General features: G+C 33.3%; 10 protein-coding genes, 2 long non-coding RNA genes, 1 other non-coding gene and 3 pseudogenes across 16 annotated transcripts; 10 read left to right on the top strand and 6 right to left on the bottom strand.

Moving 5' to 3' along the window:
* Window positions 1–1,720: 1,720 nt before the first annotated feature.
* LOC107905619 (metal transporter Nramp2) lies at window positions 1,721–5,681 on the bottom strand. The gene is made up of 4 exons (XM_016832312.1): window positions 4,915–5,681; window positions 4,543–4,679; window positions 3,803–4,455; window positions 1,721–2,374 (listed from the first exon to the last, which is right to left on the bottom strand). The coding sequence occupies exons 1-4, from the start codon at window positions 5,517–5,519 to the stop codon at window positions 2,150–2,152; spliced, it is 1,620 nt and encodes a 539-aa protein (XP_016687801.1). The 5' UTR covers window positions 5,520–5,681; the 3' UTR covers window positions 1,721–2,149.
* Window positions 5,682–8,083: 2,402 nt separating this feature from the next.
* Window positions 8,084–9,724, bottom strand: LOC107905618 (cytochrome P450 81Q32-like; annotated as a pseudogene).
* Window positions 9,725–21,797: 12,073 nt separating this feature from the next.
* Window positions 21,798–21,870, top strand: TRNAR-CCU (transfer RNA arginine (anticodon CCU)). Its single transcript has one exon. It is a non-coding gene; the product is annotated as a tRNA-Arg (tRNA).
* Window positions 21,871–23,653: 1,783 nt separating this feature from the next.
* Window positions 23,654–25,913, top strand: LOC107905617 (agamous-like MADS-box protein AGL104). Of its 3 annotated transcripts, none has more exons than XM_016832311.2 (10): window positions 23,654–23,951; window positions 24,154–24,207; window positions 24,339–24,354; window positions 24,459–24,520; window positions 24,630–24,660; window positions 24,746–24,807; window positions 24,941–25,040; window positions 25,134–25,184; window positions 25,268–25,391; window positions 25,478–25,913. In XM_016832311.2, exons 1-10 carry the CDS (start codon window positions 23,767–23,769, stop codon window positions 25,495–25,497), a joined length of 705 nt encoding a protein of 234 aa, XP_016687800.1. In that variant the 5' UTR covers window positions 23,654–23,766; the 3' UTR covers window positions 25,498–25,913. The 3 variants fall into 3 exon arrangements, with proteins under 3 accessions (XP_016687800.1, XP_016687798.1, XP_016687799.1); XM_016832309.2 differs by having other exon boundaries at window positions 23,660–23,951; window positions 25,268–25,395; XM_016832310.2 differs by having other exon boundaries at window positions 23,661–23,951; window positions 24,633–24,660; window positions 25,268–25,395.
* A 3,857-nt stretch (window positions 25,914–29,770) lies between these two features.
* LOC107905616 (putative cyclin-A3-1) lies at window positions 29,771–32,565 on the top strand. 2 transcript variants are annotated; one of them, XM_041094163.1, is made up of 8 exons: window positions 29,771–30,423; window positions 30,745–30,977; window positions 31,078–31,156; window positions 31,265–31,341; window positions 31,453–31,486; window positions 31,584–31,733; window positions 31,817–31,951; window positions 32,045–32,565. In XM_041094163.1, the coding sequence occupies exons 1-8, from the start codon at window positions 30,067–30,069 to the stop codon at window positions 32,150–32,152; spliced, it is 1,173 nt and encodes a 390-aa protein (XP_040950097.1). In that variant the 5' UTR covers window positions 29,771–30,066; the 3' UTR covers window positions 32,153–32,565. The 2 variants fall into 2 exon arrangements, with proteins under 2 accessions (XP_040950097.1, XP_016687797.1); XM_016832308.2 differs by having other exon boundaries at window positions 29,789–30,423; window positions 31,081–31,156.
* Window positions 32,566–33,180: 615 nt separating this feature from the next.
* Window positions 33,181–33,708, bottom strand: LOC107905613 (zinc finger protein 7). The gene has a single exon (XM_016832307.2). It carries the CDS (start codon window positions 33,706–33,708, stop codon window positions 33,181–33,183), a length of 528 nt encoding a protein of 175 aa, XP_016687796.1.
* Window positions 33,709–37,137: 3,429 nt separating this feature from the next.
* Window positions 37,138–39,523, top strand: LOC107905614 (uncharacterized). The gene is made up of 3 exons (XR_001686563.2): window positions 37,138–37,292; window positions 37,381–37,443; window positions 39,100–39,523. It is a non-coding gene; the product is annotated as an uncharacterized lncRNA (long non-coding RNA).
* A 5,360-nt stretch (window positions 39,524–44,883) lies between these two features.
* LOC107905612 (cytochrome P450 81Q32) lies at window positions 44,884–47,693 on the top strand. The gene is made up of 2 exons (XM_016832306.2): window positions 44,884–46,064; window positions 46,991–47,693. Exons 1-2 carry the CDS (start codon window positions 45,126–45,128, stop codon window positions 47,606–47,608), a joined length of 1,557 nt encoding a protein of 518 aa, XP_016687795.1. The 5' UTR covers window positions 44,884–45,125; the 3' UTR covers window positions 47,609–47,693.
* Window positions 47,694–55,190: 7,497 nt separating this feature from the next.
* Window positions 55,191–61,077, bottom strand: LOC121217808 (uncharacterized). The gene is made up of 5 exons (XM_041094162.1): window positions 60,540–61,077; window positions 59,450–59,563; window positions 57,996–58,079; window positions 55,998–56,218; window positions 55,191–55,922 (listed from the first exon to the last, which is right to left on the bottom strand). The coding sequence occupies exons 4-5, from the start codon at window positions 56,151–56,153 to the stop codon at window positions 55,518–55,520; spliced, it is 561 nt and encodes a 186-aa protein (XP_040950096.1). The 5' UTR covers window positions 56,154–56,218; window positions 57,996–58,079; window positions 59,450–59,563; window positions 60,540–61,077; the 3' UTR covers window positions 55,191–55,517.
* Window positions 61,078–61,547: 470 nt separating this feature from the next.
* On the top strand, window positions 61,548–62,485 carry LOC107905611 (MFP1 attachment factor 1). The gene has a single exon (XM_016832305.2). It carries the CDS (start codon window positions 61,830–61,832, stop codon window positions 62,313–62,315), a length of 486 nt encoding a protein of 161 aa, XP_016687794.1. The 5' UTR covers window positions 61,548–61,829; the 3' UTR covers window positions 62,316–62,485.
* Window positions 62,486–95,442: 32,957 nt separating this feature from the next.
* LOC107905610 (putative receptor protein kinase ZmPK1) lies at window positions 95,443–98,327 on the top strand. The gene has a single exon (XM_016832304.2). The coding sequence runs from the start codon at window positions 95,690–95,692 to the stop codon at window positions 98,087–98,089; it is 2,400 nt and encodes a 799-aa protein (XP_016687793.1). The 5' UTR covers window positions 95,443–95,689; the 3' UTR covers window positions 98,090–98,327.
* A 2,223-nt stretch (window positions 98,328–100,550) lies between these two features.
* Window positions 100,551–101,766, top strand: LOC107902659 (putative receptor protein kinase ZmPK1; annotated as a pseudogene).
* On the bottom strand, window positions 101,754–105,819 carry LOC121217807 (transcription factor MYB44-like; annotated as a pseudogene).
* On the top strand, window positions 101,999–102,809 carry LOC121217107 (putative receptor protein kinase ZmPK1). Its single transcript, XM_041092668.1, has 2 exons — window positions 101,999–102,578; window positions 102,634–102,809. Exons 1-2 carry the CDS (start codon window positions 101,999–102,001, stop codon window positions 102,807–102,809), a joined length of 756 nt encoding a protein of 251 aa, XP_040948602.1.
* Window positions 102,877–104,567, top strand: LOC107905608 (putative receptor protein kinase ZmPK1). The gene has a single exon (XM_041094161.1). The coding sequence runs from the start codon at window positions 102,877–102,879 to the stop codon at window positions 104,422–104,424; it is 1,548 nt and encodes a 515-aa protein (XP_040950095.1). The 3' UTR covers window positions 104,425–104,567.
* Window positions 105,820–106,865: 1,046 nt separating the features above from the next.
* On the bottom strand, window positions 106,866–107,467 carry LOC121217806 (uncharacterized). The gene is made up of 2 exons (XR_005914015.1): window positions 107,301–107,467; window positions 106,866–107,055 (listed from the first exon to the last, which is right to left on the bottom strand). It is a non-coding gene; the product is annotated as an uncharacterized lncRNA (long non-coding RNA).
* Window positions 107,468–121,896: the final 14,429 nt, after the last annotated feature.

Here is a 121,896-nt window from a genome sequence, read left to right as displayed (position 1 = left end):
AGGATCATTATGGGCGGCATGGATTCAGGCATATATGCTTAAAGGCAAATCTGTTATGCAAGTCCCTAGTAATGGGAGTTGGAGTTGGAGTTGGAGCTGGAGCATATTGTTGCAAATCTAGCTTCTTCACAATCTGAACTGAGGTTGAACCAAGGAGAAAAGTATCAAATCAAGCGGATTTGAGATGCGATAAGGGAAAGGAATGAGAAAGTATATCTTGAAGGAAGCTTATTTGGTATCCTTTATACATACCAAGCATTCTTTGGTTAGCTGGATGGCTCTTCATAACAGACTGCCAACTAGGGACAGATTGATCAAAAGAGGAATGAATATAGAAGGGAATTGTTTATTGTGTGACAGGGAATTAGAAACAAGGGGATCATCTTTTCTTCGACTGCTGCTATTCTAAGGAGGTTTGGGAAGGAGTTCTTTCATTGTGTGGTCTTCTAAGATCAGTTATAGGATGGCAAAGAGAATTGCAATGGGCCATCGAGAAGTTTAAAGGGAAGACATTGCTGACTTCTATTCTTAAGCTTGCATGGAATGCGCACATTTACTTGATATGGCTAGAAAGAAACAATAGACAGCATGGGGGAAATCAGAAATCAATAGATGTGAATATGATAAACTAAGTAGTAAGGTACAGGCTATCAGGGATTGCAATACAAAAAAGTAAATAATGTCAACTTGCAATTATGTAATACCTGGAATATTTGTTGAACAAAAAGTAATTTATTGAAGAAAAAAAAGTTGGAAGTATTGTGGCAAATTTATCTTTAATCCAAAAATAATTTCAATTTTCAACAAAAGTATAGTGACAAATTTACCATTAACCCCTATTGTTTTTGAAATTCTCATTAATCTTGCAAATTTTTTAATTAGACCCATTTATTTTTGAAATAAAATCTCATTAAATTTCTACAATTTTTGAAATTTTTAGTTAGGCCTCAAATTTAATCTAGCTGTTGAAAATATTCTCAAAGCACAAACTCCGACACCCTTAACCTACATTTATCTTGTAGAAACTTGAAAGTGTTGGATTCAATCTCCAAACTTGATCCATTGCTAAAATCCCCAAAGTATTTGATCCCATCTCCAAACCCAATCCATGGCTAAATTGACCAAAACATGGTCCATATTAGACCTGATCATGAGTCGAGTCACTCGCATAGGCCTAAAGGTCTGTCCAAAAAGAGAGAGGGTTTGGACAAAAATATAGACCCGAAAAATGGGATTGGATAAAAATAAGGCTCATTTCCTAAACAGGTCAAGCCTAGGGTAAGATTTTTTGACACGAGCCTATCCCAACCCAAATCAACCTACAACTTTTTTTCCGTTATTGTTTTGCTGTCATTTCACTATCATGTTGCTACTATTTGATGTATTATATTTTTAAAATTTATTTTTATATAAAATAATAATATAAAAATTTAATACAGACAGGCCGAGTCAAACTCAAGTTTAACATTTTTAATCTGAGTCAAACTTAGATAAAATTTTAAGCCTATTTTTCAAGCTGGGCTTAACCAAACTTAAAAACTGGCCTAAATTTTACATCAACCGGACCCAGTCCATAATCAAGTGAAGTCCATATAAATCGAATTTACCCGAAACAAATCAAAGACGGCTTAATTAAGTTTGAACAAAAATGAACCGACAACGGAAAACGAGATTCCGGAATTATATGAAAGTATACATAAGAGAATCCAGCACTCAGGAATTTGCAAATTTGAGTTGTTGTATTGTATAAGTCCCTTTTGGGGAAACAAGAATGGCAGTCTGGCTATGGTACATGAGGAGTTCTTACATCAAAGAATATCAAACCAAGACGTTTCTTCTTTTTCTAATTTGAAAATGGACATGATAAAACCTATTACAGGGATGGAAGTAGTTTTAGCCGCCTGCAGGTTGGAAAAGTGTTTACTCTATCCTCCAGGATGAAATATAACTCCGTGCAGCTCTGACAAGCACATCGGTAGCAATCTGGAACCAATTTTGTTTGGATATGTGTTAAAGCTTGTTGATGCACCAAATGAATGGTTTATCTTTTGCAACATTGAACAACTGCCATCATGCTATTTGGAGGCTTATGCAGACAGCTACATACTTCTAAGAATTTGATGTTCCTAGCGCTGACTGCGCTTCTTGATTAAGTTCCATTCGCAGAAAATCTCTTGGATAGTTCTATGCTGAACCAGGTGGAAGGAAGAGCACCACCACGTGAAATGAGATAAACTATGAATGCTATATATGCAGCTGTCCAAATACAGATAAATAGTCCAAACAGCAGCCCCTTTACTTCAGAAACAAAGAAATCCAGTAAAAGATACCCATTGATTACTATTACCAGTGCAGCTACAGTCCAGGCCAGTTTCTGCAAAATAATAGAGAACATGAACCAAAAAGTTAGCTATGTTTTCAATTCATGCATCAAACCATGAATTAGATATATATTAATTGACTTGAGTATCATCAGCCGAAGCAGCTCAAGCCAACTAATGTGTTACATATACAATTGAAAGGAATGATGCTTAGTAATTTAATTAAATTACATATTATAACTATGTGAACTAAAGATACCAAAAAACAAAGTTTACAACCCATTGTCATTTTCAAAACATTCTTTGTTAAGACTTCATGAGTTTTGCGCAACGATGGAAGATCAATTTGATGCTTTGTATTCCTAGAATTACAACAAGAGGGTTGGATAACTTTAATCTTTGTTAAAAAAGCAACCAACAGACTGTGTGCATCAAATTGCTACTTAGGCAGTTCCGCAGGTTCATATAAAGCTGAATTTCCAGTTAAGACCTGAGGTCATGAGAGAATCACTCCCATCAGAGCCAAATGCTCTGTCAATCAAATAATTGGTAGGAAATCTAATGGGTCCTAGCGAGCTCTATGGAAATGCAGAGTGACTTTGATGCTATTTCTAGACCCTTCCAAGAAGCATATAAATATTAGGAGAAGTCTTGGACTTGAGAACTCTCTAGAAGTTCCTCTAGAACAATATGGTGCCTTTGGCTCTACCCCCCCCCCTCCCCCCTAAGCAGCCTTTTAGGACTACTAAACCTAGACACAATCCTCACAATTTTTGGTACTTTTAACATACATTGCAAATGAATGAAGATAAAATAGAATAAACCAAAATAACAGCAATGATATTTGACTTCTGAAATGAGATCAATAGCATAGGCCCTAAGATAGTTTAGGATTACCCTCTAACAAATATCATGATCACCTATATAGAAAAATGAAAAATGAAAGAAGACAGAAGACACTTACTCCTTTTCGCAAAATATGCCTAGAATTCCTTTTCACAAATATGCCTAGAGACTACCACTGATGGCAAAATGAAAGCAATGAGCTGACTGACGAATATAGGTAACATTTACTGCAGAACATACCATATGATCCCCTTGATATCAAATTCTGCATCATGGTATCAAAATCTTGATAACATTTTGTTTACTAGGACCACTCAAGTTTCTTGTGCTTTAAAGGCAAAAAAATAGTGGATGATAAGAAGCATTCAAGTGAAGCATGCTGTTTTATATAGGGATTGTGATAGAAACATGTAAATTTGACAGTGTTTCTTTTCAGTTCTCTTTGCAATCAAATTGCTTCAAACATGAAAATTTAAACCAAATAATATGAAATGACTCAGGATTGAATATATACATGATAAGAATTTGATAGTTTAGTTATTATAACATGTAGGCTGCTGCAAAACACCAATAGTCACTCATGCGAAGGGATAGATAGAACAAATAAAATGGGGACAAGTGAGACAAAAGCTTACCTCAAGAGTAGGCCCAATCCTAAAGACCCCCATGACGTGCTCCTTGGAGACCAAGGTTAGAAGCGGGATCAGTGCAAAAGGAATTTGTATTGACTGAAGCACATTAAGCCATTCATTCAAAATATCCAACGAAGCTTCAGATGTATTAAACACGAGAGCTACAACTATAGTTGGGACAATTGCAAAGCTACGCGTAATCAATGCCCTCAACCACTTCTTCAGACGAAGGTTGAGAAAACCTCCCATTATAAACTGACCGGCATACGTGCCAGTTATTGTACTACTTTGTCCAGCTGCCAGCAAGCCAATACCCCATATGTAGAGAATTGGAAAGAGCCCTCCACCATACTTCTCCTCAAGATACTGCCCTGCGTTAACTAGTCCTATGTTATTTGCTTGTTTTGTACCATAGAATCCCTTGGCAAAGACTGTTGTCACAAATAAATTGATCATGAAGGAAACTAGAAGCGCAACAGATGATTCAATTGTGTAGTAGTTTAGTGCCTCTTGAACCCGGCCTCTCTTTTTGGGATCTATGTCTCTTGATTGTACCAAAGCAGAATGTAAGAATACGTTATGAGGCATTATGACACAACCCACAACCCCCACTGCTTGTCGAATCGTTTTCGAGCCAAGTCTAGGAACCAAAATACCTACAACAATCGCCAAAAACAAAAAATATTCAAGAAATGAAATTTTCACTTCATGAAAAATGGAGGTTATGTTAAAAAAGATTTTACCAATTAGTAGTTCTTTTCCATTGGGTTTTGTATCACCAAACATCCAAGCAAATGCTAAAGCCATAGTAGCAATCAATACAGCAAAAACAGCTTCTAGTTTCCTGACTCCGTAATTCTCCAGGAATAAAAAGACAAAACTGTAAACAGAGACGGAGAGAAACATTTGTTACTCGCGAAAAAGAAAAAAGAAGCAGCATTTTTCAATTCAAAAGAATAGAATCTGAATTGATCTTCCCCAGTGAACACCCAGAAACGTTAAAAAGAAAAGTTTCAAACTTCAAATCCAAACAAATCTAAAATATCAACCACGTAAACAACCCGAAAAATGGAAGAAAATGTGCAGAGTGAGTTCATCAGATCGAGGACATTTACCAATCCGAAGCGGTAATTAAGACACCAGCCCATAGCGGCAAAGCACCGTTACTCAAAATTTGGATAGCTATAGCACTGCCGATAACCTCTTGAATATCAGCTCCAATAAGCGCCAATTCCGCCATGAACCACAGCACCAATCGAGCCCAAGTCGGATATTCCTCTCGGCAAAGCTCCGCAAGATGCCGGCCTGTTGCCACTCCGACCCTAGCCGACAACAATTGGATAAGCAGGCCCATGACGGTTGCCCACATCAACAACCAAAGCAAAGAGTAACCCGCAATTGCCCCAGCCTGGAGATCCCCTTCCAAATTCCCGGGATCTAAAAATGCTATACTCATTAGAAACCCCGGACCCGTAAACAACCAGAGCTTCTTCCATGAAAACGGAGGGACGTAATCGACATTTAGGATGGATTCAGGCGTTTCCAGGTCGACGATCACGACTTTCTCTCGGGACTCGAATGCCACCTCGTTTTCATCATCTGACGACAGCGAAGGAGATTGGGATGGCAATAGGCGTTTGGATTCGGATTCCTCAGCTGCATCTTTGTCTCTGTCAGGTTCCTCCTTTGGTGACTCCTCGCCTCGGTTTGGGGAATTCATCGTCGGAGGAGGAATATTCTGTTGACCAAAAACGGAATATTCCGTCTGTTTGTTAAGGTCCGTTTTGGTGGAGGGAGAGCTCTTCCGTTGAGTTCCGTAAGAGGTTGGATTTATATCGGTTACTTTTCGTTTAGATGCCGAGAAAACGAGCGCAGTCTCGGTTCATTATATATCCCATTGGAAAAGTTGAAATCAACGTTTCTGACCATTTAGAAAGTGACACGTCGATAGCGCTGTCGATGCTTTTTTTCATTTCTTTTCTCGCGTAAACAGAATGCAGAAAATTATTTTCTAATTTCTAATTTCTAATTTCTAATTTCTAATTTGTTTTTATTAAGCTAAAAATGCCGGTATTTGTTTTTATTGTCCCTTTCTCTTTCTTTTCTTTTTTTAAATAGAAAACAGGAAAAAGAAACTCACATGTAAAATTGTTTTTTTTTTCTATAATCACGTATAAAATAGTTATGATTATCATCTCAGTTGAATAAATGATAGTTCTTTTCTAACATGCTCATGTATATAGCCAAGGTAAGGTTACCTCATTCCAACACTAGAGCCTGCTATTGCTATTGACTTAAATAAAGAAAATTAGTCGCATGGATTTCACAATCCAAATATTTGACCTTTCCTAATTGGCCATCGCAATTTTGCCGGTGTGATTAATTTTTTAAGTTCAACTTCATGATATTTGTTGTGCATAATTACTCCCCATTTCAATAATATATTCTACTACCGTAGTAATTATATGGTGTAGTGTTGGGTTACTCACTTTATCTTTTTAACTATATGATCGGGTTTAATCTCCCCTCATAGAAATTAACATATTTTATGCTTATCCCTTAAAAAATACACCTATAATAAAAGGATTAATCCTAGAGCTGCTCATGGGCCGGGCCGGGCCTAGAAAAAATTTTGGCCCATGTCCTAGGCCCGGGCCCGGCCTGAAATATGGGCCTAGAATTTTGCCCAGGCCCGGCCCGTGAAAAAAATCATAAGCCCGGGCCCGACCCGGTCCGTTTTTTAAATAAATACCAAAAATTTATTTTAAAAATTAAAAAATTATTTTAAAATTAAAAAATTAAAAAAGTATTTTAAAAATATTTTAAAATTAAAAAAATTAAAAAAAAAGTATTTTAAAATTAAAAAATAAAAATATTTATTATATTCGGGCCGGGCCAGGCTGGGCCTGTGCCAAAAAAGTGGTGCTCGAGTCCCGGCCCATTTTTTAATCGGGCCTCATTTTTTTGCCTAAGCCCATATTTCGGGCCTATATTTTTACTCAAACCCTCCCATATTTCGAGTGTGCCATCGGGCCGGGCCGAGCCGCCCGGCCCATGAGCACCTCTAATTAATCCCTATTATCGATAATAAATGCTCTAATTACGACAAAAAAGAAGATCTTAACCCTCTTAATTTGCTAGAATTATTTTTGAAACCTTTTACGTCAGTAATTTTATAGTAATAATAATATAGTAAATTTTCTGTGTTTTGCATCCCAAAATTTTAAATTCAATTTCAGCCTTTGGTAAAATTTCATTTTAGGCCCTTTTAACATTTATATTTTTATAATTAATAAAATAATAAAGTTTTTGTTTTGGCTCTCAAAACTTTACAATTGGGTTAATAAAATTTTATGTTTGCCCTTGACTTGGCCAAGAACAATCTATCTGAGTACTTTGTAAATTCTTGCTCCGGATATACGTTAGTACTGTTTTGCTAGTTTCACTGTGGTAATGGGTAAAAAAGCAAGCCATATCTCTGGGTATCTATACTTTGATCCTCACGACATAATTTACTGTCTTTCATTTAATGATTGTTGCTATCAATATGAAAAAGTTGCTTGGTGTCAAAGACTAAGAGAAGTGCATATGCTCGTAGGAGCCCTATAAAATAAAGTAGTGCAGAAGAAGGAAGAACACAAGTACATATGCTCCGTTTTGCAGTCCAATGGTGTGGCATCTCCAACCCTAACCACTAGAATGATATTATTCTAAACAAAAGCTGCACCCTTCTTTCTTCATCGTTCAATTGTTCTCTTCTGATTCTTTATTTCCTTATAACATTATCCATACTATATACTATTATTGAGTTCAATGTCAATAAGGTTGTCTGGATGAAATTCCCATATCTTCAAATTATTTTTTCTTCATTTTTGTCCGTTTCTGTGCTTATACTAATAGATAATTTTTTTTTAATTATGAAACAATACGTTGGACCTGATTGTTATTATATTGTACTAATTGTTGAAGTTTGGCAAAAGGTCTGGGTATTCGACATCTTATTGTGTAGATGGATTTGTTGATGACAATTAATTTTTTAAATAAACCGTACAATGACTTTCACTCCTCCACCACCTTAGTGAAAGACTATTTAGACTTGAGGTGAGACACATCCTTAACAGGCCATCTTGCAAATCTTGCCCAGGAAAAGGATATAGGCATAATACATACATTTGTTGTCCCCTCCACCGAGTATTACTTTTCTGCTACAGGCAGGTGCTAGTGGACTTGGAGAGCTGAGACTACATTTGTTTTGCTTTTATTTTTTACCAAAAAAAAAACAAATACATTTTTTAAATTATTGAATGAAACATCAGGATGTTGGATTCATGGCATTTCAATATGCCTTAAGAAAAAATTTATACAAATAATAAAATGATTACACAAAACATCATAGACTAAATTTGAGAGAGGAGGTTGATCATGGCTGGGCGTGGCCTACATTTTACAACCAAGGGCTGGGCCTTGGGCATGGTTAGCCCACTACCTTCACTCATATCCTCCATCTCCTCGCCAATTCTCTCCCACTCAAAGCACTGAATCAGAGATCCCAATGTCAAAGGAATCAACCCCATTGCCATGCTCTCTCCCGGACACCTCCTCCTGCCTGTCCCAAATGGCAACAACGTGAACCCATTATTTACCGCCTCTGGTCCTACAAACCTGTCGGGCTTAAATTCACTAGCCTTTTCCCATAATCCTGGATCATTCTGAATGGCCCAAATGTTTACCAACTGCATTGTGCCTCGCGGGATAGAGAACCCCCCACGGTGCATTCCTCGGATGACTCGTGCGGTACCAAAACTGGGCTTACGGGGCACATCCTAAACGTCTCCTTAATGATGCCGTGGAGGTATGGGAGTCTACCAAGATCTGATTCCTCCATAAACCTGTTTTGTCCAATTTCCATGTCTATTTCTTCCCGAGCTTTAGAAAGGGTTTTTGGATTGTTTAGCAAAAGTGACAGAGCCCACTCCAAGGTCCCAGCTGAAGTATCTGTTCCAGCTGATAACAATTCCTCTGTAATGCTATCAGCTTTTTGTCAATTTGATTGAATCCAATCCATTTCAAAACCGGTAGAAAATCTCCAATACTTGTGACTCCACTCAATTCAAAGGTCTCTGTCACAATTTCTTTGAACTTTCTTTCTTCATCAAGTTCTTCCTCTCCTTCATAATATCTCTTCCCAGCAATCATCCTCATCATAACATTAAGAGTTAACTCAAAAAACATCGATTTCATCTCCTCAACCTGAAACTCACCACCCTTTGAACTCCTCCTATAAAGCCTGAGAATCAAAGATCGGATTTCATCCATTCGTATCCCGCGATACTTTTGAACACGATTAGATGACAAGAGTTCAAGAACGGCCACACGCCTCAAGTTTCTCCAGTGGTCGCCGTACGGGGCCAGGGAAGAGTAGTATAATTGTAACCAAGGTGTTTCCCAGCGAGCAGGCGAGGGCGGTTTGCAAATACGATGTCGTTTTTGGTGAAACATTCTTCTGCAGCAGACGGAGAAGACACGACGAGGACAGGGCGAGACCCGAAATGAACGAAGAGAATAGGACCGTACTGCTTCGAAAGCTTAGCAAGGGTGCGATGGAGGGGCCTTTTTATGAGATGGAGATGGCCTATGACGGGAAGGGAAAGAGCAGGGCTTGGTGGGAGACCTTTGTTTTGGAGCAACCTTCTGGTAAGAAAATAGAGGAAGAGGAAGAAGACAACGTAGTAGAACAGCGAGGCTTCCATGGCTAGATTAGATTTTACGCGGTGATCCATCCTGATAGAATCATTTATAGGAGAATGGCAGTTCGGCAACTGGTGATGGGAATTAATCTGAGTATGGGATAATATCATAATACTAAGGCTTGCGTCAGTGCGTATGTTATCTACTGCAGAAGCAGGCAGCTGTATGCTACAGCCACTAATCTTTATTACTGATATGGCGTTTCTAGCACAGCCGTATGATAAAGATGTGCCAAATTATATAGATCCACACGGGATCATTTGCCCTTCTCTTTATGAATCTATAGTCTATTTGGTAAGTTGGTCGAGGACAAGCTGAAGCAATGCCTCCAACTAAATACCGCCAACATTAAGGCGACAGTTTGCTACTCTGGTCCTGAATCTTGATTCCTAAAGTGGTCCAGCAAGTAGCCTAGCCTCGCCAAACTTGCATAACCAATAGGAGTCTCTTGTAATGTCAGACACTATTTAGAAGCCAAGAAATGTGTATTTTGCCATTGAATTTTCGATGCTTCAGTCTTCACTTTCCTTGGGTGTTAACCTTCTGTCAAGTTCAAAGTACTGAAGTGGAGTCTCGCAAATATTTCATGTTAAGAATCACGATCGTAGTATTTTAGTCAAGCCGTGATCAAATCAGGTTGAATATGATATAAGAATTCATAGTGTACAATTACAGGTCAACTCTGTGCAATCACCACAGTAAGCAGGGAAAAGATCATAAAGAGGTATTGCGTGTAATATTTAATGCAAAAGCAAGCAGCTGTCTTCAAGAGCCTTCAGTTTCTTTTACTGATACAACATTTCTAGCAGTGCCGTACGAAGAAAATGTTCCAAATGATATACATCTACTCAGAATCATTTGCCCTCTTTTTTATGTATATAGATCATCTATTTGGTAAATTCGTCAAGGACAAGCTACTGGTCCAATTAAATCCCTCCAACAACATGTTATTCCTTTAGACTACAGTCTAGAAGGCTTGAATTCTTCGACATCATATTAAACTGTCATCTATTTTAGTGACTCTTTTTATTTTATTTCCCATAACACTAGAGGACAGGAAGTTCAGCTGTTTACAAAGTCTTCTGTAGATTACTAAATCCAGTCCAGAAATTAAAAACATCTTCCTGTCACAATCTTCTATTACAAGAAATGGGTGAGAATGGTGACACAAGCTTATTATATCCATTTAAAAAAGGCAAGACTATGCCTTTTCCAAGCGATAAAGATTTAAGAAAGCCGACTTAGCTGCTAGGACAAAACATATTCAAACTGCTGAAACTAACTATTAGCATCAAGGCAGATTATTCTCTCAGCACACAAAGCCAAAATGGCACTCGGTTAGCTACAAGACTCCAAAACTTAAATTATTTATCTGTCACTTTAATAAAAGCTCAAAAATTGTTTTATACGATTAAAATTTATATTTTTTTTAATAAATTTATATGCTATTTTACTAATTTTGTTTAGGTATCTAAAAGTTTGTTGGAAAATGATAATTTCTCATGATCTACTAAATATTTAATTAAATTACTTAGTATTTATTATAAATTATTTATATTAATTTTAACTAAATTACAAATTATTTATATTTAACCGATAATCAACTCATGATGACAAGAAGTATAGATTTAATGTTAGAGGAAAATAGCCCAAAAAAAAATATGGAATGGTAAAGTAATTAGATAATTTGTATGAAATGTTTATTTTTCTTATTTAACTTTATTAATAATTGTATTATTGAATGTTTTTTAGATTAACATATTTATGATATTTTGATTTTAAGTTATGTTGTTTATTTAGAAAACAAAATTCTGAACACTTTTTTATAATAAGTAATATTATTTTTTAGATTATATAATTTTTTAATTATATAATTACAATTAATTTATACATATAAAGAGTTATAATATAATTACATCAAATACATGCAAAGAATTATAATTACTTATAATTATAATTATTATTTTAATAATTCCACTTTTATCTAATTATTTTTTTACATCTAAACACGTCATTAAACATTGCACCATCAAAATACCAGTTGGGAATAAAAGTTTATGCTAAATCTAAAACACTGAATGCCAGTAAACAAAATTATTGCATTTTCCAAGGTCAAGCGAAATTTTAAATTGGTTATATAGAAAAAAAAAACATTTTTCATTGCATGGGCAGGAGACGGGATTTTTATAAAAATAATACTAAAATTTAATTATTTACAAAAATAGATTAGGATAAATTATTTATGAAAATACGTGCTTACACAATACTCGTTAGTGTCACTTGATACATCGACAACACTACTTTCTTTTCAATCAATCATCATGTAATCATTTGGTTAAAAAAATATTAGTGCCGCCATTGTGTCAGGCAACACCCATATATTTATTTGTGAAAATACGAGTATACTAGTGGAAAAAGATTAATGGTGTTATCGGTCTGTCAAGTGGCACCCGTGATGTTTATAAAAAAAGTAGGTGACAAAAAAAAAGCTGAAAAAAAATTTTCATTGTTGTTGTCGGTGTACCAGGCGTCACCGATGGTACTTTAAAAAAAAGCGTTGAAAAAGAAAAAAGAAAAAAAGAAGTTAACACCTTGCTGCCAATGTGACCGATCGATCACGGGCTCCCTCCTTTATTTTCTTTTTCGGGTTTTTTTTTCTCTTCTTCCCCCTTATAAAGAAGCCATGGTCCCTCCCCTCTCATGTTGGAAGAAAAAAAAATTGTTTTCTTCTTGTTAGTTGTTGGTGTTTTAAGGGAATATTGGTTTGTGTTGGTGGTTTAGGAAAAAAAAATTGATAATTTTAATGTATGTTTTTATTATTTATTATAATAATTTTTATATTATATTAATGTTTATATTTTAAATTATTGTTAATTTTAGATTTAATATTTAAGATTATATTTTTATTTATAAATATTATATTTGTGTTTAAGGTATAGGGATAGATTAAGATAATTTTAATGTATGTTTTTTTAGTTTGTAATAATAATTTTTAGATTTAATGTTTAAAATTATAAAAATGATATAAAAAATTAAGAAATCAAGAAAATGGGATGGGGGAAATTAATTACAAGAATGACTTTTTTTGCTACAGTTGGTTTGTATTTATATTTATATATTTTTTAATAAAAATACTTCAATTTCAATTGAAAAAAATGGGTTATGATAAATCATTTTAATTTTTTTTGCTTAATTTGTGATTAAAATTTTTATTGTTTGTGCAAATATCAAAATGGATTCTTTGATCAAAACAATAGATCACATAGCAATGATGATTAGAGTGCCCGTAAAAAAAATTGTTTCTTGTTATTCACGGGTATATTTATAAAGTTGCACATCATTTTTTATTTAATTGACATATTTAATGAATGCGGTAATTTAATATGAACAGGGTGAGTATCATGTGTCCTTGGTTCGAGCTACCAGCCGGACAAACATATTTTTCCATACTTGGATGTCGCAAAATTTGGAACATCAGCATTGATTTGGATGTTTGAGTTGAGGGCTGACTTAATATCCGCATTGGTTGAGTGGTGGCGTCCAAAGACCCACACATTTCATTTGTCATGTGGGAAGTGTACCATCACCCTAGAATATGGCACATTGCAACTTGGGCTCCTAGTTAACAGTGATACAATCACGGGTTCAAGTAAAGTGTTCGAACCTATGACGCTTTACTATTAGTTGCTTGGACGCTCACCTGGTGATGGTGAAGCTAGGTTTACCAATTTGAAAATTTCTTGATTAATGCAAATTTTTGAAACCTTATTGAGTAGTGTCACTGAGTGGGTGTAACAGCCCGATTTTCAGTGATGTCAAAAACAGTGGTTCAAGACCACTAAATTCGACAAATAAGCTCATAAATTTTTATTATTTAATATTTACAAGCCCAATGTGGTTTTTAAAGATTTTTGAATTAGTAATTTGTGTTTTATAAGGCTTTATTCGGTTAAGTGATTTAGAAAAGAGGTATCGAGATCTCGGTCCTATAAACTGAGCCGTAAATATTTTTATAAATATTTATGGGGTGTCATTAAGGTAGTATTAAAGTTTTGTTAGAAAATTTTAACGTTTTGGTAGTTAATTAATTAAAAAGGACTAAATTAAAAAAGGTGCAAAACTTACTAATTAAAGAAATAGTGATTAAATAGCCTAAATAGTAAATAAAGGAGGACTAAAAGGGCAATTGGACCCACATAGGATGGCTGAGGCGGCATAAGCATAGAAAAATCAAGGAATTTGAAATAAGGGTAAAATTGTAAATTTTGCCAAATTTAAGTGAAATAAAAGGGAAATTGAAATTCTAGACATTTTCATCATTATTTTTTAGTTCTAAAACAGCCATTGAAGAGGGTTTAAGCTGGTTTTTCAATATTTTCTTCATGTAAGTTTAATTCTTGCTCTTTCCTTGAATTTTTTTATGTTTTGGGACTTTTACAATTAGGTCCAACTAACCATTTCATTAGTTTTTGATTTTATTGAAAGTTTTGGAAGATATAATTGATAATTTTATACGATTTTAATTATTAGATGATGAAATTGAGATGTTGATGGATACTTAAAGGTATTTTATTATTAAAGGATTTTGGATGAAATCATGATTTAGGATTAAATTAAAAAGTTGTTGAATTCATGAAAATTTTTGAATTTTCATGGAATTCATGGGCTACTATTGATATATATAAAAATATCTAGGCTTGATATAAGGATTTAAATTGCATGAATTTCATTTTCCGAGCCTAAGGACAAAATCATCATTAATTAAAAGTATAGGGGCAAAACGGTAATTTTGCCTAATATGTGACTTGGATTGAATTGAATGTAAATTGTATTAAATTTATGTTAAATTTACTCGTATAGATTCGGATAGATAAAAAACGAAATTAGATCATGGAAAAGAAAAAGTATCAGATTAGTAGTTTACAAGTCACGAACAATTGTCGAGGTAGATTCGTGTAACTTAATTGTGTATATTCATATATGCTTATATTGAGTGCTGAATATGTAAATTGTGTAAATGTCATATATGTGTGTGTAATTGATCTCATAACTGAAAATCCTTGATAAATAAATAAGTCCCATTTGGATAATGAGATTCGATGGATACAGGGTTCTGTTTCCCGAAATGGTAGTGTTCCTGCATATTTTGCGGATGTACCGTAGCTCGAAAGAGTGTCCCGTTACAAGCCTTTTCAAGCTTCCCATTATAGTGTTCTTCCGAGCTTCCCATTAAATGCTCTTCGGAGCATCTCGATCAGTTACGACCCTACATGTGTTGTGGGCACACAGCAGCTCTTATGAGCGTCTCGTTATATGACTCTTCGTGAGCTTTCCGATTAAAGGCTCTTTGTGAGCTTTTCGTTAGTGCTCGCTTGAACTTCCCATTATATGGTTATTCGGTGCTTCCCGTTAATTGCTCTTCGGAGCTACCCGTTATAGGCTCTTTATGAGCTTTCAGTTATATTGCCCGGATAAGCTTCCTGTTACAAGGATCAATAAGCTTTCTGTTATAGTGCTTGAGAGAGAGCTTTCTGTTTAAGTGCTCATAAAAGCATTCCCGGATATGAATTGACGGATTTATAGTAATGTACACTTCAGGTGTACTACCCAAGTATCCATCGAGATTTCAAATGATTAAACGGGTGAAATTTTGACATGAGAACATGTGAAATCAAAATGAAACTATTATCTGTATATGCATGAAATACTTGGAAACTCAATACCTGATGAGCTCATCATTGTTCTTGTTATTCATATGAAATACATGACTAACATGTTTGTTGAGGTTATATGTGCTAGGCTAATTACCAAATTGCTTTTGATCTATTATACATGTTTATTATATAGTATTAATGATGGAGGTATGTTGTATTATCGCAATAGAATTTGTGTTCCGAATAATTCAGATTTGAAGAATGATATTCTTTCTGAAGCCCATAACAGCATGTATTCTATTCACCCGGGCAATACGAAAATGTATTGTGATTTGAAAGGCACTTATTGGTGGTCTGGTATGAAGCAGGAAATATGTGAATTCGTTGCAAAGTGTTTGATTTGTCAGCAGGTAAAAACAGAACACCAAGTGCCCACAGGTTTGTCACAACCCGTAATGATTTCTGAGTGGAAATAGGAGCATGTCACGATGGATTTTGTATCTGGATTACCTGCTACTCTGAAAAAGAAAGATTCAATCTGGGCGAATGTTGATAGATTGACTAAGTCAGCACATTTTATTCCGGTCAAAACAGATTTTTCGCTTGAAAAGTTAGTGAAATTATATGTGTCAGAAATTGTGAAATTACATGGAGTGCTGATGTCCATTATATCTGATCGAGATCCAAGGTTTACCTCGAGATTTTTGAGTAAATTACAGGAAGCTTTAGGTACTAAGTTAAAATTTAGTACAGCTTTTCATCCTCAGACCGACGGGCAATCTGAGCGAGCGATTCAGATTTTAGAAGATATGTTGAGGTGTTGTATACTCGAGTTCGGTGGTAGCTGGGAAAGATATTTACCTTTAACTGAATTTGCTTATAATAATAGCTACCAAACTAGTATCAAAATGGCACCGTTTGAAGCTCTGTATGGAAGGAAATGTAAAACCCTATTGTATTGGTCTGAATTAAGTAAATCGAAGTTAGTGGGAGTGGATTTGATTCGGGAAACTGAAGAGAAAGTCAGGATTATTCGAAATAGTTTGAAAGCTGCTTCCGACTGTTAGAAATCGTACGCAGATTTGAAGAGAAGAGATATAGATTTCAATGTGAGTGATCGTGTGTTCTTGAAAGTTTCTCCATGGAAGAAAGTTTTATGGTTTGGTAGAAAGGGAAAACTTAGTCCACGATTTATTGGACCGTATGAAGTCATAGAAAGAATTGGTCTGGTAGCTTATAGATTGGCTTTGCCTCCGGAACTTGAGAAAATCCATAATGTGTTTCATGTATCTATGTTGAGACGGTATAGATCGGACCCTTCGCATGTGATTCCTCATATCGAGGTAGAGATACAATTAGACATGACTTATTCGGAGAAACCGGTGAAATTCTTGGCTTGAGAAGTTAAAGAATTGCGGAACAAACGGGTACTGTTGGTAAAAGTGCTCTGGCATCGACATGGTATGGAGGAGGCAACCTGGGAAACAGATGAATCAATGAAATCACAATATCCAAACCTATTTTCAGGTAACAAATTTTGAGGATGAAATTTTCTAAATGGGGGGAGAGTTGTAACAGCCTAATTTTCAGTAGTGTCGAAAACAGTAATTTGAGATCACTAAATCTGACCAATGAGTTTTACAATCTAATAAATAAATACATATGAGACAAGTGTGATTATAGAAGAATTATTGAATTAGTGTATTTTGTGATTTAAAAAGAATTTAATAGGTAAATTGAGTCTAAAATGAGGTATCGAGACCTCGAATTCATAAGCCGAGCCATAAATATTTTTATAAATATTTATGGAGTGTCATTAAGTTAGTATAAAAGTTTCGTTAGAAAATTTTAATATTTGGATAGTCAATTAACTAAAAATGACTAAATTGAAAACAGTGTAAAATTTGTTAAATTGTGATCAAATAGCTTAAGTGACTAATAATGAGGTATTTAAAAGGCAATTAGGCCCAAATTATATGGGATGGATGGTTGGGCAAGAAAAATCAGCAAGAAAGTAAGAAGAAACAAGGGCAAAATTGGAAACTTCACAAATTAAATATATAAAACAAAGACAAAATGAAAAATCTAAAGATTTCTTCATAATTTATCAGCAAAAATGCCATAGGAGGTCTGAAACAAGCTGTTTTCTCATATTTTTATACCATGTGAGTTCAATTCTTGCTTTTTCTTTGAAATTTTTATGTTTTGTGACTTTTACAACTAGGTCCATCTATTGAATTCATTAGTTTTTGATTCCATGGGTGATTTTGTAAGTTACCATGAATAATTTATGGAATTTTATGATGAACTATTATAGATTTTAAGTTTTAATTTCATTATATTATGATTTTATTAAGTGATTAATGATTTTTAGGACCTGATTGTGAAAAAGTTAGGAATTGGGGTTTTGTACTTAAGTTCTGAATATCAAAGGTTGTATAGTAGTCTAAAGTGATTAGATAAAGTGTTATTGGAGGAAAAATTTGTTCAATTAAAGTGTTAATTGAGCATGGACTAAATTGTAAAAATTATAAATTTTTGGGTAAAAGTGTAATTTTAAAAATTGAAGGGCATAAATTGCGAAGTGAATTAGTATTGAATTATATGCTAATGAATGGAAAAAATTATATTATAGATAGGGAAGTCGAAGATAAATGTGGAAAAGAGAAAATATCAAACTAGTCCCTGAACTTTTACAACTCCTACAAATTGGCTCAAATAAGTTCATATGGCTAAACTTTTATGATTAATTGTTAATGTGGGAATGATATATTGTATCAATTCGTATATTGTTGTTGAATTATGATTATGGTAAAAATGAGAAAAAATGAGATTGTTAGTTCAAATTAAGGGATACACAGGATTGAGTACATATGTTCGGTAATCAGTGATGAATTGACGAATAAGTCTATGGTGAATCCATGGCAAATTGTGAAAAGTAGGTATGGTGTTTCAGTGAAAAAAACCATACTGAGTTGTGAAAAGTAGGTATGGTGTTTCAGTGAAGGAAACTATACTGAGTTATAGCATTGTAAAAGATTCAAGCAAATCGTGGCATCGGGTAAACGATGTACTCAAATATGTAAGACGATCATTAATTTGACAAGTATTTAAAAATACAATTGAAGCCAAATGTTGGAATATAAGTTGACATCTGATATTGAGTTTGATTGAGTAAATTCATTGTTTGAGATTATGGTTGGCAGAAAATGTTGAATTTTTATTTGTTTATTAATATTGTTAGTGAAATTTTGGTAAGATTTTATTATGAGCCTATGAACTTACTATGTAATACCCCGAAAATTACTATAGTAAGAAAGTAGGTATCCTTGATAGTAAAATAAGGAAATAAAGTGACAAAAAGGGAAATTTTGAGTTATGGCAACATTAGGAATTATATTATGACATATTAATTCAAGAAAGGATTAAATCGCAAAAGTGAGAAAAGTTTTGTTGCCCAAGAGTAAATACTCAAAATTTGAGGGGTTAAAGTGTAAATACAAAAAATTTGAAGGACCAATAGTGTAAATATTTTAAGGGTGGAATATCTAGAAACTAAGGAAAATAGATGAATTAGGACCAAATTGAAAAGGTGAAGAATTTTGAGGGACTAAATCACAATTTTACAAAATTAAATGATGACTCAATGATGGAATTTTTAAAGATTATAAAGGGAAAAATGGTCAATTAGAAGAGAGAGAAATCTAAAAGGCAATGATGATGTTGGAGATATTTTAGATTAATTAATTAAATAAATATTAGTTTATTAATATCTTAATTTGATTTTTAAATGATATTTTATTATTTTATTTAGTATATATATAAGAAAAGGAAGATGAAGAGTCACCATCCCACTATTTTTTCCCATGCACCAACGTGAGAAGAAGAGAGAAAGAAAGTTTTGCTTTCTTTATAATTTGGTCCTTCTACCAAAAATTCACCATTTTCACCTAGAAATCAAAAGAATTTTCATATCCATCAAGAGAGAAAGATAACAAGGAGACTATGGGGAGCTAGAATATCAAGTTAGATTCAAGAAAGAGAAGCTGGAGGAGAGAGAAAATCAAGTTAAAGGTTGAAACAAATAGGACAAGGTAAGAACATCAAGATTTCAATATATATTTAAGTTTGATATTATTGAAAAAGCATAGAAATGATGTTATAGTAGAGTTTTCTTATATAAGGTCTTATGTTCTTGATATATTAGTGAAGGGAAATAAGCGAAAGTGATGAGAAATATTATATTAGTGAAGGGAAAACTTTTTTTCTTTCTCTCTTCTTCTCATGTTGGTGCATGGGAAAAAATGGTGGGATGGTGACTCTTCATCTTCCTTTTCTTATATATATACTAAATAAAATATTAAAATATTAATAAACTAATATTTATTTAATTAATTAATCTAAAATATCTCCAACATCATCATTGCCTTCTAGATTTCTCTCTCTTCTAATTGACCATTTTTCCCTTTATAATTTTTAAAAATTCTATCATTGAGTCGTCACTTAATTTGGTAAAATTGTGATTTAGTCCCTCAAAATTCTTCACCTTTTCAATTTGGTCCTAATTTATCCATTTTCCTTAGTTTCTAGATTATTCCACCCTTAAAATATTTGCACCATTGGTCCTTCAACTTTTTCATATTTACACTTTACCCCCTCAAATTTTGAGTATTTACTCTTAATCAACAAAACTTTTCTCACTTTTGCGATTTAATCCTTTCTTGAATTAATATATCATAATATACTTCCCAATATTGCCATAACTCAAAATTTCCCTTTTTGTCACTTCATTTCCTCATCTTACTATATCAAGGATACCTACTTTCTTACTGTAGTAATTTTCGGGGTATTACAATAGTAATTTTCGGGATATTACATAATTAATTTTAAAAGTAAATTTTTATGCTCCGAACTAGTAAGTTAAGTCAGGTAACGCCTTGTGCCCGACTCCGGCAAAGGTCTCGGGTAAGGGGTGTTACAAGGCGTGTGTCCCCTATACCTTAGAAAAAATTTGAGATTTTGCGAAAAATTCTCTGAGTTTCCGATTTAGTCCCGACTTATTTCTAATGTATGTTTTGGGCCTCAAGGGCTCATATAAGAGATGATATGATAAATTTATGTACGGGTTAGGGGTGTTACAGTGGGAGAAGATGTGTGTTGCTCAAACGTATATACTGCAATTGATAGGGGTACTTATGTCGGATGGAAAAAAAAATAAAGTTCACATGATGTACTTGTCTTTATTGGCTGATTTGCAAGTTGTCCATTCGTACAGTTGGGGTTCAACAGTATTAGCAACGTTGCATCGTAAATTTTGTCGGGCGATAAAACATGATACCCAATATATAGGCGAGTGCATGATACTGCTGCAGTTTTGGGCACTATACAGGATGTCGTTTATTGCATTAGTGAGCCACCAAACACGCGTGTTCCCACTTGTAAATAGGTAAAAAAAAAACTTCGATCAATAATTTTATTTTATTTATGAAAATATATTCTAACAAGTTGCTTTATTTTTGGATTGTTTACTTGCCTGGGTATCGAGAAGTTCAAAACCATCATTGTCTACCAACAGATGATTGAGGCATACGCCGTGGAGGAGATAAATTTTCCAAGATAAAATTATATCCATGTCATGTAATTATTTTATTTATGTTATTTGACTCATGTCACTATAACAATGTTATTAATTGTGCAATTCGTATGGATGTCATATACTGCGTTGGACATTACGCCTCTCATTTCCTCGTTGGCTCACCAACATTCACTCGTGTGGTGCATTAACACACCAGTGTTTAATTTTTCAACCGTTGAGTGGTACAATGGGGATCGAGTTCTGTGATAATTCGGGTGCAAACAAGATGTTTTGGTTGTTCCACAAAACTTCGACAATGTCTACGAAATTAATAAGAAGGGAAAATAAGCAAATAATTTGGCATTGGAGCATCAACAATATATTGTATTGTGGAACACCCGAATGGAGAGGAAGCTTCGATTCGAATCTTATTTGTTTAATTTGACACCCAAGGTCCACTTACCAACATTAGTACATGGAGAACGAGTGGTGGTTAGTTTATGGTACAAAGCAGACCGAGTCAATCACATCGGCCTCTTGCTCCCCAACTCGAGCCCGAGCCCGAACCTGCGAGGTCATACTTACAACTGGAGGGTAGTTCTTATCATTTGGAGTAGCGCTTTGACAGTTTTGCTCCGCGGTTCCAAGTTTACCTATATCATCCGGAGATGCTCGATGGCACCATTTATTTTTTTGGTTTTTTTTCCATTGGTATAATTGTATTTTCATGAGTATTTTAAAACAATACATACGAGTGTCATTTGATATAGTTGTGGCACCAATAAAAAAATATTTCAAAAAAAATCAAATGATTATGTGATGATTGACTAACAAAGGAGTGTGGTGCCATCGATGTGTTAGGTGGCACCGACGAGTGCTGTAGCAAACAGCCCATTTCCATAAATAATTTGTCTCCACGTAATTAATTAAATTTAATATTATTTTTATAGAAAAATATCCAAGAGACTAATGGTTCGTCTAACTTTCATTTTAAAATTATTAGTTTATATAAATTAACAAGGCGCTTGTAGCTCAGTGGATAGAGCGTCTGTTTCCTAAGCAGAAGGTCGTAGGTTCGACCCCTACCTGGCGCGATTCAATATTTTTGCAAGGAGTTTGTTTTTATTTTTGGCATCCTCCAACAAAATGAGCCCTGGCAGCCGAAATAATTTAACAACTAATTTTAAATTGCACAGTTAACTCATACATGCTGAAAGATATATACTAACAATACAGATTTTATTCACAGTCGAAACTAAATCCAACGAACATTAGATATCATTACTTGTGTAAGAGTCAAGTTTTGGTACAATTCTAATAATATTAATTCCTTCAAATAACAACTTTGGTGTCAAATTCCTTCCATTTTAGGGTGAAAAGACTGACTAATTGTAAATTCTGATCAAACTAGTGGATGATCTAATGAAAAGAACACAAGCCAACTGACCTCATTGGAATTAATACGTTTATGAGTTCCCTTGAAAAAAACTATATATTTCTGGTAAGCGGCAGAGCTATATCTTGACATTCAATGGCGTGCGTCTGTGTTTGTTGGGTGTCTGGAGAGAAACAAAACAAGACAAAGATTGCCTGCTAGAAATATGCAGAGGGGATCACACGTGTGGTCAGTTACTGGTACCAGGAAAGACACGGCAAAATCATTGCTTCGAAGAGAACAAGAAAAGGGAGACACGTTGCTAATTTGTTTGGCTTTTTTCTTTAAAGGGTTGTCATCTTTGTCAAAGAGGTCAAAGAAAAATACAACTGAAAGTGTGACACCATGTGCTGCCTGAGACCCCTTTCATCATGCATTCTTATAATTTATCTCGATCAGATCAAAACCAGAAACAAAGATGCTTTCCTCCAGGATGTGCATCAATCGAATTCTAGTTACGATGGTCGATTTCTCTTGTTTTCTGATTTCACTCGACGAGGAATATGGGTTTTGAAATTTCTTGGGAGATACCCTTTACTGTTTATTAACAACTGTGTGATTATCAAGTCAAGGAATATATATATATATTATAATTTTGATGTCTATGTTGATTGTTATCCACGAGGATTATATGTTGTGTCAGTTTTATATTATGAAATATGAATTCATCTATAATAATTAATTACTATAATTGATACCATGAATCCTCTGTTGTATTAATTTTATATGAAAAGTGATGATCTCTCTTATTACGAAATATAAATTCATCTATAATAATTAATTACTATAATTGATACTGATTACTAAATATTATGAGGTTTTTTTTTATAATCGAGGTTGCTAAGATTATTGAATTCAACTTTTTATACCTACAACATAAAACTTTTATTATTTAATCAAGAGATTATTAACGTCAATTTCATTTAATTCAAAGTTGATATTTTAATATTTCTTAATAAAAAGGTATGAGTTATAAAATTTTCAATTCAATTATATCAATTAAACACATTTTGATTATAGTTCAATCATTTGACTGTTTGTTATACGTAGAATCGTGATTCCACCATTCACACCAAAGAGTAAAGAGCTCGGAATGAAGAAGAATGAGTAGAGAGTTGTACAAATATATATAGCTAGCTAATCGACCTTGTTTATCGCATGTTAGCTATTAGGCTACAAACTTCATATTTGTTTGATACAGATGGCAGTTTCTTTGATTAAAAGTAACTGGCCACAGGATCACACCGCCATCTGTCTCGTCATCTTCTGCGAATTGCCTGACAGTGACAAAATCCATTGATTATTTCCCTCATCTCATCTCATCTATCCTTTTCAAACCTCTTCTGCTCCTTCAGTTATTGGCCGCCAAGAGGCTAACTACTATTAATGTAAATCCCAAAGCACTTCAGTATATATATTTAAGTGATGGTGTTTTTTGTCCTTTTTCAAATACACCATTTTTCTACTTAACCATATCCTCCTCAAACGGTGCAGATTTGTTCGAAAAAGAAAAGGAAGTAAAAGCCAGACCCGGGAAGGGGGGAATAACTAAGTGATGGGTAGAGTAAAGCTCCAGATCAAGAGGATTGAGAATACAACAAACAGGCAAGTCACTTTCTCAAAACGGAGAAATGGGCTTATCAAGAAAGCTTATGAACTTTCTGTTCTCTGTGATGTTGATGTCGCTCTTATCATGTTTTCCCCATCTGGAAGACTTAGTCTCTTCTCTGGTAATAAAAGGTCTGCTACAACCTACTACTTTTTTCATTTCTTAATTTTATCACTGCATATATTATATATCGTAATTGTTAAGTTGTCGCATCCTGATTATACACACACGTATATTAATTAAGATGATCAGAGAATAGGAACATAAATTGAATAGCTTTCTTATAATTAAGGAAAATCCTGTTATATCAGCTTTGGTTTTGTTGTACTGAAGCATTGAGGAGATTCTAGGACGGTATGTCAATCTCCCAGAGCATGAGCGAGGAAGGTAAGAGAAACCTCAGTTTAGATATTTTCTGTTTTCTTTTTTTGCCCCTAGTGAGAGATTTATGCGGTGTTAATATCGCCATGATTGATGTTGGTGTGTGTTGGCTTGCTACAATGCGACCATACATGAAGGCTGCGTAATAAGGAGGTATAGACGACACCCCCCCCCCAAAAAAAAAACATATATCAGTGCCTGTTACTTTTCATGGCTTTTAAATTAAGACGCAATTTTGTGTTTTAACATATTTGCAGTTCCCAATAAAGGCACTTGGTAAGCTAAGGGATGAAGCCGATCAAACCTCCCAACCAACCAGGTTTCGGATTCTTAATTTCGCCAAATCAAGTCCTCTGATTTCTCCTTTTTGTTTCTTCTAACTTGATTATAGTTTCCCTTTATATATTTTTTTGTCTTTGCTTGTGAAGCAGCCCGGAGTGCATCAATCCCCAACTTGAGGTAATTGGCGGAGAGAACATTATAATAGGATGCTAATAAATTGTTTGATTTCTTAGGTAATCACATCCTTTGACTTAAATTTTAGGAGTTTCAGCAAGAGATTATAAACTGCAAGTCTCGGATTGCCAATATGGAGAAACGATTAAGGTTACTTAAACTCTCGTACTAGCATTAATTTAGTCCATAGAACCTACATTAATCAAGACCCTCATCACATGATGCTCTTTTTGTTGGTTTTTTTTCCCCACTGAAATTAGCTAAACAAGAAAACTTGTTTCAGAATATTTGAAGGCGATGCTTCCGAAATCACAACGTTGATTCAGGCCGACTACCACGAGCAGATCCTGGAGGAAACACTGAAACAAGTGCGCTTACACAAGGTATAGAACTGCATATATAGCATTTAACTTTAGCTGCCTCTACATGGTATATAAATATATGCCGAAGTTAATGAAATTGTGGTACCCAAACAGCAAGTTTTAGAGGAAAAATTTACTTCTCCTGGTCCTCCGCCAACTACAAAGGTATTTTAATGAGTAAAATGCTCTTTTCATATACAGATTTTATATATTAGAAGTAATATTTCTAAGATTCAATATATTTCTAGGGAAAACTTCCACCAGAGGCTGGAGATGTAAATGGCTTTGTTACAACAAGTTCCAGCAGTATCTCCAATCATTTCTTGAACTTTTTGGATTCAAATGGTCTTCTTCCTCCAGGATGTGCATCAATTATGTACAGGCTTTACTGAAATATTTTTTTTCTTCGCTTGAAAAGAGAATTTTTTTTTAAACAGCTTTAATTTCATATTTTGCAGAGATGAGGCACCAGCTGTAGCTGAAATCTTACCACCACAGTCCACTGATCTCCTGAATGAAGAAGAAATAAATGTTGAGGAGCAGTTAAGCCTCGCAAGAGGTTTAGAGAACCACAATAATGTACAACGTCCTGAATTTGGACAAGTTATTGATGTCAACCTGTCCCCTTGGACTCAACTCTATCCAAAAGGTAGTATTTGGGGACCAAACAAACTAGTTCATGGTTGGGCTTTTGAAGCTTAATTGTCCTACTTCTCTTACAAACTTAGGGCCCCGGACAATTCTCCATATTGAAGGATATGGGGTAATATATAAAATCTAGAATTAGATTGCAGATTTTGATATTTTATACATGGAAATGAAACAAAAAATAACAAAGAAATGGATCATTGTTATGTTGTACTTTATATACAATACAATAATGTTTTTTAGCAATAGACATTATATTTTATTATCTTTCTCAATCATAAATGTATACATGAGAATTTATCATACAATTTTTAATTTTTTAAAATAATATTATTATAGGTTTTGATTGTATCTGTTCTTTTTGATATAATGTTTTGAATTATTCACAACTCCTTTGTAATCCATAAATGGGAAGATAATTTACTTCCGCGCACTCGAACCCATATCTTATCACATCGATATGACAATAATGTTTGTATCAAGACTCAATTGTTAATTTTTTTAAATTATTATATATTCTTCTTTATATTGAAATATTATATTAAAATTTATAGAGATGTTTGGGATCTGTTACGAAAAAACTGGGAGGTCGACTTGAGATAGTGCATATGTATGGGGAAAGTAATAGGGTGGCTGACAGTTTTGGCAACCTTTGCCGCAACAGGTTTTGGGGATCTATATTTCTGCTGTGTTCTTAATGTTTTGCATGATAACATTAATTGTTTAGCATCTAGGCTGGTTATTATGTAATTTCCATGCTCTTTACTAATTTTTGTTAAAAAAATAGAGAGCAAAGGGATCAATTCTATCTATGCCAATTTTGTTACTTTAATTTAGTGAGTTATAGATATGATAATATTTAAAAATGAAAATATATCTTATTGTTGACTTATTTTGTGGAAATATCACTGAAAATTCCATTAAACACATTTCAAAAGGTTTTACAATATATGATCAACCATTCCTTTATAGAATTGATCTTCCCTCAAGTCGATGGGTATTGTCTGAAGATTGGATTGATTAATTTGGCAGTAGATTATTAATGGTTGTTATTTGATTAAGTCGAGGTACCAGTTAGCTCTTGATATGTACACTAATTTATCTCTTGTTAGGGAGAATGGACCTTGGTTAAGGTTATGGAATGGACAAATTCCGTCAAAGTAAATAATTTTATATGGCGATGTAGGATGAACTATGTCCCAACCAAAATGAGACTTGTTGAAAAGCATTTTAATGTGAGCGATAGTTGTTTTGGTTGTGGGAATATGGAGACTTCGAATCATGTCCTTTTTTCGTGTTCTACAGCTTAATCAATCTACTATAAGGTGAATGGAGGGTAGTCGGAGTTGTTGACATAACAGGTGTTACAGATTCTGATCAATTCGACGAGTTTGTCTTATGTACGTTGTTATTTAACCATTTGTTGGAGCATGTGGATCCATCATAATTTGTTGATATGAAAGGGTACTAACTTGATGGTTGACGATATTGTTTGAGTGACGCATAAATTCTTATAGCAATGAGAAGTTGCATAGAATGTTTTCAACAGTACTTACGTACCACGACATTGGATGCTAAAACGACAGCCAGTTGAAGTCGCCCGATAGCTGGTAAGCTTAAATGTAACGTAAATACAACCTTTTTTCAGGAGGCAAGATAGTCAAGTTTTGTTGTGGTATGTTAAGTATGACTCCTATTTTCAGTCAAATTTGAGAAATAATCTTCTAGTTAAACTATGTTTATTTGTTTCAATCAAACATTAATTAGTTTATAGATTATTTTATTATTATTTGACATATGAATTTAGCCTATAAATAGGCTCTTTTACAACCTTAGGAAAAAAAATCTCATTTAGAGATTAGAACTCATAACACATTTAGAGAATTTTGTGTTTACATTTTGAGGGTTCTTTGTTTTCGGGATTTGGGGTTTAGTTTTATCTCCATCTTTTGTACTATTTGTTCTTTTGCCATTATAGTAAAATTATATTTGCCCGTGGTTTTTTATCCTCTTTGGAGGGGTTTTTCCATGTTAAATTTGTGTGTTCAATTTCTCAAATTATTCCGCTATTTTTGTTACTTGTTGCTTAATCGGGTCGATCCTTAACAAGTGGTATCAGAGCTAGTTCAATTTTCATAGATCAGCTAATTCAGATATGGCAGCAACAATGTTTGAAATTGAGAAGTTCGATAGTGAGACATTTCAATTTGTGGCAAGTTCAGATGATGGCAATTCTAGTTCAATCCGGTTTGAAAAAGGTTGTTACCGGGAAAAAGCCTGAGAATCTAAATAAAACAGAATGGGAAGAGCTAGATGAAAATACATTGTTTGCAATCTAGTTGTGCCTCGCGAATACGGTATTGCAGGAGGTATTGATGGAGAATACCTCATCCGCCTTGTGGAAAAGGTTAGAAACTCTTTATGCGACTAAGTCTCTGGCTAATCGTTTAGTGTTGAAACAACGTCTATTTACGTTTCGCATGAACGAAGGTGAGCTTCTTAGAGATCACATCAGTCAATTCATTACTCTTTTAAATGATTTAAAGAACGTTGAGGTTCATATTGATGATGAAGATCAAGCTATGCTATTATTGTACTCTTTACCCCCTTCATACAAGTCTTTCAAGGAGAACCTGATTTATGGCAGAGACAAACTTTCGTTCGAAGATGTGAAGGGTCATTTGTTGAGTAGAGCCAAACTCGACAATGAGCTTTATTTGGATAGCAAGGTAGATAGGCAAGCTTCCGTTTTGATGGCATCAAAGAAACGAGACAAAAGATGTCGCTATTGTAAAAAGTTAGGTCACGTCAAAGCAGATTGTTATAAACTGCGAAATAAAAGAGCTGCTGAGAGTAACGAGGAAGATGTAGCTGGTGCTAATTTGATCGATGAAAGCTGTGATGATTTCTTGTTAGTGTCTACGAGCGATAACTCCAAGTTCATGTCCGAGTGGATCCTAGATTCGGGATGTTCTTTCCACATGTGTCCCAATAGAGAATGGTTCTCCACATACCGTTCAGTTGAAGGTGGAGTTGTGTGCATGGGAAACGATTCATCTAGTAAGGTAATTGGTATTGGTATTGTTAAAATTAGGATACACGATGGGACGATTAGGACATTCTCAGATGTCAGGTATGTACCAGATTTACGAAAGAATCTCATCTCCTTGAGTATTTTAGACTTAAAGGATGCAGAATCAACATCGAGTCAAGCAACATTAAAGTATCTCGTGGAGCTCTCGTTTTGTTAAAAGGTAAAAGAACTGGCAGTCTTTATATTCTGGAAGGTTCTACAGTGACCGGTGAAATCGAACGTCCCTCGTCCGTTACAGAGTCGAAGTCAACTCGTTTGGAGCGAAGGCAACTTGGTCATAGGAGGAAAAAATGTATGACCGTTTCGTTGAAGAGAGATTCTCTTTTGGATGTAGGTTTTGAAAAGTTAGGGCACTGTGTTCGTGAAAATCAGACCCGGGTTAATTTTGATTTGGCAGTGTACAAGTCGAAGGCTAGAAGTCTTACAATTTCTAAGCACAGATTCGACTCAGTTAATTCCCTACATAGTTCAAAATAGGATTTGAATTTACCAACTTGTCGGTCTAGGATTATCTGTTTCTTTAATCCAAATTTACCAACTTGTCTTTTAGTTGGATAAAACAGGAAGCTAATAAGATGGCTCATTGCGTAGCGAGGGCGTCTGTATTGCTAACTCGGTTCCGTTAAAGGTTTTATCATCTATTAGTCATGTTGATTTAACTGTTACTCGGAAGAGAGTGGAGCATATAAAAGTGGGTGCATGGGTTTTGATCTGTTATTTGCTTGAAGCGTTTAATGAATGATATTTGAGTTTGTTAAAAAAATGTTAAATTTATAAGACTTATACCATGGCATTAAAACTTCTTCAAAAATAAAATGTAAACCAATTATAAAACTTACAGGCCAGCCTTTGAAGTGCATTGAATCGGGTTGGGCTTTATACTTTAGGCCTTCTAAGAGAAATTAAGAACAACTGGAAACTTGAAAGTAAAACACCCGCGGTGGTACGATTACCAAATCCCCCGCCTCCAAACCTCTCCTCCTTTGTTTTCAAATTTCAGAACCCAAAAAAGGAAAATCATTTAAAAAATAAAACATAGAGAAAGCCCGCAAAAAACAAATCCCCAAACTCAAAAAAACTTAAAACTGAGCGGTGGGTTTTATTACCAAATGCCGCCAACCCCCCCCAAGTTTTGAAAACAAAATCCCAAATGCCGCTTCTCATTTTTACTCCTTTTATTCCCCTCCCTCTTTCCCTCACTTCAACCCCATCTCTCTCCTCTCTTCGTTTCCAAGTCTTCCCCACGTCCTCTTTCTTTCTTTCTCTCTGCAACTGCAACTGGTTGGCTGAAGAGTGAGAGAGGCAATGGCGGATCAGGAGAACTGTGTGAGAGTGACAAGGGCCGCGGCCAGGAAGCGAGCTGCCGAGTCGGCGGGATTGATCGAAGGGAGAGTCATGAACAAGAAAAGGGTTGTCTTGGGGGACCTTTCCAACTTGTCCAATGTTGCTGTCTCTGCGAATAAAGTTCAGGGGAAGGAAAACAAAAAGAAGCAAGCTAAAGGGAAGCTGAAATCAAAGACGGAAGTCGCAAAGCCGAATTTGGAGGTGAAAACAGATGAGGTTTCAGTTGATAAACCGGTGGATATCGATGCTAAATCTGTTGACCCACAAATGTGTGGGTATTACGTATCTGATATCTATGAATATCTTCGCCAAATGGAGGTATTTTTCCTCTCTCATTCACTATTTTTTAAACATGGTCTTCTTAAGGTATCCCAAATTTATAGTGTCTTAAGCAACAAACCTTTTTAGATTGAAAAAAAAAAAATCTGTTTGCCCTTAGCCATTATTTAAAACTTCACGGGCTTTGATCTGGGATATTGCTTTACTCTGACCATAGTAACTAAAATAGGAAATTTGAGTTTGAATAAGATGTTAACGTTGGCAATAGGTTAGGGATATATTGGTAGTCAGTCTGTTACATTTAAGCTTCTCCGATCAGTTCACTAAAGGACTTTTTTTGGGTGATGCAATTAATATTAGGCGGATCCGAAGAGAAGACCTTTACCTGATTATATCGAGAAGGTACAGAAGGATGTAAGTACAAATATGAGAGGGATTTTGGTGGATTGGTTGGTGGAAGTTGCAGATGAATACAAGCTTGTTTCGGATACTTTATATATAACAGTTTCCTACATCGATAGATACCTGTCTTTAAATGCTCTCAACAGGCAAAGGCTTCAGTTGTTGGGTGTATCTTCAATGCTGATTGCCTCGTAAGCTTTTGACTTCTTTGGTAATTGGTGTTTTTTCTTTATTTGAAATTGTGGGATATGTTGTACTCACTTTTTGCTCTTTTTCCGTGATTTTTTCAAGTAGAAAGTACGAAGAAATCAACCCTCCAAATGTGGAAGATTTTTGCTATATAACAGATAATACATACAGGAAAGATGAGGTATTTTTTTTTCCTTCTTTATACTTGACTACATTTACCCTTTTCACTTTCCGTATGTATAGTACATTGCATGATTCATTGCCTGAAAGTTATTGCCTCAATTTGAAGATGGTGAAAATGGAGGCTGATATACTCAAGTCCTTGAAGTTTGAATTGGGCAATCCTACTGTTAAAACATTTCTGAGGTAAGAATGTTTTAGGATGTGGATTTATGTTGACAATACATATCAAGTAATGCCAATCACCAGAAACTTAATGCTTTGCTTCTGATTTTTGTTTTCTCTGATGTTTTTCAGGAGATTTACCAGGGTTGCACAAGAGGATTACAAAGTAAGAAAAATGTCTTTGTTTTTATTTTTTTGCATTTGTTAAGTCAAAGTTGTTAATATCTGTTATTGACTGTATAATTTCTTTTGATCTTCCTCAGGATTCCAGCTTGCAGCTAGAATGCCTTGGATGTTACCTTGCAGAGTTGAGTTTGTTGGACTATGGCTGTGTAAAGTTTTTACCATCAATGGTTGCTGCTTCTGTTATATTCCTTGCTAGATTCATAATTCAACCTAAGATGCATCCTTGGGTAAGAGTTTCTTCTTTCATGCCATTTTAGGTGTTGATTTGTCCATAGGTGGTGAATTTTTACTTACCATTTATGTCTTGCAGAGCTCTGCTGTGCAAGAGTACTCGGGCTACAAAGCCTCTGATCTAAAAGAATGTGTCCTTATCATACATGACTTATATTTGAGTAGAAGAGGAGGTGCACTTCAAGCAGTTAGAGAAAAATACAAGCAGCATAAGGTATGTACACTAAATACTATGCATTGATACAATAATCATTTATCTTGTCATGTGGTAGTCTTATTGAAATAACGTTGATTTCTTTGGGAGCAGTTCAAATGTGTGGCAACCATGCCTGCTTCTCCGGAGATTCCAGCTTCTTATTTTGAAGATGTTCAAGAAGTTGATGTTTCATATGTTGAAGATGTTCAAAGCTGTTAGAGTTTGACATATGCTATTTCTGATGTGTAACTTCTATAGAAGGCCTGGATGTGGGTGAAAAGAATATTTGAACTTAAAAGGGACTGGCACTTGAGCTTGCTAATTTTTTATTGGTTGAAGAACTCCTTATGGGTGTGGCATCTATGATGTAAGCGATTGTTGGTAGTGATACTAACTTGGCAAACGTTTTATCACATGAGCAGGACTTTAGTATGTTAATGATTCATAGAAATCAATATTGAAACATGTTGATTGACAGATTGTAAGTATTTCTTTTGGCTTCTACTGCTTTTGAAAAGTTGAAGAGTCAATCTCCAAGCTTTGTGGTTAACTGAATTATGTGAAACTGTTTTGTTGATAAATGGATGTCATTCTCTGGAAGCAATAAATATACATTTACCCTTTCTCTAAAATTAACTATATGTCCGGTTTTCATCTAATTGATAAGTTATCAGATCTAGTTCTGGTATAACAATTTGTTGAGATGTTAAAGACTTGTGATTGTTATTGTTGTACGGAAACTTCATTTTGGATTTGGGTTGTTTCTATATAACCAAACTTGGATCTTAAATTGTTATCCCTTTGCTTTCTGTTTGATAAATGTCAAGCCAATCAATTTTATATTTCTCAATTCCATCCCCCCCATGGATCTCCTGGCATAGGGTTAGGGAAAAAAATTGCAAGTTCTTTTATGGATAGCTGTTCTGAAGTGATAATCTATCGTTTTCAACCGGTTCGCACATAAGAAAGGTTATGCTTCTTGGGTTGGATATTGGAGTAGGGCGTTCATGCTCTGAAGTCAGAATTATGCTTCTTACCAAGCCAGTTATACTGCTATTAACGCAAAACTTTCTTTTGCAAGAAGTGATCTGTGCTTTGGAATTTTGTTCATCCGTGCAATATCGATAAAATGAACATATATGTGCTTTGGAAGTGATCGAAACATAAAGTTTTTGATTGTTAAAAGTGCACTAGAAACCTCATGAAATAGGCATTACAGAACATTTCATTAAATTTATGGAAGGAGATTATAACCGGAGGTCCAAGTCGATTTTTAGCAGCTCTTCTGGTGATTTCAAGGATTGCGAGTCCACATGATAACTTCCTGGCCAGTTCAAACTTGTATCTCTGTCAATGGATCCAGTCCGTGCCCCCACAATCTCTTTGTTGGAGTCATTGAATCTTGCAACCACAGGTCTCCAAGCTGTGTTCAGTTGGCGCACAAGTGAATGGGGATGAACACCAAGTGATCGGGACATTGGCCTATTTACAGGCAAACCCACCCTTGCTATCAGTCTCTCCGACTGATACCGTCTAACTACTCCCCTCTCCCGTTTGTGGGCGTTCTGGTGGCCACCGAGTGCTTGTGAACTGCAGAACTTCCTCCTGCAGAAGTTGCAAGAGAAGACCTTGTTGGGAACATATTTTGATTGGAAACCACTCTTTGGTGCAACAATATCTCCGTGCCTGCCGAGACTCAAGTTAAGCCACTCTGTTGAATTGTCTCCGTCGACGCCTTCATCCTGTCTTTCATCCATTTGATGATTGCTTTTCATTTCTGCCACTCCTCGAGTTGAAACCTGGAAGGTCTTAAAAGCTTTTTAAGATTAACGAAACTATAGGATCATCGAGGAACGCCCTACAATATGTAAGCAGATATGTAAAGGAAAAAGAAGTGGCAACAGAGATGTTTCCCAACTTTATCACGTTTCTCAGTGAATGGATCCATTTATTTCGAGTACTCTTGAGGCACTGTTCATGTCTTGTCACCTTTTTTTCCCCAGGAAAACCTTTTCTGTTTATATCATTTCATCGCACTTGGATTCCTAGCAATTCAAGAATCAGTGTGGTGCAACAACAATTTCGACACAGTCATATCATAATCTTCAAAAATTATACGAATTGCCTGCCATGATATATGTGTTACTCTTGTCAAAAGATTCCAATGCCAGGTTATGTTTAAAAGCAAAAGTTCATTCAGCGAGTTATCAGCTGTTCACACTAGCTAAACTAGCCTATCAACAGTCAATCCATAACTTTTTGTTGACCAGATGCTTGCTTTTGGCTATTAATGTGTCGTACAGGTATAATTTGATTGGACATAACAGCGTTTCACGACAGCGGCATTCCCTGGTGATATTGACAGTGCTTTCTAGTAGTACCAATAATATCTGGCCATGATGCTCCCTCACAACAGCACTCTCTATTGATAGTGCTTTCTGATGGTAGCATTATATGACGAAGACATTGTCCAGCAACAATGTTCTTTGGTGAAAACAGTGCTTGGATGAGTACACTCAAGGCGCCAATTAAGTACCAAGCTCTCATTTTGGTTTGATTTTCTGCAGCAAGGTTACAGATTGATAGATATTGATGCTTAAAACACCGTACTATATATACTTATCGTCGAGGTTTATATGTTCTCCAGCTGATTTAAGTACCAAAAGTAGTTCATACATGTCAACTTGCTGTAAAACCATACACCAAATGCCATGAAATGAGTGAACACTGTTTGGTCTCCTTTTCACGAGGTTTGATAGTTGCAACATCTCAGGTGGGGGCTGGTCCTATATAGATTTCCACGTTCTTTGTCGTTCCATAAAGAAACATTAATTCGACGTTCCCTCAACTCATGGGTGAACTGGAGGGTAATGCCAATGGAATACGTAGTTGTTTTCCATATGGCAAAGAGTCGTTTTAACTTTTAAGTTGGATATTTATATAGGCAAGTGCATTGACCACAACTTCATTAACAGTGTGGCATCCTATATGACATATGACTTGGATAGAGGGTGACCTAACTTGAATTTATCTTACATGTAAATTAAATATATGATGCTTGAAATTTAGAAAGTTTTGATACAAAATAAGTATAAAATGGTACGAGGATGAAAATAGAAGAATTGATGATAATTTTCATGTTTAGCTTCCCCGCTACATATACTCTCCCCAGCTGTGTTCCTCCATCGACCGAGGAACCCATAAGAAAAAAAAATCCTGAAATGAAGTTGGCAGCTTCGTAGGTACAAAGAATCTTGCTGTTTTGTTGCACTGAGACAGGGAATTATATCTGAACTAACAGGTTAAAGTGTGTGTGATGGCAATCCCTGATTAGGTGGTAAGTTGTTGCCGACTCTTGAAGATGAAGCTTGGTAGTGATGGAAAGGGAAGATTAGTGGATTGATGAGTCAGGGTAATGACGTTGAAGCGGAGGGGCTGTCGTCCCCATCGGCACCTTATCCTAAACAAAAAAGCAATAAGTTAGTGGGTGAAAGGGTCTGACATAATTGCATGTGGTGTTTCTCTCAAAATGGAATGCGCCAAAGTACCAAACACCCAACTTAATTCATCAAAAGACTGATGGGATGGTTCCCTAATGCATCATCCATCACTTCCTGAAACTCTCTCCCCTCAATGAACCACTCGATTTTGAAGCCTAAAAGCAGGACCGGAATTCAGCCTTTTCTGTCATAGTTCAACAACACATAACTAGGCTACAAATGCTTTTATTTTTGTATGGCGCAAATCTGAATAATGGGGGCTGCTGGGCTAATGAAACAAGGCCTTGTGTTGGGTGAAATTTTAGCTTTACATTTCCCCCGCTCAACGTTAATACTTAGAATTTCCAGTCAAAAACGTAAGCAGACGTATTAGTATTGATATTCCTACTTTTCAACGAATGCATAATTGTACTGGCCCAAATGCCCGTATGGACATGGTTCATCTAAGTTGAACAGTCGGGCCCAATTATGAGTTACGTTGGATGGTTTCCCTTAATTATTCGTTGGTTATTTTATTTTATTAAAAAGAGAATTAAATTTTGAAGGGATAGGCCAATAAGCTTTTAGCCTAGAAGACTTCAGACTACACCTAGAGTTTGAACTTGAGCTGAGTTGTAGCTTTAAAGGAAGGTAAGTGTTATTAAAGGTTAGTTTGAGAATGTTTTTGAAAATTGTTTTTGAAAAGTGACGTAGAAATGTGTTTTTAAGAAGTGTTTTTGAAAAGTTTAGTTTAAAATTTGAGTGTTTAGCATTACTCTCAAAAAATACTTTTGAGAAATAAAATGTCTATTTTAGACATGTTATTATCAAGTAACAAATATATATTTAAATAATATTTAAATTATTTAATATTATTATATTTTAGTAAAAATATAAAAAAAATTATTATAACTTGTTAATTTTTTAATATATAAAATATAAATTTTAAATATTTTTAAGCAATAAATATTAATTATTTACAAAATTTAATTAGAATAAATAAATTATATTTTAAATATTTAAATATAACCATTAAATATTTGTAATTAGTATTTTAAAAAATATTTTTTATTTTTAATTAATAATTTTAACATATTTGTAATAAAACACCAAAAAGAAAAAAAGAAAAAGTACTATGTTATTGGAGGAAAAACTAAAAATTTCAGCCAAAAGCAGCTTGTTTTAGCACAATTTTCCTTTCAAAAATACTTTTAGAGACAAACCTACTTTTTTTAAGCAAGACTATTTCTTTTCTTCACTAAATTTGACCTTAATCTCTACTTATTATTCAATTTAATAAATTGGATTCAATATCACCTTTTCGCCAAATTCGAGTATATAAGAAAACAAAACCGCCTTTACTCAGCGATATGGGGTACTTCATTTTCCATACAGTAGTCGGTTGAGTGGATATCGTAAATTCTGACTCTCCCCGCTACCTTGTCAAAAGTTTGTCGCGCAAGTTCCTCTGCTGGTCTCATCGCGATTCAACAGTTTGTTTTTACACTATTCTAAACTATAAGCTACACTATTTCGGATATGTATTCTAAATTTTTTATTTATTTAAAAAAATTACTTTTGGCATTTGCCTGGACATGAAACGTGCTTTTGCATGTGTAAGGAAAAGGTTCTATCCTATCCATATGGAAGAATGGCATGGCTCCACACACAGGGTAAAATCATAAGAGCCAAGATTTGTATACCAAAGAACTATCAGTTATCAAATTCCATAAATTGGAGGTGGAACTCCCCCCTATTTTAGGGACTGAATTCCATAATAGGAAGAAAAAAGATTCTAGGAAAGCACGCAAAAGCATATTCTACTGTACACAAAAAAACAAAAGTGTTCTTCTTCGCGAGATGCGTCCCATGTTTGCAGGGTATACGTCTCACACAAAACTACCATCTCTTTTTTCTGAATTTTCCTAACAAACCCCACTTTGCTTTCTCTGCTTACTGCCTTTTCAGTTTTCACTCCAATCCTCGTCATCATTGGACATCCCATTTTCTTTCTTTGATCGATCATATGCTGTAAGATCTTAAATCTCTTTTTCTCTCTTTTTTTCTCCCACGCTAAGAAGAAGAAAAAAGAAACCAGGATATATTTCACTCAAGGCAAATACAACATGCAGCACTTTCAACAGTCTTTTGTAACAACCTGTTTTTCAGTGGCGTCGAAAACAGTAGTTTTAGGGCCACCAAATTCGACAAGTAAATTTGTAAATATTATATTTAATATTTACGAGTTAATTGTGATTTTAAAAAGGTTTTTGATATAGTGATTTTTGTTGTATAAATGATTTATTAAGTTCAAGTAGTTTTAGAAAATGAGGTATCGAGATCTCGTTTCTATAAATCGAGCCGTAAATATTTTTATAAATATTTACAAAGTGTAATTAAGATGATATTAAATTTTTTGTTAGAAAATTTTATCGTTTCAATAGTTAATTAAGTAAAAAAGATTAAATCGCGTAAAGTGTAAAAATTGTGTTCTATAAGCTAAATGTATTAAATAGCTATAGAACTTTAATGTGGAAGTCCTTATATAGTAAATAGATCTATTAAAGGTGATAGTGGATGTGCATGGCTTGACATTAGTGTAATTTTTAAAGTTAGATAAAAGTAAAAATGTAATTTGATTATTAAATTAAATTAAATAAAAATCAAAATGTGCATATTAGATATGACATATAACTTGTGAATTGGTATTTTGCCATAATAAGCATATATGTATTTTGATACTAATAATTATGTGGTACAGTTGGTACCAAATGGTATGTTTTGGCAAGTGATTTACATGTTGTGTAATGATGCAAACTTAGTTAGAAGTTAATCAATTATTTTGGTCAAATTGAATACATGGTTATACATGTTTTAATGTTGTCATTTGAGGTGCCTTTGGGCATATTGATTGGATGTTATTATGCCATATGTATTTGACTTGATTATGCATGGTTTTGGTGCTTTTTAAGGGCTTAGGTATATGTGCAAAAGGGATTATCGGTACATGTTGAAAAGGGTGAGAATTATGGCTTGTAAAATAACCTATTTTCGTCCACATGGGCAAAGACATGGGCGTGCGTCTCAGCCGTGTGTGACACACGGCCGGGTAACACGACCGTGTGTCCTTTGTAGTTTTCAAAGGGTTGCAAGTCAAGTTTTACACGACCTAGCACACAGCCTGGCACATGAGCATGTGAGGTTATTTGAATGGTACACGGCCTGGCACATGAGCGTGTGGTTTGACCATGTGACCCAAGTCGATGAGTTACATGGGCACGAACATGGGGTGGGACACGGCCGTGTGTCCTTATTTCGAATGCCTACACGGCCTAAGACACGGGTGTGTCTCTTGGCCGTGTGAGTCACATGGCCTGGCCACACGGCCGTATGACCCCTGTAGTTTGTAAATTTTCATCTTTTCCCTGAAATTTCTATATGTTTTATATTTAGTCCTGATTTGTTTCTAATATGTTTTTAGGGTCTCGAGGGCTCGTATAAGGGATAATATATATGCTATTGATTGGTTTTGCTGTGATTGATGATATGAATTAAATGTTTTAAATTTTTTGATAGATCTGATATGTAAACTCTAGTAATGCTTCGTAACCCTATTCCGACGACGATTACGGGTTAGGGGTGTTACACTAATGATGAGAATGTTGGTACTCTCTGTGTTCGTGTCAGTCTTAGGGTATCAGAAGGAAGAGCCAATCGTTGTTGGCATGAAGGGTCATAATCCACCACATGATAAACACAAGCAACCTGTGAAGGTCAAGCAGCAGCACCACCAACGTTTTAGGCATTCCTTTGATGTATTCTATTCAAGCAAGAGGGAAGTTCCAAACGCTTTAGCTCTACTTCACAACCGTTGAAGCTTATTTTGATCAATAGTGTTTATGTTAATGCTTGTGACTTTGTGATGGATTAGTTAGAATATGGAACACGTGAATTGTTTTTTGGTGCATTTTGTCAACGATGGTGGGTTTCTTATGGGGGAACTCTGCTTTATCCTTATATGAACTGCAAGCAATGGTGGGGTTTTGCATTTCCAAAATCTTTGTTGAATTTTGTGGACTTCACCACACCATATGTGTAAATGAAATATATTACTAGTAAGTAATGAATAAAACTTTTTTTTTGATAGAATGAAGAAAACTTGGTCTAACAATTATTTGAGTGTGTGTTGCTTCCGTCGGCTAATTGCCACTTTCCAACACCAAAATTGTCGTTTACTTTATGTTACCCTCCATAGTTGATTTTCCTATTGTTTACTTTTAGGTTCAGACGGTTTTGGTGGTATCTAAGAATAATTTCTCTAAATGTAATACCTCGATATCTGACTCGATCATCGTGTTTGAGTCACAAGATGTCACATTTGTTACCGGAGCAACTATGATAAATTATATTCAATTTTATAACATTAAACATTCAAATACAAGTAATATAAGCATATGATACGATATATAATCATTTTCGGGTCATACACGAGCTTATGAAAGCTCTAATGCTAACCTGAGGTCGAATTAGGATCAAACTGTAAAGTTTTCAAAATCTCAAGTTGACATTTTAACTTCAGGGATTCCTCACCATGACGTAACTCACTAACTTGGTCACGTCATGACGACGCTAAATGTAACACCCCATACCGGACCCGATTGTCAGGTCTGAGCTATAGGATACCATATTCATTGTTGGAGCAAATATGATCAAATATATTCAATTTATACCATTATACATTTAAATACAAGTAATACATGCATATGATATGATATGCAATCATTTTTGAGTCTTACACGGGCTTATGAAAACTCTATTGCTAACTCGAGGTTAGATTAGGACCAAATCGTAAAGATTTCAAAATCTAGGGTTGACATCACGACTTCGGGGGTTCCTCATCACAATGCAATATACTAACTAGGTCTCATCACGACGATAAGGGTCTAACATTGTGACGTGACCGTCTGTTTGCAAATAGTCTAAAATGGCACCAACTTACACTTACCTAAATAACAATTCAACATTTCTAATGTATGTTTCCAACAAAATACATATGTTTCAAAAGTTCAATTCTATACAATAGTACCTTATTCACAAATGTACTAATACAATGCAACCATTTCATCAATACCATACAACTTATAAGCTAATTTTCATAGTGCAACCATTTAAGCATTTGACATATATATACATATTCAAATAGATCATAAACATATCAACTAATTTATGCATTTCAAATCTTGTGACCATTTCCAAAATACCAATTCTAACTTCACAAATAAACATGACCACATATTATGCTAAAATTAACTCAACCTAGGTACATAACAAAACGGAACTATACAAACATTGTTAAGTCAAAGATCTCTGGTTGGATGCTGGATTACGCTTAGGAACTTCAGAATTTACTTGCGTATGAGATAAAGCTTAGTGGTATTCCATGATTCAAGTCAATATAGCCAAATCACATACATACTTATGCCAAAAACTTTTATTACCACATAGCTTGCACATATCCATTTTGCACTTCAATTTATTACATAAGTACCTAAACATATCAGTCAAACTATTCAACATTAAGGTATCATTTCTCTCTTTTGTAACATATCAACTAATAACATAAACCTAACGATCAAATCATATAATTAAACTACGCCATATATGCATATACTTGTCATTTCATCTGTCATTCATTTCACATTATCCTCCATAAGCGTATACTTATTCAAACACAATCATCAACTTGTACGAACACACCCTAGGGCTCATTTTTAACTCATTTCGCATGATCTTGCACATGATGTCGAATATCGCATTTCATATGTGTGCAATTGTACCGAATCAATCACATTTCATTTCAATTTACCATGAATCCAAATTGTGTTTATATAACTCTATTAGCCATACACAGATTCAGAACGGATGTACAGATTTGTCACCCCGAGTGGCCCGACAACAATGACTCTAAACATGTACAACCATCCTGGGTTGCCTAGAAACGATGACTCAACATGTACATTCTACCACACCGAGTTGCCCGGCAATGATGGTTTTAAATCAATAGCCTGACCTTATGGCATGCCAACTATATCTAACTCTATCAGAACAACTAATAGGGTAACCAATTTTCTAATTTCATTATACGATTCAATTCATATTCCAACATTTTCAAATCATCATCATTTCACAGTTTCATCACATTTTATAACATGTTTCAATTCATTTTCAAACCACATATCACATTTCAATTAAATCATGTTACTTTCTATTTCATTCAATTCAGTCCACTATTTCGATATTCAATCCCAATCATAATAATTCAAGTCAAACAATGATTATTAACTCATCTCAATACCATAGTATGCAAAATATCATGAATATGCAATATCTGATTTGATCTCGAATCATAGAAATACAATCTAAAAGTTCGCGCCACTCGTCGTTGACTCTCGTTTTTCCTTTCCCTCTCGATGGCTCAGTGTTTTCTTTAGCTACGAATAATAATTGAGCAATGTCACAATATCAAAGTCCATCAAATCACATTCAAATATAAAGCTAAACATATTTTGTAATTTATTCAATTTAGTCCCTAAACCTGAGACAAACATAATTTCAGTATAGAGCTTTAAATTAAAATATGATTTCATGTTTATTCATTAAGGACATTATAATTTCTATTCTTATCACTATTTCATATTGTATTTTTATTTTATTCAATTTGGTCCCTAATATACAAAGCTAACAATTAAGCTTTACAATTTAGTCTTTTTCATAATCTAAGCTTAGTTTCTATTAATTTCACACCTAATTCATCCAATTCTCAACAACAAAAACTTATCAAAATTTCAACAATTAATCAAATTGATACATGGACAAGGTAAATCAAGCTCCCATGATCATAATTCTATAAAATTGACATAAAACTAGCTTAATTTACATTGTTAATTTGTAATGGTTGAATGCTTTTAAGCTCAACAATGGTGGTTTTTGTTTTCCTTCAAGTGGACGGTGAGGCTTGATAAAGATGCTAGTTTGGTTTCATCTTTCCACGAACTTTAATACATATACATTAATTAAGATTTATTTAATCTACTTTAATTAAGTTAATTTACATTTAATCATGTTTATTTTTTTTCTTAATTAGTCTAAGTGGGAACATCATCATGTGATTAGAAATGGTTAAATGACCAAATTTGCCCATTTGGTTAATTGCTATATAGGTTTTCAAGCCTTTTCCTAATTAAAACTCTATAGCGATTGAACTTTTACAATTTAGTTGTAACACCACGATACCCGATCCAATCGTCGGGTCCGAGCTACAAGATGCCACATTCGTTGCCAAACAACTACAATCAATCATATTCAATTACATACTATTAGACATTCAAATACGAGTAACACATATGTATAATATGATATGAAATAATTTATGGATCTTATACGAGCTTACAATAGTTTTTTTGCTAACTTGAGATCGAAATAGAATCAAATTGTAAATATTTTAAAGTACCAAGATATTTTGAATTGTTAATAAATATTTTAGTAAAATCAATTGGGAATTGAATAGTTAATTTTTAAAATTAATTTTATAGTGCATAATTTAAATCTCTAACACATATTAATATAAAAAAGTAAAATATGTATCACGATTAATATATCAATATTATTTTTTTTCCAAAATTATGAGTGTGATTTTGATCGAATATATTGAAACTTGTTGTATACTAATTAATTGTGAGCTTATAAGAAATAATATAAAATTGGGTATATATATGAGTATGCAACCAATTAACAAACATATAGAGAGAGTTAGATAAGCCTTTCTAGGATTTTGTAATTCAAGAATTAAAGAGAGGGTTAGATATGTTGGTTTGGAACTTGATAAAATATATATTTTTAATATAAAATTTTGTATTAAAAATTACATTTTCTTTGATGTAATCACGTGTTTTCATTCGTTTATAGTGTAAAATTGATCTTGTCCAAGTTGGGAGTGATATTCAAATAAAACCCTTTTAATAGTGAATTCGAACTTGATTTAGGGACGAAATTCATTTTCACTCTCTCTAATTACTTGTTGATTTAATATCAATTACATGAAAACAAAAACCCTTTGTAGCTAAAAGAACACATGAAACAAAAGATATTAAAGTTTTAATTAAAAATACATATGAAATATTTATTAGTTGAAATAAAGAAACAAAAAAAATTAATATTTAAAAGTTGGAAAAGGTTTTAGGATTTGATAAAATATATGGTTTATTGTAAAAATTTGTATTAAAAATGAAATAAACATATGCATTTTTCAAAAAAAAAATTGAAAGAAAGTTGGTCTAGAATTTGATAAAATATATTTTTAATGTAAAATCTTGAATTAAAAATGACGTAATTTGAAATAATTTAATATTTAAACATTAAAAAAGAATATCAGATGAAACTCAATATTTTATTGATTTTAATTAAAAGTGTGACATTATGTTAGTCAAAACAATTCAGATTTACATTCACATCATTTTACAAAGTTAATTTCATAATCGTCGTTAAAAACAATAAACCAGAAATACAAACATTCATAGTGCACTGCTGATGGTTAATGCCTGGGCCATCCACAGGGATCCTAGTATATGGGAAGACCCAACCGAATTCAAGCCTGAAATGTTTGAGGGAAGTTCGGAAGAGAAAGAAGGATCGAAATTTCTTCCATTTGGACTTGGGAGGAGAGCCTGTCCTGGCGCTACCATGGGCTTGTGTCACGAACTTAAGATTCTTGCCTCAGAATCCGTGCGGCCTTAGGCAGTTTCTTACTCCAAAACGCCTAAGTCAGCCTAACTTCCACAAAAGAAGGATTCAACAGAATTCCTCCCAAAAACACAACTCAAGCGAAAGCAACTCAAAGCCAACAAGATGAAGGAAAAATGGGACAAGAACAAGCCAAGGAAAATAAGAACACAAGAGAGAAAAGTTTGAGTGAATGCTCTCAAGGATTCTTCTTACTCAAAACTCAAGTGATTTACAATGAGGAAAGAGGTCTCTTATTTATAGTTGAGCCTCCCCAAATCTAACGGTGCAAAATTAAGTACATCAACGGCTATGATTAAAGGCCACCTACCACCAAACCTTTAAGAATATAAAATCATATCTTCTAAGATTACATATCTTATCTAAGATATGTAATCTTATAAAATAATATATTATATTTGTCTAACTTGTAGATGGGCCTTCAATCTCTTCAAGCAACGGGCCGGTCTGATTGGGCCAAATGACCTCCTGCCTTCTTAATGGTTCACACAGATGTGTCATGGTTGCGGGCTCCCATGCGCAACCCATGACACTTGCGGTTGGTTTTATTGGCACTTGTGCAGCTATACAATGGTTTGAATGGGAAAAGGTAGAGTCGGCCAAAGTGGATATGACCCCAGGTACTGGACCAGCTTTGTCCAAGGCTACGCCATTGGAGGCTCTGTGTTCTCCACGGCCTGATTTGATTAAACTCCTCTCTCATATTGGAAGTTTGAGTGCCACAGGGAATAGCCTAGCCTTAAATAGTTTGGTGGTAATAGTGTGATACATACAACTATACAATAAGTGCTGTTTGTTACGTGTATAAATAAATATATTCCATTCTGATCTGTACACTTGACATCAGTATATGTATAAGCTGGAAGATTAATTTGATATTTAGGAGAGAGAGTTGCCCCCCAGCATTAGAAAATATGGAAGTAACAACTTTGTCCAACATCATACTCTGCATCTCCATTTTCCTCTTTGCATTAGTTTTCAAATCCATCATACAAAAACGTCCAACTTCAGGAAATTTACCGCCTAGCCCTCCAGCTTTGCCAATCATAGGCCATCTCCATCTTCTAAAAGAACCATTTCATCGAACTCTTCATCAATTTTCACAAAAATATGGCCCCATTCTCCTCCTTCAGTTCGGAACTCGTAAAGTCCTTATAGTCTCCTCAGCATCAGCAGCCGAAGAGTGCTTTACAAAAAATGATATCATCTTTGCAAATCGCCCTCAGATGCTTGCTGGCAAACACCTCAATTATAACTATTCTACCATAGGATTAGCACCCTATGGTGATTATTGGCGTAACCTTAAGCGTCTCACTACCGTGGAGCTCTTCTCCACAAGCCGGCTCGCCATGTTTGCCAGCATCCGGCAACAGGAAGTGCAGTTATTGCTAAAGGAACTATTCCTGGCCTCCACCAGGAAACCGGCAAAGGTGGAACTTTCATCAAAGCTTATGGACCTTGTTTTCAATATTATTCTAAGGATGATTGCCGGAAAGCGATATTACGGTAAAGATGTAGTGGATAAAAAAGCCATGGAGTTTCGAGACATCATGAAAGAGGCCACGGAGCTCCATGGAAGCACAAATTTGAACGACTTTTTTCCTGTGCTTCAGTGGGTTGATTTCCAAGGTGTAGAGAGGAAGATGAAGAGAACCATGAAGAAACTTGACAAATTCTTAGAGTTCCTTCTTGAAGAGCATAGAGAGATGAGGGCAGACTCAACCCATCCGTCTTCGGGTTCATCTGATGCAAGCAACAAAGCCACAAAAACAACTTTGATCGATGTCATGTTATCCTTGCAACAAACTGAACCGGAATTCTATACTGATGAAACCATAAAAGGAACTATATTGGTAAGATCCATGAATCTTGAAGTATGGGACTTTTTTTTATGTTTTTGGTTTTGCAGGTCAACATGCTCAAAGTCTCCCCTTCATGCGTCATCCATAGTTAAGTTGATAATTTTTTTTAAAAAATTAATTAATTGTCAGAAAAAAAAAATTCTATTTTAACAAATTACTTTTGTTTTCCAAAATTTGCAGCACAAGATAATCCACACCATGTGAATAGTGATGACATCTGTTTGTAAGCTGTTTTTTTTTAAGAGTAAAGATTCATTATTCAACTTTTGAAAAGAAACCTCCAAGGTCAAATTTTATAAAAAGTCTGTGTGGTAGGGTTTTTAGTAAATTTAAGTGTTGTACTAAAAAAAATTAAATGTCGGTATATATCTTTTAAAATTAAATATAAAATATAATTTAATTTTTTATAAATATAATTTTTAAAGTTTTAAAAGTAAAGTGTTTAAATAATGATGTCTTTTTTTTTATAAATATTTTATAGTTTTTATTGTATTTCTTTAAAATGTATTTTTTCAATTTTGATGTCGACTTTTTTTTTATTAATTCTGTAAAATAATTTGACTGTGTCATATCTTGGTGGCATGACTACACTATTTATATGGATTGTTTTCTTATTTAAAAATGAAAAAAATAGTATAATATGAAAATAATTTATTTGATTATAAGAAATGTGAAAGTGTATGCATCAAGTCATGTAAAATTATTCGATAAAATTAATATAAAAAATTATCCGAATATACAAATTTGGAAAAATAGAGGAGCTAAAAAAATTATAGTAAAGAGGCTAAATCACCTTAGATAATTCTTAGGATTAAATATGGATATTTCTCTGAAATATATATTTAAGTATTTGATATTCATATCCCTTTAGACCTTTCCAATTCCTAAGTTCCTAGATCTGTAAAACATGTTTGTAGGCAGTGCTAGGTGCTGGAACAGAAACTTCATATGTGAGCATGGAATGGGCAATTTCGCTTCTTCTTAATCATCCTGAAGCCATGCATAAAGCTTGGACTGAAATAACTGCTGAAGTGGGACAAGACAAGTTTTTAGATGAAACAGACCTGCCAAAGTTGAATTATCTACAATCCATAATTTCAGAAACTATGAGGTTATTTCCACCAGCACCATTGCTATTACCACATGAATCATCAGAAGATTGCGTGGTTTGTGGATATAGTGTACCACAAGGAACAATGTTATTTGTTAATGCGTGGACCATCCAAAGGGACCCTAAGCTTTGGGAGGAGGCCACAAGATTTATGCCAGAGAGATTTGAAGGTGGGGAAGAAGGTGGAGGGTGTAAACTACTTCCTTTTGGTGTGGGAAGGCGGGCTTGCCCTGGGGCTAATCTAGGCAGGAAAGTGGTAGGATTGGTAATTGGTTCCTTGATTCAGTCATTTGAGTGGAATAGGATTGGCGAGGAGGAAACCGATATGAGGGAAGGCACGGGGCTCACCATGCCGAAAGCTGAGCCCTTGGTAGCTTTGTGTAGTCCTCGCCCAGGCATGGTGAACCTCCTGTCCACAATCTGAGACATTTAGCTTTATTCAGCATAATGCATATATACATGATCTTTCTTTTTTTATAATAAAAATAAAGACGAATGCTTTCTTAGAATTTGTTTATCCCGAAGTGAATGAAGTAATGATTGGCATTATTTTTTTAAGTTTGCTTGCTCCAACCCAAAGCAAAACTACAGCTAGGAAACTTTAAACGAAGGTCGTTGAAATCCACGTTGCAAAGTAGCCTTAATTTGGGAGAGAAAAAACCTTTTGCAAACATCTTTTGTTATTATTTTTGAACATTTTACAAGCACTAATAACAAAGATGAGGAGTTTGAGTATGGTGTACATATTTTGATAGTTGTTTTCAATTATTACAACAATTATTATTGTTAGGCAACCATAAATAAATGGCTAAATCAAAAATGGAGTTGAAATACTTGTTTATGTCATGTTGAAGGTGTGGAGGAGGCTGCTAAAGAGAAGGAGGCCAATTTTTTTTTATGTGAGTTAGCAATTTATTAATTTAATTGATAATATTTAATTACTCCTGTGATTTAATTTTATAAAAGAAAAAAAAATTATTTGTTTTAAAGAGACTTTATCTTTTATAGTATTTTACAAATGACACAAGTTATGAAAGTATTTATGTTGGATTATTGTCACTTAATTTATCTTTCTACTTTTTTTCGTTGTTTGATAAATGATTTTGAACTCATATTTCGAAATTAAATATTTTCATTAACTAATTTAGATAATTAAATTTGAGTATTAATTATAAATAAAAATATTAATTAGAAATACTTTTTCCTACTTAATCTAAAAAACAAAATTTAACTAATAAACGATTCGTCAATAGATTTCTATAAAAATGAATTAATTATTTAATCATTATTTTACTAATTGTTTTATGTAAATACTAATTAATTATTAGAGATCTCACACACCCATATATTAAAACTATATATTCCAACTTTATATGTGTATGTGTTTTATGTAAATACTAATTAATTATTTAATTATTATTTAATTATTATTATTGTAAGCGAGTTCCTGATAGTTTTATTTGTTCAACTGTTTATGCTAGTCCTCATTCAATAGTGAGAAGGAAGCTTTGGAAGTTGTTGGATTCTTTGATGGAATAATAGTTGGTCCTTGGATCCTAGTTGAGGATTTTGATTTGATTATTGATAGCTCTGAAAGAGTGGGTGGTGCACCTGTTTCAAGAATTGGATGCAGATGGTTCCACGAGTTTTTATTAAGAAATGGATTGTGAGATTTGGGAGCTAGTGGAGTACAATTTACATGGAGTCGAGGGAACTTGTCTCAGATACTGGATAGGGCTATTTTTAATTTAGATTGGGATTCTATTGCACCTGATTGTTTTGTTAGGAACCTTCATAGATTGAAAATGGATCACCGGTCGATTTTCATCACGCTTAGACCGAATGTGAGCAAGGGTGTCAGGCCATTTCGTTATCTTACTAGTTAGATGCTTCATGTAGATTTTCAACACCTAGTGAGTGGTAATTAGAACAATGAATTGGCAGTTAATGAGAATTTGGAGCATTTATAGGAAGTAGTTCAAGAGTGGAATAAGTGTGTTTACAGTAACATTTTTGTGCGTAAAAGGAGGTTGATTTCAGAGTTGGGAAGAGTGCAAAGAGTATTGGAGTGGTGCAATTCTCCAAGACTCCACTCTCGTGAACTTGAGCTTAAACGATAAATTCAAGAAGTGTTAAAGCATGAGGAGTTATTGTGGTGTTAAAAATCTATATCAGTTTAGCTAAAGAATAGTGATAGGAGTATGAGTTATTTTCATAGTCGTACATTGGCTAGGCGGAAGATAGAGGGGCTTGTCATTGAGAATGGTGATTGGTGCTTTGATGACGAGGAGTTGAAGCAACATGTTGTAAATTTTTATAAAGATCTTTACACAATGGATTATTCGGTTAGTGGTGTGTTTCCATGTTATGGTAACTTTCCTTCATTGAAATTCGAGGAGAAAGGGGATCTACTATTAATGGTTTCCGACGATGAGGTTCGTGGGGCATTCTTTAGTATGTCTCCTATAACAGCCCATTTTCAGTGAAATCGAAACAGTGGTTTCAGGACCACAAATCCGAGGCCAAAAGAAAATTTATTTTAATATTATTTTATAATATGTAGTATGATAGAAATATCGTATGAAAATTTTGTTAAGAAAATTTTACCAATTTCATGTTTAATTTGATAAAAAGGACCAAATTACATAGAGTGCAAAAGTTGAATTCTAGTAGCTAAAGGTACCAAATAGCTATGGAATTTAAAATTAGAGGTCCTTATATGACAAATAGACCATTTAGAGGAGTTAGTAGATAAGGATGATATTCATCATTGGAAATTTTAAAAAAGTAAAGGGTTAAATTGGAAAGATGATAAAATAAAAGATGATAAATGAATTAAATGATAAAATATCATCATTTTCATCATATTTCCTAAAAATAAAACATGGAAACCCTAGTTATGGGATTTGTTTAATTAGGTGAGTATTCTTGTCCCGTTTTTAATATTTTTATGTTTCCGAGATCGTAATAGCTTAATCTAGCTATCTCGGGGATTAATTTGCAAAACTATCAAAGTACTAGGGTTTTGCCATGGATGAATATAGTTGAATCATAAATTTTTATGGTAGAAAATGAAAGGTTATTGATAGATAAACAACTTTTGTAAAGAGAATTTTGATGAAATTATGATTTAGGGACTAAATTGAAAAGATAAAAAATTCTGGAAAAAATTCTGAATTTTATGAAATACATGGGCTGCTATTGCTTTACATGAAAATCGGCTAGGCTTGGAATAAGGATTAAATTGTATGAATTTCATTTTCTGAGCCTAGGGACGAAATTGTAGTTAATTAAAAGTATAGGGGCAAAATAGTAATTTTTCAAAGATGTGTATTGGACTGGATCAGATGTGAATTGTATTAAATTGAGCTAAATTCATTTGTATAGATCTGGATACACCTAGTACGTAATTGGATTGAGGAAAAGAAAAAGTATCAGATTAGTAGCCTTTGTATTCACGAACATTGTCGAGGTAAGTTCGTGTAATTAAAATTTTATACTTATATGTTTAAATTGAATTTTATGTTTGTAAAATGTATGATTGCCATGTATAAGAATTGATCACATATCCGAAAATACCTGACAAGTACCAAGTCCCGTTTGAACCTAAGAAATTTGATGGATACAAATGACATTGTCATTAAAGGTTCCCGGATTGGTTGTGGTCCTGCATGTGTTGCGGACACACCACAGCTTTTATGAGCGTCCCGATATTTGGCTCTCACGAGCTTCCCGATACTTGGCTCTCACTAGAGGTGATCCAGACAAAATTTTATGCCCAGTTTCTAGGCCCGAGCCTGGCTCGGCCTGAAATATGGGCCTAAAAATTTGTCCAAGCCCGGCTCGAGAGAAAATTGCTAAGCCCGAGCCCAGCTCGGCCCGACCCATATTAAATATATATTTAATATATATAAAATATATATTTGATTAAAAATAAAAAAATATTTAATATATAATTCGGGTTAGGCCCGGGCCAAAAAAGTTTTACTCGAGCCCGGTCTATTTTCTAAATGAGCCTTATTTTTTCCCCAAACCCATATTTTGGGCCTATATTTTTACTCGAATCCTCTCATTTTTTGGGCAAGCCGTCGGGTCGGACCGGGTAACCCAACCTATGATCATATCTAGCTCTCACAAGCTTCTCGTTATTTAGCTATCATGAGCGTTTCCATTAATGGCTTTCTTGAGCTTCCCGATATTTGGCTCGCAAGAGCTTCCCGTTATACAGCTTACATGAGCTTTCCGTTATATGGCTCGAAAGAGCTTCCTGATTATATGCTCATATGGGTATACCTATATATAAATTGACGGATTACAGATTTGTACACTTCGTGTGTATTACCCGTGTATCCAACGATATTTTAAATAGTTCAACAGGAAAAGTTCTGATATGAGATAGTATGAGTTCGAAATGAACTATTACCCGTATATACATGAAGTACATGGAAATGATATTGCCTGATATACTGATGCATGAATTGGTTGTTACTAGAATGTAGAACTTGCTTGATGACTTTGTTTATCCATGATTAAGGGCTATTATATGTGATTACTTGGCTAATATGATGAGGATATGTGTTTAAGCTTTTGGCCTAGTTGGTTTGGATAATTCTTGTATGCTTACCTTATATGTGAAATAATGGTAAGTTAAATTCCATATTATACGAACTTACTAAGCTTAAATGCTTACTCCGTTTTATTTCTCTTGTTTTATAGTAATTCGGAAGCTCGTTAAGGCTGGAAGCTGGTTGGAGCCACATCACACTATCCATCGGCCTTTTCGATATATATATATATAACAAACTAATTTTGGTTATAGTGGCATGTATAGGTTAATTATGTCAAACGCTGGCATGTAATTGTCTTGCTATGGTTAGCCTTTTGAATAGCTTGTGCTTGATATATTTTGATATGTAAGTATATATATAAATATGGCTTTATCATGTTTGATATGTGTTTGATAAGTTGGAGTGATGGTGATCTTATAAGTATATTAATGATTGTTTTGAATTGGTATATTTGACATAATTATGCATATATGTATTTGGTCAATTTGGTAAGTATGGATATTTGGATATATGTGGTGATTTGTCAAGTATAAGACATGATTTGGGCTTGTTTGGTTGCTTTGTTGTGGTTTGTTGATGTGTTAAAATGATGTGTCTAGGTTGATGCGAATATTGGTGAGAAATGTGGTTTGGAAATGTTCTATTTTCGTCCACACGGACAGAGACACGAGCCTGTGTCTCAGCCGTGTGTCATTTGACATGACTATGTGTCCCCTGTATTTAAAAATTTACACAAGTCAGTATATTCAAAATTTATCACACGGCCTAGCACACGGGCGTGTGGCTTGGCCGAGTGACCCCTGCACCTTATTAATGCAAGTTAGTATGCTCACACGGCCTAGCACACGGGCGTGTGACCCAAGTCAGAGAGCTCCCAAGTTTGGACACGGGTTGGGACACGGTCGTGTGTCCCTAATTTGAATGCCCACACGGCCTGAGACACGGGCTTGTCTCATAATTGTGTAAGACACATAGCCTGGCCACACAGGCGTGTGTCCGCTGCACCTTTATAAAATTGTAATGTTTTCTGAAAAATTTGTTGAGTACCCGGTTTAGTCCCGACTTATTTCTAACATGTATTTTGGGCCTCGAGGGCTCATATAAGGAACTTTATGATTGACTTTTGATATGAAAACTATATGATGTGAAATATCTATTTACTAGATCTGTAAATTCTAATAATACTCCGTAACTCTATTTCGACGATGGATACGGATTAGGGGTGTTACATCTCCATTGAAAACACCTGAGGTGGATGGGTTTCAGGTGAAGTTTTTTTCAATCTCAATGGGATACTGTTGGGCCTTTGGTCTGTTTGCTAGTCAGGTAGACGTTGGGGGGTCAATTGTTAGATCCTAATCTAAACAAAACTTTGTTGGTATTGCTACCTAAGGTCTAAAGTCTGGAAAGAATTTATCAATTTAGATTGATAAGTTTGTGTACAATTCTTTATAAGATTATTACTAAGACCATTGCTTATAGATTGCGACCTTTGATGGTTAAGCTAATTTTTCAGAACTAAGTAAGTTTTATCTCAGGCAAAAATACTATAGAAAACATAGTCATGGCACAAGAAGTTGTGAATTTTAATAAATCGTTTTTAGAATTAAAAAAAATGGATATAAATTTGTGTAGGTTAATTCTAACTATCAATGCTAGTCAACATTCAAACAATGGCCACATCATTCGTCAATAGCTACATCATCAATGATATGAGAAAAACTCCACACTTGGTGCATTTTCATTGATCATCACTTGTTTTTAACATCTTTAGCTTTTGGGTTCAAAAACTATAATGAAAAATAATTTTAAATCTAAAAATAAAATAAAAAATGTAAACACTAAAATAAAAAATCCTAGAAAACCGTCGGATGTGAGGAAAAATAAGAGATCTGGTATTGGAATGAATAGATTGTCAAAGAAAGGTGGTCATGGCGGGAAGTTTACTTGGGCCGGAGTTGAGAAACGCGTTTTTGATGTTAAGGATTCTAACTTTGAAGATCCTGATGAAATCGTGAATGATGATTGATTGTGTTGATTACAAAGGTTAGTGTAAGATCATTAGTATCATCATCATTCATCCTCGCCTTTGTTTTTTTTTTTTTTTTTTTAAATCTAGTTTTTGTGATGAGATCATAAAAGAATGTTTATGAATAAATTGTAGATATTGCTAGTATAAATCGAAAGGTAAATCGCGACATAATCCTTTTTATTTTATACATAGTTTGGTAATTACTTTTGTTTGCTACAATTGTTGTTAAACACTAAAGACCCTTTGCTACATTCTAAACCCACAAATAAATGCGCCGAAGCCGAAGCCTACAACCAAATAAAAACTCTTTTTGATTTGGTGTGGAAATTTTGTTTCTTATTTTTTTCATTGAGTTTTTCCTTTTTTAATTTTATTTTTATTTTTTTCCGGTAAAAAAGGAAATAATTTGGGGTTTTATTCAAAATTACTTGAGTTTTCATAAAAAAAAAAACTTAAGTAACTACCAATGTTTTTACATAAAAAAAGCATTCTATTTTTAATTTTTTTTTAATTTTCTCCTTTTAAAATTAATCTTATTTTTTTTATAAACAAAGGAATATTTGGGGTTTTCTAGTGAGTTCCGGGAATTACTTGAGTTTTTAAAGAAATTGTATTAGAAGGAAAAACTTGAGTTTCATTTTTGTAGCCGAATAACATAATCTATTGTCTATATAAAATTATTTTTCTTAAAAAAATAAGTGATTAAAATAAAAATTTATTAAAAATGATTGACTGAAATAAGTGTAATGGAATAGAGGCGTAATAGGTAATTCTTTTGCTTGGTTGAATGGAATGGAATAGAGGCGTAATGGTATTCTTGTGTTTGGTTGAATAGAATAGATGTGTAATAGCATAAGGAAAAAAACTAAAATGACTAGAATACCCTTAGCAGAATTTTTTTTAGGTAGATGATTATTGTTATTGTTATTAAATTTTAATAAGATTATTAATATAAATAATAAATAATAAATAATTTAATCATATTTTAACATAATTGTTATTAAATATAATTTAATAAAATTGTTAATAAATATTCTTATATGAATTTACTAAAACTATAATATATAATACTATAAAATATAATTTAAAATAATTATTATTAAATATAATTTAATAAAATTCTTAATATTAAATATTCTTATATGAATTTACTAAAATCATAATATATAATACTATAAAATATAATTTAAATAATTATTATTAAATATAATTTATAATCTACTTTATTATTTTTAAACTTCAATGCATATTTAATGTGCTAAAATATCATTAGTGGAACAAATAATTTAACTATTCTACAATAAAAAATATTAGCAGTAATAAATAACTTTAGAATTATATTTTGCGTAAACATAATTTTCATATATTAATAAAAGGTTAAATGAAATTCATGAAATTTTATGTCATAATCCATATGTTATACAGTTTTGCTACATCAAAAAGTTAGAACATTGTAATGACATACCATCCCAAATATTACAAACAAAAAAAGTTACGAAAATATCATCAACAAAACCATAATTTTTAATGGTCAGCAAGAAATCTTCTGACCTATTCCAACCGCACATCAGAAGGTAAACTAAAGAAAACGAGCATTTGAGTTGGATGATCTGGAATTTTACTCAATGCTCGAAACCACTCATCCACAGTTAAACCTTCTATTTCACATAAGGTTGGATATAAATTTGTAGCTTTTTCTTGGACGGTCTGGAATTCTTCTGACCTTTGTTGAACTACCACATCGGAGGCAATACTCTTATTGATTTGTTCGCCAATGGCCCGCATGTTTTCAACCAATAAAGTGGCAGCATCATGAACTGAATAAGAAAAATGATCACTTGCATCAGAATTCTTTTTTTCCTCTTTGAAGATGAGGAAACCCCTTGGTTTCTATCTGGTTCCGGCTCCGTAGCAGAAACATCCATGTCATCCAAAGAGACATTAGCATCGCAGTCATAGTATTCGTTTCTTTCTTCATTAATATCTGCAGTAGGTACATCTTCAGCATTTATTTCTTCAAGAACATCAGCGGCTGTTTGAGCATCTTTCCCAGTCGCTCGATCTCTTGCGTATATGGCAGTAAGTTGGTCGTAGTAAGGGAAACTACGATGTCTAAACTGACCAACTTCTTTATGACTCTATAAAAATGAGGAAATCATATTAGTTATAAGTTTGGTAAAAATAAGATAATAAAGACTTGAACTAATTCTTACCTTTAAATAAGAGTCCCAAACCGCATCTTCAGCAACAACGAGCTGCCTATGATCATCCCACCCAAAACCGCTTGTGTTTTGGCCATTAAGCATGTCATAACATTGTGCAAGTCCACCATGCAAGAAACCAATGCTGTATCTTCTTCTGGAACTCATTTTCTTTTGGTTCCTCGAGATGCTTGGGAAGAAACATTTGATTCTAAAACACCTGACATAATTATCTTAAGAAAAAAAAAACAAATTAAAATTAAGTTTAATATCATGAATAAAAATGGGAACACTTTATAAAATTAAAATTGAGTTCAATATCATGAATCAAAAACTCAACACTGTATAAAATTATAACACATGATGAATGAAAAGAAATCAAATTCTAATTCAACAAGTTTAGTACAATACAAAAAACACAAAAACACCACCAAAGTTTCGCAAACTAGATACATAAAATAACATAAACAAATTAACTCAAACTCATTTTCTCCCTAAACCTAACTAATTTCTAGATGCTTGCCATTCATCGAACATTTGGTTGGCTAGTTCCATCCTCCAAGTAGCCTAAGCATCCGATGGATGAATATTGACGATATTCGGTTCATCGTCATCTACCACATTACTAGGTAATCCTTCTCCCACATCTTCTTCAATAGGATCAATACTCATATGAGTTCAAATAAAATCATGGAGCAAACAACATGCAATAATGATCCTATTGTGCACCCTTACAGGATAGAATGATGGACTCCTAAGTATTCCCCATCTAATTTTTAATAACCCAAAGCATCTTTCAATAACATTACGTGCTGAGGCATGTTTCATATTAAAAAATTCTTGTGGAGTACTTGGCTGATAACCCTGACACCACTCATTCAAATGATATCGTTGTCCTCTAAAAGGTGCAAGAAATCCCTTACAATTTGTGTATCCAGCATCAACTAGATAATAACAACCTATAATTTTTTTTAAAAAATGATTAATTTCCCAAAAAAGTTTGATCTTAATGAATAATTCAAAGTCCTCTAACTATCCACTTTACCATAAGGAACTTTTAGTCCATGTCTCCTACTAATGGCATCTCGAAGAACTCGTCCATCAGCAACAGAACCTTCCCAACCAGGAAGAACATAAACAAATTGCATTTCAGGTGTACAAACACCTAGCATATTTGTTGCTATGTCACATTTTCGTATTCGATATCTAGGTTTATGAACTGTTGGAACCCTAATCTTGATGTGGGTTCCATCAAAAGCACCTAAGCAATTCTATATTACATGTTATAAAACCTTGAGTTATGATACTAAATTTAAATCTAAATCAACTAAATTATGTACAAGCTATATATAAAACTTAGTCCAATACCTTAAACCATTTCCACCTTGTGTTTGAAGAATCTGCTGTAATTGGCCCTAGCTTTTTAAATAACACATCTTGTAATCGTATGATAGCATTTAAAACACTATGAAATGATCTGCTAACAGTTTCTCCGAACCTATTGAAGTGATGCTTGATAACTCGATTTTTAAGGTGATGGGAAATGATACGTAAAAACATTGTCACTTGCTCATCAACAAGCATGTGCCTTGACGACTTCAATCCCCTTAACGTTTGTAACATCTCACATAGTTTGAAAAAGACAAATCTATTCATCCTAACTTGTTCAATACAGGTCTCGTCACTAGCATATACAAGCCTTTTCACATAATCCCGTTTTGCATAAAAATCTAAAATATAGGACCTAATCCTTGGTCTATGTAGGCTAAGGCTGGCACTCAATGTAAGTAAGAACCAACTCGCAATTCTACAGATTTCCAACCATATTGTCAATACAATACCAATTCTTTTACACCTCACACTTTGTGCAATTAAAGGCAGACGAGTCATTACTGCAAGATATTAATGTGTTCCATATTGTCAAATCGTAGTAAAAGGGTCACATTTCTCCTATCATAATTTCAATAACAGTAAAATAGAATTAAATAATTTAATTGCCAAAGAACTTACAGTGATTGTGTGAAAAGAAGACGCTCAACTGGGGGCGGAGGAAGCAGTCAAACAATCCAAAGAAGAAGAGGAAGCAATAACACACTATAAAAAAATGAACAATACAAATTTAGAATCATTACAAAGTACAAAATAGAAATTAAAACTATATATTTGCAACAAGAAATTCATTTCTTTATCAATCATCTAAAATTAATACTATTTGATAATCGATACCACATATAATTATACTTGTAATAAATAAGGAGGTAGAAACATTGTGATATGGATCATAACGTTAAAACAGACTTCATAGTTGATATCCAAGCAACTAATCTCTAAAGCTCTCATCCCCACCTAATCAAAGGTAAAGTCACTGCCTTTCATCTTCCAATACAACTTAAGCATGGGATGAAGAATGTTTCCATTAATTATGGATGAAAAATGAATGTATTTTCTCTTTTGAGATTTTTTTCTTTCTATTTTTACGCTCAATCTTTCTATTTTTACGCTCTACTAAATACATTCAAAGTTTATAAGCAGGTTCTTAACTGTTGGAAATTAACTAAATACAATATTAATTACAGAATGTATACAAGGTTTATCATATTGTTTATCATATTGTTAAAATTTTCTATAATAATATAATTACCCTTTATTTAGATTGGTTATCATATTGTTAAAATTTTCTCAACTAATAAATTTTTAAGTAATATAAAAATTTAATAAGATTATTTATAATATCAATTAAGATAATATTATAGAAAAAATGCACTAGATAAAATAGTTTATTCAAATAATAATAATAGAGCGAGTATTTAAATAAAAATAATAAGTTATCTTTAAAATTACATTGTATAAAAATATTTTGAAATAATTTAAAAAAGATATCATGGTCTCCAAATGAAAACTAGATAAAATAGTTTAACTTTGAAAGTCCGTTATGTAGAGGAAAGCCGTGCATCAACTATGACAGGACAATTGAATTTTGTCTTAAATCTTCATATATTTCCCCAAAGCAGTCTCCCATATCATTTGAAGAATCCCATTCAAGATATTGAATATGGCATGTGAAAGAACCAACTTATTTGATTGAAACCACCAACATATACACTTCACACAGCACTTTGCACAAACACGAGTAGATGTAAAATCAAAATCAATCACTATAAACAACATTAAAAAGGCATTGTCAGCCGCTGCAAAAGAGAAATCAATCAGAGCTAAAAAAGAGAAATCAACCACTGCAAACTCAGTAAAACCACAAAACAGAAGAAAAAGAAAAGTAGATGAAAATCCAAATTTCAATAACAAAGAAACATTTCAATAATCTCTTGCCGAAACAGTTGCGAAAGATACAAAATCAACATTGTCAGCAAGTCAAGATCTATGACCCAAATATAGACAAAACGCCAACAAGACACATAAAGAACAGAGGGAATCGATTTAACATATAACTATGGATTTAATATTACCTGTCGCTTCTTAGAGGAACCAAACTTGCAACAACATCAGCTGAAAGAGCACATATTGGACCGTAGCCGTGAAGAAAGTACTCATTGCCTAATGTAAATGATAATGGCTCATACCTGCACGTATTTAGTCAAATAATGCAATAAGATAAAACTTGTACAACATAGTTCACAAAAGAAAACATTTTTGCTACAGAGAGCTTCATTTCCTATAGACAGAGAAAATAAATCCATCAACATTTTTGCTCAATCAAAGTGCCTACACAGATTTATCAAACACAGTACATGTCTGTGTAATCTAAATTATCTCATGACAAACACAAAAACAACTTTCTAATATTAATGCATGTTCATGCACAGCTGTGAACACATATTTTCCTAACACAAGTCACATATTTATTTTCTCAATTTATGGGACTGAAACCTTGTAGTTCCATGCAGCAAAGGAAAAGCACAAGAATAAACTAGAATTAAAGCTGGATGACAGAACATGATGATCTGATAGAAATATTGACAACATCAAAACAGAACACATTCAAATTTAAATAAGAAAATTTGACCTAAGAAATCACATTAGACTGCAAGCCATGTCAAAATAGAACACATTCAAATTTAAATAAGAACACATCCAAATGCAAGCCATGTCAAACAACATACAGATATTTGACCTAAGAAATCACATTAGAATGCATATCAGAATCATCTAAATAAGACAAACTTCACCCTCATCTAAATAAGACAAACTTCAGCAGAACAATAGACTGCAGATCAGATTCAAAACAATCTTCCATCTAAATTCAAACCAAACACAATGAGCTTCACTCTATACAAGAAGCATGTTAAAGTCATAGGCTTTCATAATGAAAAGTTGGATTCAAACCAGAATTGCATGATTTGTGATTCAATTCAACTAGTTTAGTTTTCAGAAAAAATACCGTATCAGTATTAAAGGTGACTGCATGTTTCAATTTGATGAATCAAACTTTCTAAAACCTCATGTTAATGGTGAATGCATGATTCAATTTCTACAAATGTTGAATCTTTCATCAGAAACATTAAAAACATAAAAGGGATTAGGGAAGACAATGTTTACCTTGATTGAATTGGAAAGGTTTTCTTCAGGGTTTATTTGTATTTGAAGAACAAAAATTTGTTTTTGGTTGACAGAACAAGCAAATCAGTTCTAAAAATAAACAATATTCGGCCGGTGGAAATAACCGGTGGGAATAAACAAATAAAATGCTAAAAAAGAAAATAAAAGCTACAAGAAATTAAAAATCATGAGGAAGAAAATAAAAATCCGAGATGAAATTAAAAAGAGAAGAACCACTTGCCGAAACAATTGGGCCGGAGATTTGAGACGGTAGAGTCAGCGAAAGATGCCAAGATGAAAGTGAAACGGGAGCGGCGATTTCGGGAGGGAGGGAGAGGGAGAGGGTGGAGGTGATTTTGTAGAAACAGCTTCTGTTGATGTTGGAAGGGAGAGGGTGGAGGTCGATTTCGGCGAGGGTAAAACAGAGAAGGTTTTCGGGAATACGTCCGTAATAGGGTAATCGTGGTTTTTGGAAGGGAATGCAAATCGGCCAGCAAGCAGAGAATATCACGAATACATCCGTAATGTAATAAGCCCGTAATAGGGCATTACACCGAACCAAACGCAGGAATGGGTGGGGCGCGCATAATAGATGGGTAACCGCATACCCATTACAGCGAACCAAACACGCTGTAGGTGACAAATGAAAACGTACCATATTTGAAAACTTTAGTTTTTTGATGACCAAAATAAAAAGTTATAAAAGTTGGATGACCAACTATAAAATTTACCCATTTAAAATGGATTTAAGTTGAAAGGTAGACGTTAAACAATTATTACATTTAACTTCTATAATCAATAAAATATAATTATAATTAATATTATTTACAATTTAGAAAATAAGTACATACAAAGTTGAGTTGGTTGTAATGTAAATGTAAAATTCATTTATTTTAAAAATAAATTATAAGAAAATTTAAAAATTAATTATTATCTAAATAATCTAATAATTGATTAGAAGGCGGGGTAAATGTAGTGAAAAATCTGCCATCTTACGTTACAAAGGGGTGAGATGGGTTTGAGTAAGATAAGGTTGCTTGTGTGGTTAATTGCCTGCCTTAAACGAAAATCAAAGAGGAGGGCAAGCATGAAATTTGGATGTTAAGTTAAAAAATTGAATACAATGTATAGCATTTAGAGCATATGCAGATTTAAAAGTACAGTAAAGCTGGTGAGTCCTTTTCATTTCAACCCACACGCACCCCACCCACCTCCCTTTCCCCTTCCTCAAATACGTCTCTGCTCTCCCCCTCCCAAACAAATCCGGTTCTTCACTCTCCACCCCAACAAATGGCTGATCCTGAATCCCCCACTGCTAAGGACTCTGCCGCACCAACCACGGAGCCCCACCACACCCAAACCCAAGTAGACGACACTGCCGCCAAACTCAGCAACCTCACCTTTAAAATTTGGCCCCCCACCCAACGAACTCGTGACGCCGTCCTCAACCGTCTCGTCGAGACGCTATCCTCCGAATCCGTCCTTTCCAAACGCTATGGAACCATCCCAAAGGAGGAGGCTTCCGCTGCGGCCAAGTTGATCGAGGAGGAGGCTTTCTCGGTCGCCGGCGCATCCTTCTCCACCGACGAGGACGGCATCGAGATCCTCCAGGTGTATTCCAAGGAAATCAGCAAGCGTATGCTCGACACTGTCAAAGCCCGAGCTGCTGCTGCCACTGACTCCACTCCTTCAGGTTCGGCGGAAGTAGACTCGAATAACGTGGGAACTGCGGTTGGTGAGGAGGATTCGTCCTCGTCCGTCAAGGCTGAGGATTGAGTTTGAGTATTCTTGTTTCTCACATTGTCTCTTTAGGGTTCTTTTTTTGTTTAGCTTGATAATTGGTATTGCTAGGGTTTTAGTAGATCTGTTTCTACTGACTATAAATATTGCGGGATGCTTAATTGCTTATATACCATGATAATAATATCTGTAATGGTATTTATCAATATGTTGTGGCCTTTTTTTTGTTGCTTTTATGTTATCTTGCTGGAAAATATGCTTCATTTTGTAAGTTGACTGGTTTTCATTACTCTTTTAATTGATTCAGTGCAAAATTCAAAATAGAGGGTGCTAAAATCTTTGTTCCTTGATGATTTATTTGCCAGCAACTCATCGGCATTTTGTGCCTTTGTTACTGTGTGGGTTTCATCTCCTGTTTCAACAAATTCAGTCAATAGTTTCATAGGAATTAGACGATGTTGTTCTGAACTTGCATATCTTAAAGGCCAAACATTATGGAATCCAGAGCAATCGAGATGAAAGTCACGAATGAATTTAAATGCGGAAAGAGCTCTAAGCAGTTTTGTATTATATATCTGATATATGGTCTTAGTATTTCGTCAATCTGCTTTTTTTGGAACTCTTTTTAAAAATTAATGTTTATTTGGAAGGTTAATTTGTGTTTGGAAAGGTTTGGTGATTAGAGCCACGAAGATGTGAAAGTTCTATGATATTTCTGCTGTGAATTAGAATCTAGCATGGAAGGGATAGTTTAAGTGCTATAGGACTAGTAAAGAGTAGATGCTTTGTTATGAACTTATCACTTGGTAATATCAACTTTTTTGTATGACCTGTTCTTGTGCCTGAGTTAAGAAAATAGGCATATAATGCTTTAACAATTTATTTGTGTTTTTAGTTCTCAAGCTATGTTAATGTTCCATAAATCTGTAACAGTACAGTATGTTTCTCCTACTTGTTTGAACATCATTTTCTTTTTCTGAATGGTGAATCTGGTTGTTTGCTATATCCCTAGTGCCGAGTTACATCATATTCTTTTCCTACTGGTACTGTGTTACTTGATTTCCTTTAACAGCTTCAACTATTGTTGCCCAAAACTTCCTCACCCAGCTCTAGTTGTAGCTTAAGCATTGCATTGCAATAGAGTCAATTTTCTGTTGTCATTCTTTATCTCGTACCTCCGGCTTGCATCTTGATTGAAGGAATATTATAATTCTTATGTTGTTAATACCTAGGACCCCATATTCTCTTTTGATTATTGTGGATAGATACCATCCAACTTCATGTTCCAAGGTAAATGAAATAATAATCCATCTATAAATCTTGTTTTTATCATACTTCCCTCCCATCTGGTGATTGCTTGACCTTTGTGAGCTTCCGTTCTCATTAAGCTGTGTTGCATATGATTCTTTGAGTTTTTTCTTGCATATATAGAAGTTCTGTAAGAAAGAAAGGAGTATAATTTAGTAATCCCTTTCAACCAAGTCTGTTTTGGGCATGTTGCAACTTTCTAGATCATTATGTATAATCTAAGCTTAGGCTTTCAACCATAAATATAATGCTCATATTTAGGTCTGTCACATGTTGTCGATGCTGATGTGGCTATACATCTTGATGTTGTGTTTCTCCATGAATTCCCTATAAGTATCTAGGAGAATTTTGTCTCTTTTCAAGTTCAGCTTATCAGTATAATGAATCTGCAATATCCTTGCGAAATGGCACGGCCTTCTATTTGTTACCAAACAAAATGAGAAAATACTTTAAAATCTTTATCAGGGTATGCTTATTTCTTGTTTCCAGCAATCCACATTATTGATGTGTATCCACTTAGGTTCACCAGCCCGTCTACGCCCTCGTGACCCGTGAGATCATAATCTCCACAATTTCTAGTGGAACACTGTCGGAACATTTTTAAATATTTATAGTATCCCAATAACTATAAATGAATGGGTGTAATTAATCAAAAGATAAATCTTTTGGTCATTGGTCAAAAGTTATATCATTTAATTTTTTAAAAAAGAATTATAATTATTCAAAAAATATTATTTGAATAGTTACAAATTAAATGAATAATTATTATTATATATTTATTCATAAAGATACCTATTGAAAGATGTCTCTATGAAGAGACAAGAAAATTCCTATAAATAGGAATGAGTTTTCATTTGGAAATATATCAACAAATTCTAATATTATTTCTTCTCTTCCTTCATTTTCTAATATTATTAGATTATTCTATAAAGTATTACTGCAGAAATTCTTTGTAGAAATTGAGTTTTTGCTACACATTACTCAGTGCATAGTGGACTATTCTCGTCAGTGTAAAACGCAAATAGTCATTGGCTTCATTGTATCCTCGAGGTTAATTTGCTTGGAACTCATTTGCACACTGAAGATAAGTGGGGGCGAATATAACCTTAAAGATAGTGGCTTGATACACGCCTTGGAGCCTTGTCCTATTTCTTCTTTTTTCTTTTCGAGTTCCAATCGTGTGTTCGAGATTTTCCTTACTGGAGTTTTGTATTAACAATTTTAAGGTTATATTTCATGATGACTACCACAACACATGAAAGTGGAACACTAAGGGAGTTGGCTTCCAACTTTGTTAAACTTGATCGTTTTGATGGTGGCAATTTTCGACGATGGCAGAAAAAGATGCACTTTTTGTTATCAACTTTGAAGATTGCTTATGTTTTGGATACTCCAAGACCTGAAGAGAATGAAAACGAATCTATTGCTGCAACCCGAGAAAGACAAAAATAGGACAATGCTGATTACATGTGCATGGGCCACATATTGAATGGTTTATCTGATGGTTTGTTCGACACCTACCAAAACGACGTCACCGCTAAAGAATTATGGGACAAATTGGAGGCAAGATACATGACCGAAGATGTTACAAGTAAGAAATTTCTTGTCAGTCGTTTCAATAATTATCAAATGGTTGATGGTCGTTCTGTTATGGAACAATTTCGTGATATTGAAAAGATGCTGAATCAATTTAAGCAATATGATATGAAAATGGATGAAATGATTGTGGTATCCTCTATAATAGACAAACTTCCTCCATCTTGGAAAGACTTTAAAAGAAGTCTAAAACATAAGAAAGAGGAAATATCTCTTGAGGCTTTGGCAAATCATCTTCGTATTGAAGAAGAGTATCAAAAACAAGATCAGAACCTAAATTCTGAAAATGCCAAAGTACATGTTACGGAGGAAGTACAGACTACTAAACCATTCAAAAGAAAGTTCAATCAGGCTGATAGAGCACCTAAGTTCAAAAAGAAACAAAAGGGCTCATGCTATCATTGTGGAAAGCCGGGACATTTCAAGAATGAATGTCGATTTTTAAAGAAGAAATCATCTTCTAAGGCTGATAATAACGAAAAGTTCGTTGCAATGATATCTGAAATTAATATGGCACAAGATGATAATACATGGTGGATTGATACCGGAGCAACCAAACATGTGTGCAAAGACAAAAGCATGTTCACAAAGTTCACACAATGTGAAAATGACAATGTCTTGTACATGGGAAATTCTTCCACCGCAACAATTAAATGCAAAGGATCTGTTGAACTACAATTCACTTCTGGAAAGGTTTTAACCTTAAATGATGCATATTATGTACCAGAAGTTAGGAAAAATTTAGTGTCTGGAAGTCTGTTGAATAAGTTTGGTTTCAAACTTGTTTTTGAGGTAGATAAGTTTATTTTGTCTAAGGGAGGAATTTTTGTGGGAAAAGGGTATATGTATGAAAGCATGTTCAAACTTAATATTATTAATAAGAATAAAAATACTATTTCTGCTTATATGGTTGAATCATTTTGTTTGTGGCATGATAGATTAGGTCATTTGAATTATAGAAAATTCAATGACATGTATAAATTAGATTTAATTCCTGTTTTTAATAATAATATTGAAAAATGCAATACCTGTATGTTGACTAAAATTACAAGAAATCCTTTCCCTAAGGTTAAAAGGAAAACAAAATTGCTTGATTTGATACATAGTGATTTATGTGACTTGCATAATACTCCTACATTAGGTGGAAAGAAATATTTTGTTACTTTTATTGATAATTGTTCTAGATATTGTTATGTATATTTATTGCATTCAAAAGATGAAGCGCTTGATAAATTTAAAGTTTATAAATCTGAAGTTGAACTTCAGTGTGAATCATTTATCAAGTGCTTAAGATCGGATAGAGGTGGAGAATACTATAATCCAAGTTATTTTGAACTCACTGGAATTGTCCATCAAGTTTCAGCCCATTACACACCACAACAAAATGGTGTAGCTGAAAGAAAAAATAGAGTCTTGACTAAAATGGTAAATTCAATGTTATCATATTCAGGTCTTGGACAAGGTTTTTGGGGAGAAGCTGTTCTAACAGCTTGTCACATATTGAATAGAGTTCCTAATAAGGAAACTAAAATAACCCCCTATGAACAATGGAAGAAAAGGAAACCAAACCTTAATTATTTGAAGGTTTGGGGTTGTAGAGCTATTGTAAAAGTTCCAACACCTAAACGTAAAAAGTTAGGTGAAAGAGGAATTGAATGCATATTTATAGGTTATGCACATAATAGCAAGGCATATAGGTTCATGGTAATTGAACCAAATGATTCAATTTCAATTAATACTGTTATTGAATCAAGAGATGCTATTTTTGATGAAAATAGATTTAATTCTATATCAAGACAATTACAACCACAACAATTGATTCATTCTTCAAATGAGAATGAGATTCCATTGAAACAAATTGATAATAATGATGAATCTTGTCAAGAATTAAGAAGAAGTAAGAGGATTAAAAAGGTAAAAGATTTTGGACCAGATTTCATTATGTTTCTTGTAGAAGGAAAAGGTGAAAGTATATGCAATAAGATACCTTAGTGTTATAATACCGAATCTGATCCTATTACATTTGAAGAGGCAGTGAAATCTCAAGACTCTGCTTTTTGGAAAGAAGCAATAAATAATGAGATGGATTCAATAATGAGAAATCAAACTTGGATCTTAGTTGATCTTCCACCAGGTTCCAAACCAATAGGTTGTAAATGGATCTTCAAAAGGAAAATGAAGGTCGATGGAACCATTGATAAATTTAAAGCAAGGTTGGTAGCAAAAGGTTTTACACAAAGACAAGGTATTGATTACTTTGATACCTATGCTCCAGTAGCAAGAATTGCTACAATTAGACTATTAATATCACTTACCTCTATATATAATTTGGTTGTTCACCAAATGGATGTTAAAACTGCATTTTTAAATGGTGAATTGGAAGAGGAAGTGTACATGGAGCAACCGGAAGGATTTGTTGTTCCAGGACAAGAGCATAAGGTATGTAAGCTTGTTAAATCTTTATATGGGCTTAAACAAGCACCAAAACAATGGCACCAAAAGTTTGACAAGGTTGTTTTAGCTAATGGCTATAAAATAAATGAATCCGATAAGTGCATATATAGCAAATTTGATAATGGAAAGGGTGTCATAATTTGCTTATATGTAGATGACATGCTCATTTTTGGCACGGATTTGGAACAAATAGAAAACACAAAGAAATTCTTGTCGAACAACTTTGCTATTAAGGATATGGGTGTAGCAGATGTTATTCTTGGGATTAAAATAACCCGAGATGAAAGCACTATAGCTTTATCAAAATCACATTACATTGAAAATGTGCTTAAAAAGTTTGATCTCTTCAACTGTATACCACCATCTACACCCATGGATCCTCAATTAAAATTAGTATCTAATGCTGGTAGGAAAATTGATCAATTGAAATATGCAAGTCCAATTGGTTGTCTTATGTATATAATGACTTGTACAAGACCAGATATTGCATATGCTGTTGGAAAATTGAGTAGGTACACAAGTAATCCAAGTAGTTTGCATTGGCAAGCTTTGAATAGAGTACTTAGGTATTTAAAGAAAACTATTAACTACGGATTGTGTTATAATGGATATCCTCCAGTTTTAGAAGGGTATTCGGATGCTAGTTGGATTACAAGTTTGGAAGATCATGCATCTACTAGTGGATGGATCTTCATTCTTGGTGGAGGAGTCATTTCTTGGGGTTTCAAGAAACAAACATGTATTACTGATTCCACCATGGCAGCAGAATTTATTGCATTAGCCGCTGCATCTAAAGAAGCAGAATGGTTAAGAAATTTGCTTTATGATGTACCTTTATGGCCTAAGCCAATTTCACCTATTTCTATCCGTTGTGATAGTGAGGCTACTCTAGCAAAGGCATATAGCCAAGTATATAATGGAAAGTCTAGACACATTGGGTTAAGACATAGTTATGTCCGACAATTAATCTCTGATGGAGTGATCACTATTAATTATGTGAGGTCAAGTGAAAATTTGGCAGATCCTTTGACAAAAAGTCTTGCTAGAGATGCAGTAAAAAGGACCTTAAAAGGGATGGGACTCAAGCCTATTAATTAGAGTCACCCATGATGGAAACTCGACTCAACGCTTGGTATAACGTCAAGTCTTGAGTTCAATGAGACAAAGTACATCATTAGTATGTGACTGTTAGCACTATAAATAAATTCATCCTAAGATTAAAGTGCTAGGTACTCGTAATGATAAGGGAAGGATGAGTAATATACTCTTAATGGACCCATAACATAAATATGTTAGAGTGTTATAATTATGGGAACACTTTTGATGGGATCTACCTATGTGAGTGGAAGTGTGGCCGCTTCTAGGAGCTTAAGGGTTTGGCTCTGACAGCACTCATGAAAAGAGGACATAGACACATGGCCATAATAGTGTCCCTAGATACTAAGCATTGACTGATGTTGAAATCATTGTGTGAGATGTGTTCAGTTAATCAAATGGAATAGTTGGTTCAAAGCTTAGTCTACCACGCAATTTCGATTAACTTTAACATGTTTTTCACTAAGTGAAGGTTCAATTGTAAGACACCTTTATTTATGCAAATTGATTTCCAAGAATATCAAAATCTAAATATTTTGAAAGTGGGGGGAGATTGTTGGAACATTTTCAAATATTTATAGTATCCCAATAACTATAAATGAATGGGTGTAATTAATCAAAAGATAAATCTTTTGGTCATTGGTCAAAAGTTATATCATTTGATTTTTTAAAAAAGAATTATAATTATTCAAAAAATATTATTTGAATAGTTACAAATTAAATGAATAATTATTATTATATATTTATTCATAAAGACACCTATTGAAAGATGTCTCTATGAAGAGACAAGAAAATTCCTATAAATAGGAATGGGTTTTCATTTGGAAATATATCAACAAATTCTAATATTATTTCTTCTCTTCCTTCATTTTCTAATATTATTAGATTATTCTATAAAGTATTACTGCAGAAATCCTTTGTAGAAATTGAGTTTTTGCTACACATTACTCAGTGCATAGTGGACTATTCTCGTCAGTGCAAAACGCAAATAGTCATTGGCTTCATTGTATCCTCGAGGTTAATTTGCTTGGAACTCATTTGCACACTGAAGATAAGTGGGGGCGAATATAACCTTAAAGATAGTGGCTTGATACACGCCTTGGAGCCTTGTCCTATTTCTTCTTTTTTCTTTTCGAGTTCCAATCGTGTGTTCGAGATTTTCCTTACCGGAGTTTTGTATTAACAAACACTTCATTAGAGTAGAGTACCATAGGATTCGTGAGATTATGGTCTCTGCAGTGCTCCTGGGAAATTCAACCATGCAAATCCGTTCAAAACCTGTTACGGGTGAGGCATAGGGGAATGCTATTAATGTTAAGCTATGATTTGAGTACCCTTAATCCTTAGAGTCAAAACTCAAGCCCAGCGTGTAATGAACTTAAAAGAGTCAAAACCTACCTTTGTAGAGGTGGATAGGGATGAGTACAATTTTAATTGAATTGTAAAAATTGATTTATTTTTTCGAATTTCAAGTTAACCGAATCGGATTATTCGGTTTTCTCAAGTCAACTCGAATAAATAATTTGAGTTTTGAGTTGTTAAATTTTACAACTTAAATAACTCAAATAACATATTAGTGTAAATATCTTTTTGGTCTCTATCATTTTTAAAAATTAGCAAATTGGTTTCTTTCAACAAAAATTACAAAATAATTCAAAATATTTATAAAAAGAATCCAAAATTTATATTTTTAAACAAATATATAAAAATTAAAAATTCTAAAAAGATATATAAGAATATATAAAAATGTTAAAAAAATTAAAATATTTTTAAAATATTAATTCTGGGATCTAAATAAGTAAATTAACCATTCAAATTTACATGCTTTGAAAATGTTTTCAAATATCTAAGGTTTTAAATTTATGTGCTTTAAAATGAAATTAATCATATTATAACAAGATTTTAATTTGACATATTTAATTTTTTTTAATTTAACTTGAACAATTTCACTCAATTCGAAAAGAAAATTCAAAATGAATTAAAGAACGATGAAATGAGATTTATCAACTCAATTAACTCAAATTCTTTTAATTCGATTCAACCTAATGTTCACCCTAAAGGTGGATCCATAATATATAAACACATGAACAAACGTATTTTTCATTTGCATAGATTTGTATGGCGGCTCCTTATTTTACTTCTCATATTTGCTCATTTTTCTCTATACAATATGGATACGTTTGCTGCTGCATTGTACTTTAATCTGCATGAAGTCTGGTTTATCATACATTTTGACTATTAAGTTTGACAGTGTTAGCATGTCAACTCCAGTCTATAATGATGTATTTTCACCTCCAAAATACTCTTGTTTCGTACCTTCTCATCTCTACTGGTTTGTGATTTGAAATAAGGGAACAAGAGTTTTGGAAGTGAAAGTTCATGGGAGATTACATCCAAGACTAAATTAGTTTGTCTCTTATAAAATTAAATAATTTTGTGTTTTAAATTTTAAAATGCTGTTGAAAATATAAAAATAAAAGTTCAATATATTTTAAATATTTAAAATAGAGAGTGGATATTTAAATTGGGAAATGAAAAGGAGTGTAGATATTAGAATTTGGACTCATGTTGATATACCTCCATCCACGTTAAGATATGTGGTAAGTTAAGAAAATGCCTGAACAGTAAGCTTTTCAGCAATTAGTCGAAAGGTCACATGTGAACTCCTCCTTCTAGAATGACTACTTGTGCAACGGACGACTTAATCTTCATTGAGAATATAAAGTTGTTGGTCCCAAACATCATGTGAGTTTAACTGTTTTATCCCATCAAAATCAAAATGAATGATGAGATTTATCCTATCACAAACATTTTTATCTCATCGAAGATATCCCTTCCACATGCTTTTTAGTGATGACTAAATGACAAGTTTAACACGTTAGCACTATTTTATACGAGACCTTTGCCTATAAATACCTCAAAAAATGACGAAGAAACAGACCCTAAACTGATATTAAGTATACACTCTCAGCTTTGAATCTCTTTTCACCATTATTTTTCATAACTTTTGGCTCTCCTCGAGTGGGTGAATTAGTCTCCATAATAATCTCCCTCCTATTCTTTATACTTTTCTCTTGTTGTATCACTCTATCAACAATACATATTAAAATCTAAAAAAAAAAAAAAAGAAGACAGCCAATCTTATTGGCCTTGTATCCACTTTGATTGATTGAATTCCATCTCTTGCGCATGTCCAACTACTCGCGCTTCCCGCCGTTAGTTTTTTAGTTGAAGACTATGCCTATTTTTTGGGGGGGTTGCAACAGGACATTGGCCTATGGGGACCTGAGGCACGATGCAAGTGAAATTGTCCGCCGCTTTCCAACATTTTCTCATTAATCAAGGAATCCTTTTTGGAAAAACGTGTTAAGTGTATAAGAGTTTTGTTTGAATTTTTCCCATAATTGACCCTTCTTTTGTTTGTTTGCTGTGCTCCTTTTGTGAATGTTTCTGCAGGGAGACTCATGTTAGTTTAACAACATTACTTTTTAACCCAGTTTTAGGTTAGCAAGTAGCACTGGGGGGACCAAGTTTCCTTAAAAATTTAGCTCACAATATGAAACAAACGATTGAATGTGCTTTTAGCCTTCCAACGACTTAAAATTATGATAGTCTGGGCCATACTGAATCAAAATGAATGTGGTGTGTTTTGAAACTAAATTTTAGGAGTTGAATAAAAATTTGGGGTTCTAACAAAAATATTTATGAGATGAATGAGAAATTTTAAAAACTCTAAAAAGTTTAATTAAAAATTTTAAAAAAAATTAAATGATATAATGAAATTTTTCTAAAATTCGAAACATCTAAAATTTTCCAAAATTTTGGGGCCTAATCCCCCGTAAGGATCCGCCTCTGTACCGAATCAAAGTAATCATCCTGGTTTTACTTTGTTCTGGAATGTGTCATGTCTGTATGATCAGGTCAAAAGAGGATTTTATAGCTACTTTTCACTACTGCCAAAATTTTAACCTACACGTGTTGTCATCTGGTAGGTTGAAGGTGGCTGAAGAATTGCTTAGTTTTGGGCCGATTGCATGGTAATATTTGAAATTCAATCTTCGAAAACTTTGCACCAGCTTTCCTAACCATGTGATGACTTTTTAGTATCGAATATTTTGACTACCAACTCTCCATTTCCTTATATTATTGCTGCACATCCTCAACTTAACACACTAGAGGACAGAAGAGGGTGGTTTTTGCCAGTGTTAGGTGACAGTATTTGACAATCATTTACACAAATTGAAATGGAGATGCAATATTCAGCATATAGCAAGCCGAAAGCTTAAAGTTACTGTATATTATTTTGACCAAAATAAATATATTCCATCGAGTGTTGTTTTAAACACACATTAAGATTAGTTGTTCCTTTCACGGGGTCTATCACCTTAGAAATCTAAAGTCCTTTATAACAGTGTTCTTAATTTATTATCCATCTTAAGCTCGCTGGAGAGAGACGTGAAAGCTATTGGCTTAAGCTAGAGATGGAGTTGTTAAAACATTATTTCCAAACTTGCAAGCTTTTCAATAATAAGCCTTAAAACAAACTAACTTTTTGGAATTGAAATCCATTTCCAGCCTGTATAGAAACACAACAGGAAAATGAAATGTGAGCTAAATCTGACATACAAGTATCAAAGGAGGCAGCGGTCAAAGCTAAAGGGTGATGCAAGATCTGCCGGTCTTCATTGCTTTTTGTTTGGTCATTGGTTTAGATTACATTATTAGATTTCGAAATTGCTTGCTTTCAGATGGGTTTAGCTCACATGACATGATGACTTACTTTCTTGGAGGGAAAGAGAAAGAGAGGGAGAGAGACTTGGTAAGTGGTAGGTGATTTTGCAGACAAAATCTTACAAACCTTAAAAGGACATCATCATCATCATCATCAAAAAGTATATGATTTCCATCTTTTTCATTATCAAGTAAAGTTCACAGATTTTCCTAATTCTAATAAAAAAAAGTGTGTAACTACCTCAAATTTATCAACCTAAACTGTCAAATATTACAAGTGTAATCAAAAGCTTCTCTTTTAAACGAATGAATAAACAAATCTCCCGTTGTCCTGGAAGGAGATTAAACAGGAACAAAAAATGCTGTATATAGCCTGTAGCTTACAAATCTGTGCAACAATACCTGGGTCCCTCGTATAATTTGAAAAACCCAAATAGCAAAACAAAAAAGAGTCTCCAGGACTCCAACAATATGCTTAAGATTAATGCCCAGGACCTTTTCTACTTGGTCCGGAGGCTATTGTAAAAGCCATACTCTTCAACGACTTACGGCTGCTGCGGGAGTCGTTTGTCGATACAGCCGACGAAGGAACACCCATCGCTTCTCCTTCCAAACTTGGAACAACCACATTGTCGTCCGTCGTCTTTGATCGAAGGGCTCGCCCATGGACACCATCCAGCTGTACTGAAACCAGCAACGCCAAAAGACCCAGCACACACAGAATACGCTTCATTGCTGAATAAAGATGTTGAGCTATAGCTGTTCTTGTTCTTGTCTCTCACACACACAAAAGAAAAATGCTGTGTTGATTGGTTTTAAATTGGGTAATCCGCAAACTTTGAAATGCTGCTATGGAATTGCTAGCTAGCGCTCTGTTTATATATACAAGGATCTCGCTTTATCAGGACGGTGAATGGCTTTGCAGAAGTGGGTCCTTTAACAGGATTTTTTGACTTAGCCTCACTTTCCCTCCTCTAAAACTACCACGAATACTATATTTTATGACAAATTGGGTTTACTTTTAGTTCTTTTTTTCTTAGGGGGGGCCAATGCAAAATCGGATGGAAGAAACAGAGCAAGCTTTTACTTTGAAATTTGCTCTCGTGTTTTTCGAATTTGACTTTACATTCCAATTCTATAGATTTATAAAGATACAGCATGATGTCACAGGGCAAGGAATAGCGGTTAGTTTGGTATAATATCAAATTTAGTCCTCAATATTTAAACTTTTTATCATTTTCCTTTTTATTCTTTTTTAAATTTGACCATCAAGCATTCACAAATTTTTTTTATTTAAATAAAAATACTAACAAAAATATTAATTTTTTAAACATTTTAGCTTATAACATATAGTTCATGCTAAATTTTTAAAAAAATTTAGAATTTTTAAAATATTTGTTAACTGAAAATAAGAGAAATATTAAGAAAACTATTTATCTCTTTTTAAATGATTAATGGTTAAATTAAGCTTAAAAAATATAAAATCAAAATTAATAAGCCTTATAGATTTTTTTAGATAAGCAAAAGATGAACTAAATTTATCCGAGTTTTTGGCAAAAAAGAAAAAAGAAATTATCCGAGTCTTGTCTTTTATTTTTTCATTGCATAATCATGTTAGACCCAGATTGGTTTCACACGCTTTTCGGAACACCGGACGCGCGTGTTTACATCTAGTACGCGGTCTTTTTATATAGTACGTATATTAAATATTTTTCATGAAAATTATATAATTATATAAACATTTAATACCATATCTTGAACGTGTCTCATCCTTTACAACAACCCAGAAAAAGAAGAACAAAATAGGTGTTGTTGAAGCATTTTCCTACTTACTTTGTTGAACTGTCAATCTCTGAAGCACCATGGCGGTGCAAAGTATTGCCAGGGCATCTCAGTTTTCCGACTAATGAATATGAGTAGATATTACTTTTTTCATTAAATTAAAATATATTATGAATTACGCTATTATTAACCCACACAACTCTGATAGATTTTGAATCTAGCTACTCCACACTCAAAGCATTCGCCTTTACTAAATAATAAAGCTTTCAATTTTACATATTAAATTTTGGTTGCGAAATTAAAAACAGTAGCCAGTTTGTTTAGTAAATTGAGAATCAACATAGTAACCGTTTAACGTTTAAATGGAAGAATATTAATTAACTTTAATTGAATGGGCTTTATAAAGTTCATTTTATATGTAGCACAATATACAGTAATGTGTATGAAAGAGTTTGAAATATTAGCAACGCTTAGCTGCCTATGTCTATATTATATACTTTAGTTCAAGTTGGCGGCATAGGTGGGTCGGACGTTTTCTAAAACAAAGCATGAGATTTTGTTGGAAAGTGTCAACATTCCTTTCCCTCCAATATGCTCCATCTTTGCTCACTTTTCCTGTTTACACACGAGTAAACAAGGTTTGCAAAAAGCGAAAAAAGTGATTCTATCGTGTTCTACATTTTGAATGCACAACAAAAGTGAAGAGTGTGGTTGTGCTTTCGGCATTTTTTACATTGAATTAGATTTTTCAAGCAGAATTCTTGCTATGCTGTGAAACATGGCTCCAAGTGGATAATTCACATTGACGGAAACATAAAAGTAACCTAACTATAGGCCACAAAGTCACATGGGTGTTTATCTACTCTCATGTAATGATCTTATCAACCACATATATATATATATATCATGAGAAATTATGTTTAATTCTAATCTCCGAAGACAACCAGAGCAAAAGGGTAACCGGAAAACTAATCAAAATCTACCCTAACTAATTCTTGGGAACAAGGTGTCTTAATTAAATACAAATGATTTTTTCAAACTACCTAGATACGACAAAAATACATATTACAATGCTACTTCAATTATTTTTATCATATATTTGATCTTAGTGGTCAATTAATATGTAATATACACAAATGATTGTCTTTTTGTGAGACCCTCCTCTTATTTTCAGCATAAAATTTTGCATGTTGTTTGCGGCTATATGCTCCTCATGAGCCTTGAGGTTGATAAAATAAAACCCACCAATCTAAGTTTAATTTGATGCTAAATCTTATACCAATATGTTGTGAATCATGCGGCCAATAAACAAATGCGATCCAACATTCTCGGCATATAGCTTGTGAACCATGCTTCTTGTATTTATTTATTTGTTCTTTTTCTTCCTCTCTAAGGTCTAACCGCCACTGGATCAATAATTCCTTCCAAGGACAATTTAGAAGCCTGGAGCAGCAGAGCCGACCATATGCCGCACTTGGGGATTAACAAACATGGCTGTGCAGTTCCACACATTATATGGCATTACCAAACATAGCTAACTAGCACATGCTAGCTGTTGACATCTTGCTTCAGTCACGGGCTCTCAATTTTATATATGATGTGAATTCCAAGTAGTACTGAAAAATTAAATCTTTTGATTTCCTCAAATTCCATTCTTTATTGTAGATTCGTCTTACCCGAAAGTGTAAGGTGGGAAGACAACATGCAATATAAAAAAGTAGAAACAAAATCTAGCTTGGTGGATAGGGAATCATATTTTCAACCTATTTTTACGTTAATTTGAACTCGACCATGTATATTAAAATGCAAGTTTCTTTGATGAATATCTTTGTTTATATTGCTTCACAATTAGTTTAATAATAACCAGAAGAGATTTCGGCTAAACTTTGCATTGCTATGCCGTATATCTAGGATCAAATTTTCAAACATTCTTCATTGCCCAGTATGGTCAGAAAAGGACAAGTCCCATTTGGTTGGGTCTACCCTTGTATATACCCCCAAAGCGCAATACGTATCGACGGACCACCATATAAAAATAAAGAGTCTTCCAATTCTAAATAGCGACGACATGATGAAGAATGCACAACGTCTACTCTGCTTTGCCTTGAATCCCATCTTCATTGTCGCCATTGTCTTCATCCTATTTCATGTAACAGAGGTGGGGGCCTTTAGGCCACTCAAGCATCCAGTTTCTCCTACTTCAATCAAGACATTCAAGGTAGTTCAAGCTTACTCTGGACCCAGTAGAGGAAGGGCTGGTCACAGGACCATTTACTAGCTTTCAGATACTGCAGACTTAATGGCTTATGGATTGTATTTTTTTTTTTTTTGTAATTATCTTTGAAAATGATTTTAACCAGCAGCTGTACACCCAAAATTTCCTCTTCACCTGAGTAGTAATCTCCTTCAAGGAGCAGCTTCATTAATTTACGACACTATTGCTATATTGTCTAGAACATGTTAGAATAACACAAGCATATTGAAAACAATGTTCCAATCTGAAATGAGAGAGAAATGGTGGAATAACATTATTAATGTAAAGTGGTCCAGGATATGCAGAGATGTCAACGGCATGGCAAACAGTCTCGCAAAGTCCGGCATTGGTCGATGATCGGAATATATCTGCTGGTGGTTGGTTCTGTTTCTAAACTTGGCCCTCGTGTTTTTGGGACTAACAATGTCCGTACTCATGGCTGTTTTAATTCAATTTATATTTCCTTTCTGCTATCATTATCGTACCATTGATTCTGGGGAAAACGAGGACCTCACTTTCTTGGGAATTTATAGTAATATTAACTCAACCGCTAAGCAGGGGGAATCTAAGAGCTGGCGGGGATCGTCCGCCTAAAATAATAAAAAAATTTAATTTAATTTTTTAAATTAGTAAAGATAAAATATTAAAATTTTAATTATGACAACTCCCATGATAATTCATGTATACTTAATTTTAATTTTTTGATTTTTTTAATATTTTATAAATTTTAAATTAGTATATAAAACAAATGGTATCATGTCAACATGAAAAGTTAATAGCCAATATTGTTCAAAAAATAATATTTTAATAAATATTTCCATTAAAAGCTTGAAATTTGATTCTTTTTAAAAATTTAAAAATCAAATTTAACTAAAAAAAGTAAAATTAACAAAAAAAACATTAAAGCTAAATTTAACAATATACCTTTTATTTTTAAAAGTTTTGTAAAATCATTAAATGAATTTATTACTCATAACGCAAACACCAACCATACCTCAGTAACTGAACTAAGAAAAAAGATCATAATATTTAAACTTGATTTTCAATGGCTAGGCCTAAGCTTGCATAGTAGGGAGTTCCTTAATAATAAGGTAAACTATGAATAAATTTTTGTTTTAATCGTTTAATTATGAAAAGTACAAAATGGTCATCTAAGCATTCAATTTTTTCTTTTTTGGTCATCAATCGTTAAATTACTAATGGAAAGTTAACGTGATAACTTTTAAAATTGGCATAATAACAACTTTAGCCCTCAGCATTTATACATTATGCAAATTTAGGCATTCTAAAAAACACAACACGTTATATAATTTAATCCTTTTACATTTTTATTTTTCTTTCATTCTTTGTGACCCTTTTTTATATTGTCCTTGCATTTAATTTAATGAAAAAGTGAACAACAAGAAACAAAATGCACCAAAATTCTGAAAAAGAATCAATTAAATTGCTTGAAAATAAAAAAAAAAACCAGCTACGTTAAATCAATTTAATTGTAATTATACTAGCTTAAAAAATTTTAAAATTTGTTTTGAGCTTTCACTTGCTTCATCAATGGTGGTAAACTTAAGCTAACCAATATATATATATCTTTAGGAGATATTAAGTTTTTAGTTATTTGAAATTTGAGGAAATCAATATATTTGAAGAATGTCTAGTTAAAAAAAAACAAACTATTTTTTCTAATTTAAAAATTGTGTACTAAATTATATTTTCATAGAAAACTTAGGTAATGTGTACACATTGAAAATTAAATTTTTAAAAATTAAGAATTAATGACATAATGTGTAAATGTTAATGGCTAAAATTATAATTATGTTAATCTTAAAAGCTGTCATGCCATCTTTTTATTAACGAGTTAATAATGAGTGATTAAAAAAGAAAAAAAAATTGAATAATTAAATAATCATCTTATAATTGTTTTATAATTGAATGATAAAAAGAAAAAAGTTAGCCAATAATTCTCAAATCATGGGCTTAACCATGGGCCTACTGGGCATCGAGTAATATTAATCCATAAATGAATAGATCCCAGGGCAAAATATCAAAAAAGTGACTTTTTTTGGTATTTTACCCGCATATTCACTCCGATTTAAATATATTTTGATAAACAGTTGTCCAGATTTATTTTATTGTCAAATAGTAATTCTAATAAATTTATAATTTCTTCTTACTTTTTTTAAAGGATTTTTAAGATTTTATGTACTTTAAATTTCAAAATAATAATATAAAAATGTAAAAATATATATGTAAATGCTAAAAGAGTATCACTAGAATGAACTTAGATAAATTGTTGACCACATTCAAATGAACCTAGATAACCATTTGTCCAGATTCATTTTCTATATGTAAAAGTTATAATTTGAGAGCAAATTAAGAGGAAATTGAGAGGAAATTTGAGAGAGGATTAGTTTGTGAAAAAAATAAAGGGTGGGGGGTATTTATAGTTTTTTTGACCATTGGGGGGGTTCACGCGCGGGGAAATCGCATCCCCAAGGGCACGCTGTAACACCCCTTACCCGAGACCGTTGCCGGAGTCGAGCACGAGGCATTACTTATCTTATCTTACTAATTCGAAGCATAAAAACTTGTTTTGAAAATTAATTTCACTATTTACAGCAATCTGCCCAATCGCGCAGAAGTTACTAAATTAATTATAACTTGAGCTACGGAACTCGAAATTTAACTCCGTAAATTTTCCCTGAAACTAGACTCATATATCTTCCTACTATAAAATTTTTAGAATTTTTTTCTTAGCCAATTAGTACAGTTTATTAGTTAAAGTCTCCCCTGTTTCACCACCTGATAGTCCTGACCTCTTGTCACTAAAAATAAGTTTTCTCACTGTATAATTTTCATATGAAGTTATTACTTGTTTATATAGAAAATATACTCAATAAGGAATCTAGAAATATAAACTATAACTCATAACCATTTTTATAAAATTTTTAATGATTTTCTAAACTCAGAACAGGGGACTCCAAAAACAGATTTGACCCTGTGTCACTAAAATTCACATGTCCAAAAATATAAAATTTCTTTTGCTAAACCGTTATTTTTCCATGAAAATAGACTCAACAAGATTTAATTTCATATATCATTCACCCTCTCATTCATTTTATACCATCCTAGGTGATTTTTCAAAGTCACGTCACTGTGCTGCCTGACTTCTGTTTCTTTGCAAAATTTTACCCTTTTCATGATTTCCATGCATAATATATCACTTAGACTCTTATAACCACAAACACTTTCATACTTAACCATTTTAATAACCATTCATCATAAAATACTTACACCTCATTCTTTAGCAAAATCATAATTACAAACATACAAAATAACTAAATCCCTATACATGCCATAACCCAAATATGTTTCATCATAAAATACCAAGTAGTTGTTCTTGATAGTGTGGAGATCTCCGACTTCTTTAGGATCCTTGAAGTAACCTTGCAATACTATAGGAGAAAGAGAAATAAAAGACGTAAGCATAAAGCTTAGTAAGTTTACTAGCAAATAAATAACAATATTTAACACAAATAATTAAACTCAAGTGTCTATATCTCTATTTTACTCTTTAGTTAATCTCATACTAGTTCTCTTGCTTGATTACTTAATATACTTGTTATCATAACTTACTCTTCTCTTGCTGCATCATTGAATATCAAATGTTAATATAATAAATTCTTAACTCCTATAACTCACCTGAGCTTGCCATTTCTTATCTTTAACTGAACTTTCATGTACCTGATTCGTTTACTAGCCCGTTGAACCACATTGGAATAATAAGGATACTCGGGTATCTTCTGATCATAACATGCTAAAGCCATGTCCCAGACATGGTCTTACATGGGATGTTCTCATATCGGTGCCCATGCCATGTCCCAGACATGGTCTTACATGGGATGTTCTCATATCGGTGCCCATGCCATGTCCCAGACATGGTCTTACGGGGGACCTCTCATCTCGGTGCCAACGCCATGTCCCAAACATGGTCTTATATGGGACCTCTCATCTCGGTGCCAATGCCATGTCCCAGACATGGTCTTACATGGGATGTTCTCATATCGGTGCCCATGCCATGTCCCAGACATGGTCTTACGGGGGACCCCTCATCTCGGTGCCAACGCCATGTCCCAGACATGGTCTTGCATGGGACCTCTCATCTCGGTGCCAATGTCATGTCCCAGACATGGTCTTACATGGGACCTCTCATCTCGGTGCCAACGCCATGTCCCAGACATGGTCTTGCATGGGACCTCTCATGATCTCAAGGATGCCAATGCCATGTCCCAGACATGGTCTTGCATGGGATCTCTTTACCCAAATATCATGACATTTGTATCCAGTACCATCCTTATGTATCAACGGGACTTTTTAATTTTAATTCTCTATCATTTCATGCTTGGATCAACATTAAATAAATTCATAAAATAAATGCATAATTGCTGGAAAATAACAATATTAATAATAATTATTAAAATATTGTATTTATTTACCGTAAACTTACCTTGGTACCAACTATAGTCAAATTCACCAACTTAGTCTTCAACTTTACTCTTTCTTTTGTCTAACCTCGAGTTTCGTTCTTCTTGATTATGGAGCTTGGAAGCTTGAAAACCCTATCTATGGCTTCCCCCCTTATTGATTTCGTCCTAATGAAGAAGATGATGATTTTTGCCATCTTTTTCCCTTTTAATTATTTTTATTACTAGATTACCAAATTACCCCTAACTTAAAAATTTTCTATTTCACTTATTTCATGTCCATTTTTGTCTACCAAGTTACCAATGGTCTAATTACCATATAAGGACCTTCAATTTAAAGTTTCATAACAATTGGACACCTCTAACATGTAGAACTCAACTTTTGCACTTTTTACAATTTAGTCCTTTTGACTAAATTGAGTGCCCAAACGTCGAAATTTTCACGAAATCATTTTTTTTGAAATCATAGACCATAAAAATATAAGAAAAATAAAATTTTCCTCATCAGATTTGTGGTCCCTAAATTACTGTTCCGATAATCTTAAATTTTGGTCATTACACGCGCTACGTGGCAACAAATCGCATCCACATCAGCGCGCTTTGCTGATGTGGACACAAATCGCGCTGATGTGGACGCAATTTGTTGCCACGTCATCAAAGCGCATTGACATGGACGCGATTTCCTGACACGTCCCCTGACTTAGCTCTGACGTGGACGCGATTTAGGGGAAAATGGCCCATTCCGGTAAATAATAAAATACCGGGCCCATTTCGATAAATTAAAAAAAAGCTTTTAATGGTAAATTGCCCTAGATCCCATCCCTCCTTACATCTTTGCTTTCGTTTCTACAATAAATTGGAGATTAGTAGATGGATTAGTCACTGTCTGAAGCAACAGTAGTTCAAGTCCCCGTATCTTCTTCATCTCCAGATTGAAACACAAAATATTGGAGACCCGAATGAAGATGCTGTTGGATATAACGGAGAGGAATATGCAGACAGAAACTTTATTTTCTTTTCATATCGGATTTCTACAAAATCATTCTCGGCATCTCAGCAACAAAAACACTGTTTTATTCATAAGCTGTAAGATAATAAATACTTGATATGTTCATGTGGTTTGATTTCTCTAGATCTATAGGTAATTGTCCAGAGAGATAATCTATCATTTTAGCAACACGTACCATAAATGATTGCAACCTTTAACACTCGTCAGATTAGACTTTCTTTTTTGTACATAAGATCTAAACAACCCTCCTCTAAGCTTTCCTTAAAAACTTACGACTTAAACCAAGCAACACACTTGATTACAACCTATACAAGTCAATACATCACATATACAAGTCTCCTCAACTTATAAGAAATTGAAATTTGTTAACATATTATATCAATTACAACCAATTTTCTTATGAAACTAACAAAATAATAAACATAGAGAATATTTTTAATGAGCCCAAATAAATCTTGATCCAATTGAATACCAAGGATGAACTTGTAATTGCCCAAAATATTAACTAAAATCAAAGTCTTAACTAAGATTATACTTACCAAAATTTTTGTTAACTTAAACATAACAAGTTTCTGACGTAAATAACACGAGACACCAGTGGCCAATGTTCAAAAAATATCTTAACATAGACTTATATTACTATTACTCATGCAAATTTTGGTCGGAAAGATGATGGAAATAAATATGGGGTTATCACAAATTTCTTAGTTTCAAATATTTCGAGGTTGTGGATTATTTCTTATACCATCGTTACAGTCGCATCTGGAGAGGTGTGTATGCATCTTGTTCTGTATCATGTTAAATTTGTTATTTATATAATATGTTTTTTTTTGTATTATATTGGCATATCATCTAATAAGTGCTAAAAGTAATATGTTTTAATTTCATTCTTAATGCGATTTTGGGTGATTATTCTATGTTAATAGTGAATTTTATTTTTCTAATTCTTTAAATTCATGCTTTTATACTTAGAAAAACACTTTGAAGCAAAACAAGTGAAAACTGGAAAATCGGAGTAATGTACAAGAGCCACATGGGTTGACCCCTTCCACACGGCTATGTGAGCCACATGGGTTGCCACACAACCATGTAGAAGGCCATGTCGATTTCGCGAATTGACACTCTGGACTGCGAGAAAATGCGATTTTTAAATTTTTCGGGTAGTCTAAAACGTATATGTGACAAAAATAAGAAGACAGGAGAGAGTCGTCATAGAATACTTAAGAAAACAACTTGAAAAACACCATTGAAGTCGATTATGAAGCAGATTACTGTTAAGATTGAAGACTCCCAGTTGATTTCTTAGGAAACCATCATGAGTTTCTTTGTTTCTTGTGGTTATATTGTATCTTTGATGTTTTTATTTGCAAGTATTAATCAATTTTCTAAATTCCTAGGGGAGATGAATCTTATGATGAATTCTGTCTTTTGATTTTTATTTTACGTAATGAATATTGTTATCATTTATGTGTGTTTAATTCTTGGTTTGATATTTCTAGATTATTGATCCATGTTTGATGTGCTTAAATTAGAGGAGGAATAAACCCTGTTTAAGAGTAGATATTCCCTAATTGAGTGGAGTTACATGTAATCCTAGAAATAAAATGACATAAATCTACCGTATTATAGTCAAATCTAATAGGGAATTCATAGATTGAGTTAATGTGATAATAAGAGTTTTAATTAGAAAGAAATTTTAATTAATCAATCTAGAGTTTGTTGCTATTACTCTCGAAAGAGATATTAGCATAATTTAGGAATTTCTACAGATCTAATATACTAAGTAAATAAATTGCATAATTTAGATTGATTGTGACAGAGAAAGTCTAGGTGAATTCTTTAATTTCCTGAATATTGTTTTGCTTCTTAGTTGTTAATCAATTATTTTCTTGTTTTGTTCTTTGTCATGTTCGTTAGTTAATTAATTTAATTAATTTTAATTTTTAATCAATCACTCGAATTTATCGATTAAATAATAGAAAGATGGCAATTACTAGTACTTTTAGTATTGGTGGGAATGATATCTATACTCACTGTAGCTGTACTATTAATTAATATATGCATTGTCTTACTCAAATTTTTAGTTAATTTCGCGACACATCATCACCTTTGTAAATAGTTATACATGTCACTCTAAGTGAACTTCACCCCAAGTAAATTCCTAACATGAGGCCACCTCTGAGTGAACCTTACACTAAGTGAACTTCCGACGCAGACACCTAATTGTTCGAGGCTTAAAATTTCGACTTGGGTTTCAAAATTCTAAAGGTCATGAATTTCTTTTTTTTTTAAATGACCAACCATTTTTATATTAAAGCAACACATGAAAGTATAAAACTGTTTTGTATAAGCCATTAAAGGATTAATGCATATTCCATTATTCAATCAACTGTTGTAAATTGACTAATTAACATTCCTTGCATTGCGTGGTAAAGCCTAAAAGCATCATTTTAGTGTTAATATTTATTCCAGTGGCCAATGGGGGGGATTAGTGGAGGCTGCAAGTAAAGGAAGCATTTGGTAAAATCTTATGTCACTCAGCCGCAATTCGATTTCATTTTGGCTATGATTTCCAACCATTCTAGTGAATTTTCTTGGTGGGAATCCGAGGATAAAAAAACGTGCTTAATTATCAGCAGTGGTATATTGTTTGAACAAATGACGGGATGATTGACACCACATCAACATTTCAAGGACTAATACGCTATCATTTTAACATTGACATTTGTGATAATTACATATACATAATATCAAGTCCTGCAAAGATACTGCGCATGGAAGCCTTTTTCTTTCTCTTTTGGTGTTTTCTACGAAATTATGCAGTGATAGATGACCTAACTTTGAAGTTTTAACCTAAGACCATTTGACTTGCCTCAGTTTTTTTAGCAATTTCAGTTCACCTTATTTAGTGCTACCTCGTTACATTTAATAATAGAAAAAAACAAGGATTTCGCTAATTAGAAGAATCAAATGCATTTTAATTTATATATGTGTTAATAACATCTTATGTTATCTGGATTCATGATGAATGCAGTATATGTAATTGTCTTGACAAGAGTATATTTGAAGAACCAACAATTGCAAGTTGGATATTCTTACTGCTGATTCAATAAAATTGACTAGTCTCTTATGCTTTCGACGGCTCCAAACATGGAATTTGGTTGCCTAATAAACAATATAGTTTTACTTGTTGCTACCTATCTGCTTACTGCTTTTGCTTGTTGCCTGCCCTCGTGCCTTTCTTCACTGTGATAGCGAGAGTTCAATTTTCGTCTTCCAAGTGTCAATTGATAGTAAATTTGTGAAAGCAACCAATTGGTCAGTGGCATTGTTTTTGGCTGGGAGTGTGCCCGTCCTTATTGACTCTGCATCTGTTATTTTTAAAATTTTGCAACGACAGAACAAAGACGAGAACGGCCCTGTCAAAGCGCAAAAATAAAAAAACCTTGGTATTATGTCAGCAGCAGCATCTTCATGTGACTGCGGAGGATATTCATATTTTTGCGCTTGAATCTCACACTCTCGTTTTGTCATTTCACCCTTTTATTTTTTTTCATCTATATAATATATATAATTTACTTGTTGATGCATGAGAATAAAAATAAATTTACGAGAAATTAACAAAAGTTTTAATGCGTGTATCAATGTTATTTTCTTTAAGGTTCTATTTGTCTCCATCTATATTATGGGGTGCAAAAGAATTATTGATAAATGAGTCTCGAGAATTCAATGAAACTTAATGATTGTCTACATTTTGTATTGACAAAAACAGTCTACTGAGCATTGAGTGGAACATAGCAAAGATATAAATTTTTATGAAGAATTTCTACAATAATTTTTTATAAAACAATCTAAGAATATAAAAGACAATAGGAGATCATAAACAAACTTTTTTTTGGTATGTTTTTTAAGTTTTTATGCAAATGAAACTTCACACATATTTATTGGAAGTCTCATGTCACTTCGTAGGAATATAATTACTCAAATAAATAGTTATATCTTTAACAATAAATGTTATTATTTAATACATATTTAATTAAATAATTATAATTATTTGTTAATAACATTCCATTTAATAACTGAACTTTATAATAATGAAAAATAAAAAGGGGAGTGAAATTACGAAATTCCTAGTCATGGTCATGGATCATGACATGGATTCCATTGTTTAGATTTTAATATTTCATTTGATAAGGCGGCCTGTCACATCTGCGTTGTGATGCTAGCCTATAGCTCATTTTCTGCTTCTGGAGTATGGTCCCGGCGGGCACGTTCTTTTTGATTCATGGGCGGACGGTAATTCACTGAAATGCTTTTTGTTAGAAAATGAAGCGAAGTAACAAATTTGTTTTACTACCGTTTTGATTGTTTCCAGGCAAGTCTGATCAATGTTCCTGTTCATAAACTTTTTTAATTCTGATTAATTTATGACCTCATTCCTTGCACAATGAAAGGAAGGTTGGGGGCAAGTTAACCCCGTGAAAAGCTCTCTAGTGTTTGAATGGACCAATCACCCTTTTTGGGTTGGGTCAATTAAGGTCTCAGCTGACGAACACCTGATATCAGCTTCCAAGTCACTGTTTGCATGGGATGGATTAGTATATATAGGCATATCTGCATGGCAGCTTTTTTGCATCCAGCAGATTTCACAAAATTTGTCAATCAAGAAACAAGTTATTAGCTTTCCAATTAGCTGCTTAAACAAGCCAAGCCTTCCCAACCTAGCTAAGATTCATCCTCAAATCTTGATGGCCGGCAACGCCAAGTCTTTCTTCTGCCTTGCTCTTCTTCTAGCTACATTTCTTTTTACTTCTGGGGCTCGTCCTCTCAACGATGCAGAGGCTGGCTCAGGCATCTCTATGACCAAAGGGATGGAGGTTTTGTTTGAAGATTTGAGCCTTGCCATTGAAGGAATCAAGACCGGTGGTCCAAGTTCTGGAGGAGAAGGTCATGCACTCACTGATGTTGTCACCAACTCAGGTCCAAGTTCCGGTGGCGGTGGACATTAAGCTTGATCTCTTCATTAATTCTATTATTATTATTATTTAGTTTAGTGTGTTCAATTTTATTAACTTTTAGTATTGCTGAGGTGGTAATTCTTTCTGTAATGTTTTCCAATAAGTAAAGACCTGGTTGCTGGCAATTAGTAGTCGATAGCAAGCAAGTCTGCCATTTATAACTTGGATGATTCCGAGTCATGTTGAGTGTTTTGATATGATAATTATAAGAAATTCAAGTATTCATTTTATTCATGATACAATGTGCCTACTGTGTGTTTGAGAGAGAGATATTTTGCAGTGTGTGATATCTTCCAGTGGAATTTTTCATACGGGAACTCAACTGCAGGAATTGTTCACCAATATATGGTTGGATTGCTTCTTCATGGGGGGGGAAGTTTCACCAATTATTTAATAAGCGAATAAATATAAATTAATATTTTTGCTCGTATGTGCTAATTAAAATATATTCTATTCTATTGTTAAAATTTTGATATAAAATTTATGCCAAAAGATTGATTATATGTATTAAGTAAAATATATTAAAATAATAAATAATTACATTTTTATTAAATTAGTTTATATATAGTTTTTAAATTTCACAAATAATATCATATGGAATTAAAATATAATAATTTAAAAAAATTAGTAAATAAAATATCATTAAAGTAATAAGTAATATTAATGTCATGCAACAATTGTGAAAAATGAAATTGTTTTAACTATTAATTCCAAGATAAGCACTAAAGCAGTGATTGGTGTTCTCACAAAGTTCAAATCTATAGCCAATCGTTTCAATTTCAAAATTTCCTATTTTACACAAATTCAAAAAAGAAATTCAACACAAATTCAATCCCAAAATTTCTTCTAAAAATTTAAAACATATATCCTATCCAATCCAAAAATTCCTAAACTAAAGTTTTATTTTAATATTTTTATTATTTTCATTAATTATATATATCTATATTATTTATTAAGTGCTTTACTGAATTTATGTTAGATCTAACTTGCTCATGAGTCAGGCCACCCGTCCAGGCCCAAAAATTCACTCGAAAAATGAGAGGATTTAGACAAAATACAATATCCAAAAAATGAGCTTGGGAAAAATTTAATGCCTGTTTTTTAAATGAGCCATGCCTTGGGCAATATCAAACCCAAGCTCAGTCTGAATATATTATGTTATAAAAAATATTATATTAAATAATAATTATATATTTATATTAAATCATTAACCCAATAACAATAAAAAAACACATATGATGGAATTTGAACTCGAAAATTGGTATTAACTAAGCTTTTAATTTACCACTCAACTAAATATTTATTTAATATTTCTATACATTTCAATTTTTATTATGCAAACTTTATTACCTCCATCAATTGTATCTATGTTAATGTATTTGATTGAGTTAGTGTCACAAGTTAAGTCAATACTGACTCAAGATTGATGACAACATCATGATAAACAATTTTAATCTCTTTTTTTCATATTAAACACATTTGTGTTCTAAATTTATGGATTCCATATGTATACGCGTGTAATAGGATTTCTAGTTTAACTCACTCGGATCATATTAATTATTAATATATTAATATATATTTATTAATGTTTTATATTTATATAAACTTACTTTTTTTTAGATAAACAATAGTTGAAATTAGGCTAGGCTGATCGATATTTAGTCTTTGAATTTAGTAGTTAGGTTACATTTGGTATTTATATTTTTTTTGGTTCACTTCCGTATTTTAATTTAATAATTAAGTTTATTTTAATACTTAAATTTCATTTTAAGTTCATTTTGGTACTTGAATTTCATAAAAACATGATAACGTGATATTCCAAGATTGTGTCATATTATCACTAAAAATTTTAAAAAATAATTACATAAAATCTAAATATATTATAAAAACCCACATGTGCTTTTATTTTATGTATCAAGTTTATGAAATTTAAGTTCAAAAATAAAAATAAAAAATTTATCATTAAAGTGAACAAAAAAATGTAATTTGATAATATAGTTAAAAAGAATAAGTAAAACATATATAAATATTGGCAAAAAAATGACAATAATTATAAAACATTTTATCATGTTGTACCATAATATGAAGAAAGGCAACCCATCGTGATTTGTGACCAAAAATATTTGGGATAGTTTCTGTACAGGCCCATTTTGACCTAACCCATTACAACTCATAACCCAAACAAAAACAAAACCTACCCAGGCCCAACTAAGCCTAACCCACCAAAACCAAAGCCCAAATCAGCAACCCAATTCAGCCCAATCTACCCAACCCTAGCTAATTTGCAGAAAAAAGAAACAGCAGCCACCCTAGGTGCGCCGCACCTAGGGCCTTCGTCCACCTACCCCCTGCCACCGCCTCTGACCAGCGCCGCACCTGCTCTCTGCCATCGCCCAACTGCTCACCTGCAAACAAGCAAAGAAAACAGCAACAACAGCAAAGAAAAAGAAGAGAAATGACAACATAATAGATTAAGAAGAGAAAGTTGTAAATGGCTATATAAGTCATTCAAACCAAAATGTAAGGGGTTTTTTTTTTAAAAAGAAAACAGATTCAATAAAATTAAAGGAAACAAAGAGGTAATTTTCGTTTTTTCTGCTCTTGAGTTCTTTTTCTTTTTCATTTACTTACTTTTATTTTTATTTTTACTTTATTTTATGAGTTTTCTTTTAATCTTATTTTTCGAAATATCTATAAACTAACATTTGTTTTATTATTTTCTTTTTTTTTAAAAAAAGTCTACAAATACATATACAAAATAAAAAAAAATCTGACCTTTTGAATTTACACGGTGGCCGGCGCGGCGGCAGCGCGACGGCGGTGTTGGCCTGATTCTGGGCAGTGCCCAGGGAAAGGGAGAGTTGAGAGAGTATTCTGAAGTTTTTTTTTTGTGAAAGAGGGGAAAAATGAAGTTTTTAGCAAAATTTTTGAAATTTATAGGGGCATGAAATGGCGCCGTTTTGGCCTAGCCCCAGAACGCCCAAAACGGCACCGTTTAGGAGGCCAACCCGAGATCCGACCCAGATGCCCCCAGATTCCCGTGTTTTTCTGCTGAAGGGCTAATTTCACTTTTAGCCCTTCCTCTTTTTAGTGATTTTTCATTTAAGCGTTTTGTTTTTTTTTAATTGCACCCGGTAATTTGTTGCGTTTTCATTTTGGTCCTTGATGGAACTGCGCGTTTTGGGAAAACAGAGAATATTTCTAGTTTGGTCCCTCCCAGTTGTTTGCACATCCAATTAGGTCCTATTTTAATTTATTTCAGATTTGACCCCAAATGTTGTGTTAAAATTTCAATTTGATCCTTTTTCGTTGTTTTGGTTATTTTATTAACAAATTTATTATTACTATCATTATCATTATTATTATTATTATTATTATTATTATTTGTTCATTTATACTTTTTTTTAATTTTAGATTTAATTATATATACATATACATGCATATCTTTGAATTATATATATACATACCTCTATACTTTATATACATTATAATTTACATACGTTGTACATATATTTTTATAATATATATATACATATATATCTATGTATGTACATAGTTTTATAACTCATTTAATATATACGTACATACTCATATTTTTTATATTTTATAATTTATCTACATATCTATATATATATCCATATACATTTTTTTCTTTCACGAATACATATATATATATATATATATCTTTTTATCTTTTTATAGTTTTATACATTTTCTTTGTTCATTTCTTCATTTACATTTTCATTATTTAGAATGGATGTTTTAATTTTATTGCTTATATGTTTGTGATTGTATATTATATTAGTTCGTCTCTGTATTTATTTTACTTTGTAGCCTTTGCTTGTATTATTTTAATTATGTCGAAACCGTTTTTTGAAAACAAAAATTTTAGTTGTCGACTTTAAAAATAAAAATGGGAGTCGCCATCGATCCTTTATTAAGGTGTGATCGGTTCACCTTAAAAATTATTTTGGTCTACGAATCTTTGAGAAAATGAGTTCGGGAGTCAGTTACGCACGAGGAAGGGTTAGCACCCTCGTAACGCCCAAAAATTGGTACCAAATTGACTATTTGATGTCTTAGTGTCGAAAGTTAAAAAGATTTTAAAATAAGCTTGAATGATGAAATTTGTAAAAGAATAACCAATTGTTCAAGTCATGTAAAGAAATCGAGTCCCAATACGTTAGGGTACAATCCCTCATAATCCCCGAACTTTGAATATCACTTTTATTTTATGCGAAAATCTTCATTTCGAGAAAGTAACAGGCTACACCCAATACGTTAGGGCACAACAAGTTAAGTTCTCAAAAATGATTTTTATGCTCGTGCATTTTGAATAAAGAATATTCTCGGTCATTTAAGATTGACAAAGAAAATCAGAATTCAATACGTTAGGGCTTAATTTCTCTCGAAAATCCCAAACTTCAAATAATGCTTTATTCAAAAAACTTTAAATCAAGAAAATAACTTTGATGAATGGTTAAAACCAAATTATATTTTCAAAAGGGTATGTTAAAAAGTTAATATACAATATGATACAAAAACTTTAATGCAAAACATATATGAGTATAAATTTACAAAATATATATACAAGTACAATATACAAGTAAATTCACAAATACGTGCATACATATATTTGACACACATGTACAAGGATACATAAAAAGATAGAATGGAATATATCAAACAAAAAACTAAAAAAATGCATGTATATGTATTTGAAAATCGTGAAAAATGATAAAATACAAAATATATGTATATGTGTATATATTTACAAAATAGGAAAATAAAATGTATAAGTATAAACATAGGCCAATCATGAAAATTCGCATACATATATATTCAAATACATATATATGTGTACAATATGTATATAAAAAATGGGATATATAAAAAGAAAAGATTTTAAAGAAAAACGTGTACATAAATATACGAAAAATGTATGGGTATCTTGAATTATAAAGTGTGAAAAGTGTATATGTTATATAATATATCTGCATATATATAAAATATAAAATGTATAAATATTAGAAAAGTAAAAATATAAAATATAAAAAAGTATGTATGTATATTATTTAAAACATGCGTATATATGTACAGTAATAATAATAATAAAATAATAATGATAATAGTAATAAAGTCATAGTATAACATAATTTTAAAAAAATGAATAAAATAAAAAAAGGGTTAAATTGAACTAAAAAAAGAAAAAAAAAGCTAAATTCGAAATAAATCTGAAAACAGGACCACATTAAATGCGCGCGCAAGTGTGGAGGATCAAAAGGGAAATTATTCCCTCCTTCCAAAATGCTGCACAGAAATGGGCTAAATTGAAAAACAAATAAAAATTACGGCTCAATTTAAAAAGAAGCAAATCGGGCTTGATCGTGACGTTCCACAAACAAGAGGGCCTTAATGCGCAATTTACCCCTTAAAGCCCAACACGCGGATCCTCCGGGTCGGGTCGGGTCAACACGCGGATCTTTTCCCCCAAAACGATGCCGTTTCAATTAAATTATAAAAGCAACATCTTTAAAAAAAATATCATTTCCTGCTATGCTTTTAAAAAAAAACCTCATGAAACCCTAGCCTCCTCTGCTAGGGTTCTAACTTTCGGCCACCATCGCCGCCTCTGGAGATGGAGCCTCCAACTCCGATGACGACAGAGTGAAGGTCCTCCGATTACTCAACGCCGGTAAGTCTCTCTTTTTCTTTTCTTTTCGTTTGGTTTTAAAATAAAGAACAAAAATGAAAAAAAATAAAAACAAATCCCCGAAAATACCTTCAAAAATTCTTTTTCCTTTTGATTCAGTATTTTTGCCAATACAATCTTTTCTCCCCCCTCTTTTACAAATTTTAATCGGCTCTTTTATAGCCGAAAATGGGAAAGAAAATAAATCCAAACAAATCTATTCGGTTGTTTGTTGGCCCGATTTTTTTGCTCTTCTCTTTCACTTGTTGCAGGTACGTGCTTAAGGAGCGGTGTTTGCGGAGAAACGCCACGCGTGGAGGCCGAAACTTGCGGTGACTGGAGAATGCAGCTGCTACTTGTTGCTACTGCCTAGGGTTTTCTGAAATTTTAACGTTTTTGGGCTGGGGTCTGTATTGGGCTTAGGTTTAGTTTATTGGGTTTGGGCCAAGGCATTATTGGGCTTGTACAAATTACATCATCATTATTGTTATTCCATTACACCTATTTTTATCTAGATTTCAAAAAAAAAAGAAGAAATTTTAAAAATATGAGTAATACTCGGCATTTGGATCTTCGAGAGAATCGAGCCCTAACGTATTGGGTTCCGATTTTCTTCATTGAATTTAAATAATCGAGATTACTCTTTTAAAAATGATAAAAAGCTCGTTATTGAGAATTCAATACGTTGTGTCCTAACGCGTTGGATGTGACACGTTGTTTTCTCGAGATGAGGTTTTTTTCGAAATAAATGCAATATTCAATGTTTAATATTTTGAGAAATTGTGCCCTAACGTATTGGGTTGCGATTTCTTCATTTGATTTAAACAATTGAATATTCTTTTAAACTTTATCACACGAATTTTTTTAAACTCAAGTTTTAAACGATGTCGGGAATTAAAAAAAGATCGTGTCCTAACTTACTGGTCGTGATCTTTTTTTTAATCCAAGATAGTTAAATATTTTTCAAATAAGTATTTTTTATTCGCGTTTCGAGAATTCGAGACATTGTGTCCTAACTTACTGGATATGATTTTTTTCTCGATTAACGTAAAATATGCTACTTTTCCCAAAAATTTTCATTTTAATATAACGATCTTATTTTTAATTCTTCCAAGTTATCAATTCTCGACATCAAGACATTAACTAATCAACTAGGTACCAATTTTGGGCGTTACGAGGGTGCTAATCCTTCCTCGTATGTAACCGACTCCCGAACCCGTTTTCTGAGTTTCGTGGACCAAAATCGTTGTTTTAATAAAATCAAACCGTTTATTAAAAACAACCACTTTTCGAGTTGATCCAATCACACCTCATAAAAAAGGATTGGTGACGACTCCCGTTCGTTTCATTTTTCAAAACCCAAGTCGACCTCGTTTTTCATCCAAAAAATGATGTCAAGAGTTTCTTTTCTCATTTTCTCCACATTTATAAACTTATTTCGCTATTCTGCATAAGATATCTCCAAACCCATCAATAAATATAAACAACCAAAATACATATGTGATTCTATTCCCCTTTTAGTAGGTCACTTATGACTATGTGCTTGTTTATTTATTAATTTTCATACAAATGGCTGGAATTAGTGATTCAATTAAGAAAAAAAATATAAAATAAAATTTTATTATAAAAATATTGCAATAATCTTATGATTAAATAATAATTTAAATTACAACTTCTATATTTAACTTGCTAAATTTAAGCCAATGTTTGAGTTCGTGTTTGTGTTTAAATTTCTGCATTTGATTTGGTTTCTTTATCGGTAAATGATTGCAAAAAAACAGCACGCGTTATGAGATTTAAGAACATTTCCTCGGTACCCTTATAATGACCAAGAATGGCTGAATAGGATAACGGACTTTGATTGTTTCTCCATTTTCAACGTCATCTCTAGACTTTGACTGAAGCTTTTATGCAGCCTTCCTCCTCAAAACCTATATATATATATTATACTATCTCCTGCTCTCGCTACCTTCACCTTTAGAAGCTCCACATGGATTTCCTGTATTTTTCATTACTTGTTTTATCTTTGATAGTGTTCCTCCCATTCTCATCTTCAACATATCAAAAACTGAGTGGAGGATCATCTCTTTCCGTGGAGAATCCCGGTGATGTTTTAATATCACCAAATAGCACTTTCTCTGCTGGCTTTTATCCCGTTGGCAACTACGCTTATGCTTTTGCTATATGGTTCAGTAAACCCTCTTGCCTTGTACTTCAACATTGCACTGTTGTTTGGATGGCAAACCGTGACCACCCAGTCAATGGCCAGCGTTCGAAGCTCTTGCTTTTGCGAACCGGAAATCTTATCCTCACAGATGCTGGTCAGTTCAACGTTTGGGCCACGGACACTTCTTCGTTGCCTTCAGTGCAGTTGCAGCTCAATGAATATGGTAATCTTGTCTTGAGCAATTCCGAAGGTATCACTTTATGGCAGAGCTTTGATTCTCCTACAGATACCCTTCTTCCTCTACAACCACTCACCAGACATACGACCCTTGTATCTGCAAGAAGAAATGGCAACTATTCCACTGGTTTCTATAAGTTCTTTTTCGACGATGATAATGTTCTTCGTCTCCTTTTTGATGGTCCCGAGATTTCAAGCGTTTATTGGCCTAATGTGTGGCTTTTAAGCTCGCAAGCTGGGCGGTCAGCATACAACAGTAGGAGGAATGCGATGATCGATTCCTTCGGCAATTTTACTTCGAGCGATGATTTAAGTTTTTTGTCTGCTGATTACGGTGCAAATTGGATCCAGAGAAGGTTGACCATTGATTATGATGGAAATCTTCGATTGTACAGCAGAGAAGAAGGGAAACAAACGTGGGTTGTTTCATGGCAAGCTATCAGCCAGCCATGCAGGGCTCATGGCCTTTGTGGGGAAAATAGTCTTTGTAGATATGGTCCCAGTACCGGGAGGAAATGCTCGTGCGTTCAAGGATACAAGACAAAGAATCAAACTGATTGGTCTTATGGTTGTGAACCAGAATTCGACGTTTCCCTCAATGCTAGACATGAATATACATTTGTTCATCTTCGTAATGCTGAATTTTACGGATATGATTATGAGGTTTTCTACAATAAAACCTTAAAGGAGTGTGAAACTGAATGCCTGCAAAGGGTCGGTTGTAAAGGGTTTCAATATAAATTCAACGGGAATGGCGTCTATGAAGGTTTCCCGAAGGCGCTACTGCGGAATGGGCACCAACCACCTAACTTCGATGGAGACGTTTATATAAAACTGCCCAAATCATATGTCTCCCTCAAGAAGGAAGAGCTTTCCAAGGAAACCATCAGTTTAGGGTGTCGGCAAAATTATACTATTAATCTAGAAAGAAGCTACGTTGAAGGCCAAGAAAATGGGGTAGTGAAGTTCATGCTGTGGTTTGCTTGTGCATTGGGAGGAATCGAGATTGTTTCCATTTTTTTGGTTTGGCTGTTGTTAAGTAGAGCTCAGCAAGAGGAGAATGTAGCTAAAGAAGGATACCTTCTGGCGGCAACTGGATTCAAGAGAATGACATTTGATGAGCTGAAAAACGCAACGAAAAACTTCAGTCAAGAAATAGGAAGAGGAGGGGCAGGTATTGTGTACAAAGGAGTGCTAAGTGATGGTAGAGTTGTGGCAGTGAAGCGATTGAATGAAGCAAATCAAGGAGAAGCTGAGTTCCTAGCAGAAGTGAACACCATCGGGAAGCTTAACCACATGAACTTGATCGAAATGTGGGGATTTTGCGCAGAGAAAAAGCACAGGCTCTTAGTTTACGAGTATATGGAGCATGGATCCTTAGCAGAAATGCTCGATTCCCATCAACTTGACTGGGAAAAGAGGTATGACATCGCTTTGGGCTGTGCAAAAGGCCTAGCCTACCTACACGAAGAATGCTTGGAATGGATATTGCATTGTGATGTAAAGCCCCAAAATATACTGCTCGACTCTGGGTACCGACCAAAGGTGTCGGATTTTGGCCTGTCGGTGCTACTAGATAGAAGTAAGCTTTCCAACCGTAGCTTCCCAAAGATACGGGGAACCAGGGGTTACATGGCTCCTGAGTGGGTTTTCAATCGGCCCATTACATCTAAAGTCGATGTTTACAGCTACGGCATTGTTATGCTGGAAATGGTGAGCGGAAAGAACCCCAGGAAAGGGATAGAGTTAATAGAGGGTGGCAAAGGGGAGATGGATTTGATAACGTGGGTGAAGGAAAAGAAGGAAGGAGCGGAGTCGAAAGAAACCTGGGTGGAAGAAATAATAGACCGCACATTAGAAGGCAATTATGACAAAAAGAAGATGGAGATACTGGTTGCAGTGGCTCTTGATTGCGTCCAGGAAGACAGAGATGCAAGGCCCACCATGACTCAAGTTGTTGAGAGGCTTCTTCGTCCCACTCACTAACCGAAATACTTTTTATATCCATCCACCATTAGCAGCTTTCTTTTTATGGGCTCGATTTATCTGCAGACTGTCAAATTCTTTTAACTCCTACGAACTAATCAGTAATGCTTTACAATATTTTTTTCCTTGAAAAGAAAAAGAAAGAAACAGAAGGAAAGAATTTGTACTGTTACTAAAACCTTCGTTGATAGAAGGGTATGGTTAGTGAACATTGTGTTTGCAGAGGATGGAGGTGAGAGACAGGCACACCATTTCGCCCACTACACATTGTTTAACAATATCAAAGGTTTTTTTATCCATTCCGTTTTAGTCATTTGGAAAACCAAAATCTATATTATATTTAAGAACTGAAAAAACAACCAACAAGTTGCCCACTTTTTTCTTCTCCTCAAGGTTTCAATATCTTACCACTTAAATATTAAAATGAATCTGTTTATTGGTGGCGTATTGAGCCTGTGGCCGTGGGTCCAACCTCATCATCTATTGTGTTGATAAATGGATTAGCGCGGCGAAAGTGTGGTTCAGGCTCATAGCCATCCTTTTTTTTTTATGAGAAATAGGGCTACAAAGTTTGAGTAACCATTCATAAGTAGCATTAATTGATTTGAAATCAAAATTACAACATTCAGTCATTGAGTAACCATTCATAAATACGCCCTTCATAATTACTTTCATTATCTATATGGCCTCGACTTTTTTTTTTTTAAATTAAAACTTTGATAATAATAAAAAATATATATTTTGATCACTTGTTTGTTCGTGTTAACTCAAAAATTAATATCTAATTTGATTCTTAAATTATAGTTGATATTTTTATAATTTTTCTGAAAAACATATATAAAAAATTCTTAACAGATGAAAAGGATGTTGAGAGATTTTTTTTTTTGAAAAATGTTATGGGGCAAAATTAAAATTAAGAAAAAAAAACATTTTACTTATATATTTTAGTGGCCCGGATTGGGTGGAAACGGTGCGTTCCATTCCCTTTTGTTTACAGCTGTAATAACAATTGCTAACTGAATCCGGTGCAACGTCACCTTTCTCTTTTTAGCCACGTCTATAACAGAGAGGAGGTTATGGAATGAATGTGTTTGTTTACTTCTTTTCTCTCAATTTCTGCCTTGTTCTTCCTTTCTTTGATTTCCCTCCTCTCTTCCCTTTTCTCTTTCTGTTCTTATAAAAAGATCAAAACTTTCACAATTTCCCTTCAATTTAGGAATTCTTTGAAATAAGAAATGTTGTGTTTGAAGGATCATGAGACTTACAGGTGATTCAAGGGGTCCATTGCTGCTGAGTCGAACTAGCTGAGTTGGTGAAGGAGATATTCGGTTTGTAGAATCAAGTTGTTGAGCCCTTTTTTGAAGAACCGAGAGGCGAATATGAGGAGTTGATGGTAAAAGTTGAAGAGATGGAAGTGATATTGATTGAAGGTAAAAAAAAAAACAAAAAGTTGCAACTTGTTTATTTGGTTGCTGAGAAAATTTAGTGTTAGGTAGAAAACGAAAATGAAAACAAAAAAAAAAAGGAGCAGGTTTTGTGAATCATAAAAAAATAGATTGTTTTAGGAAATTATTGTTATTGCTAAGAAATTGGAGGAAGAAAAAATTTCTTATCAATCATCATCTCTAATGGAAAATTGAAGTTTTCATATATATTTTTCTAAGAACTAAAAATGAGTTCTTCCAATAAGAGATGAAATTACAAAAATATAATTCTATCATCATAAACATACATTGGAAAGTTTACTGCATAATTGTTATTTGCTATATTGAGTTTCCTTCAAAATGAGAAAGTCATGTGTCTATGACTTTCCTTGCAAATTTCTTAACTTTTTTTAGTTTTATTAAGGTCTACAAATTGGATATTATAATTCCTTGGATTACCATGTGATAAAAAATATTATACACAATGCGAATTCTTCAAAGCTTGTGTCATCGACATAATGCTCGATGTAGGCTCTATCGACGAATCAAGTTCTAGATGAAATTTTTGTGGGTGTCTTGTTATATTTGAAAAGCTGCTTGATTTTGAATTTTAGATTTGAAGGCTCTATCTAACCTTTTTCTTCTAAATATACTTTTTTAGATTTTATTTTTTTTATTTTTTTATCTATTACATAACTATAATTTTTTTTAAATATTATAATTCCAAAATAACTACTGGATTTTTAAGACTTTCAAAGATCATTTATAATTTTTTTTTTTAGAATTATTGTTAAAAATACCAACTTGAATATTTCAACAATGGTCAAGACAAGTTTACCGGTTTTGTCAAGGGAGAGCCTCGATTGCCTGCCATCGACGGGATGGTCTCCATTTTCCATCCACACCAGGGTGCAGTAATTATGCAGGCTGGTTTGTTGAACCGTATGGAAACGCACATGTCAGCCCCGTAAAGATTACCAACTTGAATGCTCTGCGCGAGTTGAGCAACTGAATCGAATGTATCCGAAAAGACCTGAAATTCATCATTGAAATTTGTCCTTCGGTCTGCCGTTGTCATAGGAGGAATCGAGTTTTTCATCATCTTCATAGTCTGGTATTTCTTGACAACAACGCATCAAGATTCACGCGGGACAGGAGGCTACCATCTCGCTGCAACAAGCTTCAGAAGGTTTTCCTATGCTGAACTTGATAAGGCAACCAATGGCTTCAAGAACGAAATCATAAGAGGGGCAGGAGGAATTGTGTACAAAGGCAAACTGTCAGATGATCGAATTGCGGCTGTCAAGCGACTCATTGATGCTAATCATGGGGAAGCTGAATTCCTAGCAGAATTTAACACCATTGGGAAGCTTAATCACATGAATTTGATAGATTTATGAGGATATTGTGTAGAGGGAAAGCACAAGATTTTGGTTTATGAATACATGGAACATGGATCCTTGGCGGAAAACCTGTCTTCTAAAACACTAGATTGGAAAAAAATATTTCAATTTGCAGTGGGAACAGCGAAAGGCCTGGTTTATATACATGAAGAATGTTTAGAGTGGGTTCTCCACTGTGATATAAAGCCTCAAAACATTGTCATAGACTCTAATTATCAGCCTAAAGTGTCAGACTTTGGCCTGTCTTGGTTGCTAAACAGAGGTGATGTTAAGTCTTCAAAAATCTCCAGATTGCGATTGCGAGGAACTCGAGGTTACGTGGCTCCTGAGTGGGTGTTGAATATGCCCATCACCTCCAAGGTGGATGTTCATAGCTATGGAATCGTTCTATTGGAGTTGGTAACCGGAAGGAGCCCTTCAATAGGAGTCCATGGCATAGATGGTAAGCAGCTAATGCAAGGAGCGTTAAGTAAATGGGTGAAACAGCAGAGAGATGTAACGGAAACATGGATTGGAATGATAGTGGACCCAACATTGGACGGGAAATACGACGAGGTTGATCATGGTTAAAGTAGCTCTGCAATGTGTGCAGGAAGACAAAGATGCAAGACCGACGATGGGAGAGGTAGTTCAGATGCTGCTTCGCCTTGTAGAAAAAGAGTAAGCAACGAATCATTGTCATGTGTTTTGTCTCTTTTGGTTGGTCAATTATGCAAGCTTTACTAACATAAGTAAACGCACTTGTTCCATAGTTTACTATTCTTACTTCACAATTCTGAACTGACAAGTCTTGTAAAACCATTATCATGTTCATAATCAAAAGAGAAGAAAAAAGCAAAAAATTAAAGTCCGCAGTCGGCCCCATATTCCCATTACTAGAAATTCGGAATTCATGAATTCACACTTCACACTCAAACCAAATTAAAATCAAACGATGGATAAAGGACCCACACGGTTTTCAATTCACAAGTAAGACTAGGAAGTTAGAAACTATACGAGTTGTAGAATCCTGATTAAGTTCCCGATTTAAAGTTGAGAATGTACGCATAAATTGGTGCAGATTACTGAAGTAGATAAACATAATGTTGGCCGCAAGATTTTTGCAGCTTTTTGCCAAGAAAATATTCGTGTTCAACACTTTTCAAGTGGTCCTCATTTTGTTCCATTTCCTTCTGTTAACATCATCAGCTCTGCCAATTCTAAGGCAAGGCTCGTCTATGTCCGCGGAGAATCCAGATGACGTTTTGATTTCCCCAAGTGGTATGTTCTCTGCTGGTTTTTACCGCGTTGGCCAAAACGCCTACTGCTTCGCCATCTGGTTCAGCAAGCCCTGTCATGACGGTAGCCACACAATAGTTTGGATGGCAAACCGGGACACACCAGTTAATGGTAGGAGATCAAAGCTCTCTGTACTCAAAACTGGTAATATTATAATAACTGATGCAGGTCAGTTCATAATCTGGACGAGCAATAACACTGTTAGAGATCACTCCTGGTCACAGTTAAATCTCTTGGATTCAGGTAATCTGGTCCTCCAATCTTTGGTCAATGATACGCTTTGGCAAAGCTTTGATTCGCCAACTGATACGCTTCTCCATGAACAACCGCTCACTCAACATAATAGACTTGTATCAGCTAGAAGCCAAACTGACTACTCCTCCGGTAACTATAAGCTGATGTATGACTATGATAACGTTCTTCGTCTTGTCTTGGATAGTCCTGAGACATCCAGCATCTACTGGCCGGATTCTACGGTTTTGGACTACCTACAAGGAAGAACAAGATACAATGACAGCAGACTTGCAGTGTTCGACTCTTCTGGCTATTTTACATCCTCGGATAAAGTGGAGTTTCAATCTGCTGATTTTGGTAGGGGACCTTGGAGGAGATTAACACTTGATTTTGATGGTAACCTTAGGTTATACAGTCTTGAAGAGCAAAAGGGAATCTGGTCAGTCACATGGCAAGCTATGTAAACTCCTGTAGAATTCATGGAATCTGTGGACCAAAAAGTATATGCAGCTATGATCCAAGTTCGGGCCCAAAGTGCTCTTGCCTTCCAGGGTTCAAGATGAAAAATCAAGCAGACTGGAAAGATGGATGTGAACCAGAATTTAACCTTTCATGTGACAATCATGATTTTAAGTTTGTTCAATTCCATCATACTAACTTTTTTGGCTATCATTACGATATCCTCCGTAATCACACCTTAGAGGAGTGTGCCAAAGCTTGCTTGAAATTGTGCTGCATAGCCTTTCAATACAGATATTTCCCAAAGGATGGTGCTTATCGCTGTTATCAAAAATGGGAGTTGCGTAATGGTTATCATTACCCCAGTTACAATGGAACACTGTACTTGAAACTCCCAAAATCATTTCAATACAACAAACCTGTTGAAGGATTGAAACTGAATTGCTCGATCAATCAGACAAAACAGCTAGAAAGAGCTTATCATAAAAGAACTGGATATGGGTCACTAGAGATTCTGATTTGGTGTGCTTCTGTAATTGGATTGCTCGAGTTGATATGCGTCATTCTGGTGTTCAGTTTCTTGTACAAAACTGGGATAAGTTCTAATGCATCCACACGAGGCTACCATGCTGCTGCAACAGGATTCAAACAATTCACCTATGCTGAGTTGAAAACGGCAACGCGGGGTTTCAGTGAGGAGATCGGACGAGGGGGATGTGGGGTGGTTTACAAGGGAGTGTTGTCTGATCAAAGGATTGCAGCAATAAAGGTTCTTAACATTGAAGTTAATCAAGCAGAAGAGGAATTTCTTGCAGAAGCAAGCACCATAGGGAGGGTTAACCATATGAACTTGATTGAGATGTGGGGATACTGCGCGGAGGGGAAGCATAGGCTTCTGGTGTATGAGTACATGGAGAATGGATCATTAGCAAGGAACCTCATGTCTAACTCACTTGATTGGAAGAAGAGGTTCGATATTGCGGTTGGCACAGCCAAAGGTCTGGCTTATTTGCATGAAGAGTGCTTAGAGTGGGTTCTGCACTGTGATGTCAAGCCTCAAAACATACTGTTGGATTCCAACTACCAGCCTAAAGTAGCAGATTTTGGTCTATCCAAACTGCTGAACAGGGACAATCTAAAAGGGCCAAGCTTTTCCAAGATAAGAGGAACAAGAGGTTACATGGCGCCTGAATGGGTTTACAATCTGCCCATCACATCCAAACTGGACATTTATAGCTATGGAATTGTCATCTTGGAAATGGTAACAAGAAGGAATCCAACCAATGGTATCCCTGCAGTTGAAACAAGTGGAGAAATATGGCACCAGAAGTTAGAAGCATGGGTCAAAGGGAAGAAAAATGGAGCTGCTGCAACGTCTTGGGTAGAAGAGCTAATAGACCCTGCGATGGGATACGATTATGACCGAAACAAAATGGAAAATCTGCTGGAGGTGGCTATCAAGTGTACAGAAGCGGAGAGACATGCAAGACCTTCCATGAGCAAAATCGTTCAATTGCTTCAGTCAGCAACCCAATAATAAGACTGCATTACACCCTTAGTATCTATCAGTTATTCAGTTGTGCTGTAATATTTCATAGAATAATTATGCCCTTGCTAAGGCTTTCGCTTAGGATTATAAAACATTGGGTCATACAAATATAACATAGTCAATGAAACTTCCCAAACATGTAGTTCCTCACTTCTGTTTTAATCATCTCTTGTATAACTGTCAAAAATTCATTGCTAAAAAATTGCTTCTCCATCCCCAACTCCCCGTTTTGCATCCCCACTACAAGACCAGCAGTTGGGTGACCTGTTACTGTTGTTACTGGCACCTGGGTGGGGCTAGGAATAGGGTCGGATCTAGGTCCCGAATCCGAGTTTTCGCAAGGATCGAATCCGGGCAGCGAGAGGCTGAGTATAGTAGGCGGATTGGTAGTGGATGATGCCGTTTCAACATGCTTACTGGAACCGGTTCTTGCTAACGGCCTATAACCCGGTGAGGCAGCGGGTAAACTCGAGTCGCTCAAATCGGATCCTGAAGGGGTACCGAGGTTCAAGCAAGGACCCGAGACATTATTAGCAGCACCAAGACTGGCTGATCTTTTAATTGGCTGTGGCGAGTCATCGTTAAAATCTTGAGTCATGGAAGAACATTTTCTCTTTAGGGTGGAGTTCCAGTGGTTCTTAATCGCGTTACCGTACGACCATTGAGGAGTCGAGCGATGATAGCCCATTTGTTACCGAATTGGGCATGAGCTTGGATTATGGTATCATCTTCTTCGGGAGTGAAGGGTCGGTGCTGAACCTCGGGGGAAAGCTGGTTGCACCATCGGAGCCTACAAGACTTTCCTGATCGACCAGGTATTGATTTGCTTATTAAAGACCAGTTCTTGGGTCCGTACGTATGAACCAGCCGCTGCAAAGCCTCGTCTTCTCCCGGACTCCATGGACCTTTGATCCGATCCAAGTCTTTCCTAGTAGATGGCATCGAAATTTATAAAAATAAAAATAAAAAAGCTTATTACCAAAAAGAAAAAACAATAGCAATAGCAATCTTTGTTTTTGAAGTGATGAGAGGGCTGATAAAGGAGCGGAGAATAAGGGAAGGGAAGGAGGAGGATATACACATATATGGGGAGGGGAGAAGTATGACTTGTTGAAGTGGTGGTTGTGACTTGTGAGTTGTGACCGGGCATAGCCGTTGAGAATTCAGGATCCTTCCAGGCAAGGTATCATTTCTTTTGTCAACAAGCTATGAATTCTAGTTTGTTTTTTCTCACTCAACTATATTATATTTTTTTAAATTGACCACTCAATTAATCAAATTTATCTATTTCGATCATTTTTGTTAATCATAATTTTAAAAAATTAACTTTCAAAATCTACAATTCATCTTACTTCAAAAAAATTCAAACAAATATATAAAAATGCATAGATATTTTAAAAATATAAAAAAAATTATATTACTATTACTATTAATATTAAATATTTTAAATAAAAAAAACCCTCTCCCACCGTCCCTCTCCTTCTCTCTCTCTCTTGTTGTTGCTGCTACTGTTTTCTAATATAAGATTGGGTAGCTTGTCTGATGAGATATGTGGTGTGGGTAACATGGAACACATGATTGGGGGAGAAAAGACAGCTGCTTTAGAGGAGAATGGAGAAAATTGCAGGTTGCTGAAATGGAGCTATTTTTGGGGAGGAATGAATGTAAGAATCTTACAAGTCTCAAGATGCATAAAGTCGTTTTTGATCATTGTTAAGACAAATTTTCTTGGAATTTAATATTATTATAAATATAAATATAAGATTTATTTTTATATATTTTAAAAATATCTATGTATTTTTATAAATGTATTTAATTTTTTTAGAATTAAGATTAAATTGAGATCATTTGTAAATTTTGAAAGTTATTTTTTAAAATTTACGACTAAGCTGATTTAAAATATGAAAGTTAAGGTCAAATTTAATATTATACCAAATTTTTATCTATCATATCACCCCTCGGCTTTTATTAGTTAAGTGATAAATTTTAAAAAAATATATAATTAGGTAACACAAAGTATATTTATAATTGGGTGAATTTAGAAAAATTTATAGTTAGACCTTAAAAAGTTGATAGTTTGAGGAATTTTGAATAATGATTACAACCGAACCAACTATTAATCACATTTATTTTCACAATTATGAAGTAAATTTACTTGCCGAGAATACATTATTAGTGGAGTGGTATAGGATAATTCCATATTTTAATGTAAGAAATAAAGAAAAAAGTTTTATTTTTAAATTTTGAGCTTTAAAACCAACATTAAAAATAAAAGAATAAAATTATATTGTAGACAATAAGAAAAATAAGACAATTAAGTTATGGATGGTCTCAAAGCATGGCCTATGTTGCAAGATATATTTATAGGACCAAAATGGACGGTGTGGGACGCCTTTTAAGTACATCAAAATACGGATCAAATCCTGGGATTTAAAAATATGATTAGGGATTTTATTTGTGCAAAAAGAAGGGCAACATCACATGGCTACACAGAGGAGGATGTTTCCTGGAAACAGAGCCGTGTATTAGAATTTAGCCTTCCCCTATCTCCTACTTCACAAATTTAAAACACAAATAAACTGCAAGTTGGGATCAGTCTGCCATTATTTTAATTTGCAGCTGCATTAAAAATAAAAGATTAGTTGCCGAAAGAGTACATGCGTCAGAGAGAAAATAAACTATAGACTAAGTGCTTCAAATCTTAAGACTGCATTGATTCTTAAGCACTCAAGTGCAATGCCCCTTTCTTGCAGACGCAAGAATATAATTGTCTGATAAAATGATAGTGCACTGCCCTGCTTTGAATCAATGAATGTACTTTGATTATTCAACAGAACAGAATGTGCAGCCCATCATAATCTCACCATATTTTATGAAGCTGACACCTGAATTAATGGAGGAACATGTTGCATGGGATTTGCAGGTCAGCCTATCATGTTAAATATGGAAATCCAGTGAAATAAAGGAATGTTATTGCTAATTAAAGGCAGATTTGTGAAATGGAGAAACTGGGATTGATTTTAGATCTTGAATTTCCAAAGGCAATAAATAAATTATTCATAAATATGATTTTCTGTTTCGTGATCGATATGATGAACCATTTAAAAGAGAGATTATAGGCTATAAAGTTTAGGCTATTAAAAAGTTAGGCCACCAATCACCTAAAAGTATGATAAAAACAAAGCTAGCTCCCTCTGAATTTCAGCGACAAAAAAATATCGTTTTATCAATCATTCATTCCACTAGCCATTATTAGGATCTCAATCACTTTGGAATGCATTAAAGGCAAGAAGAATCAAAAGAGTAAAAACAAATATTTTTCTTCTTTTACTGTATGGTTATTAAAATCTATTCGAATATTTTCAATATATATATATATATATATGGTGTTTCAATAGTTGTAAATGAAAAATTATAAATAATCAATAGTTATATTAATTTATTATTAACAAATAGTCATAATTATTCAAGTAGATATCTATTAAATAATTATGTTTATGGCTAAAGATGTGACTATCCATTTGAGTAGTTATATCGCTATGAAAAGACATGAAACCTCCTATAAATAGGAGTAAAATTTCATTTGTATGATACACCAGGAAACACATCAAAAGTTTTTTTCTATTCTTCCACCATAATTTATATTCCTAGATTATTCTGTAAAGAATTATTACAGAAATTCTTTATAGAAATTGAAATTCTTGTTATGCTCTACTCAATGCTTAATGGATTGCTTCCGTCAATGCAAAACGTTAGCAGTCATTGGGCTTCATTGTAAATAAATAACTTTTTTGCACACTATAATATAGGTGGGGGAAAATAGAACCTTAAAGAAAGTGACATTGATACACACATGTTAATTTCTCATAAGTTTATTTTTATCCCCACTCACCAACAAAAACATGGCTTTTTTACCGAAAAATGATTGATACTTGTTGTTGTTGAAGTCTCTCTTCCTTAAATTATTGGTGTGGCAAATATGGTCAAGTCTTAATGAAAATCGAGCACTCCCCCGGACGGGTTCACATCTAGCCAAGCTAGGTTGTTTTGCCTCCAACTAGAGCAAGTATTGAATTTATTTACAAAGATTAAAATTATCATTAGTAGTATAAAATAATAATAATGCAAATAACACAAGAATAATATATAAGAATAAAGAGAATTTCTATTGTCTTTCTATTCTTTTTCATTCTTATTATAGATAGTATACTCCTATATGTATATACAAGGAGATTAGACTCATTATTTTCTAATACATAAATAGAAAATGGGTTACAAGAAGATAAAATGTGAAGAGTTAAGGAAACTGAAAAGTGAAAAAGGTTGATTATAATGAACATCCATTTAATAGTATTCATAACAATTAGCTAAGTGTAATCTAAAAATTAATCTTGAAATGTTAGGAGCATACTGAGCCACATATGTCGAATTGATGGTGTATTTGTCAGGACTTGATGTGACGTGTCGAGCATGGTTTTGAGTAGGCAATAAACAGACCTAACTTCAGGTGCAGGGGAATGAGAATGTAACCAAACAAATCCGACCCTATGATAGGATCTGAGTTTGATGTGTCATTACTCAAAATTGAACTAGCTTATAACAAAACAATTTGGCATAAGCTTTATAAAATTTCTACAAAAGTTATACATATAAACATATGATAGTTGTGGTTTTATTGAAGTTTGAATGAAATCATTAACAATTTGAAATAACGCTCAAGCCATTTGGTGTATAAGTTCAATTATAATAACTTCATTAAAAATATTGCAATAATTCAAATCCAGACGTTGAAACCTAATAGAAATCTTGTAAAAACATAGTCTTATCAAAATAGTAGTTTTTTATACAGATCATTTTCAAAATGCATATATACGTCACCCCCAAGAGTCATGCATGATACAAAACAAAACAATCAGCTCACAATAACAACAACACTCTAGCATAGTCCTTCTAATAAAGTTTTCCTTCAATCAGCAAGCCAAAGAATGAAAAGGTAACGAAGCAAATTCATATGAACAACTTAGTAATTTCCAAGAAGAAATCATACATAATATTACCTACAACACAATCGAACCTTTCAGGGACACTTACACACGATGAACATAGTATGCCAATTGGCGTATACAAAACACAAACAAACTGAGTACGCCAACTTACTTTTCACATGGGCGTATATTGTATGCCAACTTAACATAACTTAGACAACTCATCTTCATGCCGCCACGTACTTAGAATTCAGAATCAAAAGCATATCATACAGTCTCATTCAGATACATTCTCCCCCTTAACTCATCATATCATTTTCATTCAGAATAGCATATTTTATCGTGATCTGCCAATCTGTTTTGCAATATAGTTGCCTTATCGGAGTCTACACAAACATATCTCTCATCTTCACATATTAGATCATATCATACATATCAGAAGCAGATGGTAGTGGTTTAAACATGAAGAATGACACTTACTTCATATCACAGACAGACTAAAATCAGACTGACAACTTTGGATAATCATTATCCATATATACACCTTTCATCCATTACAGAGAAGGATTACTTACCTTATATGGATTATATAAACAAGAAATTTACAACACATGGAATAAGAAGGAACTCACCAAAAATTCTAGCACAATCTACAAAGCAGGCCATTTGTCTTTATCACATGGATCCTCGTTAGCTTGTTGAGCTAAAATAAAGATATTTATACATATCAAATCATTAATCTATCAAATTTGAACATGCAAGAATCAACAATATTTAATCCAGAATCAAGAAGTTTCATTTCTCACATACCATTCTAACATCTATGAATGCAATACGAAGAACACGTAAATAACCTTAATGATAACTTAAGGGTTCATCAGTAATTATCAGTGAGCTGGTACTAAAATATAAGTTAGCTAGATACTGCGAACCTTCAATTTGAAGAAGCTTTCTGAACTAAAGTTTTTCAAAGACTTTCATAGGAAATCAAGAAAGAAGAAGAAGACATAAAAGGTGTTCAAAAATATCGCTACTATCTTCTATGCTTAAGCATGAAGACAAGGATTAGTAGAAAAATCAGATAATTCCACTAACTCTCTTAATTCACGTGATTAAGTGCACTTAAAAAAATTTAGATCTTATCATCTACAGTAGTCTAGTTCTGTTCTAACTAGACCCTAACTTGACTAATTAAATCACTATACAAAAATAATAAACAAATCTAAACAACTGCGAACTTAACGAGTTCGCCCAAAGCATCTAGGTTGGGCAGGTACTTAACTAAAGAGTCTGCCAAACCTCAGAGCTTGCCAAACTAGGATTTTGTTAGATGGCGTTGTAACACCCCTATACCCGATTTGTAACACCTCTAACCCGTATCCATCGCAGGATTAGGGTTACGAGGTATTACCGAACAGAACATGACTCAAAACAAGCATTCATTTTTTTATAATTCATAAATCACTCTCAATAATACACTCATCTATTCAAATTTTCAAAGTTTAATACTACTATGATCATATCGTTTGTATATTAAAATTTACTTTCAAGCTTATAACTTTACGACATACCTCGAGCATATTATAAAACATACATTTCATAAACTAGATATTCAATATTTCACTTCAATATAATTGTATGTTAAACTTAATAATCAATATCACACGGCATACTAGATATCCAAATATATATAACACACCTAGACAAGCCTCATTTCACAACTAATTATACATATCTATTCTCTTGTCGCAAGTTTATGTGCATATAACCATATCAAATTAAACCATTTAAACAAGATCATATACACTCATTACTAATATTCTATCTTCTAATTCGGCTAGCAATAACCATATAAAAAGAAAAACTATACTTAATTCATACACAACTCATTCAACTAATATTAACTATCAAATCAAACATTAACAACAAAGACATATGCGCATTATATATATAATCAATTTACCTAACTTTAGCCGATTTTACATGTGCATTACATACTAAATCTATACCTATTTCTAAAACAACTATACATCAATTGAGCCATTTCCGAATAATTATACTAAACATATCTCTTTACCATGCTTTATAATTCTATTAGCCGAAGATATTGAGTAAACCTTATAGCTTTTGCATTTCTATAAATAACCTCAATCCTGTATCATTTTCATGTACATACCAAAACAAATAACCTTACTTACAATCATCGAACTTAACCTCCAAAATTTTGTACTACTTCTAATTTGATTCGTACCTAATGATTTGCACATGTAAGCATAACATATATGCATACTCTTTTACTTCCAAACCGAATCAAAATTAATCAATACAAACAAATATAAAATCTTTATTTTACCTCATTTTAAGTCGAATTATAACTAACCCAAAATGCAAATCTGTCCATGTAACAAGCATATTTGATGAGCTATTACAAGGCATTCATGATATGCTAACAAAACATATAACCAAATTTATCATTCAAGCAAGTTATGAAACATACTACCACAATAAGCTTAAATTATAATCAAACATAACCAAGCTCAAGCATAAAGATAAAGTCATTTTCGCATGGCTTATGTATTTATATACACTTTCAAAACAAACCAAAACAAATGCTAGCCTATACATGCCATAAGTTCATAATTCAAGCTTTTAAAATACCAAAATAGTGTTCGATAGTGTGACGGATTTCCTCGATGATCCCCGAGCTCGTAACTAGCTTCCAAAATCTATAAAACACTGAATGAACACACAAAGTAAGCTTAAAAAAGCTTAGTAAGTCATAGAAAATAAATCATTTTGAAACAATTCAATTCAAATAGGCCGAATACCAACCATTTCAAACATATATATATATTCACTTACTACATAGGCATCATTCATTGTTATGTAATTCAATATAGTCATTTAAATCATACTCACTTTTCATTTCCGAATTATATTAACAGACCGAACGTACCAGAATTGGATACATTTATTGCATAATAATTCATTTCCCAATATTGCCCGTTGAACCATTCGGAGTCAATAAGGATATTCGGATAACTTAGAAAGCTCGTACAATGCCAACGTCCCAGACAGGGTCTTTCACGTAAATCTCAAATAGATGTCGATGTCCCAGACGGGGTCTTACACGATAACTCATATTAGAATTCTATGTCATGACATATATATCCCCATTATTCCTATGGTTCGTACGGGGCTTTTGGACATCGTAAATCCATCGATTCAAGCTCGTAGTTACTTCTCCCATACTTAAATCAATTCGGCATACACATATATAATTACTATAATTCAATTCGGCACAATTAAATACATTTCTATATGAATTTAACAACAATTAATTACTATGAACTTACCTCGAACAAAGACAAATGGATGGAATCGACTACTCGACCACTTTCGACTTTTCCCATTCTAATTCTGTTTTCTTTTGTTCTTGATCTAGATAAATTCAAATTTAGCTATTTAATAACACATTTCATTCAGTTTAAACCACAAACACATAATTTGGGTAATTTTCACTTTAGCCCTAAAAATTCATATTTTTCACGATTTAGTCCCTATTTCATTAAATCACAAAATACACAAAATTCATCAAAACCATGCTTTAGCCAAATTTTCCTAAGGTCCCTAGCAGCCCATTTATTTCATTTATTTCACATTTAAGCCCCTAAATTTTCTAGTTTCACAAATAAATCCCTAATTTGGTTTTTTATCAAAAAATAACTTAATTAAACATGATAATCAAACATCAAAGATTTATTTTCCATCATCAAACAAAAAAAATCTCAAGCTATCAACAATACCAAATCACAAAATCCACAATTAATTCAAAAATTCAAGCATGGGCTAGCTAGTATTCGAAGCAACGATCTCAAAAATATAAAAATTATCAAAAACTGAACAAGAAACATACTTAATTTTAAGCTCCAAAGTGTCGAATACCTAAAAGCTCAAAAGCTTATTTTCTTTTTCAACTTTCGGCCAAAAATAATGAACATGCATGGCCATTTACATGTTTTATTTTATTTTATTTCATGTTATTTACCTTTTTACTATTTTAACCTTAACAAAATCATAATTTAAGTCATTTGAATCATGATCATAAATATCCACTAACCTTATAATGGCATAATAACCTTTTAAGGACTTCCCATAAGTCAAATCATAACAAATTAGCATATTAACAATGAGAATGTCACTTTTACTTTTTATGCAGTTTAGCTCTTTTCACAAATTAAGCACACAAACGGATAAATTAAATCACGAAAATTTTACAAATATCACTTCACATACTATAAGCACGGAAAATAATATTAAAATATTTTTTGACTAGGATTTGTGGTCCTAAAAATACTGTCCGATTAGGGTCTAAACCGGGCTGTTATACGGTTTGACCCAAGGAACCTGATATAGGAATATTACATTTGGTGCCAAAGTGATTTTGGCTAATCACTAATATGTTTGAATAATAAAAAAAATAAAGTTTTCATAACTTATATTTTAGTCCCTACTACTTGGAATATACTTGATCTTCCTAAGTACATGCCATTCTTGTAACACCCCAACCCGTCTCCGTCGCCGAATTAGGGTTACGAGGCATTACCGAACAAACAGAACCATTTTTAAAACCAAACTGATCACAACATGAAAATTTAATTACTTTCGCATAGCTATTATAATTTACAATCAAAATGTAATTAACATCGTACTCAAACCTATACATACCATAAGATTGAGTTCAAATATTTAACAAAATACCAAAAGAAGTCGATAGTGTGATGGACTATGCTGATGATCCCCGAGCTCGTAACGCGTCTCCAAAATCTATAAAAGCAAATGGATGAAAACAAACAAAGTAAGCTTTTAAAGCTTAGTAAGTCTACAGCATAACTATATGTATATAAATATAAATAATATAACTCTTTAATCTATTTCACTGAGATTTCAATTAACACGAATACCTAATATTTATACATTATTGTACTCAGATCATTTTATTTATAGTCCAGTATATATACCTGTCGAATGTGATCAATTGATTATATATTTATACCAAACCACATTACAACGAATGTACACAACCAAGCATATATATATTATACACATATCATAACCGAATATGTATGTATACTCATGATAAACATTAAGCAAATACAAATCTAATACATATGAATGAATGCATTCATTTTTATCAAATACTTATAAACAAAGGTATATATATCTCGAATGCATATGTAGTTACTAATCAAGTATGTGTACCAAATATTTATAAGTATATATATTTATCAAATACAAAATCCCAAAGCATATATATATATTTTACAAGTGCATAAGCCGAATATATATAATCATCAAACGCACTTAGCCGAATGTATATATAAATATACTTATCAATTAAATATATCCAAAATCATATAATTGTACACTTAATCACATACTTAAAAACAGATTCACCGGCATTTAGCCTGCTAGGCTTAAAGCCTGATTCAGTACACCGGCACTTAGCCTGCTAGACATATAGTCTAAATATTTCACCGGCATTAAGCCTGCTAGACATTTTGTCTGAAGTGTTTCATCGGCAATAAGCCTGCTAAGCTCTAAGCCTGAAAATCTCAATTTTCCCATATACAGAATAATTTCCTCAAATACTTATTAATAGCAAACACACATTCATTGTAGTCCATATTCAATCACAAAGAGTTTGCAATTCATACATTCAATTAAATTCAAGAATCTGTACACGAATATACATTTTGATGATTATATATATATTCGAACTCCCAAGTACGCATTTAACATTTATACCTTAAAATATAATCAAGACCTATTCATATATATATAGATGTTCCAACTCCCTTATACCCACTTATTCGAAATTATCTGTACAATTACAACATACATACTTTTAATCAAACCCAATGTTTTACCTACACATATATGTTCGAAACTTATGTATACATATGTATTATACATATCTTTAATTTAAGCAAGAACTTCTACATGTATTTACTTACATATATTTGAATCTTATGTGCACATATATATAACTCTCATACAACCAACCAAATTCAAGTATATATACATATAGATACATATATAATTATTTGAATATATATATACCTTATACCATTCATACTTTAACTTAATTCAAAAATATTTATATAAGCATATATATATTCGAACATTGTATATACATATTTGTACCATTTATAATTTGAATTTATTCAATTAAATTTCTTTTAATTTTAGCTCAACAACAAACATAATAGATATACCTACATATATATTAATTTAATAACATTAAATAGCTGATAGACTTACCTCGGATATCAGCAAACACGATCGACTATTCGGTTACTTTCGTTTTTCCCCGATCCAAATTCGTTTTCTTCGTTTCTTGATCTAAACATAATCAAATTTAATTTTTTTATTCATCAAAACATTCAATTAAGTCCAAAAATACATAAATGGGAAAATTACCATTTTGCCCCTAACATTTTGCACTTTTAACAATTTAGTCATTTTTGCGCAAAACACAAAATACACAAAATTTGCCCATACCACACAAGGGCCGAATATTCATGGTTCTCATACAAGTCCACACATTGCATTTATTTCACATTTTAGTCCCTCAAAAAATTTATTTTTACAATTTAGCCCTAAATACTCAAATTCATCAAAAATCCCAAGACAAAACATGTTAATCTAAGACATATCTTCCATTATTCATCATTAAACATCACAAAACACAAATATTCAACAATGGCATAACTCAAAATATTCATCAAAATCAGAAATTCAAGCATGGGTCGGGTAGTATTCAAAGCAACGATATCAAAAACGTAAAAATCATTAAAAATCGAAGCAAAAACATACCTTAATTAGACCTAGAGATAGCCGAACCTTATTGTTCTCTTTTCCTTTCTTTTTCTTTTCTATATTCGGCCAAAATGAAGAACATGGCCCTTTTAATTTGTTATATTAAACACATATTAGTCTTATTTTTAATTTACTATATTAACCTTTACACATATATATATATAACATATATAATAAGGTTATATTAGTCCTTTGCCACCCACTAACTTACATAGTGGACTATTTGCATAATAAAACCTCTAAGTTATAAAGACAACAACAATTAGGTGCTTTTATAATTAACCCCTAAATTTTCATTTTATGCGATTAAGCCATTTTATTAAATCGGACACTTAAACGATGAAATTAAAACACGAAAATTTCACACAATCAAATGCACACAAAATAATATTAATAATATTTTTCTAATTCAGATTTGTGGTCCCGAAACCATTATTCTGATTAGGGTCAAAATCGGGTTGTTACAATTCTATTCAAAATTTTGAAACATACCTTCTCGGCACTTGGAGATGCGATGAGATGGATGCTCACAACCTCAATTACAACTCTTCAAAATCACTGTACCTACGTGTTGAAATTAAACACGTTAAGTCGGTTAAGACTTAATAAGTACCCATGATATTTAAATTATATTAAATTTCTTAATTTCCAATATCTCGTTTCTTTGTTTATTTATCATATTCATTTGTAACTTTTTTCTTATTTCACAATGTAGTCCTTAAGTCCTCAAATCAACTTATAAAAATTACTACTCTTTTTATACATGTATCATATTTCACCTTTAATGTAAATTTTCATGATTCTCTCACTATTTCTTTCACAATTTATTTTTAATTCAATATTTCAAACATGAATCATAGATAAACCTTTACCTTGTAACGAAAATTGTTAATCTTTTTAGCAGAGACCCAGTAGACCAAACAGAACACTTAGGATATACGGAACTAATACAAAGGTGCATTATTATGCACTATTAAACAGAGAGCACTAAAGTGCTATACAAAGAACACTAAAGTACTATACAGAGAGCACTAATGTGCTAATAATTGGAGAGTGCGCGAGGGTCCTTTAATGGCATGCCACTAATAACCTAGTAGTTCTAATCTCATCTACTTGGGCAAATTATATCATGCACACATATCACATTTACACTTTCACATAATGCTTTTACATACTTTACAATTTAATCTTTGTACCAAAAATTTGTATACTTATATCTTCACTATCTTTAATACATGTAATATATTTCTAAATTCATTATTCATCCATAATTCACTAATAATCCTTATCATGTATTTCACATGGCACTTTTATATATTTTGTAATTTAGTCCTTAGCACAAAATTTCATGTAGCAATATATTTTACTTTTAATAACACATATAACATAATTCAATACTTATTAATATTCCAAAATTCACTACAACATCAATGTTTCTCATTCTAAGTGTTATGCACTTCACTTTTCTATTTCTAATATAAAATTTCTCAAATTTATGATTTAACCCTTAATTTCCACAACTTAGGAAATAATTGTAGTTTGGATTAGAAAACTCATATATTCTTTTATTTTGCATTATATGCTTTATTATCAATATTTCCTTGTAAACTTTTTATAACTTTCCAATATGGTAACTTTTTTTAAAAAAAAGTCTTTATTCATTATTAAACAATTTTTCTTTCAAAACTCACTCAATTCACATAATTAATTCCACTATCTCATTTTCCACATCAAATTTCTATGTATTTCACTTGTATTATTTCCACCACATGTATTTCTCAAGTCTTTCAATTTAGTCCTTGTTTCCATAAAATTTCACATTTTCCCATGATTTCACTTATCTAATACTTTGTATATTTTTCACTAACACATAACCCAACTATTATACTATTATTATAATTTCCTACTTCACATAGTAAATTATTTCACACTATTTTTATTTTTATTTTTATTTACTTAATTACCACTTAGTTTACAAAGATCACATTTTAATCCTTAAATAACAAGGAAGTTCATTGGTACTTACCTCTTTTCTATCAAAATCTTTTGTTTTTCTCTTCTCCTACCACTTAATTCACTTACTCAACTTCTCTCTTCATCAACATGTCAAAAACACAATATTTCCTCAGGAGAAATCTTTACTTTAACATCATTTTTATGCTTTTCTATCATTACTAAACTTAAAAATAACATAAAATCTTAACATCCATATCTTATTCTCTTGAAACCAAACTTTAACTTGACTTTCGCTCTCCTCTAACTTCTATTTTCTTAAATCTAACTTGATATTCTAGCTCCCCTAGTCTCCTTAATGTTTTTCTCTCTTGATGGCTATGGAAATTCTTTTTTTCTTCTCACGTTGGAACCATGAAAAGATGAAGAGAATTATTCATCTTTTTTTCATTATATACTAAATAAAATAATAATTAAATATAATTAAATATCAAATCAAAATATTAATAAACTAATATTTATTTATTTAATCTAAAATATCACCAACATCACCATTACTCTTCAAACTTATCTTCATTGCTAAATGACCATTTTGCCCTTATGATTCTTCAAAATTCCTCCATTGAATCATCACTCATTTTAGTAAAATTGCAATTTAACCCTATATACTTTTTCCACTTATTCAATCTGGTCCTAATTCATCCATTTTCCTTAGTTTCTAGATCATTCCACCCTTAAAATAGTTTTACTATTGGTCCTTCAACTTTTCATATTTACACTTTAACCCCTCAAATTTTGAGTATTTACTCTTGGGCCACAATAATTCTCACTTTTACGATTTAGTCCTTTCTTGAATTAATACATCATACTATATTTCCTAAATGAATTTTGTTGACATAACTCAAATTTTCTTTTTTTGTCACTTTATTTCTTTATTTTACTGTATAAAGGATAATATCTCACTTTCTTACTATAGCGACTTTCGGGGTGTTACAGGCGTATTACACAAAATTTTATACTTGGCTAGAACAAATACTTTACTTACTCAAATCTATCTTTAATTTAACATTTATACATCAAACAATAACCAAATACGGAGAATTCGTCGGACGGGTTATTACAAAAAAGGCATGTGAGCTAAAAGGTACTAACTCGAGCTTCAAAGGGAATCACACAAGTGGTATTCGAAAATATGGTTTAGGGTTTGGGATTGATTCATCCCATCTAACCCATGTATCATAATTTTTCATTATATGACTCCATCATCAGCGTCTAAAAGAGTGTGAATGTGGTTGCGGGATGTCATGTCCAACATTGTTGTGCCACGATGTCGGACAGGTGGTTTGGAAAAGACTTGAGCTTTGGGATAGGAAATCCCCCTAAATGGTGAGCCCAAAAAGTCAAGCAACGAGCAAATAACATGGTGGTGAACTATAAGTGGAAGAGACCAAGGGGATAGTAATCTCATACAGCGAGATGAGGCAATGAACGGCTCAAGTGTGGGTTAGGTGTACTTGGAGAATGAATACCTTAAAATGGCCTTGGAAAGCTAGGTAAGAAAAAGTGTTCATATTTCATGTAACAACTTAATTTTTAGTGATGTCGAAAACAGTAGTTTAAGACCACTAAATTCGACGAGTGAATTCGAAAATTTTATTATTTAGTATTTACGAGTTAAATGTAATTTTAGGAAGACTTTTGAAATAGTGATTTGTGTTTTAGAAGGAAGTATTAAGTTAAGTGGTTTGCGAATACTAGGTATTGAGACCTCGATTTCATAAATCGAGCCATAAAATTTTTTATAAATATTTATGGAGTGTCATTAAGTTAGTATTAAAGTTTCGTTAGAAAATTTTAATGTTTTGATAGTTAATTAAGTAAAAAAACTAAATTGAAAAAGTGCAAAACTTGCTAATTAAAGAAATAGTGATTAAATAGCTTGAGTGGTAAATCAAGGAGGACCAAAAAGGTAATTAGACACCTATTAGAAGGCTTGGGCAGCATATGTAGAGAAAAAAAATCTTGAAATTAGGTGATTTATGGGCTAAATGGTAATTTGGGAAATTAAGGTGAAAATTAAAACAATGACCAAATTGAATTTCTAGACATTTCTTCATCAATCTTTAGCCAAAAACAGCCATAAGAGAGCTCTTAAATTTGGTTTTCATATTTTAACTTCATGTGAGTTCAATTTTTGCTCTTTTCTTGAAATTTTTGTGTTTTTAAGACTTTTACAATTAGGTCCAATTATCTATTTCATTAGTTTTTGATTTTATGAGTACTTGTGAAAGTTACCATTGAAGAGTGCTAGATTTTTGTGATGAATTAACATGGATTTCGAACTTTAATTTTGTTATATGATGATTTTATCTAGTGATTTCAATAGAAATTGATTTTAGGACTAAATTGTGGAAAGGTTAAATGTTAGGGTTTGATACTACAATTTTATTGATCAAAGGTTTTATGATAGTTTAGAATATTTAGATAAATTTTCAATTGAGAAAAATTAGCTCATTTGATAGGCTAATTGGAGAGGGACTAAATTGTAAAAACTATAAAAGTTGGGGTAATTGTGTAATTTAAAAATTTAAGGGGTATTAATCGTGAAGTGAATTGAAACTAAAATATATACTAATGAATGCATAATTTTACATTATAGATCAAGAACCCGTAGACAAACGTGAAAAAGGGGAAATAGCCGAATAATCCCTGAACTACTACAAATTCCACAATTTAACCCAGGTAAGTTCGTATGGTTAAACTTTAATATTATATATTAAATTGATGAATAGTATACTGTATTTATTCATATCATTTGTTGAAAATAAAATTATTATTAAAGTTATGAAATTGAATTGAATGTTCGGAATGAATGTAACGCGGGATTGAGTACAGTCGTTCAGTGCAAATGAGGAATTGACGGCAAATTACCCAACTAAGGTTTAGCATTTGTTTCTAACTTTCATGTTTACTTTTCATTTAGCTCTCGTGAGCTTCAATTAACTCATATGAGTTTCAGTTTAACCCTATTGGGTTTCCGTTTAGCTCGTTTGAGCTTCAACTTAACCCTTATGGGTTTCCATTCAGCTCTTACGAGCTTCTGTTCAACCCTTACAGGTTTCTGTTAGCACTTATGTGTTTTTGTGCAGCCTTTGGGCTTCTGTATACGATGTACTCATATTCGTAAGTCGTTCTCAGATTCGGTAAGGTTAGTAAGTGACATATGAAATTAGTATATGATGGCTTAAAGTTATTGATGGTTTTGATATGAATTAAGTGAATTCATAAATTGAAGTTGTGGTTGGTAGGAAATGTAATTTGAATGATATATTTACTTGATTTGGTTATAGTATGTTCAATGTTTGGTAAGATTTATGTTTAAAACCAACGAACTTACTAAGCTTCATTAAGCTTACTTGTATTTGTCTAATGTCTTTGTAGATTAATCTGAGGTCGGGGAATCGGTTCAACACATCGAGCCACACTATCTAACTTGTTCTGGTAGTTTTTCAATGTATATTTTGGTTTATATGGCATGTATAAGGTGATAATGGTTTGTGTAAATATTAAGGGTTATATTTTGTTTACAATTCAACCCAACTTATATGAGTAAGGATAAATCATGTATGAAGCATGTTTG

This window comes from Gossypium hirsutum, chromosome D05, assembly GCF_007990345.1.
Source record: "Gossypium hirsutum isolate 1008001.06 chromosome D05, Gossypium_hirsutum_v2.1, whole genome shotgun sequence".
Taxonomy (NCBI): domain Eukaryota; kingdom Viridiplantae; phylum Streptophyta; class Magnoliopsida; order Malvales; family Malvaceae; genus Gossypium; species Gossypium hirsutum.
Note: the sequence above shows the minus strand (reverse complement) of the source record. Positions and strands in the feature narration are given on the sequence as shown.

Excerpts from the sequence above, each read along its gene's own strand:
- LOC107905619 (XM_016832312.1), bottom strand. The coding sequence starts at position 5,519 with ATGAATTCCCCAAACCGAGGCGAGGAGTCACCAAAGGAGGAACCTGAC. Across the intron at positions 4,680-4,914 it reads TTAATTACCGCTTCGGATTG|TTTTGTCTTTTTATTCCTGG; the intron begins GTAAATGTCCTC and ends CTCTGTTTACAG. Across the intron at positions 2,375-3,802 it reads GGATTGGGCCTACTCTTGAG|AAACTGGCCTGGACTGTAGC; the intron begins GTAAGCTTTTGT and ends ATTATTTTGCAG.
- LOC107905617 (XM_016832309.2), top strand. The coding sequence starts at position 23,767 with ATGGGTAGAGTAAAGCTCCAGATCAAGAGGATTGAGAATACAACAAAC. Across the intron at positions 23,952-24,153 it reads CTCTTCTCTGGTAATAAAAG|CATTGAGGAGATTCTAGGAC; the intron begins GTCTGCTACAAC and ends GTTGTACTGAAG. Across the intron at positions 24,808-24,940 it reads AATATGGAGAAACGATTAAG|AATATTTGAAGGCGATGCTT; the intron begins GTTACTTAAACT and ends AACTTGTTTCAG.
- LOC107905608 (XM_041094161.1), top strand. The coding sequence starts at position 102,877 with ATGGCAAGCTATGTAAACTCCTGTAGAATTCATGGAATCTGTGGACCA.
- LOC107905610 (XM_016832304.2), top strand. The coding sequence starts at position 95,690 with ATGGATTTCCTGTATTTTTCATTACTTGTTTTATCTTTGATAGTGTTC.
- LOC107905612 (XM_016832306.2), top strand. The coding sequence starts at position 45,126 with ATGGAAGTAACAACTTTGTCCAACATCATACTCTGCATCTCCATTTTC. Across the intron at positions 46,065-46,990 it reads CCATAAAAGGAACTATATTG|GCAGTGCTAGGTGCTGGAAC; the intron begins GTAAGATCCATG and ends ACATGTTTGTAG.
- LOC121217107 (XM_041092668.1), top strand. The coding sequence starts at position 101,999 with ATGTTGGCCGCAAGATTTTTGCAGCTTTTTGCCAAGAAAATATTCGTG. Across the intron at positions 102,579-102,633 it reads CCAAACTGACTACTCCTCCG|TCCTGAGACATCCAGCATCT; the intron begins GTAACTATAAGC and ends TGTCTTGGATAG.
- LOC107905613 (XM_016832307.2), bottom strand. The coding sequence starts at position 33,708 with ATGAAAAGCAATCATCAAATGGATGAAAGACAGGATGAAGGCGTCGAC.
- LOC107905616 (XM_041094163.1), top strand. The coding sequence starts at position 30,067 with ATGGCGGATCAGGAGAACTGTGTGAGAGTGACAAGGGCCGCGGCCAGG. Across the intron at positions 30,978-31,077 it reads TCTTCAATGCTGATTGCCTC|TAGAAAGTACGAAGAAATCA; the intron begins GTAAGCTTTTGA and ends GATTTTTTCAAG. Across the intron at positions 31,734-31,816 it reads AACCTAAGATGCATCCTTGG|AGCTCTGCTGTGCAAGAGTA; the intron begins GTAAGAGTTTCT and ends TATGTCTTGCAG.
- LOC121217808 (XM_041094162.1), bottom strand. The coding sequence starts at position 56,153 with ATGAGTTCCAGAAGAAGATACAGCATTGGTTTCTTGCATGGTGGACTT. Across the intron at positions 55,923-55,997 it reads TTTGGGACTCTTATTTAAAG|AGTCATAAAGAAGTTGGTCA; the intron begins GTAAGAATTAGT and ends TCATTTTTATAG.
- LOC107905611 (XM_016832305.2), top strand. The coding sequence starts at position 61,830 with ATGGCTGATCCTGAATCCCCCACTGCTAAGGACTCTGCCGCACCAACC.